Source organism: Solanum stenotomum, chromosome 2 (genome assembly GCF_019186545.1).
Source record: "Solanum stenotomum isolate F172 chromosome 2, ASM1918654v1, whole genome shotgun sequence".
Classification (NCBI taxonomy): domain Eukaryota; kingdom Viridiplantae; phylum Streptophyta; class Magnoliopsida; order Solanales; family Solanaceae; genus Solanum; species Solanum stenotomum.
This window is the reverse complement of record NC_064283.1, coordinates 70,239,757-70,383,935: the sequence shown is the minus strand read 5'-3', so window position 1 is coordinate 70,383,935 and position 144,179 is coordinate 70,239,757. Positions and strand designations below refer to the sequence as shown.

The 144,179-nt window shown below is 31.7% G+C and overlaps 16 protein-coding genes and 3 non-coding genes across 21 annotated transcripts in view; 8 read left to right on the top strand and 11 right to left on the bottom strand.

The window, feature by feature from the left end:
• The window catches only part of LOC125857177 (protein VAC14 homolog), a 16,923-nt gene extending 13,471 nt beyond the window's left edge, over positions 1 to 3,452 (bottom strand). The window contains exons 1-8 of one of the 2 annotated variants that reach the window (XM_049536859.1): positions 3,072 to 3,452; positions 2,799 to 2,912; positions 2,415 to 2,534; positions 1,123 to 1,212; positions 924 to 1,043; positions 492 to 520; positions 263 to 405; positions 69 to 163 (exon numbers count right to left, since the gene is read on the bottom strand). In XM_049536859.1, coding sequence (XP_049392816.1) covers positions 69 to 163; positions 263 to 405; positions 492 to 520; positions 924 to 1,043; positions 1,123 to 1,212; positions 2,415 to 2,534; positions 2,799 to 2,912; positions 3,072 to 3,167 — 807 coding nt within the window. In that variant the 5' untranslated portion in view covers positions 3,168 to 3,452. The remainder of the gene's footprint in view (positions 1 to 68; positions 164 to 262; positions 406 to 491; positions 521 to 923; positions 1,044 to 1,122; positions 1,213 to 2,414; positions 2,535 to 2,798; positions 2,913 to 3,071) is intronic. The other variant, XM_049536860.1, reaches the window with a different exon arrangement.
• Positions 3,453 to 6,708: 3,256 nt separating this feature from the next.
• Positions 6,709 to 12,957, bottom strand: LOC125857201 (E3 ubiquitin protein ligase RIE1). Its single transcript, XM_049536891.1, has 5 exons — positions 12,268 to 12,957; positions 8,936 to 9,055; positions 7,890 to 8,019; positions 7,651 to 7,809; positions 6,709 to 7,229 (listed from the first exon to the last, which is right to left on the bottom strand). Exons 1-5 carry the CDS (start codon positions 12,756 to 12,758, stop codon positions 7,068 to 7,070), a joined length of 1,062 nt encoding a protein of 353 aa, XP_049392848.1. The 5' UTR covers positions 12,759 to 12,957; the 3' UTR covers positions 6,709 to 7,067.
• Positions 12,958 to 15,341: 2,384 nt separating this feature from the next.
• LOC125856259 (uncharacterized) lies at positions 15,342 to 16,232 on the top strand. Its single transcript, XM_049535787.1, has one exon. It carries the CDS (start codon positions 15,342 to 15,344, stop codon positions 16,230 to 16,232), a length of 891 nt encoding a protein of 296 aa, XP_049391744.1.
• Positions 16,233 to 16,277: 45 nt separating this feature from the next.
• Positions 16,278 to 17,774, top strand: LOC125856258 (uncharacterized). Its single transcript, XM_049535786.1, has one exon. The coding sequence runs from the start codon at positions 16,278 to 16,280 to the stop codon at positions 17,772 to 17,774; it is 1,497 nt and encodes a 498-aa protein (XP_049391743.1).
• Positions 17,775 to 18,071: 297 nt separating this feature from the next.
• LOC125857178 (cleavage and polyadenylation specificity factor subunit 3-II) lies at positions 18,072 to 35,460 on the bottom strand. 2 transcript variants are annotated; one of them, XM_049536861.1, is made up of 13 exons: positions 35,332 to 35,460; positions 35,032 to 35,209; positions 33,991 to 34,063; positions 33,050 to 33,167; positions 31,219 to 31,292; positions 25,915 to 26,051; positions 24,931 to 24,994; positions 24,041 to 24,106; positions 22,835 to 22,904; positions 21,386 to 21,490; positions 21,030 to 21,171; positions 19,665 to 19,764; positions 18,073 to 19,308 (listed from the first exon to the last, which is right to left on the bottom strand). In XM_049536861.1, the coding sequence occupies exons 1-13, from the start codon at positions 35,354 to 35,356 to the stop codon at positions 18,472 to 18,474; spliced, it is 1,989 nt and encodes a 662-aa protein (XP_049392818.1). In that variant the 5' UTR covers positions 35,357 to 35,460; the 3' UTR covers positions 18,073 to 18,471. The 2 variants fall into 2 exon arrangements, with proteins under 2 accessions (XP_049392819.1, XP_049392818.1); XM_049536862.1 differs by lacking the exons at positions 35,032 to 35,209; positions 35,332 to 35,460 and adding an exon at positions 34,237 to 34,305 and having other exon boundaries at positions 18,072 to 19,308.
• A 3,448-nt stretch (positions 35,461 to 38,908) lies between these two features.
• Positions 38,909 to 45,626, top strand: LOC125857184 (microtubule-associated protein 70-2-like). Its single transcript, XM_049536868.1, has 11 exons — positions 38,909 to 39,206; positions 39,298 to 39,383; positions 41,403 to 41,468; positions 41,555 to 41,725; positions 41,819 to 41,989; positions 42,117 to 42,272; positions 42,369 to 42,515; positions 42,629 to 42,700; positions 42,794 to 43,324; positions 43,408 to 43,595; positions 45,156 to 45,626. Exons 1-11 carry the CDS (start codon positions 38,981 to 38,983, stop codon positions 45,193 to 45,195), a joined length of 1,854 nt encoding a protein of 617 aa, XP_049392825.1. The 5' UTR covers positions 38,909 to 38,980; the 3' UTR covers positions 45,196 to 45,626.
• Positions 45,627 to 46,922: 1,296 nt separating this feature from the next.
• On the top strand, positions 46,923 to 54,288 carry LOC125857179 (two-component response regulator ARR14). The gene is made up of 6 exons (XM_049536863.1): positions 46,923 to 47,382; positions 50,107 to 50,259; positions 50,330 to 50,728; positions 50,818 to 50,894; positions 51,300 to 52,478; positions 53,974 to 54,288. The coding sequence occupies exons 1-5, from the start codon at positions 47,229 to 47,231 to the stop codon at positions 52,476 to 52,478; spliced, it is 1,962 nt and encodes a 653-aa protein (XP_049392820.1). The 5' UTR covers positions 46,923 to 47,228; the 3' UTR covers positions 53,974 to 54,288.
• Positions 54,289 to 57,056: 2,768 nt separating this feature from the next.
• On the top strand, positions 57,057 to 57,313 carry LOC125857265 (uncharacterized). The gene has a single exon (XM_049536960.1). It carries the CDS (start codon positions 57,083 to 57,085, stop codon positions 57,290 to 57,292), a length of 210 nt encoding a protein of 69 aa, XP_049392917.1. The 5' UTR covers positions 57,057 to 57,082; the 3' UTR covers positions 57,293 to 57,313.
• Positions 57,314 to 59,076: 1,763 nt separating this feature from the next.
• LOC125857211 (vacuolar iron transporter 1) lies at positions 59,077 to 62,245 on the bottom strand. Its single transcript, XM_049536906.1, has 4 exons — positions 61,902 to 62,245; positions 61,129 to 61,214; positions 60,434 to 60,548; positions 59,077 to 59,531 (listed from the first exon to the last, which is right to left on the bottom strand). Exons 1-4 carry the CDS (start codon positions 62,120 to 62,122, stop codon positions 59,234 to 59,236), a joined length of 720 nt encoding a protein of 239 aa, XP_049392863.1. The 5' UTR covers positions 62,123 to 62,245; the 3' UTR covers positions 59,077 to 59,233.
• A 10,971-nt stretch (positions 62,246 to 73,216) lies between these two features.
• On the bottom strand, positions 73,217 to 73,299 carry LOC125857330 (small nucleolar RNA Z159/U59). The gene has a single exon (XR_007445651.1). It is a non-coding gene; the product is annotated as a small nucleolar RNA Z159/U59 (small nucleolar RNA).
• Positions 73,300 to 73,437: 138 nt separating this feature from the next.
• LOC125857329 (small nucleolar RNA Z159/U59) lies at positions 73,438 to 73,523 on the bottom strand. Its single transcript, XR_007445650.1, has one exon. It is a non-coding gene; the product is annotated as a small nucleolar RNA Z159/U59 (small nucleolar RNA).
• A 2,115-nt stretch (positions 73,524 to 75,638) lies between these two features.
• On the top strand, positions 75,639 to 75,714 carry TRNAF-GAA (transfer RNA phenylalanine (anticodon GAA)). The gene has a single exon. It is a non-coding gene; the product is annotated as a tRNA-Phe (tRNA).
• Positions 75,715 to 77,786: 2,072 nt separating this feature from the next.
• Positions 77,787 to 81,864, top strand: LOC125855539 (cyclin-SDS). Its single transcript, XM_049535271.1, has 7 exons — positions 77,787 to 78,930; positions 79,216 to 79,377; positions 80,142 to 80,308; positions 80,667 to 80,795; positions 80,924 to 81,104; positions 81,328 to 81,372; positions 81,541 to 81,864. Exons 1-7 carry the CDS (start codon positions 77,872 to 77,874, stop codon positions 81,568 to 81,570), a joined length of 1,773 nt encoding a protein of 590 aa, XP_049391228.1. The 5' UTR covers positions 77,787 to 77,871; the 3' UTR covers positions 81,571 to 81,864.
• A 1,567-nt stretch (positions 81,865 to 83,431) lies between these two features.
• Positions 83,432 to 84,147, bottom strand: LOC125855576 (kunitz trypsin inhibitor 5-like). The gene has a single exon (XM_049535311.1). It carries the CDS (start codon positions 84,139 to 84,141, stop codon positions 83,473 to 83,475), a length of 669 nt encoding a protein of 222 aa, XP_049391268.1. The 5' UTR covers positions 84,142 to 84,147; the 3' UTR covers positions 83,432 to 83,472.
• Positions 84,148 to 85,677: 1,530 nt separating this feature from the next.
• On the top strand, positions 85,678 to 86,307 carry LOC125856411 (dirigent protein 11). The gene has a single exon (XM_049535940.1). It carries the CDS (start codon positions 85,727 to 85,729, stop codon positions 86,282 to 86,284), a length of 558 nt encoding a protein of 185 aa, XP_049391897.1. The 5' UTR covers positions 85,678 to 85,726; the 3' UTR covers positions 86,285 to 86,307.
• Positions 86,308 to 94,203: 7,896 nt separating this feature from the next.
• Positions 94,204 to 97,027, bottom strand: LOC125855408 (protein RGF1 INDUCIBLE TRANSCRIPTION FACTOR 1). The gene is made up of 4 exons (XM_049535131.1): positions 96,973 to 97,027; positions 96,570 to 96,842; positions 94,593 to 94,748; positions 94,204 to 94,491 (listed from the first exon to the last, which is right to left on the bottom strand). Exons 1-4 carry the CDS (start codon positions 96,973 to 96,975, stop codon positions 94,282 to 94,284), a joined length of 642 nt encoding a protein of 213 aa, XP_049391088.1. The 5' UTR covers positions 96,976 to 97,027; the 3' UTR covers positions 94,204 to 94,281.
• A 6,906-nt stretch (positions 97,028 to 103,933) lies between these two features.
• Positions 103,934 to 107,854, bottom strand: LOC125854264 (uncharacterized). Its single transcript, XM_049533760.1, has 3 exons — positions 107,689 to 107,854; positions 107,466 to 107,572; positions 103,934 to 104,372 (listed from the first exon to the last, which is right to left on the bottom strand). Exons 1-2 carry the CDS (start codon positions 107,779 to 107,781, stop codon positions 107,471 to 107,473), a joined length of 195 nt encoding a protein of 64 aa, XP_049389717.1. The 5' UTR covers positions 107,782 to 107,854; the 3' UTR covers positions 103,934 to 104,372; positions 107,466 to 107,470.
• Positions 107,855 to 108,488: 634 nt separating this feature from the next.
• Positions 108,489 to 109,945, bottom strand: LOC125854263 (U-box domain-containing protein 21-like). The gene has a single exon (XM_049533759.1). The coding sequence runs from the start codon at positions 109,813 to 109,815 to the stop codon at positions 108,490 to 108,492; it is 1,326 nt and encodes a 441-aa protein (XP_049389716.1). The 5' UTR covers positions 109,816 to 109,945; the 3' UTR covers position 108,489.
• A 4,271-nt stretch (positions 109,946 to 114,216) lies between these two features.
• On the bottom strand, positions 114,217 to 122,741 carry LOC125854262 (histidine kinase 4). Its single transcript, XM_049533758.1, has 11 exons — positions 121,795 to 122,741; positions 120,941 to 121,174; positions 120,676 to 120,845; positions 119,999 to 120,217; positions 119,717 to 119,903; positions 119,574 to 119,625; positions 119,239 to 119,468; positions 118,940 to 119,038; positions 117,892 to 118,595; positions 116,378 to 116,863; positions 114,217 to 114,812 (listed from the first exon to the last, which is right to left on the bottom strand). The coding sequence occupies exons 1-11, from the start codon at positions 122,125 to 122,127 to the stop codon at positions 114,551 to 114,553; spliced, it is 2,976 nt and encodes a 991-aa protein (XP_049389715.1). The 5' UTR covers positions 122,128 to 122,741; the 3' UTR covers positions 114,217 to 114,550.
• Between the last annotated feature and the right edge of the window lie 21,438 nt (positions 122,742 to 144,179).

Genomic DNA, 144,179 nt, shown 5'->3' with positions numbered 1-144,179 from the left:
GTTCAAAATTTTATTTTACTTTGGGAGCATTAAAAAATACAACACACCACACATGACATAGATCTTACTGGAGAATTCTTAATCTCTTGCAAAAACTCTGAAAGTGCAGAATCAGCCTGTTGCCGTATTTCATGGCTAGAATCACTCAGCATATTAAATAATCCTGCACTTCATCAAGTCAAGAGAAACCACATGAGTTAACAAATTTAGAACATTGAGTTGCATAATTAGAAGGTTTTGACTTTGAAAAACAAGAAATTACCATCAAGAAAATCAGGAAGAAAACCGAGCATATCAATATCCGGAACACTGTCTAAAACTGTGATCCACCCAACAAGAAATTGGCGGACATGAGGATTGAGGACATTCATTCGTTCTCTCAGCAAAGGAATAAATTCTTCAATGCTGTGTAAGAAATAAAATGTCCAATTTAGTGAAAATAAACTTCGGTTCCAGCATGAAGATACTGGTTTCCAACAACCCAAACTCACCTGAATTGCTCACTCTCTGTGACGATATCCTGCATCCAACAAAAGTTTTAGCACAATGTTATCACCCAAAATTGATCAGTCAAAATACCAAAACTGTGCATATCTTTTGATTAAAGCAACTCCTTTGCTCTGTCCCCCCCGCTCTCCCATAAAGTACTGGCGGTAAAAAGAATTGGGGAAAGGAAATAAAAGAAAAGGACACTCAACTTTTCTACCCTAAATTATCAAATTTACACCATTTGAACTCCCAGATGAAAAAAATACTCAAGCCTTATCTTTAGACTCTCCTTTCCTCTGCAACACCTTCTATTCTCCACCTTGTTGTAGTATATCGAACTGGAATTCATTATCATCTAAACAACACATCATTTTTTAAATGTTTGCATACTCTTCCCTCTCTGACCAATGCATTCAAATGAAGTGAAGCATTACCTTCACAAGTCTATCTAAAAGATGAGCAGCACTTTGCACGTTGGCATCTGAATCTGCTGCAAGCTTACACAAAGCATCAAAGATCTGATTGAAGAATACGATGAAATCTCCTCTTACAACCTGCAAAGTAGAAAAAATGAAGTCCAAACAACAAGACTCAAAAATACATGTGTTGTACAGGCTCCTTTAGCTTTCTCACCTTTGCGATGTTATACAAAGCTTCACAGGCATAATAACGAACTCTGCTGTCTTGGTGCGAAAAAGAGTGTAAGACTGGCGGGACAATTTGCTGGACATCAAATCCAGATGAGAGGTAAGTTGCATAACGGGGAAAAAAGCACAATCCTCAATGCAACATCCCAAAATAACAATAACAATAACAGCCACAGAAACAACATCAGTGAACTTTTCAAGGGGACCATATATAAAGCTACTTGTTCTCTGAATAAGTACAGGTAAAAGCTACAAATGATGTCAAGGAAGAAGTATTAGAAACAAAAAGTAATTTTTTAAGTGTAAAAGGTTAAACCCAAAAGTAAAATGAATACACTCTTTCAAGTTTCACCTATTCATTTTTTCGGGAACAGGGCTGGAGTTCTATTATCTTTAAAAGACCTGAAACTAAAACCTTTCCTAGTCCAGGCACTGAAGTAGTGTAAGAACAACAGTAGGCACAAAATCTTAGTTCTCTATTCACGGAATAAATGCACTACAATTGTAAAGAGATGAAGATTTCTAGAACATAACAGATAAACATGATTTCTTTATAGGAACATAATTTATAAAAGGTAGAGAATGAAAAGAAACAAGTGAACCTTCCCCTTTTGTTCAAAATGAATAAACAGGATTAACCCTGTGAAAAAAAAAGAAATGAGTAATAAGATGGTGGACAAACCTGCATCTTTATGCACATTGCTTTTTCTTCGAGGAGCAAGTCTATGATAATGCAAACACTGATATATCCAGTCAATTACCCGTATGGACAAAGTAATACACACACTAACTCACATCCATATCATTCTCCCAAATGCTTACTCTGTACTCTTAATTGAAACTAAGGCTAAAGATACCTGACCCTATATTCACCTTAGTATAGCATCAACATGCATGTTCTCAGTTTTATTTTATCATTCTTCTCATCCAAAGGCTTATCTATTACTAGTAATTATTAATAGCAGATAACGTTCTCTGAAAACACGAACCTAAAATTCAGACTTAGGCACATATAATCTCACCCTCAATTTTTTTCTTTGTTAATCGAGAAACTCTGGAGTGCCAATGGCACATGATCAAAATTTGTTGGATAATGGGCCCGCCCATCTACCCATTATGTGTGCCTAACCCGACATCACACGTTGTGCTCCTCCCACGAGACCAAAGCCTTGGGGAATAACCTCACCCTTTCTCATAGCAAAACCAAATTTTATAGAGCATTTCCACAAAATTGAAAACTGATAGGAAACAAAGTTGATCACGAGGTAAACGCCCTACCTTAAGGTGTTGAGCTGCATCTGAAGTCAAACCAACAGTTACTGCAGCCAGTCCTATCAATCCTCCCTGCAGCTCAGGTGTGTGTTTGTTAGAGAAGAATGCTTTCTGGAAAAAAGTTTCCTGTGTGTGGTTGGGTATAAAGTTGGTACCAAAAAAAAAAAAAGTGTTTGGTGATATTCAGTATTACTAATGGTTGACAAACATGTCGTTGATCAAGTGATATAAGTAAGAATTATGATATTTGTAAAGAAAATGCTTCCACACTGATACCAGAAACACAAAGAAATTATTATTTTTACTAGAAATCATTTTTCTACAATATAATGGATATCATTTCCCATTATACCAAACCTACCACTCTAAAAGAGTAAAATTCAAACTCACTTTCCGGTTATGAGCCTGAGGTGAGTAAGTGTACTCCTGGGACAACAAACTGATAACAGCATTGATCTTGTCATGGTCACCCGCAGATGTCAAATGCTTAACAATCCCTTCCAACTGCACAAAATCAATAAGCATCAATATATCAACTTTAGAAAAACCCAAATCCCAAAAACAAGAGGGGGAAAAACCCAGCTTTGGAAAAACCAAAACAAACCCAAATCACAAAAAATGGAGACGAAAACAAAAATTCATCAAAACCCCATTAAAACAAACCTCTAAAGCAGCATTCTTGCGCTTCTCGTACAGCTTATCCGATAGATTACGAAGAACAGCTGCTGGAATCACAGATAACGCTTCCGCAGTAGTCATAACAAGAATTCAAACACCCTAAAACGAAATGAAACAAATTCCCACTTTTTCGCCCAATTTTGAAATCAAATTCCTCTTTTGATCTTCCCTAAGCTTCAACACAAACATCAATCTAAACAATTTTTGTGCATAAACACACACAAACACCTATATGACTGTAGCAACTGACAAATTGAAGTAAAACAGATCTAAAAAATTGAAGAAATTTTTTTGCCAAAAACCAAAATTGACTCGAGAGGGAAGACTGAAGAATTTTTTTTATTATTTTATTGTAATTTTATTTATTTATTTGCTTTGCAGAGAGTGTTGTTTGGTGAAAAATATTATAGCAAAAGTCTTCTTTTGATATCTTTTTTTTTTTTCTTATTTCAAACTTATTCATACTCCACAGATTTAATAATTTTGACAAAAAAAAATTAAATGGTTAGTTTTGACCATAAAATAAATAAATAAATGCTCACGCGTGTTCTCATTATACCACTTCCAAAATAATTCATAAAATCAGATTTATTAAATTATCTAAAAAAAAATTAATTAAATATGATACTTGTTTATTTATCTATCTAACAATTAAATTATTATTGTAATTTTTTTATGCCTCCCTAATATAATATATAATCAAATATTAATATGTTAAACTTGATGAGAGACTTGTTATTTTCTTATATACATAAAAGAAAGATGTTTAGTTATTAGGGTAGTGTTTGTCAAGAAGAAGTTAATTAAAAAATATGTCAAATAAGCGTGAGATTTATACATGAATTTAGATAATTCAAATGCCTAGACTTTATTTATTTTAATAATGAAATATAACACATAATAATTATTCTCAATTTTAAAGAACTTGGAATCACCATATGACTCTTCATTTCACCATTTGAACGAAGCTCACAATATATTATCATCATATTAAATTAAATAAAAAGTACATTTAAAATATACATAAATAATACTTTTTATCAACATTACTTCTTTTTTTAAAAAAGATATACATAAATAATACTAATATTAAAAAATCTAAAAAAGCAAACGAGTCTAAAATTTATCCTCAATTAGTAGTTAACTAGCAAAATTACCCGCACTTCACGCGAGAATTTAATATCACATAATTTATAAAATAATACTTAAAACCTATCAGATATTAAAACTAAAACATTATATTATCTTGCATACAAGATTATGTAGAAACAAACATTAATAATGTAAAGGAAAATGAATATTATTGCATCTTATCATTTAGCCTCAATAACATAAGCATAAATTATAGATTAATGATTGTAAAAATACATATCAGGATCTGTACCATAAGCAATAGTGTCAGTGAGCCACTCAACATGAGCAAAGTATACAAATATTTAATTGTGAAGAAAAGAGGAGGAGGTTCAGAATTTTCGTTGTGTTAAAATGAAAGGAAATCTCTCTATTTATAAACAACAAACGGTAGTGTGAACAAATGTTTATTGTGCCTTATCAGAAAGGTTACAACTATTTGGAAAAGTTGCAACCCTTCGAAAAGGTCACAACCTTTCATAAAAGTCATAACTTTTTATAAAAGTCGCAACTCTTCACTAAAAGTCACAACTCTTCATTAAAGTTGCAACTTTTCATAAAAGTCACAATTTTTCATGAAAGGTAAGGCTAATTTTGTAAATAAATAAATTAAAAAAGAATTTTGGTTTGTGGTGGCGCCATGTAGGCGGGTTTAAGATTCTCTTTTATATATATATGATATATAATATTTATATGAAATTAACTAAATTTGCATTTATATCAAGCAGACATAAAATCAAATTAGGATGGTTTATGTAGAATAGAACTAAATTCGACGATACTTATGAAAATTAATGTTGTGTTTTATAGGGTAAAAATTTATTTATATTCGCTATTTACATTAAAATCATGATTTAGTTGGTTGGCTTGGTGTAGACTTAGGTGAAGCAACACAAAGCATGCAGAATTCAAGAAAAATATGGTGACTTATTGGGGTTGTTTGAATAGCACCAACGCAAAATTTCTTTCGTAAATGGTGAATATTTTTAAATGGGTACAGGGTTAAATATTCCCCTAAACTATTTGAAAAGGTCTAGGTATACCCTCCGTTTAAAGTTTGGCTCCCTCGTTCCCTCACCGTTCAACTTTTCGTCTAGATATGCCCTTATGGGCGTTAGTTGGCCTGCTAGACATATCCAGCTCATTTTCCATTTCTTTAAATGCCACATGGAATTGCAATGTCATTTTGACTTTACCACATGTCATTTATATGAAAATGGAAAAGGATCAATTATGCCCCTAAAAAATTCGAACTCATAAACACCTAATCCGACCCATAAATCAACCCCCTTTTAAATAAACTACCTGACCTATTTTCAACAATTTTGTTTAAATTTTTATTTTTTTCGGTAAGTCCCGAAAATGAGTAATTGATTAATAAAAAATAGGAAAAATATGAAAAAAATATAAAATTCACAAATAAATATTGTAACCTTAAATTCAACAATTTTTTTAATTTTTTTTCGGTGAATCACGAAAATGAGTAATTGATTAATAAAAAATATGAAAAAAATATAAAATTAACGCCAAAAAATCACAAATAAATATAGTAACCTTAAATTCAAAAATTTCAACAATTTTTTTTGGCAAATCCCGAAAATGAGTAATTTATTAATAAAAAATAGGAAAAATATATAAAATTTACGCCAAAAATTCACAAATAAATAGAGTAACCTTAAATTCAACATTCAACAATTTTTTTAATTTTTATTTTTTTTGGTAAATCCCAAAAATAAATAGAGTAACCTTAAGTTTAAAAAAATTATTGAAATTTTTGAATTTTAGGTTACGATATTTATTTGTGATTTTTTGGCGTTAATTTTATATATTTTTCATATTATTTATTAATCAATTACTCATTTTCGGAATTTACCAAAAAAAAAAAATTTATTGAAGTTGTTGAATTTAAGGTTACAATATTTATTTGTGAAGTTTTGGCGTTAATTTTATTTTATTTTTTTCCTATTTTTCCTATTTTTTATTAATCAATTACTCATTTTCGGGACTTATCGAAAAAAAATAAAAAATTAAACAAAATTGTTGAAAACATGTCGGGTAGTTTATTTAAAAGGGGGTTTGATTTATGGGTCGGATTAGGTGTTTATGGGTTCAAATTTTTTAGGGGCATAATTGATCCCTTTCCATTTTCATATAAATGTCATGTGGTAAAGTCAAAATGACATGACAATTCCATGTGACATTCAAAGAAATGGAAAATGAGTTGGATATGTCCAGCAGGCTAACTAACGCCCATAAGGGCATATCTAAACGAAAAGTTGGACGGCGAGGGCATGAGTGAGCCAAACTTTAAATGGAGGGTATATCTAGACCTTTTCGAATAGTTTAGGGGATTATTTGACCCTTTACCCTTTTTAAATTAAGGGCAACAAAATGGCAAAGCTCATAATGGACAAATGGAGTAAAACTTAGATATCAAACTATCACCCACTTTACTGTTTTCATAGAGAAAGGTTCATCTGAAAAAAGAAACAAGGAGCACAAGAAAAACTGGACATAAAACAACACACAAGAAAATAGCATATACTTACAAGAGTTGGATCCTGTATACCTATTGGAAAGCAATGGGAACCAAAGATAATTTACATGAGCTGGGGGAAGGACAAACCCTTCTTCATTTTTAATTTTTCGCGGGGTGCTACATTTTTTCTATAACAGAAGACAATTCACTACAGAGAAGATCTCAATATGCTAAGCGAACATGAGAGGAAGCTCAACTAGTTGGAAAGCAGATTTCTGTTCTGATATGGATACGGCGAGTAGTGTTTCAAGCTTCCATAAGTGGCTTTAATAACCCGAAACAATGTACAATGCTTTTCATTCTCCTCTGCTTTAAACCTGATCATTCCCCTTCAGGATGTTGTACTTGCATAGTGGACATGTAGCGTTCATCTTAAGCCATTTCACGATGCAGGTGGAGTGGAAATGATGATTACAGGGGAGAGCATGGAGTTCTGCTCCATCCTCGTACGAGGTAAGACATATACAACATTCCTAGCAAACAAAAGTTGAGATATTGGTAACTATTTTATCACAAATAATAATTCAGAAATACTACCAAGTCTATGACTATACAGCATGTGTCACATAATGCAGATTCTAACTGCAACAGTGAATAAATGAAGTTCACTTAGCACCATTGCAGTCCCCGTAGAGCTTAAATGTTAACACCAAAGTAAGGTTGTGGAATATGCATAAGATGAAACAGCTCTATTCCAATATAGACAGACTAGTGGGATCAAAATAAAGGAGAAAGAAAATGATAATTGGCTTTAAGCATTTTTTAGACACGCAAAAATTAACTTACTGCATCTTCAGGTAAAAGAATACGCTCAGTGGCCAGGTATCCGCTGCTTGTCTCAAAAAAATGATAATTGGCTTTAAGCATTTTTTAGACACGCAAAGATTAACTTACTGCATCTTCAGGTAAAAGAATACGCTCAGTGGCCAGGTATCCGCTGCTTGTCTCAATTGGTACCATCCTACCAGCTCCTACCCTTGGTTTCTCCTCATTCTTGCAAATATGGAATCTATACTTGGGGAGAACTCTGAGATCTTCCTCGGATGCACCTTCCTATATATTACAGGTAAAAGATCATGCCAGAAACATATCAAGTAGCTGGCCTGTAATTATTTATAGTTTCTGTCTATTACCTGACCCACTGCATAGAGTACTGCAATTATGCAAGGCAAGCAGCAACAGAGAGCAACTCCTATCAGACATGCCAAAGCAACACAAAAGATGGCAAAGAATACATCGAATGCCAGAAATACAACTGCCAACCTGCATCACTTTACATCAGTGATCAAAGATGACTGTCTGATGATCACAAACATTTTAAAAAGAAAAAGGAAACAACAAAAACAATTCATCAAGCAGATACATTTTAGAGAGAGAGAGAGAAGATAATAATCATCCACGACTTCTCTTGAGATGACAACTTATATGCTGTAGTGAGATGGTAGATCTAAGCAGAATTCAGGTAGACCGCGACCTAAACATGAATCAGGCAGCTGAACCAAACAGATGTAGTAATTAAATCTTTTAGGGCACATCTAAAAACTCTAGATAACTAGATAAAAAAAAGAATTCGACTTTTCAGTCTCTGGTCCTTTTATATTGTTATTAACAACAATTATGAAAAAGGCAAATTCATGAACTGATACAGTAACATCTTTTCCACAACTACCAATTCCTTAAACGTGAAAAGATCAGAGTTGCATTTAGACAAATATATCACAAAGATTTGAAACCGCTGTCTATTTGAGCTATGCAAGTACTACTAGTATGTTTAATGGAATTGATTTGAGCTGTGCAAGTATTACTAGTATGTTTAAAGGAACTAATTTGAGCTGTGCAAGTACTATTAGTATGTGTAAAGGAATTGAAATTAAGAAAAACTCAATTAGAGCCTATATGTAACAAGTTATGCCATCATTGCAATGACCTATTTTACATTTTTGAGCTGTCCCAAAATGACTACGCCTACAAATATAGGGGGAATTTCTAAAGGGGATTGCCATTTTTGCGATCACAACTTGAAAATAGTAGAGATAACAAAATACAAGTCTCATAGAGAACCATCAACAAAACATAAAAGTTTTATAATGCAAGACTAATTCAATTTTAAAAAGTTTTTCCACATTTACGATTCCGCCCTAGAAATAAAGGCTTGAAGTGATAGTAGATCTTGACATACCAGTATAAATGTGGAGCATTCTGTAAAAGAATTTCACCACCAGAGACTATCCAGTAAAAGCCAACTATCCACCAAAGAAGTGACCCCATTGTATTCATATATTCACATCGTTTAGCAAAACTGCAATGTCCAAAATGGAAAGGAGTCAATAAATTAAATTTGCCACCTCTATAGCAGCAAGCATTAACCAAGAAAAAAGAATACATATCATTTTCGATGCTCAAAAGACATTTAAAACTGTCAGTCAAATAATGAGAATACATGTATCTATTTCCAGAGGATTAAAAGGTGCTAATAACATAGCCAAGTTGAATGACATATAATTTCCATGCTTCTTTAAGCAGTAGTTTCATCTTGCAGAGTAATAAATATCAATTGTAACTCAGTAATAATATACTACTAGGTATAGGCGTATAGCAGATCATCATCAATCATACTGTAAAAGATGGATCAGAAACCTACAAGGTTGTGTTTGCTGTAAAGCATAAGTTATGAATAGGTGGATCAGGTGTATATCATATCTCATGCACACAGATCAATAAAATTGAATTTGGATACACCAATGAGTACAAGTTGGAATATCTGCAAAAGAATAGTTTGAATGCCTTTAAAAGTAAAATTCATGGAAAGATTTCACAATAAGATGTCATAGAACTTCCCCTATTAAACCTCATTCGTTTTGTATTCGGAACATTCTAGAATGAAGATAACATTATACTTCTGAAACAGCAATAATTTGTGTTGTACTTTCTAGTTCCAAGAAGTGTGGCCTAGTGGTCAATGCAGTAGGTTGAAAACCATGAGATCTCAGGTTCAAATCCCAATAGAGACAAAAACACTAGGTGATTTCTTCACATCTGTCCTAGCCTTGGTGGATAGAGTTACCTGAGAGGTGGCATGTATCCCGTCGAATTAGTCGAGGTGTGGACAAGCTGGCCCGGACACCAAGGTTATCCAAAAAAAAGGGCTTTGTAGTCGACAAAGATGTGACAATTTGAGCAATCAGATTAACTTTGTAAGCATATTTTAAGAATCAATTTCATATACCTCTACCAGTACAAAAACCTACAACTAATCAAATTGAGTGACAGTTTCTTCTTAGAATAAGCGTCTGAAAATATGTTATATTGATTGAATTCCAGAAAATAGTATATCTTTAAAGTGTCAAGCCCTGATTTGCTACTCAACTGTCACATGTCTTTTTAATGAGAAAGAAAATTTAAAATTTACTTAGCACAAAAAGGTCACTTAAAGTTTCATCTGCTTCTTTGGCAGCCCCCCCCCCCCCCCTCCCCCAACAAACCCCCAAACCAACAAACACATCTCTAAGATGGGAGACTGATGGCGGGTTATATAAATTGCCTGTCAAATGAAATACATAAAAGCTTCTTATACATACATATCGTATTTGTATATGCTCTACAGTTTATATGTAGGTGTGTGTATCTTATTCATTGAATATCAAAAGGTCATATGCAGAAGATACGAACAATTGCTTTGCAGCATGGAATGAAATGAAGACCTGCAGAAACTACTTTTACTTAGATTAACTTAATCCAAAAGGTAAGAATCACTGATATGATACTACCGTGAACTCTCAACAATAACAGAGCAAAGATACATTATTCTCAGTAAATTTTTCATCTCCTTGACCTATAAAAGAAATCTATAAAATCTTCCCATAAGTTTGGGCTCTCTGTTGCTCCTTTTCTTGGAAGATATTATCCTTCTCTGATATACGGATCTTTCAATGACTACATGAATCAAACAAAATCCATGAAATCTAGTAGATATTATCTCATTAAGTTCCATTTACTAGGTTGACTATAAAAAGTGTGCATGTGTTCCAATAGATAGCAGTTGGTGAGGCCTACGAGTACACTACGGCAGGCAGAGGAAATCACTAATCAATGCCCTCTCACAATCTAACCATAAGTCCCTCTCATACAAAGTCTTATGGAAGTTAATTGCCTTTGAATCAATGTGAAACATTTAGCTTTAAAATATTCCGTCTGGCCATTCTATTAAGCAAACTTGTTCCTGTCTTTGAAGTATATAGCAATTATCAAGATTTCAGCTTCTAAAACACAATCAATTACCATACTTCATTTGATCAATCAAAACTTTTCCTATGGTTCAACTTTAGTGCTTGTTATGTACATAAATACTACATACAAAGCAAATTTATCAAGTACATCTCAAGTACTATGATAGAAAAATTAGAGACAGTAAACATGCAAGTCTTCAAATGGATTACAAAATATTCGCGGGGGGGATAGTAGCCTCTTACAGAGAGCACTGGCATCAGGTTTTTTCTGTAAACTCATCAACTAAAGTTCAAATAGTTCGTTTAAGAGAAGGAGAAGATCATATGAGTGATCAGAAGAGAAGATGAAGATTTCAATGGTTATTGGAGCCTAAGCAAGAGATGGAGTTGTGTTTCATATTTAAATGCATGCCGTCGTCTAGTTTTGAAATTACAAAATTTTGTAAAGTACTTTAAGGAGTTGCTGAGCATTTTGCTAACTTTATCACATGCTAGTTTGGTTGTCACCATTAGCCATTTTGAGGCTAAAGATACTTAGAAGATTGGCGGAAAAGGCCTTAAGCACGTGCATTCCATGAAAGTACAATATTCATTTGATCCCAACAATATCACTTAAGAAGAATAGAGAATCCACCACTTCCTTCATCATTTCATGTTTTATACATTATACCAATATCTCCTTTATACCAACTATTTAAAATCACTTATACCAATCCATTATGTTCATAAGTTCACATGAATTTCAAGAGATTTTAGTTCTTTTCAGACAACCTCCCCTCATGTGATTTTAGGTCTATATAGTCCCTTTTAACGCCTTCCAAACATAGTACCGTCTCACAACCGACGAGCTTAAACGTAATTTAACTGAGCTATATTAGAAGTGAAACTAACTCCACCTATGTGAGCTCGTTCACATTGCTAGTCCCAAGCTCAGATAAAGGAGGGGAGTTAGCAAGGGTCAATCAAAAACAATCACTCTACCTCATAAAGGTAGGGGTAAGGCTGCATACATCTTATCCTCCCTAGACTCCCTAGAGCCTACTTGTGAGACAACACTTGGTTTATTGTATTAGAAGTGAAACTAACTCCTCACGTGTGAGCTAGTTCACATTGCTGGTAGGGGGTAAGGCTCCATACATCTTACCCTCCCTAGACTCTCTCGACCCCACTTGTGGAATTACACTGAGTTTGTTGTTGTTTTATTTGTAACTATTAGTAATACCACCAACATCATGCTACACAAATGAAAAAATCTGAAATTTATTGAACAAGAAATGGACCTTACCTTGACTGATCACCAATACCCAAAACCCCATTCCTCTCTTCACCACCCTCACCATCATTTCCCTCTACATCAGTTCCTCCTTGCAAACTCCTCCTCCTATATTCCAACCACACAAGCACCACATGCACCACACACTGCAAAGCATACCCACAAATCCAAACCCTAATGGGAACATTCGGCGACTCATCCACCGCACATGACAAAATCACAACAGACACAATCACAAACCCCAAATTCCACATCATATCCAACGCCACCACCGGCTTCGAATAACCCCAATCAGCTCTTCGCTCATCCAGCTCACGCGCCGCCGTCTCCCTCACCAACAACGACGCGCCCCCGCCACCGCCGCCGCCGCGCCTTCCGGTGACCCGCCCAAGAAGCACAGCAAGTGATGACTGACGACCCCCTCTGCCGCCGTTTTCGAGTCGCCGGTGAAGAAGTGGAGTTGTGGGGTCGGAAGAAATCATATTTGGTGGCTCAGTTGCCATTTTTCTTGAATGTTCAATATGGATAAAAATTCAATCTTTCTTCTCCTTTTTGCTCAACAAAAACTGAATCTTGATTATCACTATAATCACCTCATCGATAAGTGTTGATTTAGCTGACGTATTTGAGTTTTTGCTGAAACTTTTGATGAATTTGGTGTCACTGGTGGGTGGGGGTGGGGGTGGGGGAGCTGTGTCTGGCTACTGACAATTTTGTAGCATCTTTGTACTTGATAAAAAGACAGACACAAATAGGATAAGGGAGATTTTGTTTTCTTTTTATTTTTTCCAAAAAAAAAATATTTTTTTATTTTAACTTTTTATATGATATTTTTAAGATAATAAAAATAAAGAGTATATTGAATATTTAGTATGTCTTTAATTTATGATCATAAAATATGTATTGAAAAATATATATTTTTTAAAATTAAATAGTCAAACATAAATAATTACTTTCTAAAAATAATTTTTTGAAATGATTTGATTAAGCGAATACCTAAAAGACCAAAATACTCATGATTAGTGATTACTTATTTCTTTTTTTTTTACTTCTTACTTTAAAAACAAGGATAATTCTAAATTATTTTAAAAGAAATACTTCATACCATCTATAACCAAATACATGTTATTTTATTATGTCATGTATATTTTATTTTTAATTGAATGAAACAAAATATTCGTCAAAAATATTATATGGACTTCATAATTTAGGGATTATTAATCACAATACTGTTTTCTTATAATTATAATTTTTATATTACTTTATCTTTAAATCATACAACCCTTTAATTATTTTCATTATTATCATGTCATCTTCTTGCTTAAGAAGATAAAAAAGTCATTTGATAATATAATTAGGATGTTGACAATTAATACAACAATGTTGAATAGAAATTGACAAACCTAAATGTGAAATTCAAGTCAAATATCAACTTAATGAAATTCTGTTATCAAGCCTTGACCATCAATATGTATTTATCATAAAAAAAATATAATAGAGATAAAATATTTTTAAGTTCTAACTATTCAAGATTTGATTAGACAAGGAATTGTATTCGGTGTTTTTTCAATACAATTTCTTATTTCTCTTGATAAATATGTAGTTAACAAATAAGGATGCATCGTAAAGCCTCTAATAAATGGTATATTTGAATTATAAATTTTATTGTCAATCTATTAAACCAAATAATCATAAAAAAAAGTATATCGTATCACTTTATAATCCAGGGATTATAAATTCAATATTACAATTTCTACATTATAATCCTTACATAATTTTATCTACAGAACAAATGACCCCTTGGCCCTTTTCATCGTTAAGAAGATGTGAGCTTATAGAAATCCATTTAATTATTAGGATGTTGACAGATTGAGACAACAATGTGGTATAATATATACTAGTATTATTTTTCTCATATATTAGTTATGCATCCGTGTTTGACGATAATCACTTAAAGAGGTGCAATCAATTTTAGGAAAAAAAAAGATAAATATAAAATTTGAACTCCTAACCTCACATAGAGAGGTGCATTGGTTTTTTTTATTATTGTTGTAACATCATCTAGATAGGTGTATCAGTAACCATCTTATTATATGACACTTTAAACTTGAATGCACATATATTTAAGTATTTTTTTAAAAAGAATATAACATTACTACATGATCTAGGAACGGATCATAATTCACGCGAACACAAGATCCCCTCAGCTATGCCACCATAAACACAAGCACCCAAAGGCGTATGTACATGAAGGGGAGGGGGTTCACATGCACCCATCCTCCCCTTCCTAACCCCTATATAATACTACTATTTTTCTAATTATCTTTTTAAATTTGTATTGGTGAACCCAAGGTTAAAAATAATACTCTAGTATATTGATAAGTAAGTACAAATAGGGGGTGCATAACTTATAGATTTGTGGTTCAAATTTTTCTATCCACATTAATATTTTTAATTTTTAATTAATATAACAAAATGTGCCACTTTTCATAGATCTTTTTAATAATTTATAAATAAAAAGAGGTTCGACTACCCATATTTTTAGGTTGCATTAGCTATGTCTAGACCTTAAGCTAGAAGTGTCAATAAAGTCAAATTATATTTTTTACTTTCTTTTTCTCCTTTCCTTCTTTATTTAGACGTTTTTCTTATTTATTTTTTTTAACTTTTTCTTTTGACTTTTCAAAGCCCTAAACTAAAAGGTAAGAAGGAGTAAAGACATCACATTGTTATTCTTTTGGCTTCATTCCACATTTCCACTTTGTTGTTCATGGTGAAGTGGAAGTGAGATTTGAGAACAAGTAACAAGGTATGTTATCTAAAAAAAAAACTATTTATTAATGTACTTCATTTGTTTTTCTTGATTTATGAAGTGGTTCCATTATTTGATTGCTTGAATATTTAAATTTATAAGAATTTCTTGATTTCTAAATAGTTATCTAATAATTGTGATTCTTTTATTAGTAAACTTGTTATTTGTGCTAATATTTTTTAAAAATTATTTTGTTTTTATAAGATTGAATAGAAGTGTGAATATTTAATTTTGTAGGTAAAATAATTCTTACAATCAATTCATCAAATCACAAATGGATAAGTTTCTCATCAAGTTACCAAAGCCAAAAGATGGCCAACCAAGTTCTAGCTCTAATCAACCATTTGTGAGTTCACAAGTTGCTCCGGAAGTTCAAAGACATACAAATTCTTTTCCACTTTCAAATATGGATAATATGCTTGATTTTAAATCTCTTGAAGCAGATCCCAAAGATCGAATGCCTATTTCATCTTATGGTCCTAATATTCGAGATGCGGTAAGGAGGTATTACATTCAAAAAAAGCCATGTCAGCCTGTTGATCATATCTTCCCTAAAACTAAGTTTGGAGAAAAAATGCGTCAATTTCGACCAACTTGGTTTAAGAGAAGATCTCAATGGTTGGAATATAGCATTAAAGCAGATGCGGCATTTTGTTTGTGTTGTTATTTGTTCAAGAATGAACTTGAAAGTCGTGGAAATGCCGGAGATTCATTTACAAGAGATGGTTTTAGGTGTTGGAACAAAGCTTTAGAAAGATTCAAAAAACATGTTGGTAAGGTAAATAGTATCCATCATAAATGTTTCAATAGGATGCAAGATTTGAAAAACCAACGACAATCGATCCAATCTTCTTTTGACAAGCAAAGTGAAAAGGCAAGAAGTGATTATCGGATGCGTTTAAATGCCTCAATTGATGTAGCAAGATTTCTCTTGACATCGGGATTTCCATTTCGTGGGCATGATGAAAGTGAAGGTTCCGAATATAAGGGTGCTTTTCTTGAACTTTTGAAATGGTATGGGGATAGAAGTTTTGATGTGGGAAGAGTAATATTAGGTAATGCAAATGATATGATGATTTGTCCGACAATTCAAAAAGATATTGTGGAGGCTTGTGCTAAAGAAACAACTAAGGCTATCATTGAAGACTTGGACGGTGATTATTAATATTAGTTGATAATCAAATTAAAGGATGTTTCTCATAAGGAGCAAATGGCTCTAATTTTGAGATATGTCAACAAAAGTGGAATGGTGATAGAGCGATTCTTGGGTATTGTCCACGTAAATGATACATCTTCTCAATCATTAAAAAAGGCAATTTATTCTTTGCTTTTGGATCACTCATTATGTACATCCAAAATACGTGGTCAAGGTTATGATGGGGCTAGTAATATGCAAGGGGAAATAAATGGTCTCAAGTCTTTGATTTTACAAGATACGTCATCTGCATATTCTATTCACTGTTTTGCTCACCAATTGCAAGTGACACTTGTAGGTCTTTCCAAAAAGAATTCGGATGTGAATACTTTTTTTTATGCTCTTACTAATATTTTGAATACTATTGGAGCTTCATTTAAACGCAGAGATTCACTTCGACAACATCAAGAAGATAAGTTGGAAGAGTTGCTTAAATTTGGAGAAGTTCATACAGGGCAAGGTTTGAATCAAGAACGTGGCCTCCAACGACCGGGTGATACTCGTTGGGGGTCTCATTTTAAAACCTTGAACAATTTCCTGATTCTTTTTTCTTCAATTGTTAATGTGCTTAAGGATATGAAACGTGATTGTCCATATCATCTTGATAGATTTGCGGCGGAAAATCTTTTGAGCAAGATTCATGAATTTGAATTTGTCTTTATGTTGCACTTGATGTTTAAGGTGTTGCTATTGACGAATGAGTTGAATAAAGTTTTACAAAAGAAAGATCAAGATATCGTTAATGCTATGGGATTGCTTGACCTTTCAAAGAAACGATTGCAAATGATGAGAGAGGATGAATGGGACTCTATGATGGATGAGGTTAGCTTATTTTGTGGTAAACATGGAATTTCAATTCCCAAAATGAATGAAGACTACTCTAATGGGAAGTCGAAGCGTAAGAGGTCCAATATTTCATATTTGCATCACTTTCGTGTGGAAGTATTTTATGCCGTCATTGATTTGGCACTTCAAGAACTCAATAATCGTTTTGATGTGGTGACTAGTGACTTGCTTCTCGGTATGGCTAGTTTGAGTCCGGTTGATTCATTTGCTAATTTTCACAAGGATAGGATAATGAAACTAGCCGAGTACTACCCAAGTGAGTTTGGTGATAAAGAGCTTCGGGAACTCAATTTTCAACTTGATGATTTTATTGTCTATGCTCAAAAGTGTGATAGCAAGTTTCTCAACTTGAAGGGAATCAAGGATCTTGCAAAAGTGATGATAGAGACAAAACTAGATCAAACTTGGTCACTTGTGTATCTACTTGTGAAGTTAACTTTGATTATTCCTGTTGCTACCGCAAGCGTGGAAAGAGCATTCTCATCAATGAAGTACATAAAGAATGATTTGCGTAATAGGATGGATGAAGATCTTTTGAATGGTTGTTTAGTTTGCTATATAGAGCGTAGTATATTTAAAAATGTAAGTAATGATGCCATTATTGACCGTTTTCAAAATATGAAAACTCGTCGAGGACAATTGCAAGTGAATAATGTTTTTTGCTAATATATTACTATATAAAGATTGCTACTACCTACTTGCTCGTCAACTTGTTCTCACCGTAAAATTTATATAATTGAATTAATTGTCTATTTTGAAGATAATGGTGCCCCCATGTTCTTGAGATCCTAGATACGCCTCTGCTGAAGCACCCAATGCTTGGACAGACTGAAAGAAATTACCTAATGTTTTTGCCTCCGCTAAAATCAAAATGTGAAAGACTGAAACCACATGATTCTCAACCCACTGTATAGATGAATATGCAACAACTATTGGAAAATAAAAAAAATACCAAAGTGCAGATTTGCTGCTAGTAACAAGTATATGAGGAGCATCAACAACTACCAACAAAAATCTCATCCTTTTACCAAAGAAGGAAAGAAAAATTGTATTCCATAAAAAGCACTAAGCAAAGCTAAGTGTTGTCATGAGCATAAAACAGGCTATAGTCCCAAAGAGCTCAATATTTCTTCCTTGCAAAAAATGTAAGCATCACATTAGCACTTGATAAAGTCAAACTACAACTGATTTTTCTGAGGATACTTCTTTCCTCTTCTCGTAAACCCCAAAAGAATACTACACGATATGACTATATGTTATAGCACTTGATACAGTCAACTACTCCAGATGCTGTAATTATCGAGCATTGACTACACGATGGTTCTTGACATTTCATAACAGAGTAAACTGAATCATGTCTCCACTAAGAACCCTCATCAGAACATTTTTTCAATTCTAAATGAGCACTTGTCTTCAACTCCAAATTCTTCATGATTGAGATGACCCTCCAAGCAAGTTTCTCATCTTCCGTTGACCACGTGCAGCAAAAGTTTACTGCTTCAGATGTGCTAACAGGATTAACATGTCTTCTATGAGGACACTTCTCCTTCGGACAGGGAGAGACAGTCAACGACTCTATCTGGAGACAGTCTCCATCATTCTGAATTGTTACATCTTGAAAATCATTTGAGAGTTTTGTGTATAATAAATGCAGCAAGGAGCGTTTATCAAGCGCAGGATGCATATCTTCTCCTGGCGACAAAGCTACATTTTTAGGTTCATTAGGGATGCACACTGGACAACAGTAAGCAACCTGAACTTTATGATTTTCTGCTTCTAAGATGTCCATTAACTCATTCTGGTGTACAATTTTTGGGTGCTGGTCTTTCTGCATGATGACTGCCCCTTCAGCTACTCTGTCATCACATACTTGTACACAAGACTCAGCTCTCTCATTAAGAATGAAACCAGTGTCTGCTCTTGAAATTGTTTTTAGAAACTTGAAATTTGGGCTCAAAGAACTTTGGAGAAATGATTTGGATGCCTCAGCTTTAATATATTGAGTTGATTCAATGCGCTGAGACTCGTTATTTGCAGGATAATAGCACGGGATCCTAAGATCTGATTCAATTCTCTCTTTGAGCGATGCCATCTTGGGCTTTTCCCCATGTACGAGTATTACATTTTTGGGTGACAGAAATCTGATCAGATCCATGATTCCCTTGGAATCAGTATGTGGACTAAAAGACAGCTGATGAATCTGGCAAAAATCCAAGAAACAGATAAACTTATATAGTTAGAAAGATCAAAGCTAAATAACAAAAAAAAATTAGAAACTGAAAATGTTTCTATATATCATCCATAATTTCAAGTTTTGATATCCAAAGTAGAAATCTAAAACAGAGAAACAAAGACAATTTTGTACAGAAGGAAAAATGACAGGAACCCTCACATTTAACTCTTAACGCGATCATTACCAGACAGTTTAACAGTTGTTTGAAGAGTCATTTGAGTAAAAATATCAACATTGTAGTGGAGCATATGATAAGACATATACAAAAGAGCTAGTATGTCGTGGAATTGAACAAATTTAAGAGGATACAAGAATAGAAGTACCTGGCAGCGCACATCAATCTGGGTGCTTTTATCAACATCGATTCTGGCAGGAGGTTTAGCTCTCATCAACTTGTGTCCTACTGTCTCAGCCAAACAATATCTGAAAAATAGGATTCAAAGGATAGTAGGAACATAAGTGTAGGTAAAATGGTGACAAAGAAAGTGGAATAGGATGCCACATAGTCCTAATGGTGATAAAGAACAATAATCCTTATGACTAAAGTCTAAACGTGTAAAAAGAGAAATGAGAGAGCTTTAAGTTCTTTCACTGAGGCAATAGCCGAAAAATTAATTGATGAAGTTAGCATACCACTGTTCTTTTTGATGTGCTCAACTGAGTTTTACAGTAAAGGGTAAAGAACGCAATCAGAGTAGGGACTATTTAAAATGGAATCTAGCTGACCTTAAAGCTCCTATATGGAAAAGTTGATAGGGAAGAAGGAAAGAAACATGAGATGGTGAACATCGAAAGATTAAAATACAAAAACAAGAAATGAGCATTACGAATGAAATGTTTACGTCCCAATTTATGAGTTTCAATTTTCTCATTCCCAAAGGAATTGCAAAAAGTCAAACCCTGAGCTTCGTTTTCTAATTTGACTTCCCACTTTCTCCTGGTACTAAAGATATCACCAAGTGCTTAGGTCCAGCCATGCAGGAAAGAATGACTGAATATATTCACTTTTGAAATGAAACAACTCTTGACAATCATCAGTTGATGCTAGGAGCAGTATCAATCATCTCGACCAAGAAAGAATGTATATTGAGACATTAGATCCAACGAAAATTTTGTTGCACCTCGCAAAGTTGATGGAAGTCAGTTCTCATGATTTTACGCTCTCAATAGCATTTTGGTTATGCTGACAACGTGTAAAGATAAACTATTAAGTTTTTCTTCAAGAGTTTCAGATTCAAGAAGCAAAAGAGCATGCAAATACTTGACAAATATTTTGAAGCAGCTTACTCAACCCAGGCAAAGGCAGATCCAGAATTTGTATAACATGGGTGCACCACGTGGGCAAACCACGAAAGAAAGTAGGAAAAAAGGAAGTATTAGGGGGGAATTGATCCTTGTTCCTCTGGGCAAATAACCCAGTGTTCAACGAAGTGCACCATTTGACTTTTTTGGAGCATGGGAGCCAGCACATAATATTAGATCTATTCTAAAAGAATATGTATATAAAATACTAGTTTTCCCGAGAGACCATGGGTTCACGTGCACCACAAATTGGGCTATAAATCCGTCCCTGAACCCAGACATCTTTTATTAAAAGAGAAAGGCAAGGATGTATCATTAACATTTGTAAATGCATTTCTTTTTGTCTCATGACGAGATATTAAATAAAAGTGAATTAAAGGTGGTACCCTGGTAGAGCTATCAGGTTCTGTTCGTACGGAGCCCATTGCTTGAAAACTTCAAGTGAAAATCCACCACTTAGCATGCCGGGAGTAGCAAATAAAACACAAGGTCCAGGAGCATTTATCATGGAACGTTCAAAATTGTGGACTACAAAGTACAAGCAACAGATAATGTAATATGAGCATAGCATTACGTATGATCTTAATCATTCACTTTTTTAGATAAATCTTAATCTTTCACTTGAACTACTAAGGAATACAGAAAGAGGAATATCGTGGAACAAGAAAGCTTGGTGATCCCTGTTACTGTTTTAGTATTTCTACAATTTCCTAAAGCTTGCAATGAGTGATAGAGGAAGCACCATTTTTGAAGTCAAATGCATTGCGTGTTGCGGAAAGATTTTTCACCTTTTGGCTGGCCCAGTTTATGAGAACTTTATAGTACATATTAGCTTGTATAGTCAAACCTGAAAGATTAGTAGCTCAGGATTAAGAATAAGGCGTCAAACTACCAAAAAAACATTACGTAAATCCAAATTGTTTGCAGAATTATTGTACCATCAAAAAGATTAATTAAGAGAACTAATATGACAACCTAGTGAAAGAAATACGTAAAATATTTATTCAAGGCTAAACTATTGCAGTTGTAATCTCCTGGAATGTTAGGGGGTTATATGGGGGAAGTAAGAGGGAGTTAGTGAGAAAGCTTCTTCAACAGTGAGGGGCTAATGTCTTTGTGTTGGTAGAAACAAAACTTGATGGTCACATAGACAATGTTATTCAGAGTATATGGCACAATAGATGGAAGGGAAAAATCCAAAAGGAGGCTCAGGGGAGCAGTGGGGGAATCCTAATTCTTTGGGATAAAAGAATTTGGAATGGGGAGATGGTGATGGATGGCAACCAATGCATAACAGGCAAGTTCACCAGTTTAAATGATAACTGGAGCTGGCATTTAACTGGTGTGTATGCTGACTGCAATAGAGTGACTAGGAGGACACTCTGGCAAGAGTTGATCAATGTGAGAAGCACCTGTCTTGGGCCATGGATAGTATGTGGTGACTTTAATGTCACTAGATATCCCTCAGAGATAACAAGCTACCGCAGGTTAAGTGGGGGAATGGCTGAATTTTCCAATTGCATAGAGGAATTAGAATTGGTGGATCCTCCTTTATTTGGAGGATCCTTCACTTAGAGAAGAGGTGAGGATATTGATTGTGCCTCCAGAATTGCTAGGTTCTTACACTGCAGAATGAGAGGAGAGCTTCTCTCAAATCAAACAAACCATTCTACCAAAGTTGATATCTGATCATAACCCCATTTTGTTGACTTGTGGAACTAGGAATGGAAAAAATCTCATTTCAAGTTCGAAACCTGGTGGCTAGAAGCTGTATTATTATTACTGACATGCACAATAACTTTTTGGCAGGGAAATATCTGGTAATTAAAGACGGTAACAAACGTATGCAACACTATCATAGGTATCTCCAGTAAATCTAAGTAGGATATCCTAAAAGGCATACATTCTACCAAGTAATAACTATTTTTCACGTACACAGGGAGGCTTATTTTTTTAGCTCTTCATTATGACATAAAATTGCTTGGCATGTTATAGTGCAGACAGCTTGATAGCTCCAACAACACTTAATAAATCACACATAAAGTTACAGAGATATATGTGCACTTGCAGAATTCTAGTTCCGACTCTAATTCTTCTAATCTGATCAAGGAAGGACCAAGATTTCAACAAAGAAATATCACATAACTGCAATGACAAAAGGAATTAGGCAAGGAAATCAAGGGAGAAGAACCTGCGGAAAAATAAATAGGAACTTTAAGATTCATCCGCTCCCAATAGTCATCCAATAACATACAGAGTTCCTGTTTGGAGAAGTATAGTTCACCAATAAAATAAATACTTGTGTTATAATATATTACAGTGCAGAAGAAAAGAAAATTGTAAGAAGCAGCAAGAACATAAAGAAAAACATCAAGAATAAGATTGAGGAAAGCCCATGTTTATCAGTTATATAATTCGGCAACTTATACCACACATGTATAAATCATTAGCAGTGATAAGTGTGAGAGATAGAGAACCTCTAGACTTAGAAACTCCTAATTTTCCTTATTTATTTAATATTAGAGTGAAATGAGCGCAGATAGAGTGGAATAGATATAGAGGACTCATACTCACTTCCCACAAGTTTGGAATTGAGGTACAAGTTGATTGATTGAAATATGTAAACCATTACTTATACATGGGCACTATCAGATGTGGGTGCTCTTGTTGGAGTGAGTTGGACTTCCAAATAAATACAAGCCTAACAGAAGCTCTTGTAGCATTGATGTCTTAGTTTCTCATAATCAAATATTTGAAACCAAATTGACAGCCAGCTCAGAGAGCTACATGCATAACTTACTAGAGTTTGGACTAGTTGACCACATTCTTCATGGAATGTCTGGAAACAAAATACTGATTAGAAGTTTAGGACCATTGATTAACATTTAACTCTTCAGTAATGTTATAATTTCAACATAATAGTGGTACAATTAGTACTATATGTGGTATAATTCTAATATAATAGTGGATAATCTAGTATTATATATAGTATAATTCCAGTATAACAGTGGTATAATTAGTATTACATATGGTATAATTCCAATATAATTTTGGTATAATTAGTAATTTAGTACCATATATTGGTATAATTCTAGTATTAACGTTATACTTAATTTGGTTTGGTCCTTATTTTATTTTACTCACTTGCGTCGAAAAAACGTTTTAGAAAACCGAATAGAACGAACTTTGAAAAAACTGAACTAAATTGGTTCGGTGTTCGTTGCACATTTTTCCATAACCAAACAACCGAACTGAAGAACCGAACACCCACCCCTAGTGACAAGTATCCAGTAGAACTAGTCGAGATACGCGCAAGATAGCCTAGACACCTTATCAAAAAGAAAAAAGGAAAAAAATAGAGTTGATTTATGATCTAGCCAAAATAAAGAATAAAAACCTGAGCTCTTCCAAGAGCAAATGCAGGGATGAGCACCTTTCCTCCGCTATCAACACATTTGTGAATCTAAAAAATTATCAAATTTTGGTATTAAAGCAAGAGTAAATAAAAACGAATTCAACAATACAATAATGCAAATTGAATGGATAATGCCAAGAAAAGAATCACAAATATTTTAGAAATAAAGGACTCTTAATAATAGAGAATGGCAATAAATACAATGTTTTAGACAAAAACCCTCCAATTCCGAAATAGAGCAAAGTGAGCAGAAAAAATATACAACTGAAAGAGATTATGCCTAATTGCAGTAATTGATGAAGTGCAGTAAACAAGAAAACAACGTGCCCGTGCATACATCTTTTAATTTGCAAGTCTTAAACAAAACACAAATTCCCTTTGGTACAGATTTGTTCAGTGTTAGAAATCAATCATCAATCAAGGGGTGACAGCTAAAAGAAAATGCAATGCAGCCTCTTTCCCTACCACTTTTTAAGAGACACTTAGACAATATCAATGATTTGTCAATTCACAAGCAAAATATCGTTTTAGGTATGGAGTACAGCACTCAGATTGTAATCGCAACTTTAAAATCACTGTGAGCACACCATGCAAACTATTTATATACTTCTGCAAATCACATCACTCGCTTTTGACTTTGTTAGAAGAGTCAATGCTTCAGAACTAGACTAGGGTCCTTATACCAGTCAACATTAGTCATTGACATCGGGATATAAAGCATAGCACCCCGGACAAGGATATTCAGACAAGACCCTTGCTAACACTCACAAGCATATTCTGTCAGAGCAATGTGTTATAAGCAGAAATCATAAGAAAAACATATGCACGATATCGGAAAAAAGAACTCTTTTTAGTAGCCAAAAGTATCATACTGCTTCGAGAAACTCCCTCTCCCGAACATATTTGGAATCGCGGATGGTGGTTGCATAAGTTGACCTGTAAGAACAAAATTATGAGTAGAGGTCTTCGCAGCAAAAAAAATCATTTTTCAAGCAAGGATAATGCCATTAAATTTATTTATCAGGATATCTACAAATTTTGAATCAAAAGTGATGATTGTAACTTGTCTTGAAGAGGCTATAAGAAGGAAAGAACACTAATATGATACCACCAACATGGAATAAGACAGGGAAAAGGAGGATATTACATCAAGTTCATGCCATTTCACACTGCGATGTTCCAGTCAAACCAATTAGCAGGAGACATAAATCTTGGCAAGAACTAACATATGATTTTGGTGCTAGTCAATATTTCATCAAATCTTGAATCATACTTTTTCTTAAGTGCAAACTATTTTTTGAGCCAAGCCTAGCCAAAAGAGCATCGAAATCAGGAAACCGATAATGGTCATTGATAAAGAAATGGATCTTAGGCCTAACTCAATTTCAAAAGCTAGCTCAAAAGGTGAGGATTGTCAAGACCATATCAGGAGTCCAATCTCCGTTCTCACAACCAATGTGGACTCAACACCCCTTGCACACACAGACTGGACAATATAAGATGGGGCCCAACGTCGGGTAAAGAATGAATTGGGAAGGGTATGGCTCTATAGCATGATAAAGAAATGGAACTTCAGGCTAACTTAACCCCAAAAGCTAGATCAACGGGTGAGGATTGTCGCCGACTATGTAAGGAGTCGAATTTCCATTCCCCAACTGATGTGGGACTCAAAAGTCATCAATCCACTTGAAATGCAGAAAATCGTGAAATAAAAAAGGAACTAGAAAAATGATCATCAATATTGATTTAGACTAAATATTTGACCAAGATTGTTTACCATGGTATTCTTTTGACAGGTACAACCATGATGCATATGCAGGTGATTTTCTAGATGGTATCCAGTATCCACTACTTACTCTGTTATGACAAGGTCCAGCTGCAGCCGGTCAATTTGAGCAGCTCCAAGATGTCTATCAGCCGTCATATTATAATCTCCAGTATATACCATAGCAGCATCGCCCACTTTAGCATAAAACATTGCAGCACCAAGAACCTAGACATAGAGTTTGATATTCACAACACCATATTGATTGACCTTTCATGCATGATTTACAGCTGGATGAAAAAATTCTGGCTCTATTCTTTTTGTGTATAATAATAGAAGGGAGTTGAGTTGAAATTCACAAGAAGGAATGTTTGTCTGATATATAAAAAGATTTCAATCAAAGATATCTAAAATATTTGACAAGACAGCTAGTTTAGAACATCATGAACTAATAGGGATAAACACAAATTTCTTTTCCATTTCATCAATCCAGAATTTTAATTTTACTCCATGTTTTTCTTCCACATTTGCTGGTGGTTCAAATGTCTTCCACATGAGATCACCCATGACACGTGCCATATTTACTGGGAAACAAAGGAAGGCAGACAGCAGCAATATAGAGAAGGACAATATGTGCATCTATGTTAAGCTCAGATTTATAATTTGCATTGCATGACTTTGTCTCCAAGAATGAACTTGCAGCTAGCAATAGCAATCAGGTTATCTTTAGTGCTTTTATTTTTCCGCAAGTCAGTACGCCAATGTAGTGGGGGAATCCTATATATGTATGAGTATATACACAAGTAGTGTGGTGTCAACTTCCTGATTGATCAATTGGTTTCTGCTGGTAGTATATTTTTTTTTTATGACAAGGGAAACCTGCAGCCACTATCCTTTGGGGTGCGCACAGGATAAAACCCTCACTCCTATGCAATAGCTCGCTAACCACATAGGAGAGGTAACCCGCACCAGGCAAGCCTGGTGCGACGAGCTCAACCCAGAAGGCAAACCTCTTGCTTTCGCTGGCAAGGAGTTTCAAACTTGAGACCTCCAACATGGAAGTCCCAAGTCCAAACAACTGGGGGCCCCCGAAGGGTGGGTTCTGCTGGTAGTATATTTCGCAATATCACTTTCCTAAGTAGCATTTTTTTATTATTGGTGGTAGACATATTATGAATTAGGTGTTTTTTTTTTTCTTTCTCCTCTTTTCATTGTTTAAGACATTGGATTTTTTTATTTTTTTTAAACTGGTAAGGTTGAATTCTTCGGCATTAAGGGTATGTTGGCTACCTCCAAAAAGGGATAATTACAGATTTCCTATCANATGAACTAATAGGGATAAACACAAATTTCTTTTCCATTTCATCAATCCAGAATTTTAATTTTACTCCATGTTTTTCTTCCACATTTGCTGGTGGTTCAAATGTCTTCCACATGAGATCACCCATGACACGTGCCATATTTACTGGGAAACAAAGGAAGGCAGACAGCAGCAATATAGAGAAGGACAATATGTGCATCTATGTTAAGCTCAGATTTATAATTTGCATTGCATGACTTTGTCTCCAAGAATGAACTTGCAGCTAGCAATAGCAATCAGGTTATCTTTAGTGCTTTTATTTTTCCGCAAGTCAGTACGCCAATGTAGTGGGGGAATCCTATATATGTATGAGTATATACACAAGTAGTGTGGTGTCAACTTCCTGATTGATCAATTGGTTTCTGCTGGTAGTATATATTTTTTTTTATGACAAGGGAAACCCGCAGCCACTATCCTTTGGGTGCGCACAGGGTAAAACCCCCGCTCCTATGCAATAGCTCGCTAACCACATAGGATAGGTAACCCGCACCAGGCTCAACCCAGAAGGCAAACCTCTTGCTTTCGCTGGCAAGGGGTTTCAAACTTGAGACCTCCAACATGGAAGTCCCAAGTCCAAACAATTGGGGGGCCCCGAAGGGTGGGTTCTGCTGGTAGTATATTTCGCAATATCACTTTCCTAAGTAGCATTTTTTATTATTGGTGGTAGACATATTATGAATTAGGTGTTTTTTTTTTCTTTCTCCTCTTTTCATTGTTTAAGACATTGGATTTTCTTTTTTTTTTAAACTGGTAAGGTTGAATTCTTCAGCATTAAGGGTATGCTGGCTACCTCCAAAAAGGGATAATTACAGATTTCCTATCAAATCTATAATCTGGTCTATATCATCTATACAAAGCTGTTTACACCAAAAAAGTAGAGATACTATACAATTCCATCCAACTTTGTGGATGAAATTGGATCTATCTTCAAAACATCTTCCATTTCTTTCTTTCCAGACTGACCATCATACACATGATGGTATTAGCTTCCACCATCTCTTTTGACTCTTACTGCCTCCCCTCCTAATCCAGCAACTCAACAGATCTGATGTATGTTCTGGCATTGTCCAGTTCATGCTTGTGATGTTGAGAAACAAGTTCCAAATTTGAGCAGTAAACTTACAATGCAGGAAGAGATGGTTATTTGTTTCCCCTGTCAAGTTGCACAAAAAACACCTAGGAACCAGTTGTCTGTCTTTCTTTTTGTAGAACTTCTTCTGTTAAACATACTCTCTTTATCATTAACGAGGTGAAACACTTTACTTTTGTAGGAATGTCACTCTTCCAAAAGTAGTTCCAATTATATTTTGGGACCCCTGTCATCCCCATTAGTCCTCTTTTGTAGGCATTGTTGACTGAGAAGACTCCATCCTTGCTATGTTTCCACAGGATCTTGTCTGTTGTTGTTGTAGTTATAATCATTCCAGCTAGTTTTTCCAGTAGCGCTGCCACCCTCTCCACCTCCCAGTCATTAAGTAGTCTTCTTAAAGATATGTCCCATCCCTGTTCTGTCCAACAATCACTCACTCTAGCATCAGGGTTCTCATAGATTAGAAACAAATCTGGAAAAAGTTCTCTAAGAGAGGTTTGGTCTATCCAACCATCTTTCCAAAATTTAGTTTTGTTTCCATTACCCACCTTAATATACACATTTCCTTCCATTTGTGGCCATAGGTTCCTGATTGTCCTCCATACCCCCACCCCATATGGTTCAGAGGTGATTTTTGTACACCAGGGATTTAGTTCTCCATATTTTGCTGCTATAACCTCCTTCCAGAGAGCTGCATCTTCCTCAATGTATCTCTATAGCCATTTCATCAAAAGGCTTTCATTTTGCAGCCTCAAATTTCTGATCCCTAAACCCCCTCTTTCTTTGCTAAGAAGAACATTCTTCCAGTTGACTAAGTTATAACCCTTTCCCTCCTTATTGATTTTCCATAGGAAGTTCCTTCTAAGCTTGTCTAGATTTTTCACCACCTTTGCTGGGATTGGAAACAAGGACATCACATAGGTTGGTAAAGAGTCCAGAACAGAGTTTATGAGGATCAATCTACCCCCTAGGGATAGGTATTGTGCCTTCCATCTAGCAAGTTTCTTCTCCGTTTTCATCAGAATACCATTCCATATCTCCATTGTTTTGTGTTTGCTACCCAGGGGCATGCCCAGGTATCACATTGGATTTTCAAGGCTGCTATTTTCTTTTTGTTTTGTGATAATGCTGTGTTGCTGCTTTAATTGAGGAACTTCCAAATGCAACAAAAAATTGTTCTCACTCAAGTTGCAGAAAATGAGCCAGGAAAGAAAAAGACAAACATACACAGCTCTGCTTATTGACATGGAGTATATATAGCTGCTTGTAGCTTCCAAATTGAAGAATGAACACAGAAAATCTAGTGTGCTTCACACAGCTATCGAGTAAATTAGTTGTATCCAGAAGCACTAACACAAGATCGCGTATGTGTGTGAGAGAAGAGGAGGTTAGAAGAGTCAATCAATAATCTGCATATGCTTCAGAAATGTAGGTCAGTTGGAAAGGGAATAATCAGTTCTAAAAAGTTGAAATATGAAATACGCACCAGGAAAATAGCCAGTTTAAACTTGAGAACACTTTCAGATCAAACCAACCTAAAGGAGAAGAATCAGTTGCAATAGACTGGCTTACCAGTTAACTCCTAAGATATGACTCTCTTAATCTTCATTTCCCATTCCTTTAAAATTTGAAAAGATGATATACCTAACTCCCTTTAATCCAATTCGTAATCCTTTTCTAACATTGAGTCCATTTGTATGGGCTTATAACTTATGACTTGTAAGTACAAAGTTATAAGTTAGAAATCTTTCCCTGGGACTTTTGGCTTATTTTTGTTATTTCAGCTTAAAAACAGGTGCTTAAAATCACTTTTTATTTTACCTTAAAACTACAAAACTGCTTAAACGCACCTAAATCAGTGTTTCCAAAGGTGTTTTCTGGGCGAGCCACAAGGTGGGGCATAACAAAAATGTTCCAGAGTAAAATGAAAAGTGTAGATCCATAGGGCGTACAACCTAGATTGGGGCATAAGCCCCGGACATGAAAGTGTGAGTCCCGGGCGATAAATTTATTTTTCAATATTTTAAAAGTATATAACATATTTTTATTATTGGGGTAGTGATTTTTATACTTAATGTTATCATATTTTCATGTTGTAGAGATTTTTTCAAACAACAACACACCCTGTGAAATCCCACAAGTGGGGTATGGGAAGGGTAGAATGTAGGCAAACCTTACCACTACCTCGTGGAGGTAGTGAGGCTATTTCCAGAAATAGTCTCTCTACCTCTCGTAGAAAATGACACTCCCATAAATAGTATTCTAGATAGTCATGCCTGAAATTGATAGGATAGAGATTCCGTAACACTATGTTCTTGACACAACTTTATCCATTTTTTGTCATTGCTCTTACACTTTTTAAACTTCTTCTTCTTTGAAATATGTAAACATAACCAGTGCAAATATTAGTTGAGAATGGGAAGGACTAGTAGAAGTAGAGATCAATGATGAAACGGATGATGATTTTATTTTAAAGATCTTGAATATTATCATTTTTTGTGTTGATACTTTTCTAAAATAATAATAATAATATTTTTTTCTATATGACTAGTGATTTATTTGAATTTATTGGCAGAGTTATTAAAATTTTTACATTTTCTTATTTTCATAGTTTTAAAATTATAAAATTAAAGATACATGAGATATACCCCGTAGATCCATGGGAATTACCCCCATATTTCGGGACTTTCACCTCACCCATGCTACATAAAACGTCTCACCTCGTGCCCCCGCCTTTTAAAACACTGCCTAAAATAAGTCAATCTAAACAGACTCGTTATCGTGAATTAAGTTGATGTGGCTTTTGTTTTCATCATTAATTGATGTTCCCTTTTTCCCTTGAGATTGAAAAGAAAACCTACAGGTCAATCTGCTTGATACCAATGAATGCATGTGAAAAAGTTATTGGAGTGTTTGTGCAAATGAATGAATAGTTTAAATCATACATGTCCAGCGTAGTATGCTCGAATTTGAAGGTCTCGATCAACCAGCACAGTCTGCTTCAAATCCACTGCAGTAACTGCAAACCGATTGCAAAAGTTAAATAACACATCAATTTGGAGATGAATAAGAGAAAAGATGCAGAAAATATCATTAGCTCAGCATGTCTGCTAACTTATGTAATAGCTGCATTTTGTTAGATCGGTAGAATTCACTTCACTCATTAATCCAATCTTGCATGTGCATTAAATTAATGTTGCTCAATCTAGGAGTTCAATCAACAATCTCTTGGAATCTAGCTTCTCTTGCCAACTTTTAGAAGTCTAGCTTTAATTTAGCGATTTCATAAAACACCTGTACTTCAATGAGAACCGTCTGTTCTCCCTTTGTTTTGTTTCCACAGTATAACTTTAGCATGAAGTATTGGCAAGATCTATAACGGATAATCTATCTCCAACCAAAAGAATGTAGTTCCCTATGATCTGGGTGTGCCTAAATGGCTCAATGTGTGAATTCTGAGTTGTAGGTAGACATGTAATAAGCTCAATAATATTGAATGGCTTCAACAGTGGGATTCTGGAGGGAGCAGAAAAAGCCACTGTTACTGCTATATGATCCATTGATGTCAGCAGTAACACATTTAACATAGTTATCATACTAGACTGATAACTAGTGAAACCACATAAGAAGCTCGTGTAGTTAACCTATGAGTCAGAGAAGGCAACTATTAGAACCATTGAAACCACACTAATGGTGTCAACTGTCAAGAGCCTGAAGCAGCCAATTTAATTTTGTGTGGGGGTGGGGGACNACTGTTACTGCTATATGATCCATTGATGTCAGCAGTAACACATTTAACATAGTTATCATACTAGACTGATAACTAGTGAAACCACATAAGAAGCTCGTGTAGTTAACCTATGAGTCAGAGAAGGCAACTATTAGAACCATTGCAACCACACTAATGGTGTCAACTGTCAAGAGCCTGCAGCAGCCAATTTAATTTTGTGTGTGTGTGTGTGGGGGGGGGGGGGGGGGNAGAAAAGGTTTGTGCATATGTCAGACTTGCAGCTCAACTGAGACAGCAGATTTAACCAAAATAAACAGAAAGGGTTTGTCCATTAGTCAGGCAATGCACTCATGCAACCATGTGAGGAGTGGAAAATCCCAATTATTGTCAGTTAGCTTTTATCACCCAATATTTATGCAACAATTACAAATGGCTCCCGCTTTGCACATGGTTTTCTCTTTTTGGAGAACTAATAGGATATTAGAGTTGTAAGTGGTTATGGCAGTGATACACAATATATATTACTATCTTATTTCAACATGAGATTTTGTTGAGAATATAATTAAGTAAATAAAAGTGTGTTCTTTCTAACAGTTTTAAGCTTAAGCTTTTAGATGAGATGGCCACACACCTCAAATCTTCAATATGGTTTATACGGTTGACAACACTGACTTCAATATGGTATCAGAGTAGAAAGAGGTCTTGGGATCGAATCTCAATGCCACTCATTATCAAAAAGAATTCTATGTGCTTAGCCATGAAAAAAGAATGAGCAGTGCACATAATGGGGAATGTTGAGGATATAATTAAATAAATTAGAGTGTACTTCCTCAACAGATATCATAAATATGCTCAGTCTAACTTACCTTTGCTTTGACCCAAATAAAGTTGGTATAACTACTGAGAAGTTAACTTGCCTAGTTGATAACTTTAATGGAAGCAATATGAACATATACTGCGAACTGTACAAAATTCTAACTATTTGCCACCAATTACTAATCATACTATAAATAGGTCACGGAAGTGACTAGTAGGAGAAAGGATACCTTTTTTCATGCAATCTGTGATATTCTCAGAACTAAATTGCTCTTTCTCTCCCCTTCTATCAACCAACACTCTGCGATAATCTTCCAGCATCAATGGAGCTAAAGCTTTTGTTGGATACTGAAGGATGAGTTATTAAAGTTGATCACAGAGTAGACCATAAACTAAGGCGAAACTAAGTTGAAAATCCAAGTACACATTCTTGCTCATTCATAATATTTCTAGCAAAGAAAGAATTTGGATACTAAAAGCATATATTACATGGGCTGATAATTACATATCAGATGTGAATAAAAGAGGAATTCAAAATATTGCGCAAAACATGAAGCAAAATTGAGATTTTCTTAAAAATCTCCCAACATATCTGGTTTGTCTGTAGGCAATCACATACTCCCTCTGTGACAAAAAAAAATTACCCATTATACCCTCAATTAATTACTTCGAAAAAGGTAGAACTTCTTGAAAATTTTAAGTTTTTAATTCATCCACTTCATAATTAATAGGGGTAAAATGGTAAACTCACTATATCAATTATTGTTTTCTTAATATGTGTACCAATTCAAAAGTGGACAAGTAATTAGGGACGGAGGGAGTATTTGTTAATTTGTAAAAGGCATCTCCCTAATCTCTTGATCTACTCTAGTGCTTTAATATTTTAAAGGAAGTATCTGGATATATGTCCAAAACAGAACTCTTTTTGTGCTGATTTTGCTTCATGTTTTATTTTCACATTGTCTAATTAATGTAAACAGCAACTCGTGACTTTTTTTTATAATCTCCATGATATTCAATATTTATTGATTCATATTGCATTTTGATAACAAGTGTATCCCTAATGTTAGGTAAATTAGGTTTATTACATGTAAATGTAAGATAGATTTTTTAGTCGGAACAATAAGATCACGAGTTAATACTTTTCCTGGATAACAGCGAAACTCCATACCGTCATGTATATGGGGCCATTGTACCCACAAACTTCAGTAAAATATGGAAGAGCTCCAATATGGTCTAGGTGGCTGCAACCAAAGTTCATTAGATTAGATCAATACAGATCAAAATATTAAAATAGCATATACATTTAACAGGGGATGTGATTCAATAAGTTGGGGCAAATCTTTCCCCCGTCTCTAAAGGGGGTCATCAGTTCCATTAAATTAAACAAAAGAGCAACTTTCACTATGATATAAACATGTAATAGGGGATGCAATTCGTCAAGCAGGGGAAAAATTTTCCCCTATCGCTAAAGAAGTGCATTGAATATCACTAAACAAGATCAAAAAGTAAGAGAATACAAAGCCATCATATAAATAGGGGATGTGACTCACCACGCTGGGGCATATCTTGTTACCTATTCTATTGTAACATATAAATACAATGTTTGTATTGATATTACTTAAATTTGATTCGTATGGTTAAATCTATCCTTAAGTAAGGATGAAAAGTCTTATTTTCTGTAACGACAGGGTAGGTGTGATCGCTTAGTTATCTGTTTATTCCTCAATTTGCCCATGTTTGTAATAATTATATTTTATCCCTAACTCTACCTTTTCTTATAATAATTACCGTGTACCTACTTTTAATATTGTAAATTTATTCATCATACTGCTTATGTATGGCATTACATAAAAATGTAAAACGATACAATTTATCCAAACATTATATTCATCAATATAATACATGACAATATGATACCAAATGAGTGATAATCCCTCTATTCCCATTTATGTGACACACACTACTTTTTAGACTGTCCCATAAAGAATGTCGCTTTACGATTGAAAACAATTTAATTTTAAAATTCCCCTTCAAACCTACCACACAAATTTCAAAAGTCCTTTTTTTCCTCTTAAATTTCATGTCAAGCCAATAAACTTCATGTCAAGTCAAAAAGTGTCGGGATGTAGGGAGTATGTAACAACAATCCAACAAGGTGTAGAGGGGTTTATTGAAACATATGATAAGGGGGTGTGGCAGAGTAACATACAAATGTGTGATGATGATGCATGAAAGAGCATTGTCAAAGTCACCAGACTCAGATATAAGAGAGAAATCTGGGTATCTCCGATGATCGTCATGTCCCATATGCATTCCACAGTCAAACATTATCCTCTTGCCATTTATAGTTACCACTACACAGCTTTTTCCTACATCTTGTCCTGCACCTGTAAACTCAAAAATTGTTTCTTTTCAGCATTTCATCAAACATGTGGTAGGCATACATATAGTATATAGTATATAGTATAGTATTTCAAAAGTATAATAAAGTAAAGTAAAAAATGCTTACCCAACACTAAACAATCGATCGTCATATTCTTTTTTCCAATTTTTCTCTTATGAATTCATAGAATTCAACTTTCGCGGTTCTTTTCTTTCACTTTTTGCTTAGTAAAAGCTGCCCTTCGAGAAAAAGTTATATATAAAGTGAGGGTTAGGGCGAGAAAATGACAAAAAAAAAAATGGTTACTTATGTTTGCGGATAGGTTTAAAATAGTCTCGTAACTATGTATTAAGTATATTTTAATCCTCATCAAATATTAAATAATTTGTATTTATTGATTTGACGAAAAAAGTTAAAAATATAAATTAATCATAAATATAAAGAAAAACTCATAATACACAAAATATTATATTAATTACTAAACATGAAAAAGATATACAAAATAATAGAAACTATACTTTTATAAGAATCACACTTAAGTCTAGAAATAATTCAAAAATAGTAGAAACTATACAATTGTACCTTTAAATGTGAGTTACTGTTAACTTCATAAATAAAGTTTGATTAATACTTGGCGAAAGTGTTAACTTTGTTGAATTTAAATATCAATAGTTCAGTGCATACTTTGTTTTTTAACATAATCATTTTTATTGAAAATTGAAAGTGTTAATTTCTATAATTTGCTCAGTTGTTTGGGGTAAAAATACACATGTTAAATTTGTGTACAAATAATAATTTATAATTATGGGCGTTACCTTTTTATATTTCTTTGTGTGCCTATTCATTGGAATAATAGATGTTTTTAGAAGAGTGGTAGTATGTAATTTGGCGCTTAAAATCGCGCAAGGACTAAATGTTCCGTTCACACAAATTGAAATAGAGAGTTTTAGTCACTTATGAATCATTTTCGCAAAATTCGTTGAATTCTGCTATATGTCTATACCAATTAATTTAGGGATGAGGATCTAAAATATACCTCAACTGTGGTCGGATTTGTTGTTGCGTTACTAAACTTTCATAAGGATCTATTACCTCCCTAGATTATTTAATACCAAATTTTTACCCCCCTGAACTATTTAATAGTGTATTTTAAAGGTATATATGTGTCCACGTGGACACATTACTATTTATAATTTTGCATTATTTTTTATGTCCACGTGGGCAAATATATATGTTTAAAATACGATATTAAATAGTCTAGGGAGGTAATAGGTCCTCATGAAAGTTTAGTATCACAACAACAAGTCCGACCAAAGTTAGAATATTTTTCAGTCCCTTATCCCATTAATTTATGACAAACTCAGAATACTAAAACTATTCAAAGCATACTTTAAGTCTCTACTCATCTCAAACATAAGGGGGCATTTTTATCATTTGCTCAATCGAAATACATCAATATGTAATAAACTACATTTAATCGTTGTTCAAGAGAATCTCACATTTTAGAAGTGTATGGATTTCTTTGCTAGTAGCATTTTTTTCCTTGCATCATATTTATGGAATTCCTCGATTTGAACTGAAGAAGCAACGTCATTATAAAATTGAATGCAATCTTTTTTTATTTATGAAGATTCTATATTTTTATTATAGCAACTTCTATTTTTAACACCATAAACTAAATCAGAATTATTTTCAACAAATTCATAAAAAGTAATTCTATTTTTTTCAAATTTAAATAGTGATCAGAGATCTTAAATGGTCATTCCGGCATACAACTTGAGTGGGGCAAAGAGGCTTTGGATTTTTATCATGTGAGCATCATCATCCTATGAGAAAGTTAATAATTACGAAAGTGATCACACACCAAATTAGATAATAATTTTATTTTTATCTTTGAGACTTGATGTATGTCAAATTAATAGAGAGATAAATGGCAAGTTTAGCCTAAACAACAAACTTATTAATGCCAAAATCTTCTTCTTCCTTTTCAATGAAATGAAATGAATTTTCTATTTTGTATTGTCTCTTTATTTGTATGAGTCTATTAATTTAACACCTTGTTCATTTTATGTATGCATAGTGTCAAATTAAATAGTAATATTTGTTATTTGTGTCTAAAATCATTTTAAATTAAAAGATGAAAAAATAATTTTTCTTTTTTATTAGGTGGAGTGGACCAGATCAAGGTTGTAGTGCAAAGCCTAAGCACACGCAAAGGCATGAATAACAAGATCCTCTTATGGATATGTCCCTTAAAAACGAGTTAATATCGTGTGAATGAATAATACATGTAAAAAATATAAAAAAGAAAAGGCAAATTTCTCTTTCCCTATCCCTTTTTCGTCCCCTTCACTGACCCTCCACCAATCCTTCTCACGTGATTAACTATATAACTTCTCTTTCCGGTAATGCACATTAAATAAGTTCAAATATACATGTTTATTTTGGAACGAATCGAGTAAGCATTTTTAGATCTATTATGTGCTCCAAGAGAGTGAACGACATTTACTTTGTCAAATAAATATCTAAATTGATACAAATTTTGAATAGTGTAAATGTAAGTGATCAATAGAGAAACATTTAGATTTAGAAATCTAAATAAAAATTGTATTAACTTTATATTATTTTTGTTCACTTTTACTTATACATTATACTAAAAATATATTTTCATTTTTACTTGTTATTTTTAGCATATTAAGAGACAAATATTTTTTGTGTTTTTACTCTCAATATTGATTACTTATTTCTTGATTCACTTCCAAGAAGTAGAACTGAACATCAAATAATATAAGTATATAATAAAGGAAGAAGGATAAAAAACATCCCCTCTATTTTCATTTATTAATTTATCGTTCGTTACTATTGGATCAATTTTATCTCTGCCATTAGAAAACTAAACAAATATGCCCCTCAAATGACTGGAATTTTCAAATCAAATAAAAATATCTGATCTCACTTGAAATTAGTTAACCCGACCCATCCAATAATTTTAACCCATCAAATAACACCCAAATTCCTTTTTTCCTTAATCATTTAAAACCATAAAGCTCCACCACATGTGGATTAATGAGTTTTAAAATGGAGAAGATTATCTAAAGAACACTTTGGAATTTAGATTTTAACATTTTAAACTTGAAAAAAATTATGAAAATTTTAAGCTCGAAAAGTCTAGAAAAGGTCTTTATAATCTGTCTTTGGGAAAGCTTGAAGGGTGCAAAACATTGAATTAAGTTAAAGTTAAGCATTGATATACCTTGAGCTTCAAATTAAAGTTTCAACTCATTTGAGGAAGAATGAATTATTTAAATAAAATATAAATACTGCCGCTGTCAACAAACATCATCATTATCGCCAATAGCTTAATTGGAAAACACAATAACAAAATTAATATCTCCAATTAAATTCACGATAGAATAATCCTGTATTTTATTTCAAAATTATTTCGTCTAGCACCCCTCTGCTTCAACCAAATACAAAATTGTCATTTGCACAATTTATTTATTTTTGTGATGGTGACAGACTAACGATTTTTAATGTACCTACTAGCTGCGTCCCATGTGAGCTTGACCAATATACTAGAGACAATTAATTAGTTACAAATTTAATATTTAAATATAAAGAACTTGTTTTAAAATACTAATTTAAATTCGTTAAACAACAGATTATCTCTATATAAATATCTACATAATCATTTCTATCTAATATCTATACAACTGGTTGTAAATATGAATTATTCATTGAAAGTGAGCTTACCGTAGAAGTTTACAGATCGGAGATGGCGGAGGTTTCCGGCGATAACAGCTACAATGTGCGACAGCCGACGAGTGACACTGCAGGTTATACAACGCCTTTGACGGTATCAGCTTCGTTCAAGGAAGGGAAGACTTACCGGAGAAGGACGTCCATGAGGCCAAGCCTTGACGCTGATGAATTCTTAAACCTTCTCCACGGGTCGGATCCGGTGAAATTGGAGCTTAATCGACTGGAGAATGAACTAAGAGGTAAGTATTGATAGCTGGATCCAATGCGAATTTTTTGACTAATTCTGTTGTTTTTTTCCTGTTAATATTGTGTGTGAATATGTCATTATAGATAAGGACCGAGAATTATCTGATTCTCAGGCGGAGATCAAGTCATTGAGATTGTCAGAGCGCTTACGGGAAAAGGCTGTTGAAGAGGTTCTGCTAACTTCTTACAATGTGACATGCTATGAAATTATCTATTTTATGCTTTCTGATATATTGATTTAATTTGGCTATGGACTGCTAAGTGCTAATAGAGTATGATTTTGAGTTACTGAGGATAAGAGGAAGTAAGAAATTGATATCATTTTCACTTTTGACATGTAGAAAATTGAGTTAAAAGGTAAGTGTAATCACAGTTGAAACTGTTGAAAAAGACTGGGGTTGACTAGGAGATGCATTGAGTGTGAAATGGAAAATGACTGCATTCGCGGAGTATGGCAAGAATTGTAGGAGTTGTGAAACAACTAGGACAAGAGAACAGAATTTTGTTATGACTATCTTGTAACAGAGAAATATATGGTAAATTATAAGATTCAAACTGCAGTTTCTGGTGCCCTCAATATCAATCAGTTCTTATCTTGTTTAAATTCTCCTGTTTTGGAAAAAGTCTCGTTTGAATGAGAATTGCTGTTATGTAATTGAATTTACTTTTAATTTCTGCTTTAGTTTGGGAGAGCCGAGCAACAGAATGATGTTCGTATCATTTGGACTCACATTTGACTTTGCGGATTCATTAAACATTTAAGGGCAGCTTGTTCCAAAATAAGAATAACTCTACAAACTTCCACATCAAAGTGACATACTCCAAGCAACTTTCCTATGCTGGTAGACTACAGGTGATTAATGCTGTGCTTTTCTCAATTCACAGTTTTTGGGGGGCAGTGTTTATTCTTCCCCAGAGCATTCTAAAGGAAGTTGATCAGATTTGTCGAGCTTACTTATGGGGTAGTAGTACAGAGAAGAAGAAAGTAGCATTGGTTGCATGGGATAAAGTGTGTTGGCCCAAGAGACTAGGAGGACTGAATATTAAGGGCTGCATTAATTGGAACAAAGCATCAGTGGGTCATTTACTGTGGCAAATAATTGTGAACAAAGAGGCACTTTGGGTTAAATGGGTCCATGGTATATATATGAAGACTGATTCTATATGGAATCACAAACCTCCCATTGATAGTAGTTGGTATTGGAGGAAAATTAATGCACTTAAAGAGGAAATGCAGAGTTGGTACAATCAAGGAAGATATATGTTAACTCTTAATGGCACCTATTCTATTTCTAAGAGTTATTTAGCAATTATAGGATGTAAACCTACATGGAAGTTGGCTGCACTAGTGTGGACGTCAATGGCACTTCCTAAACACAGATTCTTAATGTGGTTGGCTGTCCAGGGAAGACTACTTACACAGGAGAGAAAGTTGAGGTTACAGATTCAGGTTGATGATACTGCATGTTGTTTATGTGCTGAGAAAGTAATGGAGACCAATGATCACCTATTTGGGAAATGCAAATGGATATCAACTGTGTGGCAAGCAATGAATCATTGGACTGAAGTGTCTATGCATAATATTGGTATAATGAAAGTTCTGGAATGTATAGATGGGAAACACTGGAAGCTATTTCAAAAAGAGATCATGGCAGCGATATGTGGAGCTATCATTTATCACACTTGGCGTGCCAGAAATTGGAGGCGATACAAAGGTAAATGTGTACAGACGGATGAGGCAATTGCACAGATAAAGAAGGAAATCAGAGAAAGGTTACAGTTACTTAGTAGTTCCAAGAAAGCAATAAAATGTAGGAATTTTATTCAGCATTTAATGTGTTTTTAGTTTTCTTATGATTTGGTAGGAGGCCTGTTCTTTGTTATCAGAGAAAGGTGCTCTTCATTTGTATTCGTACTTTTTGTTGGTTATGGTAATATATTTACAGTTGTTACCAAAAAAAAATTATTGAAAACTGCAATCTACTGACAGTTGATGGGCAGGTCTAGACTAGTATTTGTATTCATGTTGCCTTTTTTGGCAACATAATTCTTAGTGGTAGCGTTTCATAGCTGTCCCTTAGGCACTTTGAGTTGGGTACATATGACTAATTTTCCTGTGCTAATTTTAAAGCTATTGGTTTGTGCTAAGAACACAGGCTGATATAGTTAACTGTTTTCTATGATGTTAGCTTACGGACGAGTGGTCAAGGGTTGACGAGAAGCTCAAGCTGACTGAATCTCTTTTGGAAAGCAAGGTGCTAACTCAAATTCTTCCCTGTAAAATTTCTTTTATTTTGTTAATGTGTTGTTCATAACTGTGTATACAATTCTTGCTCGGCAGAATCTTGAAATTAAGAAAATTAATGAAGAGAAAAAGGCATCCATGGCAGCACAGTTTGCAGCAGAAGCCACCCTTCGAAGGGTTCATGCTGCTCAAAAAGATGATGATATGCCTCCAATTGAAGCCATTCTTGCACCTTTGGAGGCTGAACTCAAGCTTGCTCGTCAGGAGGTCTGTGGCTGTATTTTGCATCTGGCTGTGATTATGTATATCCTCACCCTCATAGAAGGATATTTTCTCATTCTCTGGCCTATCTTCTCCTAGATTGCAAAGCTACAAGATGATAATAAAGCACTGGACCGTCTTACTAAGTCAAAAGAAGCAGCTCTACTTGATGCTGAGAGAACAGTGCAGTCAGCATTAGCAAAGGCTTCTATGGTGGATGATCTTCAGAACAAGAACCAGGACTTGATGAAACAGATAGAAATATGCCAGGTATGTTGGTCACAGAAATTGTGCTTCTGCTGTTATAAATTGGTCACAGAAATTGATCACTTGTTATTCTTTTAATTTCAAAATCATCCTTCCCTTATTTGTTTTTTTCCGTACAAACATACTTCAGGAAGAAAATAAAATATTAGACAGAATGCATCGACAAAAAGTTGCAGAGGTTGAAAAGCTTACCCAAACTGTACGTGAGCTTGAAGAGGCTGTTCTTGCTGGCGGTGCTGCTGCTAATGCTGTCCGGGATTACCAAAGAAAAGTTCAAGAGATGAATGTAATCGATCCTTGTGATACTTTAATAAATTATACTCTCAATAGTTTGTACGTGGATGATCCTAAAGTGGACTGCTTCTACTTATCTGTTCTACAGGAAGAAAGAAAAACTCTTGACCGGGAGCTAGCACGTGCCAAGGTAACAGCTAATAGGGTAGCAACTGTGGTTGCTAATGAATGGAAAGATGCCAGTGATAAAGTAATGCCTGTTAAACAGTGGCTTGAAGAAAGGAAGTTTCTGCAGGTTTGATAGTTTTCCATAACTTCTGACATTAGATCATAGGGTCATCTTGTCCTGATACAACTGAATGTGTTCTGAATAAAGAAAATGTTCTCACACCACAAAATGTTCTGCAGGGTGAGTTGCAACAGTTACGCGACAAGCTTGCAATCTCTGAACGAACTGCAAAATCTGAAGCCCAGCTGAAAGTAATAATTCTTTCCAATAGAGGGTGTATCTTAACATGATTTAGATGTTATTTCTATAGTTTGTTTCTATCTCAACCTTGATAATCTCCTCAGGAGAAATATCATCTAAGGCTCAAGGTCCTTGAAGAGACATTAAAATCAACAAGTACAGGCGCTCGCACTACACCAGATGGAAGAAGTTCAAGCAACGGTCCTTCGCGTCGGCGATCACTGGGTGGTGCTGACAACATCTCCAAATTGACCTCCAATGGCATCTTACCCAAGAGATCACCATCATTTCAGCTGAGATCTTCTGGCGCCAGTACAGTGTTGAAGCATGCAAAAGGGACATCTAAGTCGTTTGATGGTGGTTCAAGATCATTGGATAGGAGTAAAAAACTTCTGAATGGAACAGGTCCAAATTTCAACAGCAGCAAGTCCTGTGATGGGACCAAAGACAATGAGACTGAGAGCAATTCATGGAAAGCGAATCAAGATGAAAAGCACAATGACTCGCAAATGACAAGAACAGAGGATACTGTGCCAGGAGTATTATATGATTTGCTGCAAAAAGAAGTAATTGCCTTGAGGAAAGCTGGTCATGAGAAGGATCAAAGTCTTAATGACAAAGACGACGCTATTGAGGTTAGATCGATTTCTGATTGGTATCATGACTACCTTCACTCACTTCGGTTTTCTGCTAAGCTTGATAATATTTTCTGGTTTAGATGTTAGCAAAGAAAGTAGAGACTTTAACAAAAGCCATGGAAGTTGAGGCCAAAAAGATGAGACGGGAAGTCGCTGCGATGGAGAAGGAGGTTTCTGCCATGCGTGTTGAGAAGGAACAAGAAAATAGAGCAAAAAGATTTGCAAATTCTAAGGGTCCAGTTAACAGTTCTCAGCCGCTTCCAGGAAGGTATGCCTTCAATGTATTAAAAACAGTAACCTGGCACTAAAATGGTGCCAGGGATTTACACATCTCTGAACCTTTCTGTACAAAAACAAAAAGAAAGAGTTCCATATGAACAAACAACCTATTTCTGAATAGTATCTATGAAATTGAGCATGCTATTCTCGTCTTTAACATCCTGAAGAGTACACCAACAATTGTTGTGTTGCTTCAAGTTTCTATCCTTTTAAGGTTCTTGGCACCAAACACATTGTACTTTTGAAATGATTGGTCCAAAATATAATATTTGTTGAAATTTTAGTAGTTCTCCACATATATATCTATGTTCCAAGTTAAAAAGACCGTGTTCAGGTAAGACTTAGGACCACCTTGCTTGGAGCTTTTTTTTCTTGATAAGGCAAGATTTTATTAAAAACAGTATCAACTTGACACTGAAAATTCACATGTTTCTAGCGTTGTTGCTACCTAACACATAATGGTAGTGAGCACTTCCTTAAAAAATGTAAAGTGGTAAATGCTCAACGCACAATTTGTAATGTATGGGATATGCAAAAGCCTGGTATTTAAGTGGATAAGGGTAGAGGGACGGACCATTATCTGCTGAGTTTTGAAGAGTGCGCCATTGGCCTTGGGATTTCTTGGTTATCAATTTATTTATTTTGTTGAGGCCTTAAACTATGATGGTAGTGGAAACAGATGATCGTATCACATGTGAATTACCTTTGCTTAAAAGTTATCTACCTTGTCATATTAAGACTTGAGCCATATATTTTGACAAAATTATGGAGGGAAACATGGCTGTAGACTTGTAGAGTGGATGGATTAACACCGGAGAATATAACTCCATGAACAATATCAAGAGAGGAGCAGTCTAGTGAGCTTTCTGTTGTGGTTTATTGCATATAGAGGACTCACCCCTTTCTGCACTGTTAATTTATTTAATAACTTATTTCCTTGAAGAAGTCTTTTAATGACAAAACTCTGACTTGGAGTATAATCTTTTCTTTTTTAAATTTTGATAAGTGATATATAATCTTTATACCAGACAAAAACTAACATTATTTTCATCCTGGAGAATCCTTTTCAGAATCAATTTATGTTGCTAAAGTTGAATACATGTGAGGGTTCTAAAGGCAGTTATAGTAAACATATCTCTTGTAGCTCTACCTGCATTGCGTAGAAACACCATGTGACAACTTCCCAAAACTATAAAAGACTAGACATTTAACTCCATGTTAGAACTTGCCAAAACTATAAAAGACTAAAGATATTTAACTTTGTTAAATGTCTACAGCATTTTATAGCTTTAGCAAGTTGTAACATGGCGTTTCTAGGTAATGCAGGTGCATCAACAAGGGATAGGTGCTCCAATTCTCAACGTGTAAAATTCACTAGCAAGCAAACTAACTTTCTCTAGGATTTCATTGCTTAAATCATTTTTCTTCTGTTACTGCTCACTCACCCTTACAATGAGTGCTAGGAGAAACACTGCAATGTAGAACTTCACCTAGCCAGTCATCCAAATTTATTTAATTTTAACTTCAAATAACATGTAATTATCTACAGGAATGTAGCACGGAATGGATTAACACGAGGCACACAATAACATTCAAGGGAAAACCCATAGAGGCAGCTGTAAGAAGCAATTCTGCATAGGCTTGATGTGCTCCTTGCCTACTTATCAATTCTCCTACTTTCTCTAATGGTTGATTGTAAAATAGTAACAAGCATGTTGATGCCTGTACTCGCTGCTTTCTGGTTGTACAACAGGTGACATTTGAGTGTGCCTCTGACTTTGGCTATGATCCAAGCATGGTAAGTGATCAGCAGGAACGGAACTCAAGCTATTGAAGTTGAATTAACCGTTTGGCAGAATATTTTATATGGTAGTGGTTGTGTGGTTGTATAGATAGCTTGTTGGCACTTACTTCGCCTTCTTTATTCCATCTTGTTTGCAGTCTATATTTGTAATCTGCAGCTCAAGTGATATATTATTGGTTCAGGTTTGTCAATATTCTAGTAATCAGATCAATAATATGTGATGGAAGGATGACTATTTAACTTATGACCGCGTAAGAAAGGGCATATGAAAGCAAACTTCACGTTCAAGGACTAAAAATATAGGAATTTCATAGATATGTCAAGTTTAAGCTTCGAATTGAAGAAGTGAGAAACATAGAGACATTTCAATACTTGTATGTACATTTTTTTTAATATACAATCAGTACTTAACATTGAGATAAGGTAGGTAAGTAAATAGTGGACAATAATTGCTAGGGAACTATAGAATTTCAATTTATAGTCTTGCAATTAAATCGTGATCTTCATTGAATGTATAACTTGTCTTTATCTAATTAATAATAAATTAATCTAATAATGTATCAACAATAATTAGTAGCTGTGGTGGTAATGGATGCTGAATGTGGATGATATTGACTAATGGTGGTGTTGTGGATAGATGCTAGTGGTGATGGTGACGGACAATAATGGTTGATGTCTGATGGTTGAAGATAGTTATAGCTGATGGTGATAGTGAGTGATGCGGTGGTTAACAATATATAATGATGATTGTTGATAGTAGCGGGTGGTTATTATGTACAATAATGATGATTGTAAATGGGATAGTGACAATTGATTGTGTGATTGACAATGATAGTGATTGTGCTGTGAATGATGATAGGTGGTGTTAGTTGAGAATGAGAAAAAGAAAGGGGTGATAGTTGATGATGATATGGTAATTTTTATAGATTTTTTATAGACATATATATTAATTGTTCAAATCTATTAATTTGATTATAAAATATAAAAAAAACAAACATACTAATGATTAAGAATAATAAATAAATAAACTTAATAATTAAAATTTATATGATTAAGATTTGAACTTCGATACAAGCAACTAGTCCTAACTCCTACGTACCCAAATACCATTAATCTCGAGTGAAGCCAATAGCTTCTTTTTTTCTTCTTTGGAAATTTCTCTATTTAATTACCATTTTAATCTTTTAGAACAATAATGCACAAAAAAAATAGTAATATTCCCATCTTATATATTAGTTGATCATTATATTAAATATAATTGTCTCATATTAGTTATTCATTTTATTAAATTAATAAAATATTAATTAAATTTTTTTCTATATTTCTTTTATAATTAATTATCTTTAAAAGTATTCACATTTATTTCTAAATTTACAAAAAGTTGTTCAAGATGTAAATTAATAAAATTAATACGATAAAATAATCCTAAATAGAAAAAGAGGAGAAAATCAAAAAGACAAAGGTGTCTGCAGTTTCCTTCTGCGTGTCTCTCGACTCCTCGCGTCACACTTTATCTTCCCCATTTAAGACCTCCTTCCTCTTTATCCTACCCACCCACCCACCCTAGTACTCTTCTTCTTCTTCTTCCTCCTCCTCCATTCTTCATTTCTCAATAATCGAAACCCTAATTTCACCTTCCATTACACTGTATACCCTCAGCTTATCTCTGGATCTGACCCTCAATGCATTTTCAAACACTACCATAAGATCACTTGTTAATGGAAGCAGCTGCAGTTCAGTGAAACCAGTGTCATTTCTGTAATTTTAGCTACTCTGTGGAAGTGTGGTTTTTTCTTTTTGTCATTTTTGTTATCTTCAATGGTAAGTATGAGTGGCGACGTTGCCACGTGTAAGTCGGAAGCTACAGTTATCACTGATCACTTTCCAGTAGGGTTAAGAGTCCTTGTAGTTGATGATGACGTTGTTTGCCTCCGAATTATTGAGCAAATGCTTCGCAGATGCAAGTATTCAGGTCTGTTTCCTTCAACTACTTCATTTCTATTGTGGTGTTTTAATTTAACCATGAATTGTATGGCTTTACTTTATATTTTTAACTTAATAAAGTAGGCTTCGGTCTCAAACTAGAATTCCGTTTGTCGGTTTGACATTTGATGACTGCATCAATGAAGATAATTTGCATAAACTTGGATAGGTAATACGTTGATTGGTTGGTTGTATAAGGAGACAAGCAAAATAATCCCAATGCATTGCATTGTGTCATTTGTTTGGTGGTGTTAAACTTATACCAGCATAATTTATGTATTGGCTAGATATATTGTGGAACAAGAATACATGGGTAAGTGATTCTAAAGACAAATAGGCAATCATTGCATAACATTCCATGTATTATTGTTCACCTCATAATAATATGATACAATGTCAAATTGAAGCTCATTGAAATTTAACAAAAATTACAGTAGAGATGGAATAACAAGAACAAGTCTAAGAGTTAAACTAAACTAAGTTTACTTCATTTCTCAAAAGATAATTACATTGGAAGGAGAAGATCTTATTTATAGACCTTTCTAGCTGTATCAGAGAAGCTAAAATTGACTACTAACCTAAGCCATAAGTAATTTATCTGAAATGAGCTAAACCACTTGGTGCTATATGGCTATTCACATGAGTAGTGCTAGAAATTCAGTTCATATTATATCTCCTCCCCACCAAACAACCCTAATCTGCAAGGGTGGTTATGTTGAAATGAGGAAGCTAACTCCATCGGGGTAGAATAGAAGTTGTGAAAATCATTGGATGTAACAATGTTTGTCCTTGAATGCGGAATCAAGCTAGATCCCCTGTTTCTCGCAAAAAGATTTCTTGTCCTTGAATCAACTCCATTGGGATAAAATGGAAGTTGTGAAAATCATTGAAATGCAACGATGTTTGTCCTTGAATGCAGAATCAATCCAGATCCCCTGTTTCTTGTAAAAAAGGATTTCTTGTCCTTGGATTAATCTTCATCTTCTTCCCCCATGGGAATTGGGAAGCATGAATGGTTTCTCAATGTCATCAACAGTTCATTTGCAAAAGAAGATGCCAAGGGCCTTGTACTCAAAATAAAAGGCACTTCTTATACCTTGTGTAAGTTTCACCATTGAACACCTCCAAGTAATCTAGGATGCCAATTATCTTTAAATGAAAAGAAGGTGGAACAAGCTCCAGTGAATACTTGTAGGCTGTGATAACGATCACATCATAGCAGAGGTCACTTTATGACGTATCCTAAAGGCCACATGAGTAATTAGTGCTCCAAGAACTTTCTGTCTTGAATGAGTAGCATATACATCTGCAGTTGGAATTGTAGTTACATTCGCGTATGTTCACTAGTGTACAGGAAATGAGGTGGATCAGAAGAGTAAAACACACACAACTTGTACCAACCACAACACTTCTGTTGTTCACTTGTGCAAAAGAATTTGATACACCATGATAAAATTTATCCGACAAAGATACAAGAGATCCTGTAAATTTTGTACGCGTTCTTTTTCCTCATAAGCATAAGAAATGTCGCATTATATGAATAGCATTGGAATACTTCCCTGATCTTTGTCCTTGTTCTGATAGGTAATTATGTAAAGCCAAGCTAAAACAACTTATATACCATCTTTTTCAAGAATGTGGTTAGAACCTGTTCCAAAGCTTACCTTGCCATAAATTGACAATTTTCAAGCATCCCTTGGATCACCAAAGAATTTCCAACTAGTTGGCACCTCATAAAAAGGAAGGTTAAGCCTTTGAGCCACGCGATTTAGAACCACTGGTGGGCATCTGTGGGGCTAGTTCCTTAGGATCAGACTGGAAATATGGAATAGCATCATGAATTAGCAGCAACATTTGAAACAAAATCTTCTGGAGTGACAAAAAATGACTTCCAAGAATCATGTTTATATCAACATCTCCATCAATTGCAGCAGCAAAGTCAGGTCCATTCTTGTCATACATGATATTCATGAATTCCTTAGTATCCATAAGGTTAGGGTCTTGGAAACTATGCCCTCCGTTTGTTGTGGACTCCAAACTAGCTCCTAACTTTTCACCAAGAATGAACTTTGCATAAGCCTCTGTAACAACCTTCTCTAAAGTTATCTCATGTTTGGTCATAATAGAAAACTATTGAGAACAATAGCTTTAAGTTTCCTTGCATTAGCCCCTGTGACAACCCACAGTGACAGTGAGAGTTGTTTTTCTTGGCTTTTCACAATATATTCCTTTAAACCTACTTTCTCTGTAACTTTATATCTCCAACTCAGATATGCTAGGTTTAGTGGATGATAATAAAAACTCATGAGTCAAAATATCCTCCTTTACTTGATAATAAAAGCTAGGCCTGGTCAAGCCCCTTCGCGATCAAGACCTAATTCTTTGTGAATGAGATCCCTTGCTAGGTGACCCTTTTCCGTGATCATGGTCCTGACCTTGCGATCACAAGCACCATATATCAGATCAGAATTTTCAATTTTCAACTTGTCCGGAACAGGTCCAAACCCCTTGGTCTCAACCCAAACCAGTCACAAGTTACTATGTCAACATATCTAGATGCTCAAAACATGAGTTGAAACACAAATAGTCAAAACTAGGGGTCAGGTCGTTACACTGTGTTGGTCGAGTGTTATATTAGCTTAATGTTTGATTTCATGCATATCTATTGGTTATAAAAATCAAATCTGACATTGACTATTTGAATTGCTTGCAGTTACTACTTGTACGCAAGCTATGGTGGCATTAAACCTATTACGTGAAAAAAGGGGGACTTTTGATATTGTACTGAGTGATGTTCATATGCCTGATATGGATGGTTTTAAACTTCTTGAGCTTGTTGGGTTGGAAATGGACCTTCCAGTAATAAGTAAGTGATGCCTCTCCTGCTGTGGCAGCTTGATGCCTCATCTGTAAACTTAATATTTTGTTGTCTACAGTGATGTCAGGTGATGGAAGAACCAACCTCGTCATGAGGGGAGTTCAACATGGGGCTTGTGATTATTTGATTAAGCCTATACGGGACGAGGAGCTAAAAAATATCTGGCAGCATGTTGTTAGGAAAAGATACAACTCCAGTAAAGAGCCTGAATGCTCTGGTAGCTTGGATGACAATGATCGGTATAAGCGAGGAAGTGATGATGCTGAATGTGCTTCTTCTGTAATTGAAGGCGCAGATGGAGTGCTAAAACCACAGAAGAAGAAAAGAGAAGCCAAAGAAGAAGACGACACTGAAATGGAAAATGATGACCCAAGTACTACAAAAAAGCCACGTGTAGTCTGGTCAGTGGAGCTTCATCAGCAATTTGTTAGTGCAGTCAACCAACTTGGCATTGATAGTATGAACTTCGGTTTTTGACTTTTTCAGTTAGTTCAGATCTTTTTCTTCTTATTTATGTATTAATTTGCTTTGTTTCTTCCTTTGCAGAGGCTGTACCTAAGAGAATCCTTGAACTGATGAATGTTCCTGGTTTGACAAGAGAAAATGTGGCAAGCCATCTGCAGGTTCGAATCTCTATGCATGTTTAAGGTTGTCAATGCCCCTTTTTTTCTACCTAATGCTAGTGTTCTGGTTGCCTTTTCAGGAAAATCAGGTAAAGATGCTATATACTTGGAACTAAAAGGCCCCATATCTTCCTAGTTCACCAAGACGAATCCACATCATGTAGCTTTTGTGTTTATCACCCATAAACCTAAATATTAAATACCATGTCCTCATGTAGTGTTTGTTTTAGTCACTCATAAACCTTGTTTGTGCCATAGTCCGTTCAAGTCCTTATAAGCATGTCATGTGCTATGTGATCCATCAATAATCTGTTTTAGGACGCATGCTGTTTTTGGCTTTCTGGTCATTAAATTCTAGTTTCAACGATAGAATGTTTTAAAGTATTTCTGTTGACTAATATGCAGAAATTTAGGCTATACTTGAAGAGGTTAAGTGGAGTAGTTCAACAGCAGGGTGGCCTCCCCAGTACCTTCTGTGGGCCAATAGAACAGAATTCAGAACTTGGTTCACTAGGGAGATTTGACATTCAAGCATTGGCAGCCTCTGGCCAAATTCCTCCTGAAACTTTGACAGCTCTTCATGCCGAACTTTTAGGTAGATCGACAAGTAACTTGGTTTTACCAGCAGTAGAGATACAGAATCTCCTACAAGCTTCCCTGCAGCAAGCAAAGTGCATACCTGTTGACCAAGTTATGGCTTATGGTCAGCCTCTGTTGAAATGCTCTCCCAGCATTTCTAATTCTAAACATCTTTCTCAAGCTATCTTGTCTGCTGAAGATGTTCATTCCGGATTTGGATCCCAGCGAGCAAAAAATATATGTCTGGGCCCTAGCAGCAATCCCATTGGGCTAGCTGCTCCGAACAGCAACATGTTAATGGCAATGATGCAACAGCAGCAATGGCAAAAGCAGCAGCAGATGGAACTGCAACATAGACAGTCTGGACCTCCTGAGGTCAACCATTCAATTAATGTGCAACCTTCTTGCCTTGTATTGCCCTCTCAGTTACCAGGTAATTTCCAAGTGGGAGATAGTCCTGCTTCCATCAGCCGCGCCGGCAGTCTGAGTAAATCTTCGGTGATTGATTATGGAGTTCTCTTGCCACAATCAAATAATTCATCAGGTGTGGTTCAAGTGTTAGACAGGGAACTCAAACCAGAATGTGGCTTAAACAGGCTCCCCAGTGGAGGCTCTCTCTCTCGGTCATGCTCGATAAATGCTGACAATAGTGTTGGTCTGCAGCTTCATAACTCTAGCTCAGCGTTTGGTTCTTCTAAACAACTGCCAGCCCTTATCCCAAACCATTTGGGCTCGCCAGTTCCATATTATATTAACTCAAGACAGGTTCTTGATCAGGGACATATGAAAAATCCTGGGGTTGGTAAATGTGCCTCCATTCCCAGTCGTTTTGCAGTAGATGAGTCTGATTCGCCAATGTGCAACTTCAATACTGCAAAAATCTATCTTGAGGAAACTAAAGTTAAGCAGGAGCCTAACATGAATGTCATGGAAAATGCTAAAGTTGGTCCAGCGATTTTTCAAAAATTTCAACCGGGTGATCTTATGAGTGTCTTCAGTGACTAGGTAAAGCAATTGGTCTTCCTATTTTTTAGTTTCTTCTGTTCCCTTAAAGCGCCCCCATCCCCTCCGGCCTCACTCGAAAAGAAAGAAAAAAAAAATGAATTACTTTAATGTGATTTGAGAATTAAGTAGTTATCTGTGGATTGTTTTGTATTTACCTTGCCATTATTCCATTTCCTCATATTTATGGCAGATGCACATTAATCCCTCATACATATTACACAATGTTGCCGATGTATGATCATGAACTCCGTCATAGGGATGCCATTGGTGCCTCTTTTGAAATGCATTAATCCCCTTTTTTGGCCTCAATCCCTTTTTCTTTTTAGTAACTAAATTTTTTAGTAATTACCGAAGTATTTTTTCACAGTACCATAACTAACTATACACCGTCAGTAGAAAGACTAAAGAGCTAACAAACTAGAACATGAAGCTATGGACTAAATTCTGTATTGTAGACACTACAAATACAAGCAATATCTCGAGCAATGGCTTCCCAGTGTCTGTGTTGTTTCTCAAAGATCCTCATATTTCTCTCTACCCATATGCCATGAACAAACTCTGTGTAGATCATTTTAAAAATCTGAGCCTGTTGTGACTTCCCTTTGGCTCTCTGAATGACTCCTGTCATGAATTGCTCCCAAGTATTCCCTGTAAGAGACTGTTGATGGATCCAGTTTGGAAGTCTATCCACCACATCTCTAGCAAAAGGACATGTAACATATAGATGTTCTCTGTCTCATCACAGGTTTGATAGAAGCTACATTTGGATTCAAGCACCATTCCCCATTTGAGTAGTCTGTCAACAGTTACTAACCTCCCATGCATTTGCAGCCATAGAGTGAATCTGGCTTTTGGTCTAGCAGGATTAGAAAATAAGAGGTACTCCCATGGAACTCTTATGGTAGGGGCTAGGACTGTGTATATATTTGCCTTGTAAGGCTCATTCTATCAGTAGAATGACAGTGCACCTGCTCCAATATTGTTCTGGACTCCAATACCTTCCTGAGCATCCAACAAGCTTGAGCTGGTGTTGAAATACTATCCCACTGTCTCCCTTTGATGTAGTAAACAAAGCATGCACCCATTTAGTCCAGAGCTATGCTGCTTGGACTTTCCAAAATTGTTGCCTCACCCGTGTCGGATTCTCCAAAATGCACTACTTTTGGAGTATCCGACACACACCCATCAACATTTTTAAAGAGTCCGAGCAACATAGGTCCAGAGTTAATCTTGCGTATGAGTAAGATCCCAACAGGTTTTAGCAATTGATGCCCTGTTCCACACAGTAAGATTGATCAGATTTAAGCCACCAGTAAACTTAGGAGAGCATAACTTGTCCCAGGCAACTAATGCTTTCTTTAGCCTTGATCCCTTTGGGATAAAATCTTTTTTTGTTATGATTATTATTATGTAATATGGTTTTGGATCTTGTGTCCACACATGCTTATTTTCTAAATTTTGGTAAATTGCTAATTTTAGGTTGATGTTACTGCAGGATTGTCGTTTGCCCGTGGGAAGGTCTCAAGTTCCCCATGAATCATAACATTTAGTTCTGCCATATAAGTTTGCAAGATCCCACTTTGAAGTCTTATATTTATCTTATAGCACCTATAGTGTGATTTGTGAATTGCAGAAATGTAGGTAAAGGCTACTTGCCTGTGTATTTATCGTCTAATATTTTGGAAATGAACGTGAATCGAGTATAATATAATACTCTTTGTAAGTATTTGGAGAAGATCTCACTGGGTATGTTGTTCTAAAATATCCCCTTGACGGTACCATCATCTTGTGATTGTGCAATTATTCAAGATTTTGTGTTGTGTAATTTGATAGTTGAACTGTTGCAGATGAAAAGAATGTCAATTATGAAACTGACATGCATGCCAATTGCCTCTCCAAACTCTACGTGTGGGATTACACTAGTTACGTTGTTGAAATGCATAGCAATTGCCTTTCTTCTTAAATGTTTCTTTTCATTGTTAGCTTGCTGTTAATTTCTTTTCATTATTAGCGTGTTTGTGAAACATGGAAATTAGTTACACCAGCACTATATTTGCAGAGAGCTTAATATTATGATAGTGCTTTTGATTTGCTGCAATGTGAAAGATTTGAGTCTGCTGAGTTTCTTGTTACGGGAACTTTATCTAAGAGATTATATAATCTTATTCAGTACAACTAGGAAAATAATAGACAAGTTGTTAGCTGCCTGTATAGATTTTCAATTGCAGAATAATACAACATATCCAATGTGATTCCAAGAGTGTAGCAAGTATACAACTTTATCCCTACCTTGTGAAGGTAGAGAGTTCGTTTTTGATAGACTCTCTGCTCGAGTAAGACCATCTCCAATCCTACTCTATTTTACTCTCCATTATCTATGTTTGGCGAGTAAAATAGAGAATGTCCTCTCCAACCACTCTCTATTTTACCCTCTACTTTTCAATTATAGAGAGTTGAATAGTACTATTCATACTCTCTATTTCACTTTTTGAATATTATATTATTATTTCTACTATTTTGTAATTAACATATTATTTTTTATATAAGGCTATTAATTAAATCTCTAATATTCACAATTCTTTTTAAATGTAATATAACATTTTAAAAAATATTTTATTTTATATATACTACTTTCATCTCGAATTAATAATATTTTAAATATTTTTTTAAATTTCGTCATTTTGTGATACAATTTAATGTTATTATTAATTTTCACTATGAAGAATGCACAAAATTTAAATGATAAGTTAAAAATTTTAATTTAAAAATATAATACATAACATAATAATTTAAATACAAGATAACAATACAATACAATGCATAACATAATTTTAAAAATCATAACAATAATTTAGTAATCCGGTAGGTCGTTTCTAGATTTAACGATATTCGAAAAAGGAATTAGTGTATGATTTAGAGAAGTTGTGGTTGTGATTGTGGTTGTGCTTGTTGATTTCTTTTTTCAATTATTCGTAGTTGATCTTTAGAAATTTAGAATAAAATATAATTTAATATTAAATAAATAATTTCAAAAATTGAAATTTTATATTACATGAAATTATATAGGATGATTATTTGAAAAAAAAAAGATTTATATTATGGAATAAGAAAATAAAAATGAAATAGAAATAATAATATAATATTGAGGAGAGAGAAGAAGATTCTTTTTTAGAGAGTAAAATAGAGAATTGAGTTAGAGTTGATTGTCTGAAAAAATAGAAAATTTTATATTTGGAGAGTAAAATAGAGTGTAGGGTTGGAGATGCCCTAAGCCAATCACAAATCTAAGTATGTAAAAGCAAATACGAAAGTGCATAAGTCTTGCTGAAAATAACTAAGAAGAGAACACGTGTGGTCTTATTTATACTCTTTTTAAAATCTATTTACTATGTGGAACAAGAGATTTTTAAATTAGATTACATTAATTCGATATTTTAAACAAAAAAATTAAATATTCAAAAATTATACTAAAAGTACTATAAATTGTAATTTTTTGCATCGTAACATATAAGTCAAAGTTCTTATAGTTTGATTCTAAAAAAGGAAATCATAACAATTAAACGTGGACGGAGGGAATAAATATTGTGCCTCTCGACAGGAAGCCTCGCATCTAGCATGTGGATTCCAATTCCAAAGCTGTGACAAAACTGTGGGTTCATGACCTATGCCTATAGTTTAGAAGTCTCGGGCTAAAACAAAATGAATCCAATCTAGGATAAAGCTCCTTATACAGGAAAGTCCAAGCTGGAAATGGAAAATCAAAAAGAAGTCACAGTCCGAATGGAAAACTCTGTAAATTGGAACGTGGCATTTAAGTTGGAAAGAAGCAAGGTGCATGCAGGGGAAATGGGACGGCTACCCTAGTATCCAAGTTACTAGTACTACATTTTGCTTCCTCTCACACTTCCTAATTCTTTTTATATTAAAGTAATAATACTATATGTTATTAGTATTTTAACTATCGAATAATTATAAATCTTATTTTTAATATTTTAAATCTACATTTTAAGTAACTTCATATGTACATATCGTTTGGAAGACTCGATAATTTGAAACAATTATTTACACCAACGAGATATAAAACTCAAACTCTTTTGATTTCACCATTATGGTGACTAGGTTTAACTGGACTAGTATAAGTTATATATAATAATTTTAAAAAAAATATTAATTTCAAAAGTAGAATAAATTGAATAGTATTTCTTTCGTCTCATTTTACGTGAAAGTGATATGGTTTGTAAAATCAAATGTCTTTTTTTATTTTTTATTAAATTTTTAAAAGTCATTAGTTATGTTAACTTCTTCTAGTATTTTTTATGTAGTTTTTCAATATATAACTAAATTTATAATCACAATTAAGTGGTTTAACTCTCGTACTCTGAACACCTTCATATACCAAATCTTAAATCCGCTCACGAACACTCTCATTGTGGAGAGTGATGATGTTCTTTTCTTCCATTCAAAGTCTCATATTCTCTCACCTTACACATATATAAGCAACTACTCCCATTTCCACATCTCACATCATCTTCATTCATATCTTTTTTGAACTACATAAATTCACAATCTTTTTTTTTTTTTGGTCAAATTTAAGGAAAATAACAATGTTGGATTGGGGTCCAGTTTTGGTCTCAGTTATATTGTTCATCCTGTTGTCTCCAGGACTATTATTTCAACTTCCAGGACATAGGCATTGTGTTGAATTTGGGAACTTTCATACAAGTGGAGCTTCAATTATGATTCATACTTTGCTCTATTTTGCTCTTGTTTGTGTCTTCTTTCTGGCTGTTAAGGTTCATCTCTACCTTGGTTAGAGTTTGAATGTATTCATTTTGTTGAGTTGTTACCTATTGTATTTTGTGGTAATTTGGTACTATACATACGATGGTTGTTTTGATTGTTACTTGAGTATTATTATATTTTATATTGTATTGCTAAAATGTGTTGTTATGTAACAATGAGAAATGTTGTTTTATGTAACGATTGATTTGATCTGATTACATCGCTGTTTTATCTTTTTTCCATCTTGTCGTTATGTTTTATTTGATAATCCTGTCCCGCTCTGCATAGCCTTAAATCCGTAATCACTACTCATAGCTTACAAACCACTCCCGTTTCATTGTCATCCCTATTTAGTGTGACATGCATGTTTGTATGGAGTAAAAAAATAATTTGTTTTGTGAAGTTAGATTTTTTTTTTTGGTAAATTGAATAAAAAGATGTTATAAAATCAATTAAATTAAATAATATATGATAAAGGGCAACTTAGTTAAATAATAATTTTTTATATTAATAATAATTAGGTTAAGAAAATAAATATGAGAAAAATAAAATAAGAGAGATAAGTAAAATATTATAAACTACATGGAGGGTGGTTTATGCAATTTTATTTTTAATATTTTGGTTATATTGATTTTCTTGAAAATTAGTTTAACTTGACTGACTTTATAAAATGAAATTCATAAGTTGAGTGACTATATTGACACAAAACTAAGTTGAGTGACTTTCTCAAATAATTTCACATATTTGAGTGACCTTTTGAGATATTTACTCATTATTTCTATAATGACTCTACCTTGCATACCTTACTATCTTGTTTGTAATATTGAAATTTATTCTTTAGACTGCTAGCGCGTATTATAAAATAACAGGAAATCAATCTATTTAAATAGCATATTCATCAAAGCAATACAATATATAATATAATATAATACAATATGAAATGATATATAAAAACTATCCAAATAATTTATCGATGATGCATTTCTTTTTCTAGCATAAATTAAAGACCAACACACAATAAGGTCAAAAGTGCAAATGACCGGTTGTGTGGCTACATGATTTCAAATGCGAGGATTACAACCATTACAATTTAATAAAATTAGAACGATACAGAGGTTTACAACAATTACAATCTAATAAAATTAGAACGATATATAAAAGATTATAGCATTTATCAAAGAACAATGCCACGTTCATCAGTGTTGGGCTAAGCTAGCTCAAAATACTCTTAAAATGGTATGATATTATTATCTTTTAGCCCCTTTTGATAGTGTTCTTCAAAATGCATCACATTTTTAAAGCTCGATATCTATATTTTAAAGTACGATTAAATCAGTAATCATAGTTTGTTCGACTTCAACTCACATATGCTTATATAATAGAGCTATGCCTTCACCTTTTTGAGAAATGTCTCAATTGTATCAAATTAACACCTTAAGCATGTAGAAATATTCAAAAGAAAGTACAAGTACGCAATTTTCTTTATTAATCAATTACACATAAAAGACATTTCAATCAAGATAGAATAATCAAAATTTCAATGTCGTCTAAATAATTACTCTAGTTTTGTACTAATTTTATTCTATATATTTGCTAGTATTATAATAATATCTATAAATTGTATATATTCATAAATACTGAATATCATATTTTTTTCAAAACACATACCGCCAAATACCATAATACTAAAACCGCAGTATCAAAAATTTGATTTTTGATATGATATTCAGTATCTACGATACCATGTCCACCCCTAATATCATGGAATATGATGTGCTAAAATATACTTTTAACAACGAAAACAGCAAAATACACATTAACAAAAAGCGCGATTCAAAATTAATGCCACAACATGTACCATAACATGGTAGACAAAGCAAAACTAGTGAGAGAGCAGAGGTCTACATAGTCAAAAAGATGAAAACAACAAAAACTACATTACAAGAAACATGAAATGTCAAGGTCCCTACTCTCTAGCCTTGAACAGCCTTGGCCAACCCAAAAGCAGCAGCAGATGCAACTGCTCCAATTAGTGCTGTTTCGAAAGCACTCCTAAATGGCCTGTTTCCAGTGAAGTAGCCTTTAGCGAAGCCGAAGATTAGTAAGGCCAGTATAGTTACCACAACAGAGGCGACGACAGCCTGTCTTGCAATAGGAATGAGCATGTATGGAACCAGAGGAACAAATCCTCCCAAGATGTAAGCAATCGCGATGGTAAATGCACTCTGCAGTGCTCTCCTTGGATCCGGCTTCTCTAAACCAAGTTCAAATCTGTCATTCAACAAAAAAATTCTTATTATAGCTAGGTCCGCGCCATTAGAAGCCAAGGTCAAAGTAATATCATCATATTCACAATTATGGCAAGATGAAATTTTTATCGACAGTGACAATGTCCTTGAACAAACTTAAGGATCCTTCTGATTGAAATTTACAACAACTTGCATAGAGACCACATTTTAGCTATGATTGATCGGATAAACCAGACAAAGTACACTTATGCATCCTACTGACTCAATAAAGTTGAAGAACGGGACAGAAAGGGAGTAGTCGATCAGCTAAATACCAAAACTAAATGGAGGGACCATAAAAGAAAAGCAAGAAACTGTTCAAAGTGTTTGCTCCACTTTGAGTGGCCTGCCATTAAGTATAGGTCGCGATAAGGTTCCTAAAATCATGATTTCTTCTGTGGTCCAAGTCGGACTCAAATGCTCTCTTCTTTTCCCTCAAGTCTCATATGGAACTACAACAACTATGCTTCAATCTCGAGCAAGTTACCATTGACATAAATTATCACTGTTCATCTCGCTCCATTTAAGTCCGTCTCAGTCCAGTATTTTTTCAAAAAAAACTTGCTATAAGGTAGCAGAAACTAAAATCTCTAGTGTTCAGGTAGGGCTTCTTTTGTACGTCCGAAATTATCAAAATTTTCTTCACCAGTACCACATACTGCAATAAGAATCTAAAAACTCGAAATTTGACCATCTTGAAAATAACTAACTATTCATAAAATTTTAGCATACATTTCTCGTCTTTTTTCCAACTCTCAACCAATAATTTAATTGGCTTACCAGAGTAGAACATTGCATATACAGAACAAGTATATAAGTATGATAATTAGAAAATCTCGACTTAGATGCATCATCAGAGAAAAAGAGAGATTATGATAAACTTACTTCATCATAAAGTCGAGCCATGCCTGTGGGTTCTTCCTCAAAGCATTCACCACCGGTGAATATTCATGGGGCTGAATCCCATACTCTGACAAAATTTCTGCAATCTCCGCGGCTTCTGCAATTTATACCAAGATACCACAAACTCTTCGTCAAACCAAGTAAACTTTGCCAAATTTGCAAGTTAGCACATTTTAAAACCACGACAAAATAACTTTTTAATTTCTTGAAAGTACTAGTTCCCTCATAAAACTAGTTACCACTCTAATTCAATACAAATGTCATATATATATCCACGCTTTCTTCCTCGTCTCCACACCATCAGCACAAAAAATGTAAATGTGCTTTAACAAAGCTATGCCACCCTTAATGTATGAACAGGGGATTCTTCTTTTCAATGGACTGTAAACAATAATGAAATAACAACAAACAAGAAGTCGACAAAGCATAACACTAGTGTCGATCAATCAGTGATAGACAGGCGGGGACACACATTGCTTCAAGTGGTGTCATCTCATATCGATTCACTGAACTTTTTCGTTAAATATTTATGTATACAATATCACTTGAAAAATAACACAAAGTAAACCTCTCCATGACATTGAATCTACACTCGTATATACAAACTCAATTGTGATGAAGACGTGACACCGCTTTGATAAAATCATGCGCGTGTTATGAGAATTGAGAAGTTATACCTGTATCTGGTACAGAGATGATCTCTTCTTCCTCCCTTTTCAGCTCTCTCATATAGTGATCAGCCTCACTCTTTGCAGCCAAATAACTGTAAAGCGAATAAATCAATGATTAATTATAATTACTACTCCTAACAGATTCATTATAATACAAATTAGTCATGATTAACCTACCACAACTCTCACATTTTATGAACTTCAATCTGTACTTTACACACATAGTTGAGTTCACACAGGTAGAATTTGAATCATTGGCGGAGGCAGGATTTTCACCAAGGATTGTCAAATTATAACAGAATAACCAACCACACACAAAAAAGAACCCAAAATGACTCGATATAAAGTACACACATAAATAAGAATAAAAAAATAGTTTACCAATTTACACTATGTAATTATTCAGTGATTTGAACAAAGGTGTCTCCGCCACCGATAATTTCGATACAAATATATGTAAATGAGATAAAAATACTTTTTTTGACACACACATTCAATGTAATCACACGAATGAAGTCTGAAAAGGGTGAGATACACGCATACGGTCACTATTCCCGATAAACCTCTACTCAAGTAAATTTTAAATTTTAAACTCATATTCAAAAGTACAATGAATTTCATAACAAAAAAATATATATATCAGGTTTACCTTAGTACTATTTTATTGTTTACGAATTTTAAAATGTTTTACTTGTGTCAGGATTTATCGAAAATAATCTCTCTACTTTTACTTTGACTTCGATACGAGTGCTTGTAAATAAAAAATAAAATAAAAATACCCTCCAAGTCCCATGGAAATAGCACCAGCAGCAACTTCAGCAATTCCAGCCGTAAGAATAATCGAAGATGACGCATTTGCCCCTGATAAACCCGCCGCCAATGCAAACGGCACCGTTAGTCCATCTGAAACTCCGATTATTATATCCCGGACAATCTCGCCGGCGGTGAAATGCTTTTCCTTGTGTTGATCCAATAACGATTGCTCCGATTCACCAGCCATCTCAATTTCTCTATTATACCAAAATTATAATCTTAAAAAAAAAAAAAAAAAAAAAAACTTTTTTTCTCTTCTGTTATTTATTTTTTTGAGTTTGTGTCTAGTATTCTTATAGGGAAAATGGAAGATGATTTTTGTATTTGGAGTTTTATGGAAGCAGGTAAAGTTCTGAGTATCTGTCAAAAATATTCTGACGTTTTTTTAACTAATGCAACTGAGATTCCTGGGAAAAAGACGTTTCTATATAAATCCAACATTTAATATTTTACTTTAACAAACTTAATACATTCTTCATTTTAAAAAAAAAAAAAACTTATTTTTTTTCCTTTTCAGTATATTTAAAAGGAGTGATTTTTTCCTTGCACCTCTTTGATTTTAATTGACATTTTGGTGTATTTGACATAACTGTAATTTAGGATTATAAATTGAAAAAACTTTTTTTATTTTTTAAATTTCATATCAAATTAAATATAATAAAATTCATGATTTCATGTCTTTTTGTAATCTAACTTATATATTATTAAACATTTTTATAATTACCTTTTTGGTTTCTTTATTAATTAATATTTGTAATTCTATTAAATTCAAAGCTAGAATTTACATTATTTTTTGAAAAGGATTACTTAAAATTAATGTGATATAACATTTTAAAATTCATGTATAAAGATTAAAATACAACTATTGGCTTAAGTCATCAGCGACCCCTTAAAATTGTTCGCATAATTCACTTAGACACCTTAACTAAGACTAATACCTATTGAACACTTTTACCAATTCAAAAATTGTTCCTATTAGGCATTTTTTTATAATCAGCAAAATATATGAAGAGTGTGTGATACACTTGCGGTGACATGACAAAACGACTAATTAAAAATAACATGTGGCACTGGGCACCAAAATTATAAAAAGAAAAAGAAAAAATGAAAATGTCAACCTATTCTACCCAACCCAACCCCACGCCTACCCAACGCCCTTTCATCTTCATCTTCTTCTCAAAACACATTCTTTCTCAAATTACAAAACCTAATTCTTTTCAAATAACTTGAAGATTAACTTTAAAAAAAAAAAATTAAAAAAAATAATAAATATATATATATACATTTTCATACTAAGAGTGAAGAAGAAAGAATATTTTGCCGGCGGTTATTCATTTCTACATTGATGACAAAATGAAATTGATAGCTCAAAAATTAATTCTTTCAAATTTTTGAATACCATTTTTGATAAATTTAATGGGTTTATATATGAATTTGAGTAAAAATCTTTGTTCGAAAATTGTGATAAACAAATATCGGCTTACTTTTTTTATATGTAAAAATCATTTATCTTCTTTCTTCTTCTTCATACTTGTTCCTTATTTTTATGAGATTTGGAATAAATCATACGAAAGAAAGTCTTACTTTCTTTCAAATTTGAATCTTCATAGTTGATTTTTATTTATCTTCATATTTGAAAGAAATAATATTCTTTTTTTTTATAAAAAAGAAAGAAAAACAATGTTGAAGCTAAAATGAAAAAAGTTTTGTAAACTAAAGTACGAAGAAGATGATAGGTAGGGAGTGGGATCCTTTTCTATTTTGAAAAAGTGTAAATGAAAGAAGAAAAATGTTTTTAAGTTAATTATAATGTCAAGTGTCAATAAAAGAAGAAAAAATGTAAAAAAAAATAAAAAATACACTATTTTGAATCTTTTCACACGCTTCAGGGAAGTGCAAAACACATTTTTTGTCATATCAGCGTTTTGTGTTTAATAGGTACATGGTTTGAACAATTTAGGTGTTTAATAGGTACAAGTCTTAGTTGAGTGTCTAAGTGAATTATGCAGACAACTTTAAGGGACGGTTAATGACTTAAGCCTATTTTTTTTGTTTCCATTTATATACAATCGGAGAGGCAAAATTTGTCATGTGTCCATAAAAAAACTAAACTTTATTATTAATATATATATATATAATAGTAGAGATATTTATATATACCATAACTGAAGCAAACATATTACATGTCAGCATAAAAAAAAAATTATTATCCATATATGATAATAGAAGAGACATCTATCAACAACGTTTATTATCTATATATAGTAGGAGAGACATCTATAAACAACATTTATTATCTATATATAATAGAAGCGACATCTATATATAATAGGAGACGCTTACTTGTCACCCTTCACAGCACCAAGAAAATAATATTTATTATTAATTAAAATAAAATATTTATAATTATATTAAATTCAAATCTATATTCTATATATAATAAAAGGAGAAGCAAATCTATGACGCGTCAGCACCACAAAAATAACAACATTTATTTTTGTGAAAGAGGAAATTAACAAATTACATTAGTAGATTAGTTGGGTTAAACGCCCAATATAAGTAAGTTTTTTTTTTTTTTTTTGTATAAAATCTACTAATTAATTTGATTCCAAACATGGTTGATTCTTTGAATATCTCTTGTCATTTGTCAAACGGAAAAATATTTTTCTTTTGGATTTTCTAATTTCATAAATAGCTATGATTCCGGTTACGTATACGGTGCCAATATTAATTATCCAAAACTAGTTTTTCCTTAATTTAATCTCATTTTTTATATATTACTAGTACCATAATGTAGTCCTCTGTCCTTAATTATTTGTCCATTTTTCTTTTTTTAGTTGTCCCTAATTACTTGTCCATCTTGACAAATCAAGAATGGACAAACTTTTTTTACCTATTATACCCTCAATTAATTACATTGAAAAAGGTGGAACTTTTTGAAAATCTTAAGTTTTTTAATTCATCCACTTCATTATTAATAGGGGTAAAATGATAAACTCACTATGCCAATTATTATTTTCTTAATAAGTGTGTCAATTTAAAAGTGGACAAGTAATTAGGGACAGAAGAAATAATTAAGTACATTTATAGTTTGTGAGCAGTGATACAATTTTTTTATTTGCCATACATTTATAGTTTGTGAGTATTTGTATTGAAATTTGGATTAATTTAAATTTGTAGTACGTAAGACTTATGTAAGAGACAAAAGCTTCTTCAGATACATTTTTTATAGGAATGAAATATCAAACTATTAATTCAAATTAAATGTTATAGTCATAGTTTATTTTATTTGTAATTTGCAGCAAACATTCCATTTTTTTGTCATCTGATTCGGTATACAATTAGTCATTTTATACATTTCGGTGTAAAATGTGTTTGTGTTTGTATAAAGCGAGAGAAAAATATATATACAAATACAAATACATATATATTTTTCCTATACACTTATAATTATGCCCATAAATATACAAATACAGATCTTATTATACAAATTACAATGTATAAATGAATTTATACAAAACTGAAAAATTTGTATAAAATTGGATGTATCTAGCGAATTATACAAATCAAAAGCTCCATAGCAAACATAAAATTTGCTATGGAACACAATTATACAAACTATAGCTATAACATACAAATATAATTTTTTATGTTTGCTATATGTGAAAATTGCTCTTTTTTATATATTCAAAGCTCAAATTGAAAGTTCTAATAATTTTTCAATAATTCTGTTAGCAAACAGTAGGATAGAAAATAACTAATTAATCTCGAGATTAATATTAGAATATTTTTTTCCCATTTTAATTATACTAGAGATAAAAAAAAATCTAATTCGGGAATTATATTATTATTTTATCTCATATTAAAAATGAAATAATAATCTTAAAATAACTAATCCTAAAATAATTAATCTCAAACTAAAAAAAAAAAAGTAAGTTGAAATTTTAATATCACACATAATTAAAATATATAAATTTATTAGATTTGTCCTTATATTATCATGCGCAGCATTATTATTGACCAAAAAAAAAAAGTGAGATAAAAAGTTGTTCATATTCAAAAAAATAAAATAATTGATATTCTTACTACTAACAAAAAGACAATAGAAAAGAAAAAAAAGGTACATAGCACTGACCTGCCACACATCCATCAATTAGCTATCACCTCCTCTATTGGCAAACTTTATATCCGTGAAATTTCACCTAATTTGATATGACAAAAAAAAATTAAAAATAAATTAAACCTTTTCATTTAAAGTAGGAATAAGGATCTGAAAAATACTTCAATTTTAGTCGAAATTGCTATTACGATATCAAACTTTATGGAGGATCTATTACCCCTGAACTATTTAATAGTGTAGGTATATATGTGTCCACGTGGACACATTACTATTTATAATTATGCATTATTTTTTATGTGCATGTGAGTTATATATGTTTAAAATACGGTATTAAATAGTCTGGGGGTAATAGGTCCTCATTAAAGTTTGGTATCGTAACAACAATTTCGACCAAAGTTGAGATATTTTTCAGACTCTTATCCCTTTAAAGTAAGTTACTAATGTTTTGTAATTATAAATTATTTCATTAAACATATAATTAATATTTTAAATTTAAATTATTATTAAATATAAAAATATATCATTCTTTCTAGACTAACTAAAAAGGAAAAAAGTCATATAAATTGAAACATCAGAATAATATATCAACTGTATTGGTAAAATGATAAAAATTGATACATGGTGAGCCCCATTTTGTCAGCAAAATCCACCTAGATAAATCGTTTCATTTTGAAAATTCGTTATTATGGATAGTTTCTATATATTAAGTCTACTATATCCATGTGAGATGGATTCATCGCAGAGACGAAGCTAAGTGGGGGTTTATGGGTTCAGACGAATTCAATAGCTTTTTCGTAAACTTTATATTTGTACTAGAAAATTAATTAAATATTTATATATTTTAATTTGTAAACCCCTAATAAAGTTGATTGACGGTTATTATCAAAATTTAGAACCCCAAACTCTTAATCCTCGCATCGTCTCTGAATTTCATCAATCTTCTTATATGGACTTTACCAATTTTATCCTTACAAACTAGCTTTTGAAATTGAAATTAGGCTCATACTCCATGTTTTTACCCTACAAACTACAAAGGATGGTTGGCAATAATTAGTGATAATTTTGAGAAGAAAATGTGAATTAATTAACCAAAATTAAGTGATAATACTCTAACAAGCTATGTAAAACACATACTATCATGTTATTAAAATGATAAAATTCAAAAGATACTTTGATATCTTATTTATATTCTTAATTAATTTCTTATTTATTCTTTTAAACTTCACAAATCACGCCTAGTTAAGTTATACAATAAAATGATTCTTTTTTTACTATTTCCTTAATCATATATATTATTCTTTTAATACAATAAAAATCATCCTAGCAAAAATCACATTCATATACTATTTAAATACTCCGTAGTCCGTATGTCCCTAGTTACTTGTTCACTTTTCTTTTTTAGTTGTCTCTAATTACTTGTCGATTTTGATAAATTAAGAAAGGATAATTTTTTTTTTTTTACCTATAATATCCTCAATTAATTACTTTGAATAAGGTATAACTTCTTAAAAATTTTAAGTTTTTAATTTATTAACTTCATAATTAATAGGGATAAAATAATAAATTCACTATATTAATTAATATTTTTTTTAATAGATGTGTCAATTTAAAAATTGAGAAGTAATTAGAAACCGGGAGAATAATAGTCTTAGAAATCGGTTAAATGTGCAATTCCAAAGCAAAATAGGACAAAAGGTGCCAGAGATAAACATACATAGAGAGGAATACAAAGCCCAAGAAACGATTGGGAAGGGGCAGAAAAAAGACACGCCCACCACACGCCCATTTATAATACATATCACCCACCCACCCACGCACCCAACACAACCCTTATTAGTTTTACAGAAAATTTACGTAAATTTCACTAGTTGAGAAGTTAATTACTTAATATACTTTAATTTATAATATTATAAATTTTATTAAATTTTGGTGTGTCTAAATATATTTAAATATGTTCAGATACATGTATCTCTAAATTATGTGTAATTGTATCTAAATGGATTTAAATATATTTGAGATACATAACGAATCTCGCTTGTGTCTCTCCCCATTTTACTCGCCTCTCACTACATTTTAGTATATCAGATAGCAAAAACACATGTATCTAAGTATATCTTTCTCAATATATGATAGAAAATTCTTAATTAGTCATGAGATACATAATATTTTTAAAATAGATAATAATTATAAATATGATAGTGAAGTCAGTGGCGGAGCCAGAAATTTTAATAAGGGGGTTCAAAATATGAGAAGTAAACACACGAACTAGTGAAAGGAGGTTCAACATTTATTATATATACCTAAAAAATAATTTTAACCATGCATAAATAGTACTCCTTCCGTTTCACAAAGAATTGTCTAGTTTGACTTGACACGAAGTTTTAGAAAATAAAAAAGGTTTTTGAATTTTGTGGTCATAAATTAAAGTTATGTCAAATGTACAAATTTGCCCTTTAATCTTTTAGCCTTAAACATGCCACATGAAAAACTGAAATTAAAATGTTACCAAAATGAGAAAGAGGTTATTCTTTTTGAAACAGACTAAAAAAGAAAGGAGGTAATTCTTTTTTAAAGGAAGGGAGTAAATATTTTCGGCTGAGGGGGTTCGGATGAACTCCTAAGTATATGCTGCCTCCGCTCCTGAGGCATATGTAATTTCTTCAACCTTTCTTCTTTCTTCTCAAGCATATGTCATACCTCATTATTTAGCGGCTCTCCGAAGTTCTAGAGGTGAAATCAATTTTGATAGGCGATTTTTTGGACAATTTTTTTTTCTTTATAATTTCACAATATAATGTTCGATATTTATTTTGAAGGTGATTAACATCATAAAATTCAATCTAATTATAAAGTATTTTTTTTTTCATAAAAAATAACTTATTAACTAAATTTTGAAAATATGGACAAGTAAATAGGGACGGAGGGAGTATAATCTATGTAGTTTTTGGAGGGTTCCACTTTATCAGTTATCAGACACCTTTTCCTCTGTGAGATGTATGCACATGACTAAAAAGCTGCAGCAAATGCAAATGGATCTCATTTTGAATGTAATGATAGAGATCATTTTATTCCGTGTTTGATCGGAGATATTAGATACTTCCTTCGTCCACAATTGTTCGTCAGGGTAAGGTCATGCACACCCCTCAAGGAAAATTTAATATAAGGTGTAATTTGACTAATATAATCCTATTATGCCAAGAATATCAAAAGTCCACATAACTTTTCAATTGAACTACACTATCATTAAGGACAGAATTGGAAAAAAATGACTAATTATTTCTTGATTGTTTAAATTGACAATTAATCTTGAACATCTATTTTTAGTATACCTGCCAAATAATTGTGGACGGAGGGAGTATTCTTGAATTATTTATATTTTGATGATGAGATAACTTGTTTCATATACATGATGAAATAATTGTCTCCGAATAACTTGTTATCAACTAAACGACCTCCTTATAGTTGTGTACTTGTGCTTACACTTAGACAACTTAACAATTTTTAATTATATATTATATCTTTCTTAAAATATATTTAATATATATAATTAATTTATCTAGTATATCGTAAATAAAAATGTTATGATACAAAACTCATAAATTAAAATTTCAAATTTATCTTTAATATATTTATTAATTTGATCTAAACGCTAACTATAGTGAAATTAGATGCTTTGATTCTTCAAAGTTGGATGAAGGAAATTTTTGTCCAACATCGGAAGTCGGAAGAGAAGATGGATGACTAGTGACTGCCGTATATTGACAAGAAAATAAAGTTCTTAATTTCATGCCAAAATGTTCATAATATATATATATATATATGAATTTTTTTTTTGAAATACACGGTTTATGTTTCCTTTATTTCTAATATTATTTTCTATTTCTAAAAATCTCTAAAATTCCTTATTTCTCTTCTAATTCTAAATTATTTTATAATATATCCGAACTAGTTTTTAATGTATTTGAGCTAGTTTTTAATGTATCCAAACTATATATTATGTATCCAATTTATTTTATAAATGTATCTGAACTAGTTTTTAATGTATCCGATTTGTTTTACTTTTTCAGGGATTAATGTAATTACAAACTTAATAGGGATAAATTATAATTTGATATTAAAACTATGTAATTACTAAAATTTATAATATATATAAATAGCGGTGCAATAGTAGATATTGTTTCACCCTTAATCAGAGATTTCGATTAGAACCTTAAATATGAAGAGAATTTTATTAGAAGCACCACTCTAAATAAAGCCGATAATATATGATTCAAATTTAATTAAAGCTGCAGCAGATGCAACATCGGCAGTAGCTCTCTGTTTTCAATATAATCACTGCATTTTGGAAAACAACACTTCACCCACTAAAGGATAGGATAGGATAGGTTCAGCTTTAATGAGAGATTTTAAATTCAAGCGATAATAATATATTTAGTAAGGTCCTGAAAAAATAGAAGCTATATAAATTTTATTTTTATTTTTGTGGTATTGAAAAAAATCGTTTTCAATTCAAAAAAGTATAATCAAAAGATAATTGAAAGAAAATGAAATAACATGTAAATGTGAAAAATAAGATATACTTCTAATTTTATATCAATTGAATTTGAAATTATAATTTAAAATAATGTCCAAACACACTTTAAATAAAGAAAAAAATGAGAATAATAAACCAACCCAAGCAAGTCCAAAAAAGAGTTCACATGAAAGTACAAAAAAGACACACGTCCACCACACGCCAATAAGGTAAATTAACAACCAAATCTCTATGCACTTCGTAGGTAAAAAGCTGCAAAAGATGCACATGAGTCCGAATGATTAGAATTTAAAATTTATGAAATTGAAATTTAACCTTGGTACATTTGGATTATATATTATAAATATTTAATTGTGTGAATCAAATGGTAAAATTAGTTACATTGAGAATGTATATGATATTATTATTCAAAACTAATAATTTAAACCTAATGTATAAGAAATCAGAAGAAGAAAAAGTTATTAAATGTCATTGTTTTTTAACGAACAAGTGAGAAATTGATCCATTTTTCCTTGTTATGGCGTAAGAATGATGTTATATAGCTATTTAACTAGTTGGAGGACATTTTCGAGCAAAAAAACGTATCGTCCACGAAACTATCCTTGCAAAATATATATTAAGGGGATCAAAATTTGAATAATAGCACCAAATAGACTATAATTGTTCGATTTTTGACTATTTAATCAAGAGAGTTTGTATCAATCAAAAGAAGTCCATTCATGTTTTGGATTATAAATCACTTTGGCCCAGTTTACAGTGGCCCATANTATGTATCCCGTGCACAACGCTATGTATCCCGCTATGTGGAATGTATCAAACCTAATGTATCCCGTGCACAACGCTATGTATCTCACTATGTGGAATGTATCAAGCCTAATGTATCCCGTGCACAACGCTATGTATATCGCAAACATAATTTTTAAGGGATTTTTGGTAAATAGAAAAATAGAAGGGATATGATGTTATTTAGTACTTATAATATGTGGTTCCTATAATTTATACTTGTATCAATCAAAAGAAGTCCATTCATGTTTTGGATTATAAATCACTTGGGCCCAGTTTACAGTGGCCCATAAAATCACTAACCTGTTAGAGCATAAATGTTTGGAGTTTTCTCTTAGGAAATTTTGCAAATAGCCATTGTTGGAAGTTTTACACAAATCTCATCGTGTAAAAAACTAATTACATCATATTTCTACTCTTTTCTAAATTACAAAATCTCTTAAATTTGGCAGATTTTGGATACAGCCCAAAAAATATCATGAAACATTACGTTCCGGTTCCAAATACATCCCCCAACATATTGACAACATCTCAATATACCGCGTCTTGGTTACGAATACATCACTCCCGAGAGTGATGTAACTGACCGATATCTCATAAAGTGATATATTACATCCCGATCAGGGCCGACTCTTGCCTATAAAATTTTAGGCATTGGCCTTAGTTGGGCACCTCAAATTTTTATAAATAAAAAATTATGTATCTTAACCCCATTCAAATAGAATAAATTAAGGAAGCATTGTTTTGGATTCTTACATTTTCTTCGTTAACACTCACATTATTTATCCTTTGTAACTCTTTTTGCACTCTATTTCTTCAAATCTTTGATAGTTAGAGTAATACATTCTCAAAAATATGAATCAATAGTCGAAAAGTGTTGAACAAAGTGCATTATAATTTTTTTTTAAAATTTATTTGTTAATTTTCATATTAAAGTAGGTATACCAAGTTATCAGCTTTTTGAATCAAATTCTATGATTCTAACTCTTATCTTTAAAGTTTATCAACTTATTACTTATAAAATTGTGTTAATAATTCATATAATAATTGTCTCAATAAAAGAATGTTTTTCAATGTTAAATTGATAAAATCTTACTTAAAACTAATAATTAAAAAAAAAAGTGTTTGAAAAATCATTTATATAAAAGATATTAAGTAGTAATTTACGTCTAGAAATTTAGAAAAATAAATAGATATAGATAAAATTTATATAGATTTTAGGCCTCTAATAAAAATTTCGCTTTAGGCCACAAATTATGTTGAGCCGCTCCTGATCCCAACACATCAATGAATCAGACCGATACTTTGCATAAAGTGATGTATCCAAAAAATAGGAGAGAACGAAATTTTTGTAATATTTTCAAATGATAGAAAATTTTAGAGAATATAATCAAATAAATTGTGCATTTAAGTAATTTTTCCTAAAAATTATATGAATTAAGATTATTTTATTGGGTATGTAATGTTTGCAAGTTTGGTTTGTTATCATATTTAAAAGGTTCAATTTTTGTCGAATTTCTTTGGGTTTATTTTGTGTAATTTTTTACTGTAATCAATTATCATTTAGTTATGAACAATCATTTTTCATATCAAGCTATTGATATTATTTTAGTTGTTTAAAAAGAGAAATGGGCATTAAAATCCAAAAGATATTTGGATTGATTAGAAAATCTTTTCAATTAACTAGAATGAAATTACATACATTTTTATATGTGGATTGAAAATGTTTATATACTTAATGCAGGGTGGATTAAAATGAAAATTGTGCGTTAACATCTTTGTGGATTTGCCCTCCCAATTTCCAAACTAATACAGAAAATCATATGAAAAATGATCTTATTAGTGACTCTTCAGTTCAGGTCTCCAAAGTTTTTTATCAACATGATTAAATATCAGTAAATGTTACTAATAATCATCATTAGAAGACAAAAATAAGATCCATCTTAACAAATTCAACCACCAAAAAAATATTTTAGTACTCAAAAATATTATTATCAATAAAAAAACAGCCAAATTCAAACAAACAGAAAAATTAATATAGTATACAAAAAAAATAATTCAATTTGTCTCTTCAGTTCAGGTCTCCATAACTTTTCCGCATGATTTAATCTCGGAAGAACGAAAGTTATATATTTGATCATCATCAGAGACAAAATAGTATTAAAACACAAAACAAATAAAATAGAAAAGGCAATCGAAAAAACAAAGCTCGAATTCAAATTTAATGAAACCACACATCAAATAAAAAACAAAAATTTTCCTTTGTTAATCTCCATAGATGAATTTGAGGAAAATATCACTAAACACAGAAAAAAGCAATTGAAATTTAATCGATGCGGCAGAAATCTGCTAATAGAAGGAGAGAAGACAATTTTTTTAACCCTAGCCGTTTATGTAAATTTTATACATATTTGGTGTATTTATAAGGACAAAGTGTGGAAATTATAGAACCCTAGATAGTTTGGGCTCTTCACCTCCTTTTGGCCCATCTTAGGATAATTTGGGCTCTCTTCACCTTTTTTGGCCCATCTTAGGATAACTTGGGCTCATCACCTTCTTTTGGCCCATCTTAGCTATAAACATGTAGATTTTGCTGTTTCTTTTCTGTTCAACCTTTAGATTCTAAAGTTATTAGTAGGGTAATTTTTGCTAGATTAGGGGAACTGTTAATTTGGAGATAAATTTGATAATATTTGAGTAATATAATAAAATAAAGTGGTAAATTTGACCATTTTCCATGATTATTATTATTATTAGTAATTATATAGTTGGTTACCTTATAAGAATCCCATTGTCACCCTAGAAGAAACTTGAAACAATCTCTTGGAAAAATTATGTGTTATCAAGTTCCATAAAAAAAAAGGATTCCTAACTTGTTTTAAACATGAAAACAAGAGGAAAAAAAACAAAAAAATAACTCTTATTTGTATTTTCTTACTTTTTCCTTGCAGGAAAGGAAAATGAAAAACTCTCTATAAATATAGTATAGACCCTAGCACACATTATTATTAATATACTAATGCCAATTATGGAAGATCTAGCTAAGAAGAAGAGGCATCTAACAAATGATAGAGACCACGAATTTACACCAAATGTGTTATTGTCGCAAGAAAGATATGCATTCGCCACTAAGTCTTCTCTCAAGCTCCGTCGTAGAACCAGATTCTCGAAGAAATTAGAAGAAATTCAACTGCATAGATATTCAACTGAATTACTTAAACGTTCACTCAACTATAGCAATTTTTTTACTAAAGTCGCTTATGTTTGTTTTGTATCAAAAAAGTCAATCAAGTTAGACTAGTTTATTCATAAAGTCACTCGAATTTAGTAGTTTATCGACAAAGTTACATAAACCTCATCTCAAGTTCAATGTAGAAAGGGTAATTAAGTTAAGAGTTTTTGGGTCTCCCTTTTGGTGTAATAATAATATGCCAAATACATTAATAATTCCAATCCGATCCAAAAAGTTCCTTTCTCATCTTCTTCCTCATAAAGGTTTATCACAATTACTGCATACTATTTTTCTTTTTTGTTCGTCAAAGTTATTACATTTTTTTTATTTTCAAATTTAAGCGGTTGAAAATATAAAAAATTACAGTGATAATTTTCATACCTATTTTCAAGCAACAATAAATAAAAGTTCTTATTTGGAGAATCACTGCCATGAAAGAAAACTAAGAAACTCTAAATCAAGTGAGTTTTAACTTAACTTTTAAAAACTAGAAGACAAAACAAATTGAAATCTATCACGAATACATGACTTTGAAAATGATTAAGTAAACACAAACCTCAAATTGTTATGTTGTTGTTTTATATTTTAATGTTAAAGGTATAATGGTGGACTCCATGGTGGAGAGAAAGAAGAAAGAGAGAAGATGATGGTGGAGATGGAGGTTGATAAGAGAGAGATAATTGATTAACATGAAAGCTTGAATATGGGATTGTTTAATTGTGAATATAACTAAATTTAAGAGATATGAGTATCTGATGTATCTATAATAATATATGGTATATAATATTAAAAGTGGTAATATTATAATTATTTGAAAGTAGAAGTAAGGTTACTATATATGATAGTGATGTATGTCTAATAAGGTAGTTTAATTTTATTATTGATGGATGTGTTACGTTTCAACAAAATCATTAGAGTAAGTAAAACAATTTATTCAAAAACATGCATCTAGCACCAGTGGTCTAGTGGTAGAATAGTACCCTGCCACAGTACAGACCCGGGTTCGATTCCCGGCTGGTGCAATTAGTATGGTTGCGGGGATAGCTCAGTCGGGAGAGCGTCAGACTGAAGATCCGAAGGTCGTCACGTGTTCGATCCATGTTCACCGCACATAATTCCTTTTTACTTCTTCAAATCTGTTTGATTGATATTTCAAACGCTCTGAAGATCGGAAGGTCATGTGTTCGATCCACGTTCACCGCACATGATTTTTTTACTTCTTCAAATCTGTTTGATTGATATTTCAAAAGTCTTATATGTTACAACATATTACTCATATGTTTTACAACATATTGTCATGATATGTTGGAGTTAAGGACTACAAGTTTGGTAAGTTTTTTTTTCTCTTAAATTAATAGAAACATATCACATAAATCAACATAAAGAGTATTTTATTTATCAAGTAGAATTTACCGCTCAAAACATAGAAACCACACAAAAAAAAGATCGAACTGACCCAACACAACTTGCTACATCAGCCTCTAGACATTGCCACTACTCATCTAGAATAAAAGTTCACTCTCTAAATGTCTATCTAGCCTTCACTTTCAAACTCCTTGCACCTGCTGATACATCTTTTTGATGGTGTTATTATTATTATACAATTATACTTGAATATTACTAAGTACTAATAATCAAGAAAAACACATGAACGAATCTATACCTCTCCCTTAATTCCATTTTGTTTAGAAATGGAGAGTGGAGAGTATTGCTATGCTCTCTTGGATATGAAATTTTTTCTCAAATAATAATTTTTTAAAAAATATCGCTTAGTTTGTGTTTAGATCCCTATTTAGTTTGATTAACTATGAAATTTGAGAAGATAAAAAATAATAATTATAATTTTAAATTAAAAATGTGTATAACATATCAAACCTTTGTGATTTTAAATAGCTATATAGACTATAAGAGTTATTAAATATGTCTATAAGCTTATGCAACTCAAACCAGGGAAATAATAGTACTTTTATACATGAACTAATTTGAATAAAGTGAAATGAATTATGAAGTACTTATTTATACATTTAAAATTTTGGATAGGGGTCCATCGATATCTTATATGAATTAAAAATAAATAAAAAATAAAATAAATATCTTATATGAATTCTTATTGAATTTTGCATAGGGATGCACCGACACCAAAGCACATCTTTTGAAAGAAAGAAGCATATTTATTATTTATTATTTTTTGAGTTTCGAATATTAGTTTACTCTTTAAATATTTTCAATTAAGAAATAAATATTAATAGAATGTAATTCGTCAATAATAAAGATATTACTCCTTGTTATATAAGATTTGTTTGAGCAACATTGTATAATGAATGTGTTCTTTTCTATTATGCAACTTCACATAATAATTCATATAAGATACTCCCTCCGTTTCATAAAGAATGACCTGGTTTGACACACGGAGTTTAAGTAAATNTTGAATCTTGTGGTTCTAAATTAAAATTATGTCAAATGTACAAAATTGCCCTTAATCTTGTGGTCTTAAACATGCTACGTGGAAAGCAAAAAACAAAATGTTACCAAAAAAGGAAAGATGTCATTCTTTTTGAAACTGACTAAAAAGAAAAGAAGGTCATTCTTTGTGAATAGAGGGAGTATTAATTTATACCAATCAATTAATTTTGAGTAGTTTTATTGAAATCAGAAGCAAATTATGCAAAAACTTGTAATTCTGTGAGCTACAATTCTCACTCTCAAAACGAAAATATCCACATTTATAGTAGATTTATCTTAGTTAGAATTGAATAGTCGGCCGACTTCTTTTATAAGATAAATAATTTAAACTGTTTGTACTTTTTAAATTGAGAATATATATATACACACACTTCTCTGTCTTATTTTGTGTGATATTTTTCGGATTTTGAGATACTATAAATTGAATTATCAATTATTATGACTTATAATGCTTTTTACATAATTTATAAATATATAAATTTCATTCAAAAAAATTAAAGATTTTATGGGCAAATTTTCAATTAAATTTAAACTATTTTCGAAAAAATGAAAAGTGTTTTAAGTATTTCTGCACGAGAAAAAAATAAAAGAAAAAGAAAAAGAAAATGTGAAAGAAAAATTAACAACAACGTGACATCAACGTGGTCCCACTCAACCACAGCGTATATAAACCCTCACACTCCCCATTTTCCCCATTTTCTCTCCGAGCAAACAAACGCCATTAACGGCTTCCTCTCACTGACGCACACAACTTGAACACACTCGGTTTGAGGAAATTCACACGTTCTAAGCAAAGTACAAGCAATGAAGCGAAAGTTACATGCAGAAGCAGTTCAAAAGGCGGTTCAGCAACCTAAGGAAATCCTACCGGCAGTGAAGAAGCAGCTCCGGTCGAAGCTACCTCGCCGGAAGCGATCACATATATCTCCGATTCTACGTTCATTCCCAGTTGCTGCTTCGTCTCACTTGACAAGTGAAGTTTCGCGTCAATCGAGCAAAGGTTCTGTGAATAAGGAAGTGAAGAAGCGTGAAATTGAAGGAGAGGAATTTCGGAGAATTACTAGAGCTTATTTCAGGAAGAACTTACTTTTGGATCAGAAGAAGGATGCTGAAGTGGAATTTTCGGAATGCTCTTGTGTTGATTCGTGTTCTGAAGTTATCGGAAAAATCATAAAAATTGAAGATCCAGTTGATATCTCTCGCGATATTGTTTCAAAGCGGAATAGAAATGCAAAATTTATTGAAGGAACTGAGGATTCTGAAGCAATTTCGAGATTTCTGAAAGCTTCTGGTGGTTTTTGCGGTGAAAGCTCAAAATCCGGAGGGGATGCTGTTGAAGGAAGCAGAAATGCTGCGAAAATCAACCATGAAGATGTCGTTTCATTCAATTCCGTCTTACAGTCGCCTTCGGAGTCAAAATGTGGAAATTTATCAGTTCAATCAATCAAATGTAGTGAAAACAGAGCAGCGGAAGAGGTCGAGTCTGAAGTTTCACGAGTCTGTCCAGAGGTAGAATTATCTGCTGTAGAACAAGCTCATGAGAAACTCGTTGAAGCAGAATTTGATCTGGAATGTTCTGAAAATTTCTCAATTGTTGATGTCTCTGATGACTATTCATCAGCTAATTCTGAACTCCAATCGGAGATATTCCCGGAGAGTTCCGATATAGATCTCTCCGACTATAGTCCGTCGTATTGGTACGACTCCGGAAGCCAGTTCTCTGAGAAATCGAACGCAGACGCTAGTCCTTCACCTACTTTCACGTTGTTTCTTCGGTTCGGTCAACAGTTCTGCAGATCAACCGCTGCTTTGCAATCCACTCCCATAAACTCTTCGGAAGATCACATTTCTACTGAATTCACTGTAAGCTATTTATTTAACTTCCTTTAATTTGTACTGAAAATTTACATTTCACAAAATCTATTGATCTCTCTCTAAAATCATCGAATTTGTAGTTCATGAATACTGAGCAGTGGATTGAAACAAATATAGTTGTATCAGAGTAGATAGAGAGAATTTAAATTAGCGGATTGAACTGGTTTTAGATTGAGATAGTAATTATTGAAGTTTTTTTTCTAAAATTATGTTGTATACTATTAGTTAGCCTTAATATCATCATGATTCTGTTTATTTCCTTTATGTATGGAGGGATTGGAGGATGAAGAGGATGAAGAGAGCTATAGGATGATAAGAAACAGAGAGAGGAGGCAATTGTATCTACACGACTACGCCGAGGAATACTGTTCCACTACGGACTACGGCGATCTAATCGTGCAGCAACGGTTACAGATGGTTCATTGGATACTCGAGGTTAGTTAGTGATGAACGTGTTTACTCCCCGCGTTCCTTTCTAGTTGATCTGAAATGCAGTTAAAAATTTCTCTGGAAGTTGATGCTAATAGCGAATCAAATCAACTTTTCGTGCCATATAAATTTACGGCTTATAGTGCATGTGGAAGTTATATTTTTTAACAACTGGTAGAAAGACAATAGAATCCACCTTGCACGTGAGCCTATAATGCTGTCCATATTGCTTGTGTGCGCTTAAATATTAGCAGTACCATTTTTCTGAAATAAAGTAACGGTCCATAGAGTATAATAATTGAAGATTAGTTTGATAGACATTACTATAAAATATTAAAATTTTAAATTCATGAGATCTTAGAAAGTTGAGTAGAATAATATCATCAAACATTTTGGAGAGTTCGATTATGGAAAGGATGCCATGTAAGTTGAAACAAATTGAGAGTAATATAACTCGATACTATTTCCCTTTTGTTCATAGAGTAACTCATTGGGAGGATAATTATAAGCAAAAAATAAACTGCTGTTAGGACTTTGTAATGAAAAAAAATAAGAAATTTGGATCCACTGGCATTTCAGGCGTTTACACCAGATGGCCCTATAACACCATGGTTCTGGGAGTAGTTCAAGGGATCTAAGATTCCCATTTTTGTCTGCAGAGAACTGCAATACAAATGAACTAAAAATTGTTTCAACAGCCTCTACATACTAATGTCACTAGTACTTTGGCACTTTTCCCTTGTCTAATGCTGGACATATTTCTTTTACAGCAAGCCACGAGGAAGGACCTTCAGAAGGAGACGATGTTCCTAAGTGTCAACCTCTTTGACAGATTTCTAAGTAAAGGATACTTCAAAACCAAAAGATGCCTTCAAATTGCTGGCATAGCCTGCCTTACTCTGGCAGTCAGGATCGAAGAAAACCAGCCTTTCAACAGGTAACATCTCTTGCTCTGATATTAAATCCAGGCTTGTTCACTTGAGAGCAACTAGAGTATATAGTATCGTAATGAAATGTCGAAAGGAAGTGCATATAAGCAGAGCCTCAAAACCAATTGTAAAATCTGAGGGAGCTCAGCATTGCAAATTACCTTGCATTCATTTTTCCGGATGTTACTTACTGGGAAATATAGTAAGAAATTCTCAAAGGAAGTTCAAATTGACGAAACTAAGGACATTACAGTTTCAAAAGTCTTGATATTTTACATTCCCTATCATTATTAAAGCATACTAATCTTCTTAGGTCTCATTTGCTGAAAAGTTATTTAGTTGACAAGTTCACTTCTTTCATTTCAGCATTCGCCAGAAGACATTCTCTGTTGCAGGCACTGCATATAGCTGTTCTGAAGTGGTGGCTATGGAGTGGCTGGTGCAGGAGGTCCTCAACTTCCAGTGCTTTCTTCCCACAATCTACAACTTCTTATGGTACAACGGTTAACCATGCTATACAATTGCTTAAATTTGATACTTGATGACTTAGCCTTAACATACACTAACTGAAGAAGTAAAGAGTCATGCATCTATTTTATTTGGCGTTTGTCACAACTGCACAGGTTCTATCTTAAAGCTGCTACAGCTACCGAATATATGGAGAGGACAGCTAAATACCTGGCAGTCCTAGCTTTGTTGGGTCATGAACACTTGTGCTACAGACCATCAACTGTAGCTTCTGCACTGGTGATTCTCGCTTTATCAGCTGCCAATCTTTATGCCTCATGCCATTTGGTCACAAAGGTAACTTCTGAAACACATAAATATTAATCCAAGTGAAATAAGTTTGTGACTTTCTTTTAACTTGGAAATGTATCGTCAAGGAAGAATCCAAGTATATTCTTAAGCACTATTTTATCTAAAATTGTGCTTTGCATTTGCACATTTTCTATAAGTGTAGAGAGTCATGATCAGTAATGCATTTGAAAACTCTAATTCACATGCTTTTTCATCTCTTCATTCACAGACTCATGCCAAAATAAAAGACGAAGATTTACCTGAATGCATCAAGGTACTATATCCCTACCTAGCAATATTTAGCTCGTCTTGTTTCTCTGCAGAAACACAGGAAGAGTCACAGTTGTATAATCAAAGTTGTGATATTAGTAAATGAAGTTAACGTTGCTGCTTTTAGCTTATCAAAGAAGTTTTTTCCTAATGGCATATTCATACATGACAGAGCTTGGAATGGCTGGTGAAGTACATATGATATTAAGGTGGATCAGCATCTCAGTCATTCTCTCATATTTTGGAGTTAATCAGCTTATCTTCTCATTCTTTTGCCGAAACCTATTCTTAGTCTCTTCTCAAAGTCGCGGGTAATAGCTTCAAGATATTCTGTTGAAGTTTGATCAAGTGATGCTTACTTCATTATTGTCTCCTTGTAACAATACCAAATATACACTTTATCCCTACTGTCCTTAGGAAACAAGGATGTAGAAAGAACTTAAAGTCACTATTGTATTCAGAAATGTAGAAAGAACTTAAAGTCACTGTTGTATTCAGAAAGTATCAATTACTATATAAACAATTGTTTAGTTGAAAAAGAAAATTTGTGATGTATTTTTCAACTCAAATGTCGAAGGATAAGACTGAATATCAAATGAGAGAGAGTTTGTCAATGGCAAAGCCACTTGATACCTTTAGGTATGAGATTTAAACTGTAACTTCCATACATGAGAGCTAGTATTTTACGTAGCCAACTGACTTATAATGCCTCAACAGGCTAGTTTTATTCTAAAATCACTACCTTGAAAGTTTTCGATATTTGGATTGCGATTTTTTGTTATTGAGAGCATTGCAATGCCAATCATCAATATTGGAGGAATTTTCTTCTGTTTCCAAAATGGTCAAATTCTAGCAACAAGTCCAGGGGAAATGAGCTTATTTTAGAGTGTTTGTATGTTGTCTGTAAAAAGAACCTTGAAATGGGTGTGCCTTAGCTACATCATCATCCAGATTTCTAGTGGTAGTACATGGCTTTCCGTAAATAATCAGCTTTGGAGATTCTTGAGCTTGAAGATTGATCTGGGAACTGGGAAGCTTACCATGAACGGAGAGCGCGGTTAATGAACTATATAGCTTAATGACTTGAATAGGGAAGTAATAAATGAAAGAAATGGTTGGCCATTTCCAACACCTTGAGCAATTTGAAACCATGCAAATTGCAATGGAGAAAGGAGTCCAATAAAAGTGTGGATGCTTTTGATAACAAGAAAGATATAACATGTGCATATGATGTGTATGCAAAGATATTCAAATGAAAATGAAGATAAGGATTATGACCCCTTAGGGGAAATTTTTCCTAATACCTTCTCACAACATGCAGGAGTGTTTGTTATTCAGCTTCGTATAAGCAAAAGTTATGAAATTTATCTCATATAGAAACGAGAAATAATGGGTAAAATGGGCTTGGACCTAACTGTGCTAGTTTGGGATCCCCTTGTTTATGGAACCAAATCTGAGATCCCCATATGGGTTGTTGATAAATAGTCCAACTTCAGAAAAAAAAATTACTGTATTAAAATTTTATATGACTGAAGTTCAAATAAAAATAATATAAGATTGATTAAATTAAAAAGCTTTGGTAAGTTGTCTGCTCTTAATCCACCATATAAGATAATAACATTATATTGTCCAAAAATTGGTTACTTACCTATTGAATGACTTCGGCATAGAACTTTCCGAGCTCACACTCGGAAAACGAAAATCATACTTCTTCCTGTTTCAAATTATTCGTCATATTTCTTTTTTTGAAATTCAAACTACATAAATTATGTCCATCATTCTAAGATGTAATTTTTCCCCATAATAATATTAGAAGAATTATAACTTATAGTAATTTTCATGTAATTTCTTAATATCAAATTTTTAATTTTAAAATATTAAATTAATCTATAAGTTCTTCTCCACAGAATGGCTAGAGCAACAAGCGAGACAACTATTGAAACACGAGGTGGGGAGGTGTATATCATACAAATCATGCACCAACATCATAGACCATACAAGGATCTGAAGATTAATCAAATAAATTCTCGAAAAATGAAACATGACAGGTATTTTAAATGGAGTATATTAGAAGAAGAAAAATGAAAAGTACCATTCTTTGCTACTAATTCAACACTTTTTTGAACCTAACAACAAGTGGTTCATCATTCAACCCAAGCCACTTCTTCCCATTCTCATTAAAAACACCAACATTCCCACACACTACCTTACAATTACTACTACAAACTCTTGGACAAAACACAATTTTATAACTCTCATTATTCCCATACCTTTCTATTTTAAACCAATTGCTTATTGTATCAATCCCCGGCCGGCCAGTCATGCCACCACTCATAACATACCTCCTTCCCGTTCTCTCGTCCGCGCCACCGACCTTCCATGCCGTGGATTGAACACAAATTGTGGAAGCAAGAAACACAATGTTTAAATCAGTAGATAAATTTATGACTTGTTGGTTATTGTCAATAGGCATAAACCTTGTTGGAAGTCCATTTGATGATTCAACATTTTTTTGTATGACATAAAATGGACATGGCCTATTTTTAGCTTCTAGTGCTAAGCCACCAACTCCTCCACTACTACTATTTCCATTTTGATTAATAGGTAAAATTGTGTATTTTAAGCCAATTTGTAGCTCATGACCATCAATGTCTAACACTGATGTGGTGGTGGTAATTGGTGTTGTTGATGGTTGTTGGCTAGTTGTAAGGTAAGATAATGAGAATAAAGTTTGGAGTATGAGTAGTAATTTTAGGTAGTTTGTAGTACTCATTGTGCCTTTCTTGGACAATGTGAGTACTAAGTGATCAACCATTGTTTATATAGACTATTTGACTACAAAACAGGTACGGTGAAATAATAAGTGCCTTTTTATCTTCAAGTAAAGATCTCGTATTTGATTTCTGGATATAAAATTGTCTTTTTGTAGGGAATGATTTACCCTCAAAGCGAGACTTTTAACACGTATTTGAATTAATTGAACTCAAAACGAACCGATTAAAAAAAATCATAGTGTCTTTTTCTTTCTGTTATTTTGTACAATTTCTACTTGTATAGGGACCAAAAAGTGACTTGGTCTCATGAAGAAAATGAAATAAAATGCCATCACCTTGACTTGCTTAATTACAAGTGTAGAGGCATGCATGTGACATAATGGACGAAATGAATGCTTTCAACATGAAGAAAATGTTGGTGAGTTGTTTTTTAAGTTGCTCTTTCTTCATTAGTAAGTTGCATGCATGTGGAATGTAAATATGTGTTTTATTTGATCATGCTATATAATTAATATATATATATATATTTACCCACTACACCAACTTGGTTGAGTAATGATGCAACCATGTTTCCTCTTCTAAAAGTTTGTTATTGATTAATTGGTTGTGACTAATTAGTTGGGGTTTCTTTAGATCTTTTGCATAGATGATACTTTACCATAGGTTTGATAAACAAAATATTTGGCGTTTACACAGGATTCGAAGCAAGGTTAGACTTTAAGGGGGTGATGTAATTGATACGACTGATATCATAATTCAACTTTGTGATATAGATCATACAAAAATAACTTTATTGTTATTTTAAGGTTTTCATTCATCCGAGATTTGAACAATAAGCAATTGAATATATATTTTGGTGATTAAGAATACAATACAAATCATAGTATCATAAAATTTAAATCCACTTCTAAAAAACAATGTTTTTTTAATTAGACTTACATTACCTCAAAAATTCGTTAGAAAAGAACACTCCAAAAATATTTTCAACGGACTTTCAATAGATTTCTAACAAATTCTCGATGGACTAATCCATCAAAAAAATGGACTGATTTCTAGTAGTACCTTGAGAAATTATACAACTAGACCTTCACTATACATTCACATTAGAATGCAACAAGATCATATTCAGTAAAATTTCATAAAATGTGATCTGAGGAGAATAATATGTATATAAACTTTATTCTTATCTCTTGAAGGTAGAAAGTCTATTTCCTAAATAACCCTCGACTAATTAGGCACCCAAAACAATGTGAGAAAAAAAAAGGATAGAATTATGTAAGTGAATTTTTTTTAACTAAGTTCCTATTTAACAAGCAAGACATGATCAATTATTAGGGGTAAATTAATTCCTTGATGCACAAAAAGCTCATGCAAGTTGCAACCTATATATGGTTTAGGTAGAAAAAGCAAAAAAGGTGGATTAAGTAACCAAAACCTTTAAAATTTTAACAAAACCCCCTAAAATTGAACAGTATTAAAAGCAACACACCTTAAGACAATCATACCTCAAAATCTTATTCCTCAATCAACTTAATTTCTCTTTTGAAAACCAAACAAATCAAATATATACCACTAGTTATAGTCATGATAGCAAGAATCATTTTTTGCATTGCAATTTTATTAGCAATACTTTCAGTAATTCTCCTTGCAATATTCTCACCAATACCTAATCAAAACAAATCAAAAAATCCCCCTTGGGTTGATTTATCCCTCTATATTCAACAACCTCGAATCCCCTCTTCCAATTTCCCCTCTCAAAAAGCGCCAACAGACTTTGGTGCTTTAATTTTCCATCGCCTTCTTACTGAAGGCCCTGAAAACACGTCTCGTATAGTTGGAAAAGTGCAAGGTTTCATCATCCCAATTCAAGATTTCGCAAATTCCGCGTTTAATATTATTTATCTTACATTTAATTCAAAAGAATTTAGTGGGAGTCTTAGTGTTGAGGCTAAGAGTTTGACAAATGATAATAACAAGTTGAATGTTGTTGGTGGTACTGGCTATTTTGCCTTTGCTCGTGGTCTAGCTATTTTTGCACAAACAAAAATGGAAAATATTAATTCTGATAATTTAGAAGCTAATTATTATCAATTAAAGCTTCAATTGAAATACCCTAATAAATCCAATACAATTCCAAAATGAATTATTAGCAACTTGTTAAATTATCCTTTATTGGTTCTTTTTTATATTTATATTTTTATTTACCTTTTTCAACTCCTTAGATAGGAATATGAGTAGTTTACAAATTCACACATGACTTTGATAGTACTCTCGATATCTTATTAAAGCTTTGTAACTCGTTGCTAAGCCAACCTCTATAATCTGAAATAAATGCAAAAATGTCTCTTTAAGAAAAGAATCTGAAAGGAGCTAGATTTAAGAGTCTGTTTGGATGATTTTAGAATTTATGACTTATAAGTTATGATTTTTAATTTACGATATTTTTTTTTGCTTTAAAAAAACTTTTTATTTTACCAAACACTTTAAAATAATTTTTAACTTTAAAATATCTAAAATAAGTCAATTCAAACACATTTATAGTCAGCAATGGTCCTATTTTCTTTTTTATTATAAATATATGAATATAATATTTGGAGAGATATTTTCATCATGAGAGCAAGTCAATTATATAAAGGAGAAAGCAATAACACATGAAGGCAGCCACTTTTGTTCTGAATCGAAAATATCGATTTGATTTGATTATATATATATATCTCAAAAAAGTGGATCAAAATTACTTATGAATATCTCACACAACTAATCTTAGTTTATTTGAAATACATAATAGAAATTTACAATAATTTTCAACTCTTTGTCGTTTAGGATGATTTGATGGATTCCAAACAAGCTTTATTAGATTATATTCTTGCAATTCAAATTAGGCCTTTTGTGGAAATTTTTTATTTATTGATTTTATCCAATCAAGAGTTAGGCTGGCACTGTTGTAGTAAGGTTTGATAATTTGGAGAATTTTTGTTTGTGTTGAGAAAACCCAACATTCATATGATAATATAACAATGGGAAAATTACGTCAATAAGTGAACATATACTAGTTAATTAATTAATATAGTTATAATTTTAGCTAATTTACAATTCACCACTAACATTTAGCGTTAATTACGTCGACTTCAATTCATATAATTCATCATGTTTGTATAATTCGCCTCTAACAATTCTTCGTTTGATTTGAATTTGTATATGATGGTGGTTTCCTTTGGGTTTTCACTTTTATCATCAGCTACAATCAATCTTTTTTGTATAACTTTTTAAAGTTTGTATAAACGTGTAGTTTCAGAATTTGTATAATGTAATTTTTCTAATATAATTTGTATAACTGATTAAAGTTCAGATGTTTGTGTTTGTATAAATTCATTTTTTCAAGTTTTATCATATTTGTGTAATTTCAAAATTTGCATTACTCTGAAAATAGATCCAATTTTAGATCTACAGATGTACCCATATTTGTACAAATCTATATTGTATGTAATTATTCTATTTGTATATTTATACTTATATAAATACGGATAAAAATAACTCAATTATATAAATACACACGAATTATACAAATGTACCCGCAAATTATTCAAACAAGGTGCAAATTATACAAATGAGTAAGCTATAGCTACAATCCATAAATATGAAATTATGGCTAAGGAGTCTATTTAAGTTTATTGTAGTGGCTATTTGCTAAATTTCCCCTATTAACAATTAACAATTCCATATGTGTATCCCTCATTATATTTGGTGTATATCACTATGTATATTCCACTATATATCCATTTATCTCTTGTCATTTGTGTGTGTCAATGACAATATACTTGTGATATACACTGACATACGAGACATATAAAAGTCATATACATATATTGAAGTGACGTCTTTCATATATGTTTGTGATGCATACTGATATACATGATATACACCTTAGATATGTACATGTCACAAGTGCATTGATTATTTTCTCTAAACTAATCCAAATCACCTCTAATCTTCCTCAAATTTTATTTATAAAATCATTCATATACTTTCAATCTATTCCAGCAACACCCTCTCACACTCGTTCAATCAAAGAAATTAAAATCACAACAATGTTAAATTAAAAAAATGTTGATTTATTTTTATTTCAAAAATATTCCACGTAATGATGGAATTCACTCATAATAAGGTTCGGTGAGCTAAGTTTAGGAATTAGGGCAAACTTCTATTCTATACTTGTCTCCTTCTATTTGTATCTTGACATACAGTTTATTATTTATGTATAGTAAATTAGCACTTGTTTTAGTTTCAATAGTTACTCTAAGCATGGTTCGATGCATATAGATCTTAGTCCACAATTTTTTGGGGGAAGTTTACGTTACACATTAAATTAAAAGAGAGATCTTATATTTATTCGAAATAATGACTGTTTTAAAAACTTATATAATAAATATAGCAATAGGTTGATTTGTTTGTATATTATATACAAATGACGACACTTATTATCCATGCAAATGTAATAAGGCAGAAATATTGTATACATATGAAAATATTTTTTAATCGTACGATATAATGATTTTTGTTATTATTACTTTACATGTGTGGATGCAATGTATTCCTCTATAGAGATACTGTATATACAAATTCACTTATTATGCTCACGGATACATTGTATTGCAATATTATTATGCGCCTAAATATATATACCATGTATATTGCTCAGGCCAATGGTCCTGCTTCGCTTTATACTAAGAGAGTGTGATTGTGTAATGACCCGGAAGGTCATTTTTGGAAATTTTGAATATTCATTTAACTAGAGTAAATTAATTGATGGTTAATTATTAAATAACTAATTTTAGTTAATAATTATGGGTTAAGTTTATAATTCTTTTTAATACCATATACCACTTGACCCTTGTAGAAAAATAAATTATTAGGGTTGAGAGTTTTTGGTTCATAACTTAAGAAAAGAAATGGAGACTTACCTACGTATAGCGGCGACTGGCGTGGAAACCATCCACTGCACTTCACGATCAGGTAACATTCATAAATTCATTAATTATGCAATTGAAAATGTGTATTGAGGTCAAATGTAGTTATAAGTATTATTATCATTATAATAATGTGTGAGAAAGAGCAAGAAGGGAATCAAATTGCAAACTTGATTAATTATATGTATATTTATAAGTTACAGTGGATTAGAATTGGATTTCGTGCAATCATGTGATCATTACGGCCAAATGCCATTTATGTAATCATAATAACTGTTAGTATTACTTTATATTGGCTTTGAAGAGGAAAAAGGGGATTTGGAATAAGAAAATTGGTATATATCTGTATAAAGTAATTTTGGAATTGAGAAACGATGGTGATTGGCTAATGATAGGAAAATGGTGAATACTAGGAATAATGATTCAATGGTTACAGTTGATTCAGGAGTTAGCGAACCAGTTTTGATATTTTCCAGATTTTTGTTTTTCCATAATTATCACATTATAAACTATATTTTTGACATATTGAAATAGGTAATTAAATATTAGGGGTATTGTATTTTGTGAATATCCTTAGATTTATGATATTGGAGAAGTTGGGACTTAACCCTAGGCATCAAATTTGGAGAAAATTGAAAGAGTTTGACATGTTAATTGGCATCGAGATTTAAGAACTTGATTATAGATTTGGGATGAGTTTTTGGGTCTAGGTTAGACCTATAGTAGCATGGGTGTTGTTAGTTTAGAAATCTTATTGTGGTTAATTATTTGACTAGATTGCTTTGAATTGGAAGTTCAACGAAAAGGGAAGGCTCAAGTCCCGGAGTGATTGTTCGATTATTTGAGGCAAGTGAATTTCTAAACCCTTGTTAAGTGAATGAAATTCATGTATTTCCTTGTAATATGTGTTTAGGGTAATGAGGCTTGGTGATGGGTTGACTTGTCCACATTGATTAATTCTAATGATAAGAAAGGGATAATAAAAGGCAATGTGATCAATTGTTTGTGTGATATGTTGAGAATTGTTTGAAAGGCTTGTTGAATCATTGTTGATGTTGTATCCTGATTGTGTTGTTGTAAATTGTTCAATGTTATGAAAATGGTCATCTCTTCATTATTTGTGTGAACATGTCATTTGCATTGTTCTGAGACATGGTTTTGACAAGTGTTATGTGAATTGAAAAAGAATAAGAAAATAAAGAGGATGTACCATTTCGAGGGACGTATCGCGCGCCGCGATGGATACTATATTTCGAGGGACGTGTCGCGCGCCGCGACGGATACTATATTTCGAGGGACGTATCGCGCGCCGCGATGGTTACTATTATCGAGGGTCGTATCGCGCGCCGCGATGGATGCATGGACAGATATGTCCCCCATGGGTCCCGGACTGAGAGACAGCGGGTGTGTATCATTAGGTCAGACATGCATCACTATACTTGACATTGCATTTCATTGCATTGTACTTCTTTATTATTGGTGAACTTGATCTTGTGTGTTACTGATCTTGCGAGTGCCTTTCTATGAAACTTGTGACTGATGAATATTGGGCTTATTGTTGAAGATATGCAATTGTTAGAGTGTTGTTGTTGAGGATATGAAATTGTTAGAGTGTTGTATTGAGCTATGTGCTTTGTAAATTGTGAACTGTTAGGTTGGGCTGGTTTTATATAGATTGTAGTTGTGAAGGTTCGGTTGGGGTGTAAGGGGTACTTGTATTCTATCCCCTTAGCTCGTGTTTAGAGGTTTACTTGTTGAGTACCGCGTGGTTTGGTACTCACCCCTTGCTTCTACAAATTTTTGTAGGTTACGAGCCTGGATTTTTGTGGTACTTGTCATTCTCTTCTTTTCCAAGGCTTCCGGGAGATTTGTGAGGTAGTTGTTTGTCTTCTCAGCGATCCTTCGTACTCTTATTTATGATCTTGTTCTACTCTAGAAACAATGTCATATGAGACTTGTATTTTTCTTTTGATTCAATTGTAATACTTTAGAGGCTTGTACACGTGACAACCAGATTTTGGGGATATATTTGAGTTTATTATAAAAAAAAAATTCCGCATTTTATTGTAATGGTTGAGTTTTAGGCTGACTTGTCTTGGTGGGTTAAGACGAGTTTCATCACGTCCATTTTTGGGTCGTGACAGATTGGGTCTGACTCCATTATAGAGCTAGTACACCGAACAACTTCTAATTATGCAGATACAAACTATCACTTTTTTTCATAATTAGAGGTGAAGCTATAGCTTTATATGAAAATTTCTCTTTCTTTTTTTCGATTGTTCCCTCAAAGTAGGTATGTTTTAAGTTAGTAGTAAGAATAGCGGCTATTTTTTTTTTTCCTTTAATTGATAAATAGTTATTATCATGTAGTTTTAAATTTCGCTAATAAAATTTCAAAATATACTTATAAGCCATGTGTCCATGACATTCTTTTTTTCTCCAAAATTTGGTTTGACTTTACATTGAATTGATTTTTTGAAAATTAGTTTGGAAACTTTGCATATCAAAATATAGTTTTAATTTTTAAATCTACTAACTAGTTTTGTTTTATCAAAATTTAAAACATTAGTGATTTAGACTAATTTTGATTTAGTCATCTCTCTCTCTATATATATAAAAACTTAACTTCAAATACTATATTTTTTTCAACTCAACTTCAAATGCTATATGTTTTTAGTATCACATTTTATATATCCAAATTGATAATTCTTGTTTTATTAAATGTAAATATTGACTGTTCTTGTCTTATTATAGACAAATTAAAGTGGACTTCAATGTCACTCCATATCAGGTTTTATATATTTTAGGTTAATAAAACCATATATTATTACTAACTCCATTATGTAGTTTTACCATTAAAATAATTAATATCACATGCTGTTTTTTACTTTCAAAACAAAAAAAATAAAAATAAAAAAATCATAAAAGTAGAAAACTAATCAAACAACACAAAACCCTAGTCCCAGAAATTCTGAATTTCTTTTCTTTATGTACTCTTTTTGTCTGCCACTTTCAAATGAGAGAATAAGTATGAACACAACATTGTTGTAAGCTTGTAATAGCACATGGAAGGTATGGAGGTCTAATTAAGTTACACATAAAATAAAATAAATATTATATGCTTTATCGATAGGAGCTATAAAAGATCAGTGAACAATACATCTTGTGTTAAGTAGGGTCAAGGACGTTAGGGAAAGAGTCGCAATCTAAGAGATGTGATGTAGACAATCCATCTTAATACAAGTACTACTGGTTACTTTTACTGTTCAAATTCTTAACCTATAGGCCACATGAATACAACTTTACCATTATTTCAAGATTCTTATTCTTTAAGAGTAACATCTATGCCAAATATTTCATTTTAGTATTGAAATGATTAATGTAGTAAAAATAATTAAACCATTTCACGTGATATGTTTTTCCTTTTAGTACTTAAAATATGATAAATTGAAACCTTTCATGAAAAAAGATACGTAGAATTATTACATATTAGTAGTAAATAATATTATATAATAGTGAGATATGTATTCTTCTATAATGTTTTAAGTACGCAATTATATGCATTAGTTAAAAATCTCGCTAATTGATCTTATTATATTTTAAATTAATAATTTAATTCGATGTTGTTTAAGAAGAATTTCGAATGTATGTATAAATTAAATAAATCAATATAATGAGCAACCTTGCTATGAATAAAAATAGAAAGATTTTGAAAATCATCGAGGCATTCAAATGCAATTAAGTAAAATCTATTGGAGGATCCCCATCCACACTTAAATTGACTAAATCTAATAAAGTGAGTCTTGTTTCGATGTGAAAATCCTCAAACTCCAAGAAAAATGGTGTTGATCTTGTATAATCTATGAGTATCATTCACTAGATCGTTATGAGTGGACTCATAAAATTATGGGTCAAATAGGGTCGATAAATCATATTCTAAAAAATTCAAAAAATAATACACACACAAAAATTAAGATAATCTCAAATTTTGGTTTTTTGACTCCAAAACTCTAAAAAGTGGTGTTGATTCTATATAAATTATGAATATCGTTATCGCAAATGGAACTACAAAATTTGCGATACATTTAAATGAAGTACTATAGTAAAAGTAGATGTATAATAATTATTGGTTTTCTAAGGGTTTAAAAAAAGACTAGATACTATGAATACATACATGATAAAATTCCAAAAAAAAAAAAAAAAAACCATCAACAATTTATTATATTGGATTACATTAATTCATACATAATATTTACACCAAATCAACATATGCAGATCATATATTTGAATCTAAAGTTCCTTTTTTTCTCTAAAGTTATATTGTTGTTCAAAAAAGAAATTGATCAACGATTTATATTAAATTAAATTAATTCACATTCGATATTTAGATCAAATCGACACATGCATATCATATATTTGAATCTAAAGTTCCTTTTTCTTTTTTATTTAACCATGATAATTTAAATTGATGTGTTTACATCTTTGAGCTGACAAAATGAGAATCATATGATATGACAGATCCATACAAGGAACTATGGCAAAAATAATATTTTAACTTAAAAGTAGTATTTTTCTAATTATAATATTGATATTATCAAAAAAATAAATTAATAATGTATATAGATATGCAAAAGGCAGAATATTAAGCCTGTCAAGACCCCATTTTTATACTATTCAACCACTAAAAATTGTTATTACTCAGACAAAAAGGTGGGGATCACAAACCGACCAACCCAACTAAAACCCAAAATTGTGGACTATTTTTGCAAAATGATTGTCATTCAATATATAATTGAATACTTTTAGTATAATAGATTGACATTATTATTATCATATGTCCATGTACATCCCAACTAGAAACAATACTTAAAATATAAAATAAAATTGAAAGATCGTTGAATTAATATTCACCATCACTATTTGTGGTCAATTTTCATAAGTTGATATAGTGATCGATCTTTTCATCACACTCTTTCATAGTCAATGAGCCTTTGCTTTACTAGTAAGGTACTAGTAAGGACGTTAATGACTTTCATACTACAAGAAAAGTGTGAATTTGGGAATTTTTCTGGAGATTAGTATGAAAATTCGTAGCCTGCAAATTTTCATACCAATCCCCAAGAAAATCCTGATGTAATTCACAGTTTTCTTGTAGTGTTATTTGATCGATATTTAACGTATAGGAGCTCTTCTAGGAACACCTTTCCTTTTGTGCAAATTCTTCTTTAGTTTCAAAGGTGAAATGCACCATGTTTGAATTACCTCCGATGACTCATTCAAAGAGATACAAGATTCATTTTCATTTGAGTGATCAAATTTCGTAATTTGATTGGAGATGTAGTTCTTCTGACGTTCTTTGCAAATATTTGCATCGATGGATACCTAGAATGAATTTTCATAGAAATGAATTTCATTAATAAGCAAATAAAATCGACGAAAATGAAATCAAATATTAAAAATGTGGTGAAGTAGAAAAAATTTACTTTGCAAGCAATGGAGCAAAATCGATTTGGTAAATCTTGAAGGTGTCTCCCACAAGCTTCACAAGTTACATTCCCCTTTAATTTTGAAGTTTTGTTATCTTTAGATTGAGGACGTGGATTTAGATGTATAGCTTTTTCACCATTAATCTTGTAAGTCTGCAAAATTAATAATTAAAATATAATTAGATAAAAATATATACTGAAAAAAATTGAAATTAGTACTAGACTTAACACCTAAATTGATCGTAGCTAACAAATATTTGTGATAATTTATAATTAAATAAGATTAGTGATAAATTTTTATATACACGCCAAAAAATTTATGTTTAGTTACAAAATTTATACCTCACAAATTATTATTTGAATAACATTGTAATTAATGGGGAAAAAACATGTAGTTTCACTAAACAAAAAAAGAATATCAAATTTCATATAGGATATACATTAGGAGTGAATAAGCATATATAATTATCGTGTAAAATTTAGTACTAATTAATCCGTACATTATTTGATTTTTTTTTACAGATTATAATATTTAGGGAAAAGGGTCTAAAAAATACTCAAATTTTGGCCGAAATTGTTATTACGATACCAAACTTTATGGAGGAGCTTTTACCCCCTACACTATTTAATAGTGTATTTTAAAGGTATATGTGCCCCATGGACACATTACTATTTATAATGACACAATATATATGATGTCCACGTGGACACATATATAACTTTAAAATACACTATTAAATAGTGCAGGGGTTAAAAGGTCCTTTCCAAAGTTCGATATTATTACAGCAATCTCGGTCAAAGTTCGAATATATTTCATTTTTCCCTAATATTTACAAAATGAACATACCTAATGTCTGACTATATAAGAAAATAATGAACTTTTTTAAATATTAATTATAACTTTACAATCATATAGTAGTAATTTTCTAGTCTGAATAATTAAAATTAGTTATAATTTAAGATATTAAAATAAAAACTTGATAAAATAAAGAGACGTAATGCATTACTACGTTACTATACAAGACCATTATAAATTTTATATCAAAAAGAATTGAAAAAGATATTTAACTTGATATAATAGTACATTTTAATTATAACAAATTATTTTATATTTTTGTTAGGGCTGTTTAGTGAGCAAACTAATTAAGTTTCTATCTCTCTTTAATTAATTAGTACATATACTACAATGATTCTGATTTTTTTTTCTTTATTTCTAGCTCTATATTTGTTGTAAATACACTACATTTGGACGAATTAATACTTAAAATGCTAACTATACCACTAAAAAGTGATTTTTTTGAAGAAAAGAAAATATATGAATAAAATCGATTTAAAATAATAATAATATCTTATTAAAGTTTGTCTTTTCACCATGGAACATTATTGGCAATGTGATCTAAGTTAATTACCATTTTAAATCAATCAATATCTCTATCTATAATAAGAATTTACATGTAAATATTCTACATGTAAGTTAAGTACCATTTTAAATCACCAATCAATATCTATCATAGAAATTTACCATAATAGTAATTATTATTATTTAATAAGACTTGATTCTACCAAAAATATTAAACTATAATATGTGATATCAAGGTAATTGCCATATTAAATCATCATCAATATTTATCCTATAAATTTACCTAATTACCTTATAAAACTTGATTCTATAAATATATTTTGGGCTTTTTTTTAGAGTGTTAGTGAGGCTAGAACTCAAATTCATTTTTAACACACACAAAAACCAAAAATTAAGATATCATTAGAAAAACAAACATGCATGAATTGACTAATTAATCAACTTAACTAAAATTTTAAAATTAAATTAGATCAACATTCAAAAATCATAGAAAAGTATTACTATAAATTATAATCATACAAAAAAATATATTTTAAAATATTGATCAAAATTTACGTAAATTGAATCTCAACAAGTAAAAACCAATGAATTCAATAATAAAAAAAAAAACATACCTGAATTTCAGAACAATTTAGATGTTTCTGAATCTCATGAAGTCTAACAACATCATGATAAACGTATTTGCAGATTTGAAGCCATTCATGGAAGCAATGCGACGAAGAAGATACGCAGTGTTTGCAGAAACAGAGATTACAATCAATACAAAACATATTCTTCTCATTTCTTCTCAATTCTCTGTGATATCCACACGATTCGAAAAACTTTATATTCAGCAAATTCTCAATCCAATCTTCTCCGTTCATCACTCGAATTTTACCTCCAATTAGCTTCACAAAAACAACAATCGTATCATTGAAATTGAAAATTTAAGATCTGATAACAGTTTAAAATCTAAAACAATTACGAATAACATCAAATTTAAAACATATAAATATGAAATTTAATTGATATACTAACCATTTTTTTGTGGAGTTTTAGTGAAGTGGAAGAAAAAGAGGAAGAAGGTGATTTTTGTTTTTTTTTGAGTAGAAGTGGAAAACAGAGTTTTATTTTTTTTCTTTATAAAAAAAGCAGTGGGAAAGTGAAGGAATGATGGCCGTCTGATCATTTAAATAGGGGCCCATGTCAGGCGTAGTTGTTAGGTTTCAACTGTTGATTTTTCCCGCCAATTTCGGCAAATGCTTTCGGAGTTATGGAGGCGGCCGTCTTTGTCTTTTGGAAAAACTCTATATATATATATAAAAAAAATTATTTTTGTATGGAGATTTTGTACTAAAAAAATATTATTTAAAAAAGGAAAAGTATTATTTGGGGATAAATATCAAGAGTCATGGTTGTAGTATTTGAATATTATGGGTTAAGATTTGAAATTTTATGATAATTTATTGGGTTTAAATTCTATTTTTATAATACATATATATTTTATGTTTTAATGATATATTTAGTGTAATTTTATATATAGATAGCTTGACGGTGAAATTAATAAAGTGTTTAGTTTTAGGCACCCACAATATAGAAGCTCAAAAAATTTTAATAGTTAATTTTATTATTATTTTGTTTCACATAATATAAAATTGAAGATGGTAAAGAAAAAATTCAAAACTTCTATAAGAAATGAAAGAAATATTTTAGAACTTTGGAATAAATAACTGAATTTTTTATCTTAAAATAGAGTTTTCAAAATAATATCCAATGTAATGTATTGCAAATACGTGACTAATATGTTATTAACTAGAAATGAGGGTTGATTTTATAAATAATGATATTATTATGTGAAGTTAATTAACGACTTCATGTCGTATGAAAATACTACCCTAAAACAATAAGTGTCGCGATCCATTTTTTCTCAAAACGAGTTTTGTGAATGACCTAACAACTCCTTTTGGATTTAGAATAGATAGGTTGGGTGGAACGAATTTGGACCATTGGATACGATGGCTTGAGCGGCTAGGATTAGTTGTTCGATTTGATCAAAGCGATGGACGGACGAGATTTTAAAAGAATGGGTCTTGAGAATTGGATTGGAATAGGCCATAATTGAAATCAATAAATGGCTATAATTGTAAAAAAATAATTAGAAATAAATAGTCTAGAATAGAAAAGAATTAGAACAGAATAGGCTGAAATTTAAATGATTTGGTGGAACATTAAGAAAATGTTATTCAATTAATAAAATACTACACATATTATAATATTTTCACACTTAAATTTTAATACATTTGAGTAAAATAAGTATTTTGAGTTTAACTATCGATAAATATAATAATTTAACAATAATAAAAATAATTTAATTATAACAATATTGGCAAATTATAATAAATATATACTTATTTAGATAAAATTGATTAACATTTTAAACACAAAATATAATACATATTTAATCGAATAGCACTTCTGAAAAGATTATGGGTCGATCAAAATTGGGTGTCAACAATAAGTATGCAAAAATAAAATAAAAACAACTCTAATTTATTTGATTATATGTATATTTTGTATGTATTTAATAACCGTTAACAAAATTTAGTGTTTCGTCAGATCTTTGATTTTCGATAAATACTAGACTCAAGAAAAAATATATCAAGGTCATTATTATAACGTAAAATAAGATTTAAATATTATAATTTCATATTTGAAATGTTATAAACTCAATTAATCAAACATTTCTACACGTGAACATTTAAGTGAGGCATCTAAAGACAAAAAAAAGCAGTTTTTGAGGCTAAGACTGTCAGAGAGCACTCACATAGTGAGAAGAAAAAAAGGGATGGACATTTAATATGTCTGGATTACTAGCACTCCAATATTTTATTTTGGGAAAAGGGTCAAAAATGCCCTTAAACTATGTGAAAGGAACAAAAATGCCTTTCGTTTATAGTTTGGCTCAAAAATGTCCTTAGCATTAATACTTTGGTTCAAAAATGCCCTTAAATTATGTGAAAGGAACAAAAATGTCATCCCTTTATAATTTGGCTCAAAAATGCCCTTACCGTCAATACTTTGGTCCAGAAATGCCCCTATAGTTACAAAATGGGTCAAAAATGCCCTTTTCCGAATAAATATATATTTTTTCTTTTTAAACACATCTTCGTCCTAATTAAAATATTATTGAAGAACACTATTCTTGTTTTCTTTCTTCTAAAATCACTTTAACAAATAAAAAGGTAGGAAATATTTTTTTTCTTCTTAATCTCATTTTATCAATTAAAATAGAATAACGTCATGTACCCTTTGGATATATAATATATGTCATATATAAGATTATAGTATATCNAGTTACAATTTTACCCTAATAGTACAATTTACTTCCAAAATAAATTCACTCAAGATAACTAATCAATGCTTGAAAGTTCATAAGTTTATTTACTTTATTTTGTGATAACTTTTCACTTTAAATAAAGGTAAAATAGGAAAAAAATTGTTGTCCTTTCTTGATTTGTTAAAATGGACAACTAAAAGAGGAAATATGGACAACTAAATAGGGACGAAGGGAGTACTATTTTTTTGTTAATTTGGAAAATAACTTTAAATTTTAACTCCCTCTGTATTATAGTTTTGTCGTACAATTTATTCTATTTTTTTTTCCTTGCAAAAATAGTTTTACATTTATATTTTTGCTAAGATCTCTAGTTATTTTCAGTCTCCTAAGGCAAACACCAAAAAGCATAAAACAAAGACATGATGTCTCAACCATTTAACAGGAAACAGGAAATACCAACATGTTTATAATCTATTTCAATTTACACATATAATTATTTATTTATAAATTAATTTCAAGCTTTTATTATTAGTTATTATAATAATACTTATCAACTATTTTTAATCAATTAAGCCAAATATGTTATTGTTTTATTAGGCTGCTAAAGCATGAAAAAATTACTTTATTATGAAATGAAATCTTGACAAAATAGTTTTATAAGTTATCAATATTGACTTTTTTTAAAAATTATTTGACTTAATTTTGCATGCACTTTACAACTTGTGTTACATGGATTTTCTGTTTCAAAACAATTTACAACTTGTGTTACACAATTAGTAATTAGCTTAGTAATTAGCCGGTTAGTAATTATTAGTCAAACTGATTTAACATTTCAATAAAGCTAATTATTACGTTTGAAGAAAAATTACATACTTCAAATGTCTTTATCCGTTTATCGTACATAAATAGATTTGAAAAATCGTAGGTTATTTATTAATTATATAATAATAATAATAATAATAATAATAAGATTATTTATTGTGATTCTTGTGTTATTTAATTAAACATTTTTAATCTTTAATTAATTCAAATATATACTTTTGCTCCTTTTACTAGTAAATATTCACAAATTTACCATAATTGTTAGTTGTTTCAATGGTTAATTACTCATGTGTTATGATAAACTTATGTTATAAATTCCATTAGACGATAATATTGTTTTAAAAACAATAATAGGACAGATATAATATAATTCCTACATCAAGGGACTAAAACACACATTTTAATTAATTAAACGTTAAATGTATTTAGTCAAATATTACAAAGATTAAAGAAGCGAGGGACTAAAATTGCTATTATCCCTTAATAATAATATCATCATAGTAATCTTTTTTTTACTACAAAATAAATAAAAATTATGTCTAGCATGCTCATTTTCCGCCGTGCAAATAGCACAATGAATTATGGTAGTGAATTTTAAAAAGAAATTAGAAATTAATTAATATTTGTTGTCCTTTAAACATTTCATTTTATTTTATTTTCTTAATGGATCATATAAAATCCAGCAAAGCAAATCTTGGTAAATGATGATTTTCACCCAAGAAAAAGGGGAATGATTTTTTGCAATAACAGCTAATTTTCATGATTAGCATTTGTTATGATTTTCTTGATTAGATTTGATGGGATTTTGGCCCCTTTTTCTCTCTACATTTTATTTTTTGTTGCTTTTTCTTGTTAATAAAAAGTGGGGAATCTTGGTTACACAAAGTGACGAAATTTTCATCAAATGCTTTTTTGAGTAATTATTAGTGTTTATAAAAATAAATAAACCGATTAATTTAAACCTTTAATGGTTTGAAAAATTGGTCCATATGTTGTACAAACTTTTTGATTATGCTAAATAAAACAAATTGGTTTTGTCTATAATTTTACAGAGATTTCAATGACCAGAAACATACATACATATATATATATACTAGTAAAGAAAGCTCCCAACATTAATAAAGTTATATTGTTACTCTCTCCGTCCCATATTAGATGAGAATCTTACTAAAAAAATTTTTTTCATATTATTTGAGCACTTATTAAATTAGGATAGAATTAATTAATTATTTTCCATTTTACCCCTACAATTAATATGACCATTCCTATATTGTATGTGTATTTTTTGTAACTCATTTCAATGTGCATTGATATAAACAAAGGGCAAAATGGTGAAGTCTTCCAATGTATTAATGATTTCTTAATTACCGTGTAAAGTTGGACGTGCCCATCTAATATGGGACGGAGAGAATATAGTTTATGTATTGTTATAAAATTAGTAAAGATTGTTATAATATATTTTGCTCATAAGTGAGCTAATATAAAAACTTATTTGTCATTTGTCTTTTTAATTTCAATTTCAAATAGCAAATAAATGTAGCGATAAGATTGAGCGTAGAAATGGAACATATCTTTCTAAATTTAAGTAAAAATAAACAGAGAAGAAGTAACATTAGGGTTATCGATAGGACGATTCATTCGATTATTTTTAAAAAATTATATCATTCAGTTTTTCGGCTATTTTATAATGTATAACCAAAATTAAAATTTTAAAATCATCCCAATCCTAATTTATGTGACACAAGCAGTACAAAAATTAGTCTTTTTTTTGTTGTCTTGTAGATATTTTAAGTTATTATTTATTGTAAATTATAGTACTTTTTATTAAAGTTTTTAATAACATATGTTACGTTTTATGTTTGAGAGTTAAACCAACTTTTTTTTATATGTCTTTTAATTTTATATGTGTTTTGTCCTTTTCCATTTTCAAAAACTAATACTCTCTCCATTTCATTTTATATGTCATTTCTTTTTATAAATATATTGGTTATTCCCTCTTCTTATGTCATATATTATGAAATTTGAGAAGTTATTGAAATTTTTACATGATTCTAAAAATATTTTAAATTGTTAGCTATTGTGATTTGTAGTACCTTTTTTTTTACAGAATTTTGAAAATAATATTTATTACTCTCTTTGTTCTAATTTACGTGGCACATGCAAAATTTCAAATATTAACCATTTTTTATATATCTATTTACTATATTAAGTTGTTAATTATTGTATTTTATAGTACATTTTGAACTTAATTTTTAAAGAATATATGTTATTTTCCATGTCCCAATTTATGTGGCATTAATTGATAGATTTGTTGGAGTCGAGAGAATATTTTTGTTAATTATTGTAATTTACAGTTTCGTTTTCGTCAATTTGAAACAATATATGTTCTTAATTGATAGATTTTTTGGAGCCGACAATTTTTTTGTTAATTATTGTAATTTATAGGTACTTTTTCGTCAATTTCAAACAATATATGTTTATCATATAATCCATTTTATGTGGTACCAATAGAATTTAGAGAGTCAATCAAATATTTTATATAACTTTTAAATATTTAAGCTATTAATTATTGTAATGTATAGTATTACTTGTATTATTTTTGAATATAAATGTTACCTTTTTTATCCTAATTTATATGGCATTGATAGAATTGAAAGTGTCAAATAATTGTTAATTATTGTAATATGATATGTAGTACTTTTTATGTAGTTTTTACTATTTTTAAGCATACTAAGCATAGTATTACTTATATTATTTTTAAATATATTTAAATCTACTACTTATATATATTTTTTTTAGTAGATAAGTGTGAATGTGAGGGTATTTTTAAATACCCAAAATACCCTCACTTTCACACTTATCTACTACTTATATTATACATTATATTATATATATATATCTTTTTTTTTTTGTAGATAAGTGTGAATGTGAGGGTATTTTTAAATACCCAAAATACCCTCACATTCACACTTATTTTCAACCCTCTCCTTTTTTTTGGTTTGAATATAAATGTTACCTTTTTTATCCTAATTTATATGGCATTGATAGAATTGAAAGTGTCAAATAATTGTTAATTATTGTAATATGATATGTAGTACTTTTTATGTAATTTTTACTATTTTTAAGCATACTAAGCATAGTATTACTTATATTATTTTTAAATATATTTAAATCTACTACTTATATATATTTTTTTTAGTAGATAAGTGTGAATGTGAGGGTATTTTTAAATACCCAAAATACCCTCACATTCACACTTACTTTCAACCCTCTCCTTTTTTTTGGTGCCACGTGTCGAAAGAGGAGTGAATTTATTCACTCTTCTTATATATATATATATATATATATATATGAGCGTGATGTCCAAGCCAACTTTCGACACCTAATTCCATAGGATATCTGCCAGGCTGCCACCACCCACCTACAACAAATATCAAGTAACTCTGTCCACAAGGCTAGGATAGATAGAAAGAATCACCTAGTATTTTTTGTCTCCGCTGAAACTTCAGAATTCTCAACCACTTCATTGATCACTAGGTCACACCCTTGGGTGCACCAGAAACATTTGATAAATACAAGATTATAAGTCTTTTTTCTTCAAGGTATATACACATGTATACTATATTTTTTTTCAAAGTTATTAGTGCACGTGCACCCCAACCCACCACGCAGGTCCTCCTCTGGTCTCGAGAGGGTGGGGAGTATGCAAATCTTACGCCATGTAAATTCCTTGGACAAAGAAAAAACTCAGCAACATTTATCTTTTATAACGAACTAATGTTTTACATAAATTGCTTGAAGGAAATCATTATGCCAAGCTCAAAATCAGAAAATTACTGAGAATGAACATATCATTAAATAACAATTCTGTCAATTTTGTGAAAGGGTGAACTTAGTTATTACAAAGTGAATCACCTTAAGCAAAGAAGAATCCCTCTTCTTTCTCTAAATAAACCAAAACATAAGATTACAATATCAAATATTGGTTTAGCAGAACATTGTAGTCCTTCATTTACATATCAAAAGTAGACTACTTCATAGCATCTTAGAAGAGGTAATTGATACCATAAGACGAACCAAACGTGAGTTCATAAACAAGAGACCTGAGGATTGAGAGTCTGATAAAACGTACATTGAAGTAACTAATGAGAGTTCAGGATCCAAAAAGTGGAGGCCAATAGTTTCTCCTGTTTATCTATCATCTGTGAGTAGTAAGCAACTGAAGCTTCTCTTTGTGGTACCGTTTCCAGTATTGCTCTCTACTGTTTTTCTAGTACTACTGCAACCATGTAAAGGAAAAAAAAAGATAAGAATCAATGTATGAATGATCTAAAAGCTTGTTTCTGAGGAACTTAGGCTTGAAGCTTACATCATATTTCAAGTTCAAAACAGAGACAATGTTGATTTATGAAGGACATAATATCTTGTGGAACTATATGCTAATGTTGAGAAACCTGAAGTGTTGAGGTCAGACCCTTCTAAACTGAGATTTTGCAGCAAGTCAGCAACCATTTGCTTATATAGGGTAAACCAGTAAAAAAGGATAACCCGATTTGAACGTTAAAAAGTCTAGTTAATGACACCAAGAGGTTCAAATGACAACATTTTTATCAAGAACACCCACAACTGATCAACCTAAGCAAGGAATTCAAGAGGAAATATAACCACATGCTGCAAACTGAACAAAATCTCAAACTGCTTCAAGAGTAAAATACCACATTATCTATGACTATTTCCAGTATTTCAAGAATATTACCTCTATATGTATATAGCTCATGTGCAATCATTGCCTTATTTCCAGAGATTCAACCTTTAAAGAGAAGCAAACATGGATTGTTTTTCTATTATCTAGAAAAGATGCATTATTGACAGAACATAACATAACATAACAAATCAGTCGTACAACAAAATACACATGCTAAGCCATTAGTTTGTTTCAACTCTACCAAGCATGAAATTTTCCTTAAGTTTTGGTCGTCAAAAATATATATGCACATATATTTCAGATAAAAGGTATTTGAATGTCGAGCAGAAATAAAAGGAGCAGTGACAGATGCTGACTAATTATTATAATCAAAATACCAAATCATTCAGTAAAGGCAATCTGAATAGATTAGAAAAGAAACATCTTTGGACTACTTGAAAACATTAAAAAGAAAATTAATCAGGAAACTAAGTTACTCCACAATACTTGGAAACATTGGATTGCCCCAGCCCCCAAGNTGCTGCAAACTGAACAAAATCTCAAACTGCTTCAAGAGTAAAATACCACATTATCTATGACTATTTCCAGTATTTCAAGAATATTACCTCTATATGTATATAGCTCATGTGCAATCATTGCCTTATTTCCAGAGATTCAACCTTTAAAGAGAAGCAAACATGGATTGTTTTTCTATTATCTAGAAAAGATGCATTATTGACAAAACATAACATAACAAATCAGTCGAACAACAAAATACACATGCTAAGCCATTAGTTTGATTCAACTCTACCAAGCATGAAATTTTCCTCAAGGTTTGGTCATCAAAAATATATATGCATATATATTTCAGATAAAAGGTATTTGAATGTCGAGCAGAAATAAAAGGAGCAGTGATAGATGCTGACTAATTATTATAATCAAAATACAAAATCGTTCAGTAAAGACAATCTGAATAGATTAGAAAAGAAACATCTTTGGACTACTTGAAAACATAAAAAAGAAAATTAATCAGGACACTAAGTTACTCCACAATACTTGGAAACATTGGATTGCCCCAAGTACTCTAAGGAGCCCTGGTTTATTTTTTAATGATATAGAATTGTCTATAAATCAGGTATCTCCACAATGAAAAAGTAAATAAAAACAAACAATATTTGGCCTTATTTACGATATTGTAAAGGAAATGTAGACATCATATAAGCAACTAATTTTGGTAGTAATCCATCAAATTAATTTTCGCAGTGGAAATGAAAACTTTACAATTCCAGAAAGGCACAGACAGCAAGAACTTAATCCCGCTACTGATCATTCCATGTTTGTTTCACGGTCGATTGCTATAATTTTACAGTAATGTGTTCGAGTAATCTTGCGTCTATGCTTGATTCTTTTTCCTTATTGCAAATTATATTCTCTTGAGAAGATATACATAAACAATCCAAAGCTTGAATATATATCTTATATGTATATTTTCCCTAGGTTTAGTGGCATGATTGGCTTCTTTATCAGCATGTAGAAGAAACAATACCATTCAAGATTACCTTTCTATGGTGAAATGGAAATGAAAAATTGAGAACTCTGTACTGTTGTTGCTACCACTGCTTTAAGTTATTAATTTCTTCCTTTGTATGAGCAATGACATTCTTGATTTATTCCAGCTTCACACTTCCTGTATCACTTAGATTGTAGCTGTTTTATATCTCTTTTGGTTGAATGTGATTGACTCTGTGTGTGTGTGTGTGTGAGCGCGCGCGCATGTATACACATATATGGAAGCCAAATGTGTTTTTTCATAAAATTTCACTCATAAGGTTTTATGGTTTCCCAACTTGGAAAATATAGATTACTCGGCCACTCGACACATGAATATTTCCCAACTTGACTCGATTCAACTTAACCGGAGGACAAGACTGTTTAGAAAGAATACGGTTTCCATATTCTCCCATATAATCTCATAAATTAATGTTTTTTTACTTCAATACACCCGTGCTTCAGTTGCACTTTGTGCATTATGCTCCAACAGGCAAACCTGTAGCATTTTGCACTTGACAACACAACTAGAAAGGATCAAGCATAGTTACAAAGAAAAATTGGAGTTATGTACAGTTTAGACAGGCCATTGAGAGAGTCATCAACTGTATCAATAAGTTCTTATTAGCATTTCTTGTCCTTAAAAGGATACAAATGTTGCTTTCATAGAACAGTACACCATATTTCATGTCGATCTCATGATAAATGTTATCGCATATTGCAGGTGCCTTAAACGCATCACTTTTTCCAACCGTGGCGTTCGAGCTAGTTTCCATGCAACTCAACTTATGCTGCGGGGTACCTACTACCTCCCACTAGCACACATGTACCCGTTAACTTTGTCACCAAGGCTTGCATAGGTGAAAAGAAATCACCTATTGTTTTTCTTTTTGTCTCCGGCTGGGATTTGAACAGAAACCTCATGGTTCTCAACCAATTTCATTGATCACTACGAAACACTCACTATTGATTACAATCTTAAAATGCATCACTTTATTAAACCATCACTAGTAATTTAAGTTAATCTCATACATATTAATGTTTCATTCAAAAGGAAATCGCAAAAAAATCACTCATCTCAAACAGAAAGCAGCTAATCAATGGGTAATTTAAGTTATATCAAATCTTATAAGTAGTTACCGAGGTCATTGATTATCTGCCAGCTCCTGTTGATCTGTGCCTTCATCATTTAGGTTTCCAAACTTGTCCTTGAAAGAATCTTGCCTCTGCAACCACATCATGTGCCCCTGACCAACAAATTACACAAATAGGAGGAGGATACTACAAGGTGGAGGAATCGAACCCTCGCCAACAAGGTGAAATTTCAGTAGTCAATCAACAGCATACTTGAAATTGAAATTACCTGGAGAGCAGCAGCCCAGACAATGAGGAATGAAGCGAACCAGAGTTTCTTGTCCTTGAGGAGTTCCTTCACTACAAATTTTCTGTTCTCCATTGATGAGTACCTCAAAACCTTGTTACTAAAACACTGTAATTTGCATATTGAAAATTGGATTCGGGTTGTATTTCTCAAACGGGTTAAATTTTATGTAAATTATACTTCACACCCATAAGTTTTATATTGTACTATTACTAAGAGTAATTATTAGTCTCGCGCTCTGTACGTGTGTATCCTTTATCATTTATTAATGTGCATACAATTTAAAAGAAATAACGAGTGCTTAATCGTGATCATGATCAAGGTATTGCCATTGCAATGGTAAGATCGCGCCTCCTATTCCACGATCACTAAGCACAATACTCAAACTAGCTTTTCTTTAGATTGCGACTGTGGTAGGCATAATCTATTGTTCATACCATAATCTAACGGTGTCAAAATTCATCCCAACCCCTCAAATCGTAATATAAAATTATCTTAACAACTTCTATATGATAATATTGACTTATAAAAAGATCCAAAATATAATTTGTTACGTCAACACTAAAAACAAGGGAGCGAAATATCATACAAAGTCACTAGGACAATAGCCATTTTCCAACAACATAAATTTCATTCATGTTCAACATAAACTTCTATAAGTAAAAAAGAAGAATACAAAGTTATATCCAAAAGAATATTCATAACTTATTATTCCTTGTTCAATTTTGTACATTGAAATATGAAAAATGAATGTATACACATAATATCAACTAAACTAAATGTTCAAAATGGCCTCTTTAGGTTCTTCAAGTCCAAAGAATCAATACATTCTACCTCACCTCTATGCAAATTCAACAATTTCAACAACTCACTTGCCTTCTCCTTAGTATTTTCACTACAACCAACTTGTATTAGTAACAATAACTTTTGAAATGCACCAACTTGAAGTGCTTCATTAATAAGCACAACATTATCCCTTTTCTCAATTAATAACTTCCATAATATTGAAACTGAAAATTCAGTTGCTAAATCTGAAACTCTCAATAATTTCTTGATCAAAACAGGAATAGTTAAGGCATAATTATTAGCCCTTTTTCTTCCTTCTTGTGAGTTGCAAATTCTAGCCAAAATTCCCAATACTTTTTCACATATGCTCTTTTCACAATCCACAAGTGTCTCTATAAGTAATTCCACTAACCCCAAATCAACAAATTTGGATCTTGCTTTCTCATTTGATAATTGTGATGAATTAACCATATGGTAAATTGTTAATAAAGAAGCTTTTGTAGTTGTAGGACATATTGGCTCTTTTACTAACTTCACTAATGATTCCAAACCTCCATCAATCTTTAATAACTCTTCTACTCTCCATGTTTCTTCCATTCTCATGATTTCTTTAAGCAAAAACACTGAATTTCTCCTACTTGATAAACTTCCACATTTCAAGAACCAAATCATGCAATTTAAAGATGATTTTGATCCAAGAATTGACTTGGACTCACCATCTAGAGGCAATAATATTGTCAAAGTTGATAAAATTTCTTCCATTGTTTCAACTTCATAAACGGATGATTTCTCCGTAAAATCAAGAAGTGTAGATGATAAGATCTTCCCTGCACCATTTGCAATAAAACAACGTTTATTCCTCGTACTTTCTTTTATCATCTTCCTCATTTTCATTACTAGTTCGCGACTAGACTCTGAGCCTTGCTGCAATTTGCAGCAAGACTCAATCTTCCTAAGAATCACCGTTACCTCTGATGAGGTAACGGGGATTCTTGGAGTTGGGATCCTCTCGATCCCATAATCTTTATTCACAACACACCATTCTTGGATCATTTTCCTCATTGTGTGATTAGGAATTGGCTCAAGTGTCTTCACCACTTTTTTAGTGATGGGACATGTTTGATTTCCATTTTCAATCCATGTCTCGATACTCACTCGATCATACGTGATCCCCGTCGACAACGTCACTGGATCCTTCATCAAATCTAATGAAATTGGACACTTGAAATGGCTAGGAACCATCAACAACTCCATGGTTTTTTCTTCAATTTGTTTCTTTGAGTTACTCCTCGATGCTCTTTTCTTCCTCCATGTTGAAATCATTGTTTTTATATTACAGCAACAAAAAGAAACAAAGCTTAACTTGAACTTGAAATTAAATCTTTGGAAATGAGTTTGGTTTTATGATTTTATTGTTTGCAAGTTATAGAAATTAATAAGAGTTTGTAGGGAGTTAATGTGTATATATATGTGAGTTTGTTGATGTCACGCGGTTCAACGTTCAATATTTAATATAATTGAAGTATAGTACTATCAAAACTATGTATTATAATTTTAATAAGAAAATATTTCATGAACGTGTGAGCTAAATTGAATATTGACTAAGAAAAATTGTGAAGTGTTGAACAGGAATGGGGCAAAAAAGGGGTGCTAAGAAGGTTTGTTTAGACTAGATTTTTTATTTTATTTTTGACTAAAGATGTTAGGTTGAAAAAATAAAATAGAAAATAATTCAAAGGTTGGTTTAATTTTGACGGGAGAAAATAGACAAGACAAAAGACTAGTCGGTGGACTAACCTTACTCATTTGATTTTATTTTAGTGTAATTAAAATTATTAATTTTTATAATTAAAAAATTACTTTATGTGATACTTAAGCAAAGTTGGGTGATTTTTTTATAATAGAAAATTAATAGTTTAGCAATTTTTGTGATATTTATATTAAAAAGATTAAGTGATCTTTTGTTATAAAATAATTTAACAACTTTAGTGCAAATAATTTTATTTTTTTATGAATTACTCCATGTATGAGGATAATATATTCCTAAAAATAATTTAATTTTTATATAAAGGAACCAAGAAACACACAATTTTAATTATAGAGGTAATATATTGAGTCGTGTATCACAAAAATCAAAACAATTTTTTTTATTAATAATCGTGACCAAAAATCTTATTCCGACTGTCAAATGTAAAAAATGTCAATATTTTTAAAAATAAATTATAAGAAAAGTGCTACATAAATGAAACATATGGAGAACAAAAAGTTATATATAAAAAAAAATAGAATTCAAAGAAATCAAACTTGTATACACTTTCTTTATTTTGGTCTACACGGACTCGCTTTACATGTAAAATTTGGTTGTTACAAGGCTTGCAGCAAACCTAACGCGCAAGCTATGAAGTAGTAAGGTCAAAGATACTATTCCCTTCGTGATCAGTATTACTTTATGCGATATAATTTGACTTGATACAAAATTTAAGAAGTTTTTTCTATAAATTGTACTCTACTCCTTCCGTCCACTTTTTGATTGTCAAATTGCGTTTTTCGAAAGATAATTTGACTAATTTACAATGTGAAATTAGATTACATTAATTCGATGTTTTAAACAAAAAATTTAGATATTTAAAACTATACGAAAAGTACTATAAATTGTAATTTTTTGCATATCAATATGATGGAAAATACATCGTAAAATATTAGTTAAAGTTATTATCGTTTGACTCTAAAGAGGAAACTATGACAATTAAAAGTGGACGGATATAATATTATTTTTATAAACATGAAAACATCACAAGTTATGAAAACTATCAAATTTTTCTCAATTTTTATAATCTTACCAAATGAGCAAATCATGCTAATAAATAAGATATCAAAATGTCCAAAGAGATTGTATTAATAAATCGCATATTTCCATGTTCGGATGTTCCTTTTATAAATACATGTTTACGGTTGCCAATTTTCAAATACACAAAATTTATAGATCCACTGATCAATAATTATACTCCCTCATATATCACATTTTTATTTTGCACTTGCCTTAAGAAATGATGTAACTTTACCATTCTACCCTTATTTAATTTTTTTGGAACTCAAGTTTTCAATTAATGTATATGAATTAATCTATTTTGATTAATTAATTTAACCAATTAACATGAATCATTTATTTAACTTTTCTAAGTTGGTCAAATGTATATTTTCAAAGTTAATAACTACAAGAGTAAAAAAGGAACAATATGATAATTTATGCATTGATTTTATGAAATGATAAGTATTGTAGAGCGTAACAACTTGAGGAGCGGATTACCAAGTAAACCAAAAAAAATAGGAATTGTGAATATATATTTTCTTTTTTTTCCTCTGACAAATATAATGCATGTTTTCTGCTCAACAGACTTTTATTATTTCAGTTCTATAGCGTAAACAATATTTATATAATTTAGAATATATTATATAATTCCTGTGTTTATTTTTATTTATTTATTATATTATTTTAGATTGTTCAACGATAATTGTCTAATTTATAAAATCAATCAATAATTTAACATATTGTATCAATTTTACCCTATTAAGTACTTGAATACTTCCTTTTTCAATGTTTAGATGACATATATTCTCTTCGTCCCTTTTTACTTGTTAAATTTTGACTCGACACACTTACTTGATTGGTATAGTGAATTTACCATTTTAGACTTATTAATTGATAAGGTCTCAAATATTTAGTCAGTACATTTTTCAAAGACATTAACTCAATGTTAATAAATTGAGGGTATAATAGGGAAGATAAATTATCTTTTCTTGATTTACCAAAAATGACAAATAAAAAGGGACATTAAATTAGAAAATATTTGACAAATAAATAGAGACGAAAAGAGCATTTGGTAATATTATTTCATCATGTACTATTCTTAATCTCTATGTCAAGTCAATAGTAAATAATTATTTCTTCTGTCCTAATTTATGTGATTTATTTTTCTTTTTAATCTGTCCCAAAAAGAATGACACATTTTTATATTAAATAATAATTTAACTATAAAATGTCTATTTTACCCTTAATGAAATAATTTACAGTCACACAAATTTCTATCATTCATTTTGGACCACAAATTTTAAAAATCTTCATTTCTTTTTTAAATNTTAATAAATTGAGGGTATAATAGGGAAGATAAATTATCTTTTCTTGATTTACCAAAAATGACAAATAAAAAGGGACATTAAATTAGAAAATATTTGACAAATAAATAGAGACGAAAAGAGCATTTGGTAATATTATTTCATCATGTATTATTCTTAATCTATATGTCAAGTCAATAGTAAATAATTACTTCTTCTGTCCTAATTTATGTGACTTATTTTTCTTTTTAATCTGTCCCCAAAAGAATGATATATTTTTATATTAAATAATAATTTAACTATAAAATGTCTATTTTACCCTTAAAGAAATAATTTACAGTCACACAAATTTTTATCATTCATTTTGGACCATAAGTTTTAAACATCTTCATTTCTTTTTTAAATTTCGTGTCGAATCAAACTACTTCATATAAAATGGACTGATGGAGTACTCTATATTGGACAGAAAAAAGTACTAATTTGACCTAATTAACAACTGACATGGGCTGCTTTCGAAACATGCCTCGTGAGTCGTGTCTCATTGTGTCATATGTCATGCATGGCAAGCCTAGCTACCTGCTTCACCTATCCTGGTTTGAGTTCGAGTGTTGAATATAAAAAATTACTTCGTATATATGTACAAGGTAAACTTTTTTACTATCGAATGTATGTATGTATATAGAATTTTTATATTTTTAATCTTCTTAGTGAAAATTCTTATTTCATTACGGTAAGAAAGCCGAATCAGGTTCACATTTAGTCATCTACATAACTTTTACTATAAGAAAACATGAAATTAGCTACGAAATTTGTTGGTCATTCTCAGTTAATCGGTAGCTAAAAATCTCCTAGCTAATTGAATTTTCTTATAATCCATATGGCTAATCCATAGTTAAATAAAATTAACATGAGATTTTTACTTCTTTTATTTACAAAAGTTTATCCATTGCTAATTTCTTGTTGTTACTAGTGTTGTTAGGCCAAATTCATATGAGAGGGGGCATTAAATTTTCCATCACTTTTTATTTAGACATATCAACTAACACTTAAATCTTTGACTAGTATATAGTGGGTTTCTTTTTTGTTGCTATTAAATATATTTATCCAAACTTTCATCTCCCAATCGGAATTTGACATTGACCCTACCTCGTATATTAATATCTACATCAAAAAATAGAAAGGAGTGAGACATATACCTAACCTCCGATCCTAATGGTAGTTAAACTAATCAACTATCTTACTAAAGAGGGTATAACTAATCAACTAGAAAGCTAGTAGGGTTAGTAAGATAACTAAATATCATACACCTAAAGGGCTTCTAATTCAAAGTAAAAATTGAACATATTCTTGGTGCAGCATGCAGATAAAAAGAAAAGCTATTCCATTTCGACAAAAAGACAAAAAAGACCCACACCCAAGTTCCATAGCTTTTGGTTCACTATCCGATCATGATTTTCCTACCCTCAGAGGAGAGAGTACTTCCCTTTTGACCTAGTTGTGGGCGAGAAGGGATTTGAACTCCCAACACTCTAGTTCGTAGCCACGTGCTCTAATCCTCTGAAGCGATAAGCTTAGCAAAGTGTAGATGCATGGAGAATAGGAAAGATTTTTAATTAGTAGCTTCTCAGTCAAAAATATCAAAGGAAACCATAAAAAGGTATCAAGATTATACAGCTTTAACTTCTTCTCCCCTTTTAAATGTACATACAAGACAGGGATAGAAGTTCTTTTGCAGTATACATACAACAATATATACTTAAGAAGCTAATCATGTCAAAGATCTAAACTGGTTAGAAGCTAATCACTTGCTAAATATGTCATTGTGGCTAATCATGTCCATACACTAGAACAAGTCAAACAAGAATGCACCAGCAGGATGCTGAAAATTTGCTGGTAGTCCGTTTCAGACGAGAGGTGCAGCAAAATCAGTGGAATAGGAATTTAGCTATTTGTCCGAGTTAGGCTTGGATTCGAAGAACTTGGATACAGCTTCATAAAGATTCTCTTCCTCGAATGGTTTTGAGACGTAACCATCCATTCCACACTTGAGGCATTTCTCTAATGTGGCATGAATTACATCAGCAGTCATGGCCAATATCGGCATGTGCCACACGTGCCTCTTTGTACCTCCATCACAGTTCAACACTCCATTCTGTTGTTCATTTGCAATGCTCTCCAGTTCCCTAATTCGACGTGTAGCCTCAAACCTGCAATTTCAGAAGAATTAGTTTTAAAAACCTTTGTACTTCAATTTCTTTGGATGTTCATGTTTAGTTACTCCTTTCTTTCCCTTGGTACACAAGCACATTGTCCTAAAGACAATCTTTTCGTTTAGTAAAACATGTTTTCCTAGAGGAAATGAAGTTCAATTTGCACTGAATCTCAATACCCAAAAGTGCAGTTTTGAACAAAGAGGTGAACAAATGAGTGAAATAGCATTTCCCATTCAAGTGAAATCCAATCAACATCACTGTGCAAGTAGGTCGACATGCACCAACCACTAGCAACAGTTTCAAAGAAGTTTATAAATCTGTGATTGATACAGAAGCTATGCGCACACTAGACGTGATTAATACCTACACAAATTAACATTGATCATCTCAGTTGCTATGTACACAACAAAGAGAATCAGACTTCTGGCTAAAACATGCTATGACGTGACAAGTCACGGGTAAAGACCGAGAATATATTTGTGAGCATATTCTTAAATGACAGCAACCATCTGAGGTATGGTAAACAAATAACATGCTGATTTTGGATTTAATCCCTTAAATATTCTTGAAGTTTCCAAGTTTGACTCAACGAAACAATTGTCTCCCTTTGGATTATTAAGCTCATTACCCGAGGAGGTAAGCAACACAAGAATAATATGCCAACTCTTTTTCTAAGGCATTACCGAGTATATAAGAAGTTCTTCTCTTATGTCAGTTCAGAAGAGATCCTTTAGTGAAGCACAAAGTGCAAAATGAAAAGAAAAGCAAACAACTGAATTTTGGGTGGACCATGGTGAGATGATACAAGTAGACAGTCTAGTTGAGACAAAAACTCCAGAAAGTATTAGTTACAAAAGAATGTTGTCCATTTTACTGTCTCATCAGAGTTTTTTCCGAATTTCAAATAGAATTAAAGGTTTATTCATTTTTATTTGAGGTAAGTTTAAATTGTTCGAATTCTGTAATCATCAATGACCAACATTGGTAAGCAACCCAAATTGACTGACCAGTCGGTATATATTATTTGTTACCAGAGAGCTAAAACTGAATATTGCAATATATGATTTGTAAAGCTGTATTGTTTCCTTTCAGATACAAAAAAGTTGTCTATCAGCAATCATCTTATCTCAGATTCGTTGATTAAAGATAAATCTGTCAATATACTACAGCAGGGGACTTAAATTCCTATACTTAAGGTGTACAAACCAGGACTTTGGTACAAGAATGGGTATTAGTTTAAAACTAGTAACTATTTTATAAAGCTAGAATTGAAACAAGGCTCAACTGTGGATAATTAGCACATTAAAATCATTTCTGCAATCAAAAGCACCTTTTACCTTCCACAAGTCCAGTAGAATTATATTTGGTCCCAATACAGGACAGAATGTGAAGCCTGTTATTGACAGTGCACATTTTGAATTTTCTACTGCCAACTATTACACAGATACACTGATGCTCCAACTTAAAGATGGCATAATTCGAATTTGGTCACAAACTCGCAAGTAGAACTACTATGAAGAAAATCATTAGATCAGGAAAATGAGAAGTTTCGAACATACCCATCCATTTCTGGCATCTGAATATCCATAAAGCATGCATCAAAATTGTGTGGTAACTGCAGCAATGCAAGAGCAGCTTTCCCACTCTCAGCACACTCTACCTCGGCCCCAAACTTTTTGAGTGCACCAGCAGCAACCCTGCGATTTACTCTATTATCATCAACCACCAAAATTTTCATACCACATAGTAGGCCACGAAGGGATGGAGATCCATTGCACAAATCTTTTCCTCGACTCTTGTTTCCAATTCCAATTAGCTGCTGAAGGCATGCAGCCAGCATACTTGCTCTAAGAGGTTTCATTATCACTGAAAAACCTACTGCTTTAGCCTTTTCATGTTCAGTGTTGGTGATATTAGTCGCCAGAAGGATCATCTTCGGTAACTTGTACATGTGTCCATTTTGATTGATGTCTGGAAAGTGTAAATTTAGGTCAACATCTTCAGATATCCACAAGTCCTTCTCAACCAGAATCATGTCCAGCTTCCTGTCAATGCAGCAAGATAACAAATGCTTATTTAAATTAATGCATCACGTATAACATATAACGTTTCTGGACTATTCCTGTTCGTTGTTTTCCCCTTTTTGAGGGGGATATCAGCATTTTTTATTTAGGCTATCCTCCGCTAGATTTGAACATCTTGCTAAACACTGGAACTCCTCATGCAGGGAACTGAATAAGAAAAAAATGGTATCCTAGTGGCATTTTGAAGATCACTGTCACATAAATGACAGATTTGGATATATTTCTACACCTAAATGTTTTCCTCTATGTTGCCTTCTGCTACTATATATTTAGTTGATAATAGCTGGCAGGTGAAATGTGCAGAAATACAAGAATGAAACGATACTAGTAAATATATGTCTGGAAACTTACATTGGTGAACATGAATTCTTTTATCGCTGAAATGGAAAAGAAAATCAAACCTCAGTCAATCCTTAGGCAAATGTTTTCTGTTATTAATTATCTGCAATTTGGACCTCCTTTTTCTCTTCTTGTCAATCAATACAAGTAGATTAAATTCCATTTCACCAAACAAGACCGTAAAAGATAAGGCACTTAGGCCTAACACAACCCCAAAAAACTAGCTCATGAGGGGAGGATTGACCAAGTCCATATAAGCAAACCACTGGTCCATTCCCAACCAATGTGAAACTTTAACTCACTCTAAACCTCCCTTCGCACCCAGGCCGAACTAGAGTGTGGACCGGGAGCCCAAATATGGATCAACCTGGCACTAATACCATGTACAGCTACGACACTCGGACCTATCCATATAAAAAAACAACTAGTCCATTTCCCAACCAATGTGGGACTCTAACCCACTCTAACAAAGGCTGTAGAGTGCCTACAATGGCATTAGCTTAGAGTTCGTCTAAGATAACATTAGTAGTAATGTGTCCTTGAAAGCCTCAAAGTTAGATTAATCTAAGTAATACATGCTTCCAGTTCTGAATCACTTACAGTCGACAGAGTATAAATAGCAAATAGTTCACCAAAGGCTGAAAACTTACTTGGAAACAACAGAACCATTTTTCCCAAGAGTGGCTGCTGCTCTCTTGATGCTACTGACAACTTCTGCCCGAATACCAAGTCTCTTCAGATGGTATCCTGTTACAGCAGCTCTTACAGGCTTATCATCGACTATAATAGCATTTAGACCTTTGAATGAAGTAGGCAAATCATCAGAATGAGATTTTTTCAGATCACCAACAGCATGTTTCTCACATCTTAGGAAGCTAACACTGAAAGAAAATGTGCTTCCAATCTTGGGACGGCTAATGAAACTTATATGACCGCCCATCAGCTCGACGAGACACTTGCTAATGCTTAACCCAATACCAGTTCCTCCATACTTTCTAGAAGTTGAACTGTCTGCCTGCATGAATGGTGTAAAAACTCGATCTTGTGTTTTCAAAGGGATCCCAATCCCAGTATCCTCAACACTAACCATTACAGTGACATCCCGAGAGAGATCATCATTCACCACCTTAGTTGCAGATTCATAGTACAACCCATTGTCAGCAATTATATGCTTGAATGTGTTCCAAGTGTTCTGGCCATCAGCAGTTTCATAACCACTTAAGGTCTTGAAATGAAAAGCACTAGAAGAAATAATACTTTCAGATCCTCCATTCAAGCAGGTGTCATTTTTGTCCCCATCTTTTTTTTGTTCTGCCAGATGAACTTGAACAAATATATGCCCTTTTAGAGTGAACTGTCAAAGAATAAACTTTCGGTAATCATAATGATTCAAGAAAGAACAAATAGAGAAGTTCTAAAGGTTACCATTTCCTTGTTTGAATGTAACATTAAAATAGAAAGCAAATCAAAAAGAGGAATGTTTCTCTTCAGCCTACCTCTTTTCTGAACAGAGAAGGTAAATCTTAAATTTCTCTGAACTTTCACATGCCACAAATTAAAGGAAAATTTTAAAATTTATTTCACCATTTCCCTCCTTTTTTTAATCCCTTCCTTCCTTTTTACCTCCTAGTTTCCAATAGCATAAAGAGGGACTTGTGCTTATGGTTCAGGGATGAGAAGATTGCCTGTTTTACTTACTTTGACCGAGTTGTTCACCAGATTTGTTATCACTTGTCTGAATCTTCCTGGATCCCCCATAACAATTTCAGGCACTTTATCAGAAACAAAGACGGCCAACTTCAGTTCCCAATAATTCATTTTGTGTCAGGAAGAAGCACCAGGAGCAATTGAAATCCAGAGGTAACAGGTAGAAGAAGCGAAAGAAATTAGTAGTTGAAGACATAGTGGCTCAGTTTAACGCGTAAACCAACAGACAACAACAATAAATTACTTTTGTGTATGAGAATAAAGGAACTTATGAATGTTCAAGGGCGTACCTCAACACCTTTGCGCCTTGACTCATCAGAGAATAAAGAGAGAACATCATCCAGTATAGAGCGAAGGTCAAATGGAACTGCCTCAAGCTCTAACTTGCCAGCTTCAATTTTAGCTCGATCAAGCACTTCATTTATCAATCTTATCAGTGACTTTCCACAATCTTGAGCAGTTTGAGCATAATCTCTTTGAGTTGAACTCAGATCCGTATCTAGAAGCAGAGCAAGCATTCCTGAATTCACAATCATACAGCAGGCATTTAAAAGTTAGAAGTAGCGCATTTAGTTAAATTGCTATTGAGATAATACTGCAAATCAATATGAGAATAGCTCCTTACCTAGGATTCCATTCATAGGAGTTCTTATTTCATGTGAAACAGTAGCCAAGAACTGGATTTAGCAAAACAGAAAATGCATGTCAACACCTCAAGATCAATCTAATGGAATAAAGAACCTCAAATTGGACAAGGTGTTCAGAGACCTGGGATTTGGCAACATCAGCTGCTTCAGCTTGAACCTTTAGCTCCTGCATTTTATGGAAATCATCCTCTACTTTATTAATGTGGCTAGCAGATTTGTAACCCGTGTAGCCAATTAAGAGGAAGATGGTAAAAATGAAAACTGCAGTGGTCACTGCACCCCAAGATATAGGATCTTCGTAAAGATACCTGCAATGGCACAAACATATCAAGGTCCCACATCAAAGTTTAAGCTTTCTTACACAGAGCACTTACTACCAAGTCAAAGAAGGATGAGCACTTACCTGCAAATCATCTCATGCTTACGAAATGGATCACCAAAATCAAGCTTGCTTACATGCTTAAGTGAGGCATCACCATTGGGGTTCTGGTGTCCGTACATGATTAAAGGATCAGAGGAGTTTGTAACATCATAGACATTTACAATTATTGGATGATTTGCAGCAAGTTGCCCGAGTAGACACTCAACGAGAGACTCAACATCAAAGGCTCCACCAAGAAACCTGCGTTGAGTTAAAGAGCTAGATGTAACTATTACCAAATAGCAGCAGAACCTGCCCTATCTCACCCCATCACCTAGTAATTGACCAAAAACATGTCTTCAAGTACTATGCACTAAAACAAATGCACATGAATAATGGTTACTGAGAGAATCTTGCAACACCCAAAGAATAGAATGACTTATCCCTTTTATGTTGTTAGCACGGCGAATAGGCCTATGCCTACATCTTTAAGAAACTGAACTAAGCTACATATATTTCCATTAGCTGGCTTACGGGAGTGAGAAGCAGAAGGAACAAATGCTCCAAGTTTGAGACTAAAACGATGACTGGCATTAGGCAGCCATGCAAACCAAATGAACTGAACTTTTCTAAAGCAAAAAGTGATAAGCAAATATCTTGAGACCATCGAGCATGCTAAGAATTCATCCAATTAGAAAACGACATTGACACAAGCTTACCCTGCAGTTGCTTCAACCCGTTCATGCTCCGTTGGGTTTTCCGGAAGCTTGGATCTGTAAACAGGGAATGTCAAAACAACACCAAGGTGATGAGAACCCAGAAGCCTGAAGGGGCTCGTAAGAACCGCCTTCCCACTGGCCCTAGCTCTTAAGATGTTTTCGCGATCCTCCTGAATGAACCAGGCAAAAGAACAGTCCAATGAAATAAGCTAGCACAACTAACAAGAAGATAAAATCCATGAAACTTTCGAAACTAATTCATTACCTCTCCTGACATCATGTCAAGTGATTCTATGTAGGAAACAGTCTCTTGAGAAAATATAACTGGAGAATACTCATCTCTGATTGGTGAAGGCTTTCTTTCCATTGTTTTAATAGTCCATCCATGTTCTCTCTCAAATTCTTCCCTTTCTGAGTTTAAAACTCTCTCTGCATATGCCACCCCACTTAATAGTGGCCTCTCAAAGGCAGTTCTAGCAGTGTACTCAGCAAAAGTATTCTGCAGTTTCAGTAAAGAGAATCAGAGTCCAAATGGGGCAAAACAAATATTGACAATTCAAACAGCTTACACTAAGTTGTTTAGAACTGAGGCATAGTCGTTACTCGTTACAACAACAACAACAACATACCCAGTAGACTCTGGGGGAGGGTAGTGTAGAGTGAACACGGACCTTACCCCAACCTCAGAGGTAGAGAGGTTGTTTCCGATAGACCCGCCACTCAAGAAAAAATAGTCCAGAAAAAAGAAGCAATGGAAGTACACGAAACAACCGATAGCTACAAAAATTGAAGAACAAGAAACTACAAGAGTAATACTACTAGTAGTAGTATGGACGAACAAGACAATGCTAATCCGTGTGCTCCCCAACCTCCTATCTTAAAGTCATGTCCTCAATAAGCTGAGGCATAATTGTTTCTTTGTTAAAAGATTGAGCCAAGCAAAGACAAAATATTCATATGACACAACAGGTAGACACATAAAACTCGATCACAATTGCAAAAGATAAAGCAATACCACCAAGACTAAAAGAGAATCAAATTATCCCTCACTAAACTAAACCAATTTCACAACTTTTTTCAGTCCAAAATGAGAAATTGTAACCATTTAGGAGCACAAACCTGATCAATTGCTGATGGATTCTTCTCATAATGGAAAGTTGATACAAGTATAGCAAGGGCATGTACATGGTTCACACTAACACTGAATTGATCTTGTAACATCCTTGCCCTTTGATCACACATACTCACAAGCCCTTCTTTTCTTTTCTCCTTATGATTAGCATCCATATAAAAGTACAAAGCAATGCTGAAAAATGTACACCAGATAATCCATAAAGCAAAAAGCTTTGGAAGATAAGTCTGTGAAGGTACAAATCTATGCTTTCTCTTTGAGTTAAATTGCTCACTCCCCTTCACACTCACCATATGGTGGCTTTGCATCTTCTCACCCATCACCACAACAACAAAAAAAACTCCTCAATATTCTTCAAAATATTCCTAACCACAAAGAAACAAGAAACCCCATATAAACAAATGAGCTAAAAATCATTGCTTTCTGCAAAAGGACAAGTAGTTTCTTAAAACCCCATTTTTTTTAAATCATAGGGAAAAGCAAAGAATTCACTAAAAATATGCTAAAGGCAAAAAACCCACCAAGAAAATGAACAAACAAATCATTTCACCCCACCCCCTCTCTCCTCACACTATCATGAGGATGGAAAGAAGTGAAACCCAAGAAAAAGAAACAATTTTTTTCCCCTCATGGAACAACAAGCATGGCTTGACTGCAGTCCTAAAAAGATGAAAAAAAATAATCCCAAATTCCAAGAACTCACACAGTGTCTGTCAATGGGGTTTTTGGAATAAAAAATGAAAAATCACTACAATCATGTGCTCTCAAGCATGAAGTTAAGTTGAAGAATCTAGACAATGAAGAGCATGTTCACTGTTTTCTCTTCATTATTATATAATTACACCATTAAAAAAATTACTACACTGAGCTCAAAGAAACCAGAAGAGAGTAAAAACCAGCTAAAGAACAAAAGATACAAACAAAACCAACCAAGAAAGAGAAAAGAGTAGCACTTTTCAATATTTAGAAACAGAGAACTAAAAGAATATATAATTTTCTTTTAAATTTATCATAAGGAAAAAATGTTGTTTAGCTCTATATAGTAAAGAAATCCTGACATAAATGGTAAGGTTGTTGTTATGTGTTTACAAAATTATAGATTCGAGCTATGAAAATAACTCAGATTGTTATTATGTGGTTACGATATCATGAATTCAAGCTATGATTATAAAATTTAAAATTCTAATTTCATCCTTCTTTCTAATTAATCCCATAGACAGCGAGAGTTTAGTATACCAATTTGCTTACGTTTTAGTTATACAAAGTTTATTTTAGATTATAAAAAACTTTTAAAAATTATTTCTAGCATAATAAATGGATATAAATATGAATGAACTCAATAATTAATAGTACTGAGTAGATGTATAATTAAATTAGACATAAATCTACTATAGAATATTATACTACCAATATTATTCTACCTAATACACCCCTGTCAAACAATCCATTAAATACCTTACATTATTTCTTTTTTATCTTTTTAATTGCAAAAAAATAAAAAATAAATATGGATCCAACAAAAAGTAATTCAGTCTTTTGACAATCTAATAGACTTTCTTTTTTTCTTCTGTCTCTTAGACTTTTCACTCCCACATGGGTCTCCAGTGAACTTTATTATTAAATAATTAATTTATTTATTTATTTATATATTTTTATATATATTATGGAGTGATGGGCTTTCCGTTATTTTCTCAGGTTGTAGGGGCAATAAAAGCATCAGGTTTCAGAGCAGAGTTTGAACACTGCAGGAGGAGATGATTACTTGGATATTTGGGTCCGTTTGGATATGCATATATCAAAATATTTTAAGACGTTGTATTGATAAATTAATTTTTATTTTATTTTTTTATAAATTATTTGTGATTTCAAAATTTTAATATATATATAAGTTTATAAAGATATATTAGTAAACCACAATAATAACAGTCTATTCACGTCAAGCAAGAGCTTTTTTTATGTTATGCTTATATAATTAAAAAAATTATTTCCATAATTTAGAATCCCCAATCATATTTTTTTGGGAGTTTTTAGAATTTAAAATCGTGATTTTATTTTCTACGTACAAACATAAGCCTAGAGTTTCTTTTATCATCAAAGTTAATATGGGATGGTTTCCTTTAATTATAGAATTTGAATTTAAGCTTTTTATAAATAAAGTATTATTTTAATAATATACTTTATACAAAACATATTTAAACTAGTTGACATTCTAAAATGCATATCGAATATCAAATAGGAAACTAAAACAAAAAGTTAGAGTACATCCAAAAACACAAGAGAAAGGAATATTTAATTGTGCGTAGTGTTTTCGTCAAATCAAGTACCCAATTTAATTTAAGGTACATGAAAATTTTATGTGATTTTGCCAATTTAGAATCGACAATATAAGTATTAAGTAATAAATTTTAAAATGAAGTAACTAAATTTTAATAGTTAACAATTAAAGTGTGTATCAAAATAATAAAGTATCTATATATCAAAAAATTATCTTATATTATATTATATAAACATAGTAGAATGATTGCTATATATATTAGCAAACATAGGGAGAAATCATTTTGCTCTTTTTAATATATATATTAGTAAATTTTAGTTTTAGTGGAATAAGTTAGTTTGGATAATGATGCTTAAAGAAGAAAAATAAAAAATAAAATTGAGGGAAAATGTAGAAGTAATAATAAAATTAATAAGAATCATATCATATAGTATTATTTAATTAAAGAAAAAAAAGGTATAAATCGCATTCACATATCTTTGAGAAAATGACTGGCGACAAGGATCAGATCTTATTCCTGATTAAATTACGTCAATGTCCAAATGATCTTGACAGAATTTTTATTTTTTGAAAAAACAAACATTATTATAAATTTATAATTTATATTTATTCTCTTTCTGCCTTGTATAGTTTTGTTTTTTTTTGTTTTTTTGTGTGTAAAGGGGTAAAAAATGGGTATTAAGAACCGTTTTGGAGATGAACGATAATAATAATATATTTGATGTAATTTTATGGTGATTTAGAGAAGATGATGATTGATGTATATTATGGAGATCGAGCAATTGTTTTTAATTTAATTTTTTACTCCATTTGCTAGATGGATAATACTTTAAGTTGAATAAGTTTTGCTTTATGGATAATGAATATTGTTTGACTTATGACTTTGAACATTTTTTAGTGGAGTAAACAGAGTTCAAAAAGTACAAAATCACTTATTTTCGAAGTTATTGGTGTAGTTTTCCATAGAAAATAATACGAGTGATTTGCACAAATTAAATACCTCGTAAAAAATGCTGTAATACTAACTCGTTTGCTTGAATCTAGAGCAAAATCCAAGCAAATCGTCAAATTATTTTTAAATATTGAAGAAACTTGTCTTAACAATAAATAATGTGAGAATTGATGTCACAATCTTCACTAAAAAATTTAACGAACTATTCAAACTAAAATCATAAATATTGAAAAAATCTTGAGGATCAGTTAAATTTTATGATTAAAATCTTGATGATCACCGTAACTTATTGTCAAGACAAGTTTTATAACTGAAATCCTAGCAATCTGTTAGAATTTTGACACGTTTTAAAGAAAATTTAACAACACAATTTTACGTTAAAGATAATCCAAATCAACTCCAAATTTTAGTACAAATCCCAATAGTTTTCAATTATTAGATTTATTTCAATTAGTCAGAAATCAAATAAATCAACCTTATTTCTTAGTGGAGAATTTTTTACCCTTTTTTGGGGGCAAAAAGTATGTGTAAAATAAAAATGCATTTGTTTTCTCCCCTTTAACACGTAACAACCAGGGGATGGACTTTCGGGCTCTGAAACGCCAAATTAAGAAAATTAAAATAATAACAATAATTTAATTGATCATTTATTTTAAGGTGCAGTTAAAATTAACTCTGATGAAGTGTTTCGTACCAAGGTTACTATGAGCTCGACATAATTTCTCCGCTCTTAATTAAAATTTTCAAATTCAAAAATTTTAAACATGAAAAATCTTAATAGAAAATGATTTTTTCGTTTAATAAACTAGATGTAGTAAATTAAAATTTTGAGATTCGAATATTGAGCGAGAAACTAAAAGAAATAATCAGATGAAGTGGCAAGTAAAGTTCGGATAAGTAAGTTACGGTATATATAAATAAAAGAAAAGTATTTAAATATCCCTAAATTCAACATGAATTATTAGTTTCATTTCCGAACTATTGACAGTTTTAAAAACACTTTTTACTTAACTAACTAAACTTAATTACACTCTCAATCTTGCAACATGAGTGAAACACACCCATTAATTCTTGTCAATTTAGGTGTGTTTTCAACACTTCTCTCAACTTTTTATTAGGAGTCTCATGTTCATACAAGGATTTGAGATCGCTTGTTATGTCATGTGGTAAATCGAAGGTGTATCCAGTTTAGTCAGTTAAATAAAATGATGTTTTTAAAATTATCAATAAATCAAAACAAAACTAATAATTTATCCCACATTCCAAAAAATTCTCAATACTTCTCTGAAAATAAATATGAATCCAAGCTTAACAAAGGTGGTCTAATATGTCTCTAAAGTGAACAAAGTATATTCTTTTTTTATATTCTCTTTCTTTTATGTTTAAAATAAAAATAAAATTAAGGAGGTCATACCAAAACTATTCACACAACTATAGAAGGTCAAAGATAATTAGTTGAATTTGGAATCAATTATTTCATTAATAGATTGAATTTTCTGCCTCTTAAAGTCAAACTTTGTGTTCAAATTATAAGAGAAGTTCCTTTCATACTGAATTTGGATGCATGCATATATTAAGAAGATTTTAAATTTGACTTAGCAGGAAAATCCAAATAGATTGGCATTTCATGTCTACTTTATGCAAGTTATATTGTCTATCTCTTCTTTTTAAACGGATTTTAGTACGTGTATTTTATAATATATATTCTTTTAACTCTATAACAGATGTGACATCTTGATAATTGAACTGAATGTCTCATTACATTACAATGTATATTATATTGTAATTAGTTATAATTTTGATTAGCTATCACATTAGGAAGTCTAATTGTTTATTGATTGATAAGAGTTATATAAGAGATAACATTCACGTACGAAAAGGAAGATAAATAGAAATGGAAAGTTGATATGACATTGAACAAATTTTTCCTATGTATGATAAGAAGGAATCTCTATTTGATCTTAATTGACTAAGTTAGAGATTTGATTCAATATATAAGGTGTTTAACAAAAAGCACATATCTCTTATATAGGTTAAATTATCATCTATTATTTTTCATTCTTTTTCTGTGTATTCACCCCTATAATATTCTTTTTTTTATCTTGATAATTGTGAAAACATACGCTAAGTTAATATGACATTAAAAACTTATTCCTATGTATGATAATGAGGAATATTTATTTGACCTAAGTTGAATAAGTTAGAAATTTGACTCGGCATATAATATGTTTAATCAATATTCCAAAGTAGTTGCCCCATTAGTAAATTTCTAAATTCACTTATGACTTATCTATTCTTTATTATTTTTTAAAGTATAGATTTAATCATGTCCGAGTCCTACCCTATATATTGAATTTCATCACTATAGTACTGGTTCCTAATTTTTATATTTAATTTAATTTTTTATTCTTAAAAGTAATACTAATATTTTAAAAAAAATATGACCACACAAAACGCCAACAAATACACGAGTAGAAATATTTAACAAGATTTTATAAGAACAAAAAGAAGCGGGCACCATACTCTAGCTATATATAAATAAAATATATTTAAAATTAAAAATTAATTCTCCCTTCCTTGTGTCCTACCTTAGTAAGTTAATCATATAGAATACATCCACATTTTAAGATTTCGATTTGAATTTTGAATATAAAAAAAAACATATTTAAAAATCATTTCTCTTAAATGACTCTTATGCAACGTAAAATTAGATTAGTCATTCCTTCAATACGGCATATGAGTATCGAACATGAAGAAGAAGATAGAATAAGCTTAGCAAGTATAATATTTAATTTATAAATTTAAATACCTTACAAAACAAAACAAAAATAATTGTGGCCAGAAAATCGATTTTCAGAGGCCAATCTGGTTGCTCATATTCAAATTGGCAGTCATAAAAGTTTTGACTATTTTTGTTTGATTTGTACTATTCTGTTTTCATTTCAAGAAAATATTATTTTAGTCGATAAAATAATCATTTCATTTTATTCTGATTGTTTTACAGAATATGCTGGTCCAATCACCAAAGCTGGTTTAAAACATGTAAATAGTCATAGTCAAAACTACATTTTCGAAAAGAAACAAATATTTACTCAGCGTGTGTTCACGATGGAAAAATATTTTTCATAAAAAATACCACTTTTTTAAAAATAAATAAATATTTTATTTACTTTTTGTATATGATAGATAAGCAAAAACTATTATCGTTATAATATTTGTATATAATAATTTAAATAAATATGATGAGAGGTGGAGATGGAAAGGTAGGCGCGTATCCAGGGGCGGCTCTAAGGCTTGGCCAGTGAGGCCATTGCCTTAGGCCTCAAAAATTTGAAGGCCCCAAATTATTTAAATTATTGTTATTGATTTTATTATATATTAATATAATTTATATAAATAAAATTGTTATGGTATATTTTTTATTATTATTTGTTTGAGAATATTTTTTACCAATAAATTCATAAAATCTCATAATCTTTTCACCTCATTATTTGATATCTTTGTTTTGACTTCCGATTTTTAATTTTACCTTTTTTATATAGGAACTAAGTTATATATGTGATAACATAATGAATTTTTATTTCAATCTTTTCTTAAACTGCGTGAACACAAAAACACTCATGCACAAGTTTCCTTTTCATTTTAATTTAATATATTATATGAAAGTTTTACAATTTATTTTAGATATTCATCAATGAGTGCTACTTAATGGAATGAATTATATCATTTAAATTGATCATAAATTTGATAAGAAGGTGTATATATTTTTCTTACTATCCATACTCAAAACCTTAACTATTAAGTTTATGTTCACTACAACAAAAACAACGTTTAGCGACGATAAATAGACACATTAATAAAGAATGCTAAAGTTTTTACCGGCATTAGTTAAGTGTCATTAGATTCAATGTCGCCAAAGGCTTTAGGGACATATACAAAGAGTGTTAATTGTCGCTAAAAATACACATTTAGAGGCAATTGAGCTATTATCGTTAATTAATTGCCGCTGAAGTTCATTTTTGATGTAGTGGTTTTTTTTCTTTTTCTTATTTGTGATGATAGCCATATTAAAATTTCAATTTGAGGTTTGAAGCTTAACATCGATAAACGGTCACTTTATTTTTTTTACTCATCTTCCTTTTTTCTTTTTTTTGTGTGTGTGAAATTTGTTATTTTTTGTCTTAAATGATTAATCTATTGTGTAGAAAATAAATTTTCTTGCTAGTGTATAAATTTTATAAAATAAATTTAAGGGCCTCTTAATATGATTTTGTCTTAGGCCATGAGATCTGTTGAGCCGCTCCTGCGCGTATCATATAGATGGGGTGAAGATGAAGCGTGTTAATTAGAGAAATTTAAATAATTTTTACTGTTTAATTAAGCTTATAGTCTGTGTCAAGTAACTGAGTTCACAAACATCTAATATATTTACAAAAAATAAAAAATTAACCATATATATAATGTAATTTCTCGATCTGAATCCACTTTGATCCACTTAAATCCACCCATGGCTACATGGACCAATTTAACTCACTAATTTAGGCATTAAATGTGTCGTTTCATAGTTTTATTAAACAAGGGGTATTTTTAACTCAAAAATAAAGTTACAGCTTCGGGGAACCAAAAAATTGGACTTGAGAATCAAGGATAGATAGACAAGAGATAGATAAACGATATATATATATTTCTCACAAAAAAATTGTGAGATAGGGTGTTCATTCGGTTTTTCGGTCTGGTTTTGCACTATTTGATTTGGATTTTTCGAATTTTGGTTTTGTAAAGGCATAATACATATATTGGCCCCTAAACTTGGCTTCAAATTTTAACTTTGACCTCTAACTTTCATAATGCACAAATAGGCACTTTAACTATCCTACCTTTAAATAAATAAACACACGATTTTCGGAGCCAAAGAGTGTGAAATGCAAACACTCCCACGTGTATTAGTGAGCCACTCATTGGCTGCCAACTAATTAAATATTTTACACGTCATTTTAGAACTAAAAAAAATCAAAATTAATTTTAATTTATATACAAGAATCAAAATTAATTCCTCCTAATGATTTTGCTAGCTTGGAGCTCATTGGGTCTGTTTTCATGGGGTTTGGGGGGTCATTTGGTTGATGTTTTGTGTCTGGTTCGAGCTGCTGGTTGCAGCAGTGTTGTTTTGTGATGATTCTCGTCGGAGATGGCGGATCTGATGGGTTTGGGGTCGGGTATTTGGTGGGTTTAGCGAGCTCGAAGCTAGTTCGCTTCATGGGTTGTGCTCCGGTGTGAGGAAGAAGGAGAACGGCTGGGTTGGAGGTACTTGTTTGGGGGTCATTTGGTGGTGGCATTTTGCCTGAAAAAGAAGAAAATGAACGGGGGTTTTGGGTTGCCGGAGATTGGCCGGAATTCGGGGGATAGAGTTATCATTTCAACATTTTTTTACTATTGTTTTTGTTGCAAAATTATTTCAGAGCAGCCCATAAATATGGGAAGACATGAGAATCAATGAACTTCTCCTTCTTTTCTTTAGTTAAAGTGTATTTGTGCTTTAAGTTGTCAAATACTTAATGGAAAAAACAGGGTGTTTTGTGTATTGTGATTGTCATAGTGAATAGCAAATTACAATTATGAATTTTTGGAGGCCAAAAAATGAACATACAGTGCTAAAAATTATTAAGTAAAACGGTGCACTTAAAGTGTTTGATAAATTGTCTGAATGAATTTTTTAGAGATTTTTGTCAAATTTGAGTAGTAATTTGATACCTAATCAAAATGTAAGGAGTCCCTTAAGTGTGGATCGGATTCATTGATCGACAACCTTCGAACTTAAATTGCATTCGACTTTTACAAGTGTATACTCACCCATCTTGCCTAAAAAACTTCATTATAATATTTTTTCTCAATAACAAAAAAATTTATTAAATGTCACTTGCATTTTGCAGTGAACAACAAATAATGCAAAAATGAGGGGAAAATTGTTGAAAAAAATATAAAGAGGGTTTAATTGTCCTTTCAATGTTTTTTTTACTGTTGGGCCCCTCGATTTTTATATCTGACGCGCCTAATTTGAGTGTATTTCACGCATTTTGCCAGGTAGGATCCGAGTGTTTTTTTGTGTAAGTTTTGGATAGTTAAAGTGCCTATTTGTGCACTCACAAAGTTAAAGGTCAAAGTTATAATTTGAAGCCAAGTTAAGGGTTCAATTTATGTATTATGCCTTTTGTAAAAGTGTAACTCAATCCCGATCTAAAATAAATTTGGTTTGGTTTGGTTTTTCCTATTCGGTTCGGCTTTTTTCGATTTGATTATTCGGTTATGTCAATAATTAATAACATAACCAAAGTAATAATAATTAATCCCTTAAATATACTTTATAATATAAATCATAAGTAAAACTTAAACCCAATACTTATAAGTATACCTATTATAGATGTAATTCAAACATAAAATATAAACGTAATCATCATGAAAGACAATAACCAAAAAGGGACAAAAATGGTTAACTCATATATATATATATATATATATATATAATTCGTTTTTTTTTTCCGTTTTTTTTAAAAACCCGAAATCAAACCAAAAAACCAAACAAAGTAATTTATTAATCCGAAAAACCAAAAAACCAATCCAAATAAAAATTTGATTTGATTTGGTTTGGTTATTCAGTTTAATCCGAATAGTGCACACCCCTAGTTACAGACCATTATGGTCTAATAAGTAGAAAGAAGAACATTTTAGTACTAAATTAACGTTAAGAGCAATTAAAATCCAATAAATGAAAGGAGAACAAACTTAAATCATCTTTAGTATACAAGATTAACTATTTTTCACTGATAGTGGACAAGAAAATTACATTCATTTTTAGAAATACTTATTTCTCTTAATATATTCAAATATTATTAATATTTCAATAAAATAATAAAAAGAGAATTATATGGTAACTTGAACTCTAAATTATTAATAGGAGTTTGTTTAGAATTTTTATTTGGCTTACCGAAAGTACGAAGGATTTTTCACCGCTTTCTTCATCTTCATTATTTTCACCTTCCTTCGCCGTAAACATCATTGAAGCAATTTGAGACATTCATCAATGATAGCCTTTAACATCATTGAAGCAATTTGAAAATTTATCAATGATAGTCTTTAACTCATTATTATTATTTTAAAATCTAGACTAATTAATTTCATACAAAAAATATTTATAACTTATTAAGTTTTCTTCGCAATATAAAAATATTTACCTCATGGCCCCTTGAATTTTGTTAGAAAATGAAACATCAATCCTCTCAGATTTATCAAGATTTCCCCATACTTTAATAACTATATATTGAGCTTTTTAGAAAGCAATTCTAGAGTGTTGCATATGTTTATTTATTTTTAAAAATAGTTTCCTACGACAATTGATGAAATTAATAAAAGATGAAATAGGAAGAGATATTTTAAATTTAAAAAGGAGAATAGTTATTTAGGTGTTTGAATAGTATGTCATTACGATGATATTAAATTGTTTCAAAAATGCATATATATATATATATATATATATATATATAGATTTAAGAGGTAAAAAGAAAAAGAAGTTATCCACATCATGTATCAGAAAGGAGGAATCCTCGAAAATTATTTATTAATTGCGTTTCAATTCTAAACAAGTTAAAATTAATTATTAAAAAATCATTATCCATATCGTTACATTTAAACTCATCTCAATTTAATATTATATGAAATAAAACCCCTCAAATGTTTATCAGCAAAGGTAAATGGTCATTTACAAGATTTTCTAATGGTTTTTTTTGTCAATAAAGGTCATTTTAACTTTATAATTAGGAGTATTAACTATTAACCAGTAACTAGTGTAGACTCATGAGTGTTTCTTTAATTATTTTGAGTTGTCTTTTCAATATTATTATGGTGATTTTTATAATGTTCTGAAATCATTGTTGGATTACTTCTCAAAGATTGAGCCATCTTTTATGATTATGAATAATTAACTTTTCATTAGTGACCTTCCTTTGATAATATTTTTATCATTCCTCTACTATTGTTATACTTGAAAATAAGTGAATCGAAAGAAAAGATGAAAAAAGACTTAATTTGTCAAACCATTTATTTAAATACATGTTATTTTAAACATAAAAAGTGGAGTTATCAATATAGGCCTGACTCATTAAATTGATTTAACCCAATTTATAATTTAAGAGAACTGAATTAAGTTTTCCTGAACTTATTTTAAGAGATTATAACGAGATTTCTTAATCAAGTCCAAGTGAATCTGTTGACCTGTGAAGCTAGAATAGTTGAGCAAGATTGACCATATCAAATTAAACCGTGGGTTAAATGAACAAAAATCAATTAGAAAAATAAATAAAAGGAAATAGAGTATGGAAATAGTAAGAGGAGCCCATACTCAAAATTTATTTGTAATGGATAGAATAATATCATGTTTTTTTGTGTGTTTTATTGTAAGATTAGAACAAAGTTAGGTTATATTCATAATTAGCAAGTTATATTGCTATCGATTAATTGTTTAGTTTCTTACTAATATCTCTATTCATTCAAATGATATACGTTTTTAATATGTTAACAATGTCAAAAAGTTATTCAATTTTGCAAAAGCCTTATATTTAACAAAATCATTTTCTTGTAAAGTTGTCCCTAAAATATTTTTCTAAAATAGTAGAGATTTCAGTCAAACTTGAATTTAAAACACTTAAATTATACTAAAATCACCAAACCAACATGAAAATTCTCAATGTAATATGCACTATTAACAATCAAAAGTTTTTGATAATTAGTACTTAATAAATATTATTAGAATTATCTTATTGAGGATTTGAGGATTTGAGACTTTGACTAGGAAGTAGCAACATCATGTAGTATTATCTTGTAGTAATATTTATGTCAACATGGTTATATTAGAATTCAATTTTTTAAAGAATATTATTTTAAGAAAAACTGGATTGGCCTGACTCGACCCGCAACACGTGTAGGGTTGCTGGGCCTGGCGATTTTATGGTCCATCACAATAATGGGTCGACCCGACCCATCAAATTTCACAACCCACGGACTAGTCATCGGGAAATTACATGAATTGACAACTTTAATTTAATTAATGAATATTTATTGTTATATATAATCATAGTTATGATTTTTAACTTATTTACGTATTTATTGCCATGATAACATGAAAAGTATCCAAAGTTAGTGACGTGTTCAATAAATTAATTTCTCTGTCTAATTCTCAAAATTTGTTAAAACTTTTCACTTAAAGGGATTATCCAACCTAATTTGTCGTTTAATATGTGTGTTTGTAACAGATTTTAAACATATGGAAAATAAATCAATCACACAAATAAAATATGAATAAACATAACTTTATTGATAAATATGCGGGTGCAATTCTGTTTCTCCCTTGATTCTATTCTCCTAAGATTTATCCATGATTCGAGGAACGTTAGTGGAGTATTTCTCGAAATAAGATGATTTAGATTTGACCTCTATATGAATTTTCCATGACTTTTGTGGAATATTCGAGATCTTGATCTTTAAAAATATCCAAGAGTTTATGGGATATTTTGAGATGTTTTTTAAGGTAATTTAGTATCATTTATATAGGCATAAACTAGGGTTTAGGGTTGAGTAGCTTCCAAGAATTCTAATTGAAACTGAAGACACTTTTTAGAGTCCCAATTCGAATTGAACACGTCTTGTAGAGTCCGGCAAAATTTCAATATCTACAATGTGATTAACCACAATTTAAGTTGCTTTATAAGTCATTTTTTTACAAAGAGTTTTGCTTCAATTTTCACACGCATGTCTAGAAAAGGTTTGATTGGAAGAAACATAAACGACACGATTCAATTCTTTATTATTCATATATATGTATCTCAAGTTAAATTTTGAGCATTTGGATAAGTTTGTAATACTATTTGCAATTTGCGAAGATGATTTTGATGGAGATATCAAGAATTAATAAAGTGATTTCTATCTAGAATACTATTGACATAGTGATTCTTTAACATCGTATGATAATTATACTTGAATTTGATGGATTTTTAACTATTGAATCATGAGATCCAAGCAACTAAATTGGAGATTTTGACTTATTTTCTTAATTAGTTAATTTATTATTTGACCTAACAATCTTGGAGACTTTAGCCTTCAGATTGATTACTTTTTCATTAACATGACTTAGAAATTGATACATTTGTTTTTTTTCAACTACCTAGTGTATACACTGTGGGGGTATTGGTGAATGTGTACCAAGATATGTTATACTATTTTGAGATATTACTCTATCGTTTTTTCCTTAAAAACATATAGATTTTAAGATCACATAAATTTTGTGGTACCCTTATGATTATCAATAACTTCGATAGATCAAATGAGCTAAAAGAAGCCCTCCTCCCCTCCATGAAAGACATTGATATTAAACACAACCCTTCCCTTACTCCTCACAAACATCAAGCATGTGCACAACTAGAGGCGCAAAAGTATTAAATCATATTGTATATGTAAGATTGAGTTTCTAGTGCCTAGTGAAACACAAAGAAAATTAATTCTTTTTTTACTTAGTCAAAGAACGAATTCATACTATCCTGTTAAACAGTCGAGTTGCCGACCACCTGAATATCTTAGTGGTATCACTCATAGATCAACAAATCTGGATATTTGAAGTTATTTTTTATATATTAAAAAAAATCAATAAGTTAAAAAAATATTTTGAACTTTCTTTTAAAGACTTTTGACCCCATCACTACTTACAGGAAAAACTTCATTAGTTATACACATGAACTTTAGGATTAGTTTTAATTATCTTGTCAAGATGTTGAAGGACCAACAAAATATTGGGATGTTGAAGGGGGGACAATGATATAAAGTTAGATTGTTGTTTTCTTGAAAAAGTGATATCTTTTTTTGTTGAGAAGATTTGATTCAGATAATGGGGGCCACATTATATTTTATGTATAATAATATATAATACATGAAATGAAAGCTAAAAATATAGTACTCAGAAAGCAAATTGTGTTACATGTAGGGTTGTTTGTCTTGTTAATAGCTTATAGAGCANCTTTCTTGATTTGTCAAAATGGACAACTAAATAGGGACAACTAAAAAAGGAAATATGGACAAGTAAATAGGGACGGAGGGAGTATAATACATGAAATGAAAGCTAAAAATATAGTACTCAAAAAGCAAATTGTGTTACATGTAGGGTTGTTTGTCTTGTTAATAGCTTATAGAGCATGCTCCTCCAACTATGAAAATTATATTATATAATTTTTCTTCTACCACTCAAAGTGTATTTTATCTATTTTTTTGTCGGCCATGTTTGGCTTAGTCAAGCTATACATTAACTTTACTTGCACAAGTCTTTGTTCATTTAATGATAATTATTTCCTCACATGAAAAGATATGCTTCAACATTGTACTAAATATTTTTTCCTCTTTTAGTTTGTTTGTTCGATTTTAATTTAATATAGAGTTTTAAAAAATAATTTTTTTTTTTGAACTTTGTCATCTTAAATTAAATATATGTTTATATATTAAGATATTTTTTTAATTTTGTGATCTTAAATGTGATCATGTGAAAGTTATAAGGGAAAAAAGTTTAATGTACTCCTCAACTTTGAGATTTAGAGTTGATATATCCTTGTTACAAAAGCAATTCACATATACCCTTATAAAAGGGGTCCACATATATTCCTATTGTTAAAAAAATAGCTCACGTATACCTTTTTTTCACCTAACAAAAGTGAAAACAATAATTTTAAATAAACTTTTTTAAAAAAACATCCATGTATGAGAGTATATATGATCATATATATTTAATCCAGATACTTTATAATCTTAATTAAGTATTTAAAGATCTCTAACTAAGTATATGAAGGGAGCTATATAACTGGTTGTCTCAACGATTTTTTTTGTTTTGTTTTTATGGGATTTGGGCCTTTGTGAGTCGATTTTGTTTGGGAAAATTGTATGAAAATATCAAATTATTAATTCAAATTAAATGATATAGCCATAATTTTTTTTATTTGTAATTTGCAGCAAACATTCCATGTTTTTTGCCATCTGGAAGGACACATTCGTTATACATATGTAGGACTCATTTGGTATACATATGCAGGACCCATTCGGTATACATAGGTGTTGTATAAAAATTAATTGTATATATTAGTATAGCATTTGTTTGTATATGTGTCATAGTTATACATAACAAAACTTGTCTAATCTCTTTATGTATATATGTAGTAATTTTGTTTATATCTACAATATTTTTTAGTTTGTTTATACAAATTCAATTTGTTGTTTGTATATTTTCCATAGTTATACATAACAAGACATGTTTGTATAGTCTCTTTATGTATATATGTAGTAATTTTGTTTATATACAATTACTATGTTTTAGTTTGTATTACCGAAATATATAAATACAGATTTTTATGTCTATGTATACCGAAATATACAGATTAATAGCCATAGCAAACATAAAATTTGCTATGAAGCGCAATTATACAAACTATAGCTAACATACAAATATGATTTTTATATTTGCTAAACCTAAAATTTACTCATTTTGTTTTGCTTATTCGGCCAATTTTGGCATTGTATCATTCTTTTGTTTTACCTTTAATAAATCAGTGGTCTTGGACCACTTTCAGTAAAAGAATCGAAGGAAAGTAACAATAATAACATATTTAGTGTAAATTCATAAATGAGGTCTAAAAATATAATCTGTACATGGTCTTATTTCCCTTTATAAAGATACCAAAATTATTTATGTAGATTCTCAGCTCAAATAAAATATATCAAAATTACTATAAAAATATACGTATAATATACACTAAACATTAAGAATATTCTGCTTCTTCAAGTCTAAAATTGATTGATATTAACTGATACTATATAGTAAATTGATTATTAACTAATAGTGATATTTATAATCTTAATTAAGTATTTAAAGATCTCTAAACGATATTTCACATCCTTAGTGCTATTTGTCCGGTTCGAACAAATCTATTACATTAGTTTACAAGTTATAGATTTGTATCCATGAACATAGTCGTATTTGTTATTAATTTGTATCATTTGTATTTATTTGCTCTAATAGTTGTATGCTACCACGTTCATTTATTTTTTCGATGTATCAATGCTTACAATTACACGAAGCAATATGCACTTCTCTTGTTCCCTATTTCTTTATAGAATTTGTGGAATATGGCTTTTATTATTTGTTTTCTTTATTATTGATAGGAATTCTCTTGTTAAGACCCTATGAATCAAGTTCAACAGACTGTATTGCATATTCACTTTGTATACAATATATATACATTTTTATCAATAGACTTTACATAAGCACTTCATATTCACTTTTCATACCATATATATACACATTAAAGACATTTTTATCCGTAGATATTTCATACACACCTGTTATACTATATATATACACATTATTTAGATCAAAAGTTGAACTATTTATTTTTGGCCTAAAGTGTATATAGGGGTATATAGATCAAAGTTGAGCTATTTAAATTTGTAATGGCCACACCATGTCTTTTCCCCCACAATTTATGTAACATTTTGTAGTAAAAGTGGATGTTTGAAATGTGACATTTTTGTCAAAAACTATATCTCAAGGTGGCATGTCTTCAACTTTCCACTTTGTTTCCACTTCTTAAAACTGTTTGAGGAAATAATGGATGTTTGATGTGTAGTTTTGCTTGTTTGGTTTTAGTCAAATCTTGTTCAAGAGAAGATGACAAATGAATTTCTAGGCCCAATGGGGCAGGGGCTGTGTGGATCAAAGGCCCACTGTTCAATAGATATTAAGCATAGAGGGACTAGTGGAAAGATTTGTACAATATAAACTTTTATGTTCGGTTCGGTTTTTCGGTTTTCCGGTAAATATGTCCACCCCTAATATAAATATTGTTTCAGACAACTATTAACTTTCGTATCGTAAGTAAGTTTTGTAAGAATTAAGTTAGCGGGACATGAGTTATTCAATGTTCGGGGTGAGACATAACTTATTCAAAGTTACACGCTTGATCTTATATTTGTGATTTTTTTTTCCAAAATAAAGATCGGGAACAAATTAAATATCAGACTTCAAAAGGGGAATCGGGTGCAATTTTTTGAGTATTTACATGTTTTCTTTAGTAGTAATGAAAAATAATGTTACTATTGAAAAGAGGAAGAATATCGAAGACAAAAAATTCAGAATTTGAAGTCAATGAGTCGTTCATTGTGATAATGAATAAAAATTTAGTACTAGAAATGTACTTGTCCTAGAATTCTTTTAACTATACATATAGACACACATGTAATCCTCACTCAATAGGTATACATATGGGTGAAGCAATGAAGGAATTCTATCTCTTTATAAACTATATGCCCTACTTGTCCCTCATACCTCTTTTAATAAAGATTGACGTGATTGTTTGGTAGAGTGTATAGGATAATGTTAAATAGAGTGTATTAGTAATGCTTGCATTAACAATGCATATATTAGTTATGCTTGCATTAATTATACATAAATTACTTTTATGAATTGCTTAGTTTGATGCATTAAAAATATATTTACAAAGATATCCTCCACTATAATGGTGGAAAAGATGTAAAAAGTGATTTTGAGGGGCAATTGGATCTTTAATCATGCTAATGCACGCATTAAAATCATTGCATTGCTAAATGCTAATACCTAGAAATCCATGGTATTCGCAATACACATCTTAACATACAATAGAGTGTATAACTAATGCAAGCATTAGTTATACATAGATTAGAAAAGAGTATGCCAAACAAGGTCCTAGTAATACACAAGGCTAATGCATGCATTATTTTTCCTAATACACTCTACCAAACGACCCCTAAAAATCTTCTTCCGACCTTTGAAGTCGTTTGGCGCTACATTAAAATGATCTTTAACGGTAATTAATTACGATAATAGCTTAATTCCATTAAATATGTATATTTAGCAGCAATATAACACTTTTTGTAAATGTCCCTAAAACCTATATCGATATTGAATCCAATGACAATTAATTAATACTGATAAAAATGTTAACACTCTTTGTTAATGTGTATATTTATTACTGTTGTTGTAGTGCTAATTCTTGAAGGGGTAAACTTGCCCCAATAAAATAGTTAAGATCTTCCTTGTCTGGCTGGTTGCATGCAAAAATAATACTAAAAAATATTTAGAAATATTTAAACAAGCATAGTAATTAAATAATCAAGAATTAAAGAAGTAATAAACCTATAGAAGTTCATAGGTTTAGGGGCTCAATGCAAATGAACATTTGTCCCACTAGGCCTTAGGTAATTTGTTTGAGTTAATTAATTAAATTAAGGGATACTGAAAACTAAATAAATAATAGAAATAATACTAGTCATGTGATCATCTCAGAATCTTGATTTCGTCAGAGTAAATCTTATCAAATTATTATATTATAGATATTGATAATGATATAATTAGTTTCATTTGTGCACAAAGTAAATTAGTATTAAAATATGTAATCCAACTCTAATGATGTATGAGGTTATTATTCCAAAACTAAAATTTGGCATAATTTCATATTTTAGAACTTGTAATATAATTCCTATATTTAGGATTTTCACCAAGAATTCAAATGACTCATCAAGAATAAGAAACCTAAATTTTCTGAGAATATTGTTCACTGTAATTTCTGCTACTTCCCGGTCATTAATGCTAGATTTTTTTCGATGAATTACTACTATAAACTGCAAGGTACGTTGGTGGAGTTTGAGAGTGAGAGTAACAATAAGCTCTAAATGGCAAACTAGAGGGGGAAACAAAAATAGAGGTTAGTGTTGGCCAATTGTAAACATGATAACCAATTATCAATGTTACTTTAGTAGAACTAGGGTATGTTGATTTGATCAATGTGTCCCATTGATCAAGAAATTGAGTTCCATGTGGGCTTAAATACAACCAAGAATTATTTGGTGAGCATATTTAGACCAAGGGGGGAAGAAAATTATTTAAAACCATCTCTTCATGAGACATCATTAATAAATAATATAAAATTTACAAATAGCCATTTTTCAACCTTTATAATCGAAGAAATAATCACGTATGGAGTTGTAAAGATATGACACCTGAGTCAAACTCAAACTCAAAAGCTAGCTCATAAGAGGATATTTATTCAAATTCATATACGGAAACTAATTTCTCACTCCTCTATGTGAGACTTCTTAACATTTGTACTTTCGCCTCTAGCTATTTCATGATGGCCAGTCTTTAATATTTATGCCCTTGTAACAAACAAATTTTTGCAGGGCGTGAATTTATTGTTGTTCATCTTGTATCCCTAAGCTACTTAGAACAAAAACTTTGAAGAACTTGAAAGAAACAACAAAGTTTAAAGAGCATTTTGAAAACTAGAAAATTATAACTAGTAGAGAAACTAGAATTAGAAACAGATTAGAAACAATATACGAAATATTTTTCTAAAAGAAGAAAATCGAGCCCATTGAATGCACAGTGTCCCTTTAAGGAAATTATTCCCCTCAAGTACCCGAGGTTAATGGAATATATCCTCCCATGATAGAACGATCTTACTCACTAGTGTATTGGTACCTAAAATCACGGTGTCAGCGAACCATTCAATGGCAGTAAAGTACACTTAGAATACTATATTTAGTAGTAGTAGAAGAAGTCCATATATTTTTTTATAACTAAAATGAGAGAAAATCCCTCAATTTATAGAAAACAAAGGGTAGTGTGAAAAGGTTCTTATTGTGACTTACCGGAAAGGTAACAAACCTTTGAAAAAGTCACAATCTTTTGGATAGGTCACAACCTTTCATAAAAGTAACAACTTTTCATAAAAGTCACAACTTTTCATAAAAGTCGCAATTTTTCCTAAAAGTCACAACTCTTCATCAAAGTCGCAACTTTTCATAAAAGTCACAACTCTCCATATATAAAAGTCGCAACTCTTCATTTTCCATTCACACCTTTTAAAATCCAACAATCCCCCGCATGAATGGGGAATGACTCCAAGACAAAGAAACGGACAAGTATGTGTACTTTACAAGCAATAATTAATTGCATTTGGATAAGTAGGTTTCCCCTTGGACTTTCCGTAGTGAACATATGTCGGATATACTCGGTCAATCGGTAGATGCGATATCTTTGAACCGTCGAGCTTTGGTGTATACCTAGACAATTATATGTCACACAATTAAGCCTTTACCGTTTATGGTTCTTACGGTTGTGTTCGTTTCAACCATGAACACCTCCTGGTTTCATGAGTGTATAGAGAGATGGGTTTTTAACAATCATCCTCTTTGAAACGGCTTACACTTCACACTCATATAGGTGATTTCTAAACGTGTTATCGCGTAGATACACTATTTGGTCAAATCTGCCAAACTTAGCAAATCATTAAAAACTTTAAGCTTTATTAACTCATACAAGCCTTAATGTTGTATCCTTGTTCTTGAGCATTGTCTTCATCATGGGAATGGATTGAGTTGGTTGACAATGCCGAACCGTCAGTCACAACTTTGTTTTTCTTCTTGAATCTACCTCTTGGGATCTCCAGTCTGCTAGATAGAGTTACCACTATGATGACTTGTCCTAAGCCGTAAACCCATTCCCTTAGATGATCTTTCTACTTTCTCTCTAGTTAGGCCTTTTTGTAAGTGGATTCGACACATTATCTTTGGACTTTACATAGTCAATTGTGATAATTTCACTAGAGAGTAGTTTTCTAACGGTATCATGTCTATGTCTTATATGATGAGACTTTCCGTTATACATCATGCTCCATGCCCTACATATTGCATCTTGACTATCAAAGTGTATGCATACTGATGCCAAAGGTTTGGACCAAAGAAGAATACCTATTAAGAAATTTTGGAGTCTTTCAACTTATTCACCGGCCTTATCTAGAGCACCTAGCTCAGATATCATTGTAGAGCTAGCGATATATATCTTTTTGGAAGATTTCCAAGAAAATGCTCCTCCACCAAGAGTAAATACATTCGTGGATTTTACTTCATTTGATCCTGATGATCCAATTTGCATCACTATATCCTTTCAATAATGTTGGATATTGTTATAATGCAAGACATAGTTTTGAGTATGTTTTAAATACCCCAAAACTCTTTTCATTGTCATCCAATGAGTTTGATTGGGATTACTCGTGAACCGACTCAGTTTACTAATAGCACATACTATATATGATCGCGTACACTTCTTGATATACATCATACTTCCTAATACTCTAGCACAATCCAATTGTGAGTCACTTTCGCCTTCACTCATTTGAAATACAAAGCTCACATTTATTGGAGTCTTGACAATATTGAAATCCAAATATTTGAACTAGTCAAGTACCTTTTTCGAAGCGATGAAACCGTGACAATGCTAAACATTATGGAGTTCTAAGGATTCTTATACCTAAGATCGCATCAGCAACTCCAAGATCTTTCATATCAAACTTGATTTCTAACATACATTTAGTAGCATTTATGTCATTAGTGTCTCTACTGATGATCAACATGTCATCAATATGCAAACAAACAATGACCGTGTGATTTTAATGCAAACACATTTATCACTTTCATCATTCTTAAATCCATTTGCCAACATGGTTTGGTTAAATTTCTTATGTCATTGTTTGAGTGCTTGTTTTAGTCCATAAAGTGACTTAACAAGTTTGCACACTTTCTTTTCTTTACCAGGAACCACAAAACCCTCAGGTTGTTCCATGTAAATGTCTTCCTCCAATTCTCTATTTATGAAAATTGTTTTCACATTCATTTGATGAATTTGGAGGTCATATACCACAACTAATGCAATTAACATCCGAATGAATGTAATTCTAGTTACTGGCGAGTATGTGTCGACAAAATCAAAATCTTATTTTTGTCTACAACCTTTGACAAAAAGTCTTGCTTTGTATTTGTCAATAGTTTCATCGACTTTCATTTTCCTTATGAAGATTCACTTTGAACCCAAAGGTTTATTTTCTGGAAGAAAATCAATTAACTTCAAATATGTTTGCTCAAGATTGAATCAATCTCCCTATTGACACCATCTTTCCAAAATGATGAGTCTACAGAAGACACAAGAAATGTTACAAAATCATATTCGTAGGAAGTCGATGTCCATTGGCATT

Excerpts from the sequence above, each read along its gene's own strand:
- LOC125857201 (XM_049536891.1), bottom strand. The coding sequence starts at position 12,758 with ATGGCAACTGAGCCACCAAATATGATTTCTTCCGACCCCACAACTCCA. Across the intron at positions 9,056-12,267 it reads GGTATTGGTGATCAGTCAAG|TTTTGCTAAACGATGTGAAT; the intron begins GTAAGGTCCATT and ends TGGACATTGCAG. Across the intron at positions 8,020-8,935 it reads AATGCTCCACATTTATACTG|GTTGGCAGTTGTATTTCTGG; the intron begins GTATGTCAAGAT and ends AAAGTGATGCAG.
- LOC125854263 (XM_049533759.1), bottom strand. The coding sequence starts at position 109,815 with ATGATTTCAACATGGAGGAAGAAAAGAGCATCGAGGAGTAACTCAAAG.
- LOC125856259 (XM_049535787.1), top strand. The coding sequence starts at position 15,342 with ATGGATAAGTTTCTCATCAAGTTACCAAAGCCAAAAGATGGCCAACCA.
- LOC125857265 (XM_049536960.1), top strand. The coding sequence starts at position 57,083 with ATGTTGGATTGGGGTCCAGTTTTGGTCTCAGTTATATTGTTCATCCTG.
- LOC125856411 (XM_049535940.1), top strand. The coding sequence starts at position 85,727 with ATGATAGCAAGAATCATTTTTTGCATTGCAATTTTATTAGCAATACTT.
- LOC125857178 (XM_049536861.1), bottom strand. The coding sequence starts at position 35,356 with ATGACGATCGATTGTTTAGTGTTGG. Across the intron at positions 34,064-35,031 it reads TGCATCATCATCACACATTT|CCACCTAGACCATATTGGAG; the intron begins GTATGTTACTCT and ends CTTTGGTTGCAG. Across the intron at positions 31,293-33,049 it reads CACAGATTGCATGAAAAAAG|TTACTGCAGTGGATTTGAAG; the intron begins GTATCCTTTCTC and ends ATCGGTTTGCAG.
- LOC125854262 (XM_049533758.1), bottom strand. The coding sequence starts at position 122,127 with ATGGGTGAGAAGATGCAAAGCCACCATATGGTGAGTGTGAAGGGGAGT. Across the intron at positions 119,904-119,998 it reads AAGCATGAGATGATTTGCAG|GTATCTTTACGAAGATCCTA; the intron begins GTAAGTGCTCAT and ends GTGCCATTGCAG. Across the intron at positions 116,864-117,891 it reads AATGGTTCTGTTGTTTCCAA|GAAGCTGGACATGATTCTGG; the intron begins GTAAGTTTTCAG and ends CTGCATTGACAG.
- LOC125854264 (XM_049533760.1), bottom strand. The coding sequence starts at position 107,781 with ATGGAGAACAGAAAATTTGTAGTGAAGGAACTCCTCAAGGACAAGAAA. Across the intron at positions 107,573-107,688 it reads TCTGGGCTGCTGCTCTCCAG|GGGCACATGATGTGGTTGCA; the intron begins GTAATTTCAATT and ends TTTGTTGGTCAG.
- LOC125855539 (XM_049535271.1), top strand. The coding sequence starts at position 77,872 with ATGAAGCGAAAGTTACATGCAGAAGCAGTTCAAAAGGCGGTTCAGCAA. Across the intron at positions 78,931-79,215 it reads ACATTTCTACTGAATTCACT|GGATTGGAGGATGAAGAGGA; the intron begins GTAAGCTATTTA and ends TTATGTATGGAG. Across the intron at positions 80,796-80,923 it reads ACAATCTACAACTTCTTATG|GTTCTATCTTAAAGCTGCTA; the intron begins GTACAACGGTTA and ends ACAACTGCACAG.
- LOC125855408 (XM_049535131.1), bottom strand. Across the intron at positions 94,749-96,569 it reads TAAATTGTTCTGAAATTCAG|ACTTACAAGATTAATGGTGA; the intron begins GTATGTTTTTTT and ends TTAATTTTGCAG. Across the intron at positions 94,492-94,592 it reads TTTGCTCCATTGCTTGCAAA|GTATCCATCGATGCAAATAT; the intron begins GTAAATTTTTTC and ends AATTCATTCTAG.
- LOC125857179 (XM_049536863.1), top strand. The coding sequence starts at position 47,229 with ATGGTAAGTATGAGTGGCGACGTTGCCACGTGTAAGTCGGAAGCTACA. Across the intron at positions 47,383-50,106 it reads TCGCAGATGCAAGTATTCAG|TTACTACTTGTACGCAAGCT; the intron begins GTCTGTTTCCTT and ends AATTGCTTGCAG. Across the intron at positions 50,260-50,329 it reads AATGGACCTTCCAGTAATAA|TGATGTCAGGTGATGGAAGA; the intron begins GTAAGTGATGCC and ends TGTTGTCTACAG.
- LOC125857184 (XM_049536868.1), top strand. The coding sequence starts at position 38,981 with ATGGCGGAGGTTTCCGGCGATAACAGCTACAATGTGCGACAGCCGACG. Across the intron at positions 42,516-42,628 it reads AAGAAAGGAAGTTTCTGCAG|GGTGAGTTGCAACAGTTACG; the intron begins GTTTGATAGTTT and ends AATGTTCTGCAG. Across the intron at positions 42,701-42,793 it reads AATCTGAAGCCCAGCTGAAA|GAGAAATATCATCTAAGGCT; the intron begins GTAATAATTCTT and ends TAATCTCCTCAG.
- LOC125857211 (XM_049536906.1), bottom strand. The coding sequence starts at position 62,122 with ATGGCTGGTGAATCGGAGCAATCGTTATTGGATCAACACAAGGAAAAG. Across the intron at positions 60,549-61,128 it reads CATCTCTGTACCAGATACAG|AAGCCGCGGAGATTGCAGAA; the intron begins GTATAACTTCTC and ends TATAAATTGCAG. Across the intron at positions 59,532-60,433 it reads TGGCTCGACTTTATGATGAA|ATTTGAACTTGGTTTAGAGA; the intron begins GTAAGTTTATCA and ends GTTGAATGACAG.
- LOC125855576 (XM_049535311.1), bottom strand. The coding sequence starts at position 84,141 with ATGAGTACTACAAACTACCTAAAATTACTACTCATACTCCAAACTTTA.
- LOC125856258 (XM_049535786.1), top strand. The coding sequence starts at position 16,278 with ATGGCTCTAATTTTGAGATATGTCAACAAAAGTGGAATGGTGATAGAG.